The sequence below is a fragment of the Anolis sagrei genome, chromosome 2, assembly GCF_037176765.1.
Source record: "Anolis sagrei isolate rAnoSag1 chromosome 2, rAnoSag1.mat, whole genome shotgun sequence".
NCBI lineage: Eukaryota > Metazoa > Chordata > Lepidosauria > Squamata > Dactyloidae > Anolis > Anolis sagrei.
Window position 1 is genome coordinate 266,334,724 of NC_090022.1, and position 112,207 is coordinate 266,446,930.

General features: G+C 40.1%; 3 protein-coding genes across 4 annotated transcripts; all 3 read right to left on the bottom strand.

The window, feature by feature from the left end:
• Positions 1-8,281: 8,281 nt before the first annotated feature.
• On the bottom strand, positions 8,282-63,709 carry SERINC5 (serine incorporator 5). Its single transcript, XM_060761604.2, has 12 exons — positions 63,185-63,709; positions 41,952-42,119; positions 34,668-34,846; positions 32,057-32,139; positions 25,497-25,590; positions 23,824-24,035; positions 23,164-23,259; positions 20,458-20,584; positions 19,319-19,385; positions 15,672-15,711; positions 13,540-13,687; positions 8,282-9,896 (listed from the first exon to the last, which is right to left on the bottom strand). The coding sequence occupies exons 1-12, from the start codon at positions 63,209-63,211 to the stop codon at positions 9,749-9,751; spliced, it is 1,389 nt and encodes a 462-aa protein (XP_060617587.2). The 5' UTR covers positions 63,212-63,709; the 3' UTR covers positions 8,282-9,748.
• Positions 63,710-69,234: 5,525 nt separating this feature from the next.
• CDK7 (cyclin dependent kinase 7) lies at positions 69,235-82,650 on the bottom strand. Its single transcript, XM_060761603.2, has 12 exons — positions 82,508-82,650; positions 78,544-78,603; positions 77,728-77,761; positions 76,476-76,543; positions 75,407-75,475; positions 74,562-74,672; positions 73,702-73,820; positions 72,333-72,432; positions 71,724-71,810; positions 71,448-71,597; positions 70,185-70,332; positions 69,235-69,496 (listed from the first exon to the last, which is right to left on the bottom strand). The coding sequence occupies exons 1-12, from the start codon at positions 82,565-82,567 to the stop codon at positions 69,471-69,473; spliced, it is 1,032 nt and encodes a 343-aa protein (XP_060617586.1). The 5' UTR covers positions 82,568-82,650; the 3' UTR covers positions 69,235-69,470.
• A 3,678-nt stretch (positions 82,651-86,328) lies between these two features.
• Positions 86,329-110,680, bottom strand: LOC132767037 (centromere protein H). 2 transcript variants are annotated; one of them, XM_067464575.1, is made up of 11 exons: positions 110,441-110,675; positions 107,741-107,796; positions 106,468-106,516; positions 104,352-104,426; positions 103,138-103,194; positions 101,781-101,844; positions 101,559-101,610; positions 99,682-99,845; positions 88,398-88,461; positions 87,433-87,635; positions 86,329-86,561 (listed from the first exon to the last, which is right to left on the bottom strand). In XM_067464575.1, exons 1-11 carry the CDS (start codon positions 110,548-110,550, stop codon positions 86,544-86,546), a joined length of 912 nt encoding a protein of 303 aa, XP_067320676.1. In that variant the 5' UTR covers positions 110,551-110,675; the 3' UTR covers positions 86,329-86,543. The 2 variants fall into 2 exon arrangements, with proteins under 2 accessions (XP_067320676.1, XP_060617585.2); XM_060761602.2 differs by lacking the exons at positions 86,329-86,561; positions 87,433-87,635; positions 88,398-88,461 and adding an exon at positions 98,472-98,804 and having other exon boundaries at positions 110,441-110,680.
• Positions 110,681-112,207: the final 1,527 nt, after the last annotated feature.

Consider the following 112,207-nt stretch of genomic DNA (forward strand, 5'->3'; position numbering starts at 1 on the left):
AAAGTGGAGTCCACAACATGCGAGTGAGGAGAAGAGCAAACCACAGACCATCTATTACAATTCAGTCTGAGCCTTGCCACGTGCACAATGGAGGACCTTCTTATAGCAACACCAGAGGAACTCTAAGTGGCCAAATACTGGTCAAAGGATATTTAATATAATGCCAAGTTCTTAAATTTGTGTTTTTTAAAATACATTACAACTGCACCTTGGTTCGCTTCTGGTTATATTGGTATGTATGTGTGTGTGTATATATATATATATATATATATATATATATATATATATATATATATATCTCAGGTGCTGGGGAATAAGGGCAGAAATAGATTATTAGAAATGCATAAATTAATACAACAGAATAATATATTTTATAGCACAGCCTTCAGAAACCAAATGGAAGTCCTTTATGGCTTAGGTCCAAGGTTTGTTTGTTTGTCATGTCAGGAGCGACCTGAGAAACTGCAAGTCGCTTCTGATGTGAGAGAATTGGCCATCTGCAAAGACGTTGTCCAGGGGACGCCCAGATAAATTTTTTTAATGTTTTATCATCCTTGTGGGAGGCTTCTCTCATGTCCCCGCATGAGGAGCTGGAGCTGATAGAGGGAGCTCATCCGCCTCTCCCCGGATTCGAACCTGCGACCTGTCGGTCTTCAGTCCTGCCAGCACAAGGGTTTAACCCACTGTCGGCTCCTAGGTCCAAGGTGATGGAATGTAATCTCCAGATACAAGCCTGCCCAGATCCTGAGATTCACTGTGAAGTTCTTTTTTATACTATAGTTTGCATTTAATTGGGACAACTTTTGATTAAAGTCTGTTGATCTTTTCAATTCAAGGATGGATTTTCCATAATTCCAACTATCCTTATCATCATGGCTGCTTGGAGTGGGGACAGCAGCAACCTGGGCATGATCCATCTACTTTCCGAACGTCACTGGGAGCAGTGATGGCACCATTATTCTGCCCAGACAATGGACTGATCTGAGCCGATGGAATCCCATTGTCCATATTACCCCAAAGCCAACTCTGGAGTGTTATCCTGCCACCCCAATCTCTTCAAAGGTATAGCTTTAGACACACTGCTAGCAAAGTAACCAGGCATTTGTTTTGAAAAGCTAAAACGAGATAGAACTATAGAGAACTGGAGCTCCAGTGGTATCCCCAAAACAGAGAAACCCCAAGCAGTAACAGTACATTTGTTTGTATAGTTTCACAGTGCCGTGCCACCCTTTTGGGATATCAATCATTAAGTTCAATTGGTTACAAGACAATCAGGAAATTTCACATCATGGTTTGTACCGTCTGCCCTGTGCCCTACTTTTGTCTAGTTTATATCAGTAGGAATTCTTTGTCCCAAATTCACCATGTACAAGGCTAGTGCTGACGCCAATGAGGCAGGAGAGGGTACGGCAAACCTCCGGCTTATCAAGGCCATCTGTGTCTAGCAGGGTAGGTTATGGGGTGCTCACACTCCAACTCTGTGCAAAGCAGGGCAAAACTGGCACAGATCTGTTAAATCCATGCTTCGGCAAATGTGTGGGAATAGCCAGAAGTGACTTTGAGGTGAGTCTGGGCTTTCTTGCCCATGTAGACATACCCCACGACTTAGGAAAAGGGTAAAGGTAAAGGTTTTTCCCTAACATAAAGTCCAGCCGTGTCTGACTCTGGGGTGGTGGTGCTCATCTCCATTTCTAAGCTGAAGAGCCGGCGTTGTCCATAGACACCTCCAAGATCATGTGACCAGCATAACTGCATAGAGCTCCGTTACCTATAGGCAGTACCTATTGATGTACTCACATTTTCATGCTTTCAAACTGCTATGTTGGCAGAAGCTGGATCTAAGAGTGGGAACTTACCTTGCTTCCTGGATTTGAACCGCCAACTTTTTGGTCAGCAAATTCAGCTCAGTGGTTTAACCTGCTGCACCACCAGGGGGCCAGAAAAAGGGTAGGATATAAGCAAACACGATAACAAGGAAGAGGAGGAGAAATCATGTGTACAAATAAATGCACTCCATATACAAACACACAATATGGAACAACTACTACGGGAAGGAAAAGTTTGCGAATCCTAACAATAATGCCAGAAAATTCATTGTTTTAACATGACAGCCTCCGTGAATAAAAACCAGACCTTTTCTGAATATCCAATAAGGTTTATATTAACCAATTCTGAAATAAAACAATGTATACATTAGCAAACAATGAGTACATCAGGGTCAAGGTGGGTGCAAAGCTAAGTGAACCCTTGGTTTCATGACTTCAGTTAAAGGGAATAATTAGAATCAGGCACTTAATAATTGGATCAGTGAATTCGGGAGGCCCCATTGTAGAAAAGGGTCAGGGCTTGGCTTCAACATACAATTGAATGAAAACACGCAATGATCAGAAGACATCTCTGAGGACCTTAGAAAAGTTGTTGCTGTTTTCAGTCAAGAAGTTAAAAAACCATTTTTCAGGATTTGTAGTTGCATGATCAGAAAAGCAGTCCACTAATGTCTGTGCCTCTTGTTTTCCTACATTTCATCTTTTAGAAATCTTGGATGTGCTGTTCCTGTTTTCTAGTCCTTTACGAAAATTATTTCCCATTGAATGACACCTCCCTTGTTTGTTGTGATTCTTGCTCCTTGCAACAATGAAAATGTTCTTCTAAAGCCAAATGGTATGGATCTTGTAAGCTAAACATTTGATTAAATCAGGAGCCCTCGATGATGCAATGGGCTAAACCTTTGTGCTGGCAGGACTGCTGACTGAAAGGTCGGTGGTTCGAATCTGGGGAGCAGGGTGAGCTCCTGTCTATCAGCTCCAGCTTCTCATGTGGGGACATGAGAGAAGCATCCCACAGGATGGTAAAACATCCAGTATCCTCTGGGCAACGTCCTTGCAGATGGCCAATTTTCCCTGACATGGAAAAATTGATTAAATGTGGGAATATTGCAGGTTGGACAATGACTCCCGCCATTCCGCCCCACTGGTGATGCCTGCAATGGCTCAAGGGAGAGGTGCTCCCATGTTATTTAAGTGGTGACATAAACTCATAAATAATAAACAAGTGTAGTTTCAAAGAAACAAATTTATTGGTTGGTTAAACAATGACATCTATAATAGTTTCTCAATATGCAATTATTCTTAGAAAAGAAGGCATTGAAAACATACACTGCTTGTTAATGTAAATTTATCTCAAAATTTCAACTGAAAATACACACACACACAAACCAGGCCTGTGCAAACTTGGGCCCTCCAAGTGTTTTGGACTTCACCTCCCACAATACCTAACAGCCTCAGGCCCTTTATTTTTCCTTTAAGCGGCTGAGGGGTAAAATGAAAGGGCCCGAGGCTGTTAGGAATTGTGGGAGTTGACGTCCAAAACACCTGGAGGGCCCAAGTTGGCCCAGGCCTGCACAATACATATATAGCTTTAAATTCACTACTAGCTGTAAGACTTAAAACTGAAACCTGTTTCAGCTACAAATCAGAAAAAAATCCACCCATAAGCTTATAAAATACCAAATTGTGTATCAAAAGTTTTCTTTTTTAAAAAAATGAACATACTTTAAAAAAACTATTTATGTCGACCATTCTATTGTGTATTAATTCTCTAAAACAGATGTGAAAAACACTGTAAAGAAAAATAGAAAAGGAAGTATTATTCATGCTGTCAACGTATGAAAGATTGACACGGTATCTGAAGAGAGAAAAAGGGCTGCTTTTTGGGAGACCACAGCAACAACTCTATCAGAAGGATTGAGGCTGCGAACCCAACTGAAATGAATGGGAACGGAATGAGCTCGGAGCTCTTGGACAATTGCCATCCAATTCAATAGAGCATGTGCAGGGGAATATCCCGAAAAGCTGGGCTCCACACTTTGTTTACATTATTGTCTCAGACATTGCCAATAAATATTTTGTAGTTTACATTATGTGGAGTAGAATAAAAATAAGGTTTAATTGCTATCGTACACAGATATCTCATATATTTCCATTATTTTCTTGCTTTGTTAGAGAATTCTTTGGCAAAAGAGACAACAGTTATGTTGCTACGCTCCAAATCCTCGGCTAAACAATTGTTCTAAAGTAGGCATTCTAATGATGTAAAGGTCTAAACCAGTGTTTCTCAACCTGGAGGTTCGGACCCCTGGAGAGGTTGCCAGGGGATTTCAGAGGGGTTGCAAAAAACCATCAGAAAACGTATATTTCTGATGGATTTAGGAAGCCTTTTGGCAGAGGAGCTGGAGATTTCTCCATCTGATATTCTCTTCATTTTTGGAAACAGACAGTGAATCCTCCCACCAAAAGCCCTCCTACTGCTGTGATTGGATGGCCTCTGAGCTAAGAAGAGGGCTGTTTCTGTGACTCCAAGTAGGGAAGGGAGAGCATGCAGCGTGATGTGAATGTGTGGGTGAGGGGAAGCATGCGAGGCTGTAGGGAGGTTTGCACCAGTGAGTCCCTTCAAGGTTTCGGGGTTCTGTGTGGGAAGTCTGGCCCAATTCTATCATTGGTGGGGTTCAGAATGCTCTTTGATTGTAGGTGAACTATAAATCCAGCAACTACAATTCCCAAATGTCAAAGTCTATTTTCCAAGCAGGAAGAGGAGAGCAGGCTTGCTCGGTAGATAGCAGCGTGATGCAAATGTGTGGGCGAGGGAGAGCATGCGAGGTTGGAGGGAGGTTCGCACCAGTGAGTCCCTTCAAGGCTTCAGAGTTCTGTGTGGGAAGTTTGGCCCAATTATATCGTTGGTGGAGTTCAGAATACTCTTTGATTGTAGGTGAACTATAAATCCCAGCAACTAAAACTCCCAAATGTCAAGGTCTACTTTCCCTAAACTCCACTAGTGTTCACATTTGGGCATGTTGAGTATTCGTGGCAAGTTTGGTCCAGATCCACAGTGCTCTCTGGATGTAGGTGAACTACAACTCCAAAACTCAAGATTAATGCCCACCAAAACCTTCCAATATTTTCTGATGGTCATGGGAGTTCTGTTTGGTCCAATTCCATCATTGGTGGAGTTCAGAATGCTCTTTGATTGTACGTTAACTATAAATTCCAGCAATTACAACTCCCAAATGACAAAATCAATCACCCCAACCCCGCCAGTATTCAAATTTGGGTGTCTCGGGTAATTATAATTTCATTAAAAATAATTTTATGGTTCAGGGCCACAACATGAGGAACTGTATGAAAGGGTGGCAGCATTAGGAAGGTTGAGAACCACTGGACTAAACCTCAACAATGCACAAGTTTGACATGTCTTCTTTAAATGGCTTATGAACAACAGCAGTTAACACACTTCAACTGGCTTTAGGGGACAGGGAAGGCAGTTGTGACTCTTATAAATTTCCATGTGTTTGATAGAGCACTTAACTAGCCAGATGTAGGAGAGAGTGTATCACATTATGGGCCACATCTGTCAGTAAAGACAGTGGAATTTACGACTTTTAAAAGCCATGTGGCAACATGAATAAGTAAACATACTGATCCTTACTTATCACACAATAAAAAATATCTATGCGCATTATATGCAGAAGGCATTTATATTTAAGAATTCTGATCTTTAGATTTAAAAAAAATCTAACATATATATTACTAAGAAAGGAAAGGGATCAGTAGTTTAAAAAACACTTTAAAAGATTCCCTGGGATTGCTTTTGGCAGGGTCATAACCGAGCACCAGCATTTGATCTCTCTCCCAACACTTCCAGTTACAATCCACTGCAATCAAGGATTCACTTCTTTCTCTCCAAAAACACCAGAATACAAAGGCAAGAAAAGTCTCCAGGGAACAATTCAAGCAAGAACTAGAAACGACAAAGGTCACTTTTAAATAGTAGCACCATTCCCCTTCCTGAGCTTATGCCGGCTCCCTTTGTAAGCACACTCAAAAAGGCAAGACGCTGCCCTATTCAAAAAGCTTTCAAGTTCTTCAGAGGTGTATATACTTCCAAGTGTTTCAGATATTAAAGTTTTCAAGAACATTTAACATTAAGGAACTAAGGAGAGCTAGAATTTCATAGGAACCTAGTAGTTCAACACCTAAAAGTTGATTTAGGCAGCACGAAGTAGAAAAGGCTTGCGTGGTGCAGCATAAATTGACAAATATGCAGTTACAGCAGGCATGGGAAAATTTTGGCCCTCCAGATGTTTTGGACTTTGACTCCCCCAATTCCTAACAGCTGGTAGGGCTTTAGCACAGCTGGTAAATCACCAGCAATTATAAGATCTACCAACTGAAAGGTTGCCAGTTTGAAGCCCCGGGTTGGCATGAGCTCCTGTTCAAAAACAGCTTGAGCTGTAAGTAGAGAAATTAGGTATCGCTAAAACAAGCGGAGGAGATATTTTATGACCTCATTAAAAAAAAAGATCAGAAAATACCCTGTGACCAAAAGGGAAGAGGAAGTACTGATGGCTCTTCGTACCTATTGATCTAGTCACATTTGCATGTTTTTGAACTGCTAGGTTTGCAGAAGTTGTGGCTAACAGCGGAAGCTCATGCCGCTCCCCGGAATCGAACCTGCAACCTTTCGGTCAACAAGTTTAGCAGCTCAGCGATTTAACCCACTGTGCCTCCGGGGGTTCTGCCTAACACCCTTATTAACTCGAATTGTTCAGTTTCTCATACTAAGCTGCTTAAGGTGGCACTACTCCTTTAAGTCTGACTATTAGCATTAATAAGTACAACTTAGGCTCCATCAAACTCTGCAGAAGTCATTGTGGACAGGGAACAATCGTATTAAGTAAATAAATAAACTGAGTAAGATAAAACAGCAAAGAGGATACTGTCTGTTTGTTCTAGCATTGTTAGAGGAGAAACCAAAACATTCTTCCTTGATTTGGATGCTGGACTTCTGTTCACACCAACAGGTGGCTGCCATTTCTAATTAGCAAGACATACTAAATGAAAGCTCCTGCTGCAAATAGCACAATACACAATAACCCAAGCATGAGAGCACCATCACACAGGAAGGGAACACCACTCCTAGTAACACACCTATAAACTATCACTCTAGTTTGGCCTATTTTTAATGAAAAATGGGAATCTAGACACCACAGCTAACTTTGCTCTCAGTAGAACATCAACACTGAATGATTGCCAGCCACTTCTTCTGAGCTGAAAGAATGCCATGCAGTAAACATTGCGCCAAAATGAAGGCATTGACCTAGCAAATAAGCTGAATGCTAATATCTGAAGCATGCTTTCCTCCAAATCAACAATTAACATTGTTTACAGTTCAGTCGTGTCTTGAAAGCCTTACTTTCAGGTGAGTGTGCCTGGAACTGCAGCCTTACCATGACTTCAATATTTATGTGTATTCTCTTCCAACATTATTCAAATATAGAAGGCAGTTTTTCAAACATTAGTTTTAATCCAACGTTTGAAAAAAGAAATGACTCGTTCTTTCTGGATTATGACTCCAGAGTGTTGTCGAAGGCTTTTCTGTCCGGAATCATTGGGTTGTTGTAGGTTTTTCAGGCTGTATGACTATGTTCTAGCAGCATTTACTCCTGATGTTTTGCCTGCATCTATGGCAGGCATCCTCAGAGCTTGTGAGGTCTGTTGGAACTAGGAAAATTGGGTTTATATATCTGTGGAAAGTCCAGGGTGGGAGAAAGAACTCTTGTCTGTTGGAGTTAGGTGTGACTGTTTCAATTGGCCACCTTGATTAGCATTAGAAAATCCAACAAATGCTACATTCAGCAAAGGACAAGAGAGATCCTCTCGCTTCTGTAGGAGTCTGCTGTATACCATGCAGCTGTGGACAAGTCTACATAGGGACCACCAAACGCAGCAGCATTGCCCAGACACGAATCAAGGAACATGAAAGGCACTGCAGACTACTTCAACCAGAGAAGTCAGCCATAGCAGAGCACCTGATGAACCAACCTGGACACAGCATATTATTTGAGAACACAGAAATGCTGGACCACTCTAACAACTACCATATCAGACTACACAGAGAAGCCATTGAAATCCACAATCATGTGGATAATTTCAACTGAAAGGGGAAAAAAAACATGAAAATGAACCAAATCTGGCTACCAGTATTTAAAAAACTCTAAAACTATAACAATAAATAAAAAACAACACTAAGCACAGGGAAACCCCAGACTATAAACAAGCAGAGACAGCTAATTACCTCTCAATAAAGGATTCCCTCAGGCAGTAACAAGCCATACTAAAAAATGTCAGGCCATCAACACTAATCAAGGTGGCCAATTAAAACATTCACCCCCAGCTCCAACATACAAGAGTTCTTTCTCCTACCCTGGACTTTCCACATATATATATAAACCCAATTTTCCTAGTTTCCAACAGACCTCACAACCTCTGAGGATGCCTGCCATAGATGCAGGCGAAACATCAGGAGAGAATACTTCTAGAACATGGCCATAGAGCCTGAAAAACCTACAATAACCCTATGACTCCAGAGCCTGTAAGCCTTAAACCTTTCCAAAATTGTGCTTTAGTTCTTATTGTGATTGAGTTCCTATGAAAACTTTGGTAGGCACAGGAGATGCAAGATCTAATTGGGAGTAAGAAAGGCAAAGTTGCAGTTCCCTCCACCCAGGCATTAAATTTACAGTGGGTTTTTCATATAATCTCTATCTACAATTGCACTTTAAAAGAATTATCTCACAACATGCTCATGGACAAAATCTGGAATCTACGAAGTGATGGGCCAAATGACTCAACAACCAACCCCAACCCGGGAAAAAAGATGAATATTCCAAATTATTCTTAAGAATAAGGTTACTTTGCAATACATATGTTCACTTCCTTTATCAGTGATACACTGTGGTAGTGAAACCTGCCCCACCCACCCTTACATTTCTGGAAAATCAATTTCAGAGGATTTCCCCAGACAGCATTGACCCTCCTGATTATACTGGAATTTACTCTTCCCGTAGCCATAATTGGACCCTGCTTTTAGGTCATTTGTTAGATCACCATTTCAAGTAGATCCCAGATTTATTTAACAACCCTTCCAAAAAAGAGGCTTCTTAAATGTACTAAGACAGACTTACTAACATAGGCAGAACTCGTGTTTTGTTGCTTATCAGTCCAACTTGATACATTTTAGTCCCAGAGACGCTCATAACAGCTCTTCATTAATTGCACCAATCTTTACAGTGTTTCACTTCCCAGTCATATTTTCAGGTTCCACATCATGTCACCCATTGATACATAAAGGTGCCTTTCATTATTACCATAAATAAATAGCTCTACACCATAAACTTTTCTTCCATAATCCATCTGCAATAATTTACTATGAGCATCTAATACAGAAAAAATACCCTTGAACTGATGCTATGCCTGCCTAGGATGGTGTTTTCCTTCCAGTTTTAAGATTTTAAGATATAGTTCTACACAAGTGTTTGGTTTGTCAGGAAAATCTGGAAAAGCAAGATATCAATGCTAATGAGGACTATTAAATTACAGCATCAGCAAGAGCAGAATGAAGAAAACAGAATAGGCTATCTCACGGGAAAAACACAAAATAGTTGTCCATAATTTTTAAAAATATGTTTAACTATTATGGGATATTTAACAATATTCATATAACTGAGTTCCATACTGAGGTGACTCTTTTGACTTCAGGATCTCTTAAACCGGATAATACAAATAAAGGTTTAAAAAATAATCCCAAAACATATAAACCTATACATTTTATATAAAAGAGGAAGCAACAGCCTAACCATCAAGGTTAGGGTGGTTACTAGACTTGTTTTCTCCATTCCCTAACAGAAGGAGGTTCACACTGAGTATTCTTTGGTTGGGCAGCAGAAAGGAGCGAGAAGAGTCCACAGGTAGAGAAGGACACACATCCAACAGGAAGCCATTTTAATCCAGAATATGGACCAGGTTCCAGCGAAGAATTTTTCGATTGCAGCACTTTCATAACTAGAATGGTGAAAACAAATAGATGTTAATAGATCGTATAGCAGTGTTTCTCAACGTGGGGGTCGGGACCCCTGGAGGGGTCGCCAAAGACCATCAGAAAACACAGTATTTTCTGTTGGTCATGGGGTCTCTGTGTGGGAAGTTTGGCCCAATTCTATCATTGTTGGGGTTCAGAACGCTCCTTGATTGTAGGTGAACTATTAATCCCAGCTAGTACAACTCCCAAATCTCAAGGTCTATTTTCCCAAAACCCCACGAGTGTTCACATTTGAACATATTGAGTACTGGTGCCAAGTTTGGTCCAGATCCATCATTGTTGGAGTCTAGAGTGCTCTCTGGATATAGGCGAACTTCAACTCCCAAACTCAAGGTCAATCCCCACTAAAACCCTTCCACTATTTTCTGTTGGTCATGGGAGTTCTGTGTGCCAATTTTGGTTCAATTCCATTGTTGGTGGGGTTCAGAATGCTCTTTGTTTACAGGTTAACTATAAATCCCAGCAACTACAACTACCAAATGGCAAAATCAATCCCCCTGCCAACTCCACCAGTATTCAAATTTGGGCATACCAGATATTTGTGCCAAATTTGCTCCAGTGAATGAAAATACATCCTGCAGATCATTATTTACATGGTGATTCATAATGTTAGGGTTATGGTTGGGGGTCACCACAACATGAGGAACTGTATTAAGGGGTTGCGGCATTAGGAAGGTTGAGAGCCACTGTTGTATAGAATCATAGATGCTTAGAGCTGGAAGAGACCACAAGGGCTATTTAGTTTATCTGCCTGCCTAAACTAAACAAAAGCACTCCGGAAAGATGTCAATGCAAACTTTGTTAAAAGACCTTGTTTAACAAAGAATGTTAAAAGGATAATAAGGCAGGATTTAGCTTTGCAGAAACCATGCTGATTTATTCTAATGCTTCTACCAATTCCTCTACACCACTATATGTTTCATCATTCTAGCTAAAACATTCAAATTTCAATTTTCTCAGAAGAATGTCAATGTTCGTTGGGGTCTGGTCTCAGGTAAATACAGAGGATATTATTGGAGACCTTTCAGTCAATTTCTGGGAGTCAGAAATCAGGCTCTTCCCTGGAACCTTAAATTGGAAAAACATAATTATTCTACTGGCTACCCTTCACTCCTCTACAAAGTAAATTTGTTTAATAATGTCAAATGTTTTTATTAGAAATTTAGTACTGTCACATCAGTTCTCTCAATATCTCTGAGAGGGAAATAGGAATTAGCTTCAAACCTTTAATCCAACAGTGTTTGGTATCATTAATTCTAATTGGCAGTGGCTTTCAAGGGTTGTGACAGGATCCTTTCTTAGTCTTATATCATCCCAAGTGTTCCCTGGTTGTTCCCATACAGGCCCAATGCCAACTATCTTTCAAAATGAAATAAAGGTAAAGTAAAGGTTTCCCCTTGACATTAAGTCTAATTGAGTCTGACTCTGGGGGGTGGTGCTCATCTTCATTTCTAAGCCAAAGAGCCAGTGTTGCTCGTAGATGCCTACAAGGTCATGTGGCCTGCATAACTGCATGGAGTGCCGTTACCTTCCCACAGAAGTGATACCTATTGATCTACTCACATTTGTATGGATTTGAATTGCTAAGTTGGCAGAAGCTGGGTCTAACAGCAGGAGCTCACCCCACTCCCCAGATTTGAACCACCAAGCTTTCAGTTAGCAAGTCCTGCAGCTCAGTGGATTAACCCGCTGTGCCACCAGGGAGCCCACAAAATGAGATGTGTTAGTGTATATTCTGATTTTTCTGGGAGTATTAAGGGCTGTATATCACCCTCCATCCATTGACAGTAATTTGTTAATTTTAATGCAACCATTAGCAATAAAATATTATTTGGAATTCACAATCCAAATGATGAATGTACGAACCTAGAGTTACACATTCATAATTATCAGTACTTTGGGGATGGAGACAGTCCCCTAACCTTGACATACTGGGAATCAGATGCTGAGAGCAAATGGGGTCTGTTCTCCTCTTGTTCATGGTACAGAAGATGAATATTTCCACTCCATTTCCATGAGCAATCTGTGGTGTGAGGAAGAATTGTGACAGGGATCCTGCTCTTTTCTGTCATAACAGAGAACAGTGGTGGGAGAGTGTAGGAGTGCCAGTATCCCACATCCAATAAACAGGAGAACAGACCTCTGTCACTTACATTGGCTAATGATGGAGAGGCCTGGGTTGGGTTGGGCTGGGCTGCGCTACTTAGCTATGTAATAATAATAATCATCATCATCATCTTCCCCCGATGGGTTTATTATTGTGGGGGGCTTAACTGCTCCAAGGATGTTGAGAGCTGTGCTGGCGATAGTGTAACTACCAGCAGGTCCAACCAAGTCAGAGAGGTCACAGTTGAGGAGTGGAACTAAGAGCACCTAACCCATTAGTACTATGGAGAAACAAACCAAAATGAAGTCTATACTGGCTCAATTGATGCCCAGGATAAAAAGGACCATGGTGGATGCTGCCGATTATGGACATCCATTGACAAGTGGGCTACAGAATCTCTACCTACCTACCTACCTACCTACCTACCTACCTACCTACCTACCTACCTATGGTTGGCTGTGATATACTGTGTTTTTGTGTCAGTAAAGTAATAATAAACTTTATTTTTATACCCTGCCTCCATCTCGGGGCAACTTACACATGGGACAAAATGTCCACAGAACATCAAAACAGAACAATCCATTAAAACAAAAGACACAACTAAAATAAAGTATAGCAAAGCATAACAATCAAATAAAACACAATTAAATAAAACTTAAGGGTATAAAACAGCAGCATTAAAACTCACTCAAACAATACACAACAAAAATCAGAATACTAAGATGGGCATGATCAGGGTATAAAGAGGGCCAGACAAAACAGCATAGTATAGGGCCAGGGGATTGGAAGAAGTGCAGAGAATGGAATACTATCTGGCGTGCTAGGGACTGGGCATTTGTAAGCAGGGACTTGTCATTCTCAAATGCTTGTTGGAACATCTAGTTTTTCAGATCCTAAGGTAATTTGTCATTTGCTTAGACTGGCACTCTTTGGAAGAGAAGGCTAAAAACCTTGGAAAACTACAACTCCCATGTTTACATAGCACTGAGCCATGGCAATTAAAGTGGTGTCAAGCTTTGTTAATTCTAAAGTCTAGATGTACTATTAGTCCCTTACTGAACGGAGACCTTGGTGGCGCAATGGGTTAAACCCTTTTGCCAGCAGGACTGAAGACCAACAGATCGCAGGTTTGAATCTAGGGAGAGTGCAGATGAGCTCCCTATGTCAACTCCAGCTCCCCATGCGGGGACATGAGAGAAGTCTCCCACAAGGATGGTAAAAAAGCAAAACATCTGGCCGTCCCCTGGGCAACATCCTTGCAGATGGCCAATTCTCTCACACCAGAAGCAACTTGCAGTTTAAATCTCTCCTGACACGGAAAAAAAAACTGCTTGGAAGCAAGCAGAGCCTGAAAGAGCCATGAATTGTTTAAGGCCGCCTCTTGGGTTTGCATGTCAGAGGAAACAGTTAACTGCAAACATCCTGCCTTGTAATAAAAAAGCCATTGTGCTGCATCAGCTTAATGTCAGAAGCCTTTCATTTCTGAGAAGACTACTTACTGGAACCAGTGGGTAACAGTCATCATCACATAAAGAGAAGCTAGGAAGAACACAAAGTGGAAAAATGAGTAGCTGTACACAGTGCCCTTCTTTTCATCGTAAACCACTTTCTGGCCTCCCTTTCTGATAGCAGGCTCTTCAGCTTCGGCTGTGAAAACAGAAACACAAAGAGAAAGATTAAGATTTGCCTCAGTGCCTAAATTAGGACCACCACATGCTCACTTTCATAAAGTTAACCATCAGAATGTCAGATCAAGAAGCAGCATTTCTCTTTAAGATAATATTGAGATGACTGCTTTTGGTAAGTATTTTGTGGTGTGCTTTCAAGTCATTCCTGACTTATGGTGACACTAACACAATCCTGCCAATGGGTTTTCTTTGCAGAATTTGTTCAGAGATGTTTTGCCCTTGCTTTCCTCTAAGGGTGAGAGAGGGACTTGCCCCCAGGTTCACCCAGTTGGTTTCAATGATCAAGCAGGGATTCAAATCTTGGTCTTAGTCAACTCAAACCACTATATTAAGCTAACTTAAGTAAAAGTAAAGGTTTCCCCTTGACATTAAGTCTAGTCATGCCTGACTCTGGGGGACAGTGCTCATATCCATTTCAAAGCCAAAGAGCTGGCATTGTCCATAGACACCTCCAAGTTTATGTGGCAGGCATGACTGCATGGAGTGCCGTTACCTTCTCGCCAGAGCAGTACCTATTGATCTACTCACATTGGCATGTTTTCCAACTGCTAGGTTGGTAGAAGCTGGGCCTAACAGCAGGAGCTCACTATGCTCCCCGGATTTGAACCGCCAACCTTTTGGTCAGCAAGTTCAGCAGCTCAGCGGTTTAACCCGCTGTGCCACTGGAGTCAGCTGACTTACTGAAATCTAAATCAATAAGACTTGTTATGTGCATTCTTAAAAAGACATAAACATGTGAAATGGCCTACTGATTGTGGATAAAGAAACTTTCCAACAGTTCCTAAACTCACTGCATCTTGTTGGATTTGGACTTTTCTCTGCCCTGACACCCGTTTTTTACATGTGTTTTGTGTAAGTAAAGTTAAAGGAACCAGAACCTGCCCCCATCACATATCTGACAGTGGGGGAAAAAACTGGGGAAAACTTGGGAAAAACTCAGCAAACATTGGATGTGTAGCTAGCTCCCTTTCCCTTGGAATATGCAAATTAAAAAAATCAAAAACATCCCACCAAATCTGAAATCTTCTGGTCCCAAGCATTTCAGAAAAGGGAGATTTGATCTGTACAGTCTTAGCAAAGGCCTTCATTTCTCTCCACAGTAGAAAAATATACAGGGTTAGTCAAAATGCATAGGCCAATAAGCCATTGTATTTTAAAAAACCTGTTTAAGATAGCATTGACACCCTCTAATTGCCCTGTTCTCCCACTCAGCATCAACTGTGGGAAAATAAAAAACAAGCAACAGGCAAACAAAACTGCAATGCACACAATCAAAGTTCCAACAAAAGTTCAATCTATTACTATTAATGATAGGGGAAAATATACTGCAGAAATATATAGCAGGAAAACTTAGACATGAGCCTTTTTCCATCCACAGACATGTTGTTTTAGCTGTACCTATAATTAACAAGCCTATGGTAATAATTTCTATTTTAAGTTACGTGTTTCTGGTGAGATTGTATATTTTCCATAGAAAGCACACAACCTAAAATATAAAAACATTACAGCTGTGTTTTGAGAAAGTGCAGCTGAAGTGAAGAGAAACTGTTATATAAAATCTGGGCATTTTTGGTGTTAAGAATGTGTCGTCGAAGGCTTTCATGGTCAGAATCCCCGGTTGATGTGAGTTTTCTGGACTGTGTGCCCATGTTCCAGAAGCATTCTCTCCTGATGTTTTGCATACATCTATGGCAGGAATCCTCAGAGGTTGTGCGGTAAGCGAGGGAGGTTTATATATCTGTGAAAAGTCCAGGGTGGGAGAAATAACTCATGTCTGTTGGTGGCAAGTGTGAATACTACAATTAATCACCTTGATTACCACTGAAAAGCCTTGCAGCTTCAAGACCTGGCTGATTCCTGTCTTGGGGGGGGGGGATCCCACTATTTTCTAAATATTGTGAATTTGCATGAAATTTAAATTGCATAAGGGAATTAATCCTTACCATCTTCATCTGGAGCACAGCAGAAGCAGCAGCGAGCTATCTAAAGAACAAATAAACAAAAAGAAGAGTTGATTTGCCAGGAAAGAAACTGACACAATAACACTGATATTTTTAAAGTTAATTTTGCCTAATTTTGCAACATACCGAGGGACTAGGTAAGGTAAAGGTTTTCCCCTGACATTAAGTCAAGATTTGTTCAACTCTGGGGGTTGGTGCTCATCTCCATTTCTAAGCCAAAGAGCCGGCATTGTCTGTAGACACCTCCAAGGTCATGTGGCCGGAATGACTCACATTTGCATGTTTTCAAATTGCTAGGTTGGCAGTAGCTGGGGCTGACAGCAGGAGCTCATGTCACTCCCTGGATTTGAACTTGCGATCTTTCGGTCAACAAATTCAGCAGCTCAGTGCTTTAACCCACTGCACCACCAGGACTAACGCTAGAATATTTTGGAGATTAAACAAACTTCAGAAATCATTGCTAGATAATTATTTGTTGTCATGTCAGAAGCGACTTGAGAACATACTGCAAGAATTGGCCATCTACAAAGACGGTGCCCAGGGGACACCTGGATGTGTTACCATCCTGGTGGGAGGCTTCTCTCATGTCCTCACACGCTAGAGCTGACAGACCGTCTTGCAGATATTGAACTGGCAACCTTCAGGTCAGCAGTCCAGTAGGTACAAGGGTTTAACTCATTGCGCTATTGTGGCTCCATGTTGCTAGATAATAACCACAACCTAATGACAGAATACAGCTTTTCAAAGCACAAGAGCACATTGCACTTCAAAGTGATCAAGAATTTTATATTCTTCCTGATATTAGGTAAACAGTAAATTAGAAATACATTTAGAAATTTTAAGATATTACAAAATCATGGTGACATTTTATAAATGTTCATTACCAATTAATTTTTGTTGGCAACACACGGATATTCTTTTATTTGCATTGGCCTGTATTAATATAAAATATCTCTAAGAGACATATTTCAACAAGATCATAGATTCTGGCAAAAGTAAAGTATTTTCAATGCCTCTTATGGATTCAGAATAGTCAGTTCTTTGCATGTTTTGGCTTAGTATTCTTTTGCATTGTAAAATTTCAAAATAAAAAGGGGTTGTCTTGTAATGTATGACAACGTTGAAACAGTAAAGCCTAAAACACGACTCTTTAAAAAGCCTCAAGTCTTGCACATTCTTGAGAGAAGCAATTAGTGATGCTGGCAGGCATGTAAACAGCTCTCCATAACATGGGTAACAGTCTTCAGTTTGGATGCAAGAAAGTCTCCCTACATAATAAATGCAGCTAGAGAATTTTGTTTACATTTCTAATCAGAAGACAAAAGGCCTTCTATTGCAGGAAAGAATGAGACACACCATTAGTTGCCTGCTGCTAGCCTTTGCTTTATGTTCCCATGCAGTTTTTCTTGTAGTGCTCTTTAAGGGCAAATGATCTAAAAGTAATTCTATTATGCTACACTATAATGCAGGAGTTTGACGCTCTCTTGTGCAGCAAGGAATGTCTCCTCAGACAGAATCCATCTGTGTTGTCCTTTGCACAGCAAAAGGAGAATCAACAAACTAAGGGGCCTTCCTGACCTTGCTGTTTGTTCAGTGACAGGGATGCAAAATCACATGCCCAGTAACATAGACTGCTGCTAGTCCAAACGAACTAGGTCAAAACTGGCAGCCGAGCAACACCAAGCCCTGAGCCAGCTACACTTGTGCCAAAGCCCCATACTGTGAAGTGCTACTTCTTTGAAGCACTTCCTTGGCTGGCAACTCGCTGTATAGCAGCTGGAGACTATGCCATCTGGAACTCCCATAAGTTGCAAGGACTTCAGACCTTATATTAGTGCAACCAATTTGGCATCCAGGCACATGCTAAAAACAAAACCCTTGCCTGTACTACCATTTTTTTTAATTATGGAGGTACTAGAAATATTAGAGTTGCACTGGAAACCTATGAGACAGCATGTAAACAATGAAAGACACAATGTAAGCAGTGTTTAAGATTTATTTGCTGTATTGGAAACTAATGTAGCTTGTTTTAATAGTTATCCTTCTGTGTATAACTAAGTCTGGCGCTATCCCAATGTGTTTGACAGTGTGCCCCCAAGCACAGGCTTTTGGACATATCACAGAATGCCCAAAGTTGGATATAACAGCTGCATGCAGGCTACAGTTTTTGTAAGACTTCCAGAGTTCATTATCGGTGATTTATTAGGTGAAAAGTGTAAGCAGTGAAGCCTAAAACCTGACAACATCTTGCAGGGAAAAGAATAATAAGTTGTAAGTTCTTCAAAGTGGTTGAAAGAAAAGGGACACTCATACAATCATAGAATGATAGAGTTGGCCCATCCAGTCCAACCCCCTGTCAAGAAGCAGGAAAATCATATTAAAACATCCCCAACATATGGCCATCCAGCCTCTGTATAAAAGCCTTTAAAGAAGGAGCCTCTGCCACACTCCAGGGCAGACAGTTGCACTGCTGAACAGTTCTTCCTAATGTTCAGGTGGAATCTCCTTTCCTGTAGTTTGAAGCCATTGTTCTGCATCCTAGTCTCCAGGGCAGCAGAAAACAAGCTTGTTCCCTCCTCCCTATTGCTTCCTCTCACATATTTATACATGGCTATCATGTCTTCTCTCAGCCTTCTCTTCTGCAGGCTAAACATGCACAGCTCTTTAAGCCACTCCTCATAAGACTTGTTCTCCAGGCCCTTGATCATTTTAGTCGCCTTTCTCTGGACACATTCCAGCTTGTCAACATCTCCCTTCAATTGCAATGCCCAAAATTGGGCACAGTATTCCAGATGTGGTCTGACCAAGACAGAATAGAGGGGTAGCCTGACTTCCAGGATCTAGACACTATACTCCAGGGATCCTCAAACTGTGGACCTCCAGCTGTTTGGGCCTCCAACTCCCAGAAACCCTAACGAACTTGTTCAATTGTCAGGAATTCTGGGAATTGAAGATCCAAACAGCTGGAGGGCCGTAGTTTGAGGATGCCCTCTATACTCCTATTTATAAAGCTCAATATATTATTGGATTATTTATTTTTTTGCTACAGCTTCACATTGTTGGTTCCTGCTTAACTTATTGTGCACGAGGACTCAAGATCTTTTTCACATGTACTGCTGTCGAGCCAGCCATCCCCCATTCTGTATCTTTGGAGTGTCTTACATTTGTTCCTGTTGAACTTCATTTTTTTTTAGTTTTGGCCAATCAATCTCTCTAATTTGTTAAGATTATTTTGAATTCTGCTGCTGTTTTCTGGAGTATTGGCTATCCCTCCCAATTTGGTGTCATCTGCAAACTTGATGATCACGCTTTCTAACCTTTATCTAAGTCATTAATAAAGATGCTGAACAGAACATGGCCCAGGATGGCACCCTGCGGAAATCCACTCACCACTTCTTTCCAGGAAAGCTAACACTTGATCATGTTTCTGAGGACACAGAGATTATTTGGAGTTACGGGACAAAATTGCTACATGGCAATTCTTTTATATGTTAAATTAAACATAAAGAAATACTGGAAGATAAATAGAAAGAAAGAAGTAGACATGTACATGAGGGGACTCCACCAAAGAGAATCTACACATCTTCAAAGTAGACAATGCTAAAGTACAAAGGGAAATGTTGGCTTACTTCAGTTTCGGGTGTTGCATATATACCCCGCAGTGCTTCAGAGCTTGAGCGTGTTGTCGAGGTCAAGCTAGAAACAAACAGGAAATCCATCAGTGGAAACAGATCATTCTTTGATGCTCTTTTGTTCAAGACACATTTATCTAACATTAGAACATTTCTTATTTTTGGAAGATATTGGTCCCAGATGAATTAAGGAGAACAGAGGCAACCTTAAAGTTCTGAGAGGCATTTTCCTTGGAAACTGGTTCATTTGTATAAAATAAATTCAGATGTTTATACAATCAAGCATCTGCTAAATCAGCATTGCCCAAAGAACCCAAAAAGAAACACTGACAAATTTCTATAGAGATATATGAGAAGTTAATATGTTTTTCAGTGCATGTAGGTAATTTGTATGAATGCAGTGGCTAAAACAAATGTGTCAAGTAATGACTATAGAAAGAGATGCTGCTTTCTTTACTAAACTATATTGCAGGGGTATACTTTGGCATCATGGCAAATCAAGCTTTGGCATCATGGCAAAAGAGGATAGGCATCTTGGAAAGCTGAGACCCCAGGAGGGATGTCTTGGGTTTTAATGCTCCAGGTTGTCCAACCCTATTGATATACATCCACGATTATATAGGCTTTGCATAACTTTCCAGCCATTTTTCCAGTTCTCTCTCTTTGAAAAAAGAGCTATATTAATATTAGCTGCCCCGAGTCCTTTTGGAGAGGGGGCAGGATACAAATAAAGTATTATTATTATTATTCCTATTATTTGATACATAACAATATTAGTAAACAGCAAACAAGATCACTATGCTAGCTTTTGTATTTGATCACACGTTGGACACTTCCCAAGTGTCTACGACTGTGTGATGTATCAGCAAATAATGTGTGCAGATCCGAGTAGGGTGGCCTTTTGCAGCTGACAGATAGTAATTTTGGCAGCACCAATTGTTTTTAAGTGTAGGCCAAGGTCTTTAGGCACTGCACCCAGTGTGCCAATCACCACTGGGAGCACCTTTACTGGTTTGTGCCAGAGAAATCCTCATATCGTGTATGCTTTTTCAGTTGCTTCTCGTCAGACTGGTGCGACTGTTAGTATTATACTTAACTACTTACATACCACATTACGAATGCAACTTGGGACATACCAAGAATATAAAATACACAGGAAAAGGATGGTAGTTCCCAGCCCAGTCACCAAGTTTTCATCTGTTTGCAGCCCATGGCTGAATTCAGGTACACAGATTGTGATGTTGTTCTGATTCTCATCGAGGACTTTTAAAAACAAAACAAAATGAAAAAAATCAGTACATAATCATTGTGGCTTATTTTACATTTCAGTTATGATTTGGAATGTGGTCCAACGTTTCATGAGCAGAGTTATGTTTGAGAAAGGGGAATATTCCCTCCATTCCTCCCTTCTGGAGCCCCCTCAACACCCCAGTGATTCAAAATAGTTTTCAATGAGACCCCAACAGCTGTAAGTTGAAGGAATCATTTTTTGCACTAGCTGCGCTTCTAGCAGGGTATTACATGGCTGCCTCATCACACTGAAACTAAAGAAAATAAGTCTGTGTCATACTTTGCTTAAATAATAGAAGTCACCATTGAATTTGCTTTTTTCCTCTTTTAATAATTTGCTTCATTGATACATCCCAAGAACAAATAAAACCTAAACAAAACCAACGTTTTCTCTCTCTTTAGAACTAAGCTTTCACCATTCACATCCATTTTTTAAATCTTGATTTTGATTTTATTTAATAGTTTTCTTTTGGATAGAAGAATTAGACCAAATTCCAAACATTACTGGGCAGGCACTGCAGTAGCTACTGAAAAATAGAAACATTTCGATTCCAAAACGTACAAGACACTTCCCATGTAATTCAGCCAAGTTCAACCATACCAAGGTCAACATTTGGAAAGCGCAAGTGGAGAGATGTGTTCATGCAAAATTCAGCAAAAGCATATGTTCTGGATATACTAGACACTGCTATGCTTTTTTTAAAAAAAAAAAAAAGGTTAAGGCCTAAATAGTTCAGCTATTTGCTGGTGTTGTAATTCACCTAATGCTTCTTTCAAGTATATGATTTGCTTATGTTCAGTTGTAGCTTCTTTTCAGAGGGAGGTTCTCAATTGTGTCAACTTTATAGTGAGGCAATTTTTGAAACTTGTAGAAAGGTGAATGTCATACCTAACTATTTACTGACTTTTTGGAAATTAGCAACTTTTCAGCAGAAATGTGTCCATCTGGTGGCTAACACTAACACTGACTCTAGGAAGACAGTGGATTGAGGTACTCATAATCTTTTCCACATCTGAGCACACGGCATACAAATGTAACATGATGTAAGGATATCTATCTGGATATTCTGTTGCCTTGTATTTAAGATTATCTATTATGTATGTATTTTCATTATTTTACTTCCAACTTTTCTTATTCTGCTATAGCCTGCTTAGCCAATCTATTACCAGGATTTTCATCAATAAATAAATAATACAAAATGAAAAAAGAAATCATGCAGCAAACTGGTTCACACAACCATTTCAGTGGTTACTCTGCAATGAAATTGACATATAAATCAAGGCCTAGAAATGAATTTATGCACATGTAATTTCTCCTGCTATTGTTTATGTTTTTCTAAGCTAATACTGTCATATTTATAAACAATGACATCAGAAACAATGCTTCAGGAACAGCACTGATTCTTATTGATTGTTACAATTCCATCAGTGTATGTGTATATATAATTCCCAAATAGCATTAAAATATTTTGCTGCCAAGCTTGGAATAGCAAAGGAACCTCCAGGACAAATTTGGAGGAGGATGGGGACCATGCTGCTGAGGAAGTTGTGTGTACGATTCTAGAGTGATTGTGAATTTTAATTGCATTTATCATAAAGTAAAGGTAAATTTTTCCCCTGACATTGAGTATAGTTGTGTCCGAGTCTGGGGAGTGGTGCTCATCTCCCTTTCTAAGCCAAAGAGCCAATGTTGTCCGTAGACACCTCCAAGGTCATGAGGCCAGCATGACTGCATGGAGCACCATTACCTTCCCGCAGAATAGGGGCCTATTGATCTATTCACATTTGCATGTTTTCAAACTGCTAGGTTGGCAGAAGCTGGGGGTAACCGCGCTCCCTGGATTTGAACCACAAACCTTTTGGTCAGCAAATGCAGCAGCTCAGTGGTTTAACCTGCTACGCCAACATATTTATTATATTTTAACATATTTTAACTTGTATCCATTTCACAAATATTTAATTTTTGTAATTGCTTTTAATTTTTGTATTTGCTGTTTTAAAATTTATTGGGTTGTGTCATGAAGTTGTAAGCTGCCTCGAGTTTCCATAGGGAGGAAGGCAGGGTAGGAATAAAGTAAGTAAGTAAGTAAGTAAATTGGACTGCTGTGAGTTTTCCGGGCTGTATGGCCATGTTCCAGAAGCGTTCTCTCCTGATATAGATGTGCGACGTTTCGCCCACATCTATGGCAGGCATCCTCAGAGATTGAGAGGTCTGTAGGAAACTAGGCAAGTGAGGTTTATATATCTGTGGGAATGTCCAGGGTGGGAGAAAGAACTCTTGTCTGTTGGAGGCAAGTATGAATGCTGCAATTGGCCACCTTGGTTAGCACTGAATAGCCTTGAAGCTTCAAGGCTTGGCTGTTTCCTGCCTAGGGAAATTATTTTGACAGAGGAGGCATAAAATCCCTCTTGTATGAATTTCTAGCAGTAAAATACGACAATAACAAAATAAATAACAATTGCCTTCCCTTTCCTGACACTCTAATTCCACTGCCTAGAGTAGTGGCAGCCTGGTAGCCTCATATGCCTAATTAATCCCTGATTAAACTTACTAGTTTCTGGAGGTTTGCTTGAAAGTGATGAGAAGGTAAGATACATGACATAACAGCTGATGATGCCCGACTGTAGTAAGCCAGAATGTGGCTGACCTACATATTAAAAAGGAAAACAAGGTTAATCACAATGAGTTCTCAGGAAGGTGTTTTCTGGAGGGTGGGAGTTCTTTTTTTACAAAAACATTCAATGATCTGGATTTAAAGGTTCCTTTTTCCAAAAAGAAATATAGTCAGCCTTCTATATTCATGGGTCAAACTTTCACAGATGTGAGTCATCTAGAAAACTTAGAAAATTGGGTCAGAGATGGGGACAAACAAGCTGGGGTGCATTTATATTATGCCACTATTGTATTATAATTCCATTTTAATTGCCATGGTTCCATAAACTGAATCTTGAGACCTTCAGTTCTGCATTGAAGATTTAGAATCGGCAGCCCTAGCCCGATAGTGGTTCAACTACAAACCTCATGATTTCATAGGATGGCACCTTGGCTGTTAAAGTGGAATAACAGCAATATAATTATGACGTGTGAATGAGCTCTTGGTCACAAACACAAACAAAATTCTACTTGCAGAATACTCAAATTACATCCACAAAGTGACCAGTAATTCCAACTAAAGCAAGATCAGAAGAAGGAGAATGAAAAGCTTGCTTACGGTCCTGGACACAGGGTGAGATGGCTACCATTGAAACAAGCAAGCACAAGCCACCATTGACGCCAAGCAGGATCTTGTTAAACGTACAGCCATCAGCACGCGTGTAAAAGACAGCCATCACAATCAGCGCTCCAACAGCTATGGAATACAACGTGAGCGTCACAAAAGCTAAGGAGCCGTACCAGAGTTTGTTTTGCTTTGCACCAGATGTCCTGTTTGGGAAAGAAAAGCATGTCAGTTCATTAAGCTGGAGAAAAGATAAATTATGGATACGGACTGATCGGCTTAAGAAGAAATCTTACTGGAGTAATTTTATCACAGGGTTCATCACAATTTTCCTATTTACACAACTTAGTTACTTTAATACCAATAAGGGAGATGCAAAACAAATTGTATCTTTATTACTTTAAGCAAGCATAGCTTGATATGTATTGACTTCATAAAGCGACGGGATCTATACAGATTACTATATAGTGACAATAAGCAGGATGATCCTTCAAGACTCACTTGAAGGATAATTCTTTAAATAAGGACATTACTTTTATCCTTGAAAACACATTCTGATTTTGCAGAAATCGTAAGACCAAAAAGCAGGATATATTTTTCCTCACTATAGGAATTACCACTACTTCAAGGTTGGAGAACCTTTGGGGGCAAGACACTATGAAAAAAGCCAAGCTGCTCATCAGCCTCATTGATACTTCCTATTGCTTCTATTAAGTTCATGTATTACTGATGCAGATGCAACAAAGATATTGTCTGAAGCACTACTAAGTACTGTAACAGCAATGAAAATAGTCCCATGGGAAGTAGCCACCATATATTATGTATATATGGTGGCCTAATATCTAAACCGTTTTGTGATGCAAAATGATGAATTTTGCTGTGACTCATCTTTCAGGTTGTCCCAGGATGGACTAAGGCCCCTTCCACACAGCTGAATAAAATCCCACATTTTCTGCTTTGAACTGGGATATATGGCAGTGTGGCAGACTTAAGGCCCTTCCACAAAGCCCTATATCCCAGGATAACAAGGCAGATAATCCCACATTATCTGAATGTGGACTCAGATAACCTAGTTCAAAGCAGATATTGTGGGATTTTCTGCCTTGATATTCTGGGTTATATGGCTGTGTGGAAGAGCCCTAAGATTTCACTGTTCACCACTCTACTCACAAAAGGAGATGGTTCATTTTTTGACATAAGTACATACACTAACCCATGGATAAATTGATTCAGGGCCCTTCCACACAGCCCTTTATCCCAGAATATCAAGGCAGAAAATCCCACAATATCTGCTTTGAGTTGGGTTATCTGAGTCCACATTGCCACATATTCCAGTTCAAAGTAGATATTGTGGGATTTTCTGCCTTGATATTCTGGGATATATGGCTGTGTGGAAAGGCCCCCAGGTTTATGGGGTCAATTTTTGACTAAAGTTTGTCAAACTTATAAATAAATATGCAACACCTGTCCCGTCCCCCCCCCCCCCCGTCCCCGCAAAAAAAAAAAAAAACAAACCCCAAAAGAACAGCTCCAAATGGATGGACGATTTCAGAGGGCTGATTTCTGGCTTTTTTTAAAAAAAAAACTAATTACAATGCAACTTATAAGGATACACTATTGTTGGCAAGTATATGAAGGATCTGTGTGTGCATGAAAAGATAACATACCAATTCTTATTCCATTTGTGCGCAAATTCTACTAGCAGCATAAGTTGGATGAGAATGAAGAGGAACCCTCCTGCAGCACCTACATAACGCCATGCTGTAAGAAAAATGAAAAGCTGCAAGGTGATTGCAATCATGGCCTTACATTGAGAAATGTTTGCACCAATGCTGGATTAAATACTAGAAACGAAAAAAATAATATAGGAATGTTTAAATACAGTGTAGCATTAAATAACACAACTAATAATAGACAAAGTAGACTGCAAAAAAATATTTAAATCAACATAACACAGAAGAGGGTGTATGTGTGTGTGTGTGTGGACTTCTAAAAATTCAGATAAATCTAAAGGATTTTTTATCACAGTACGAAGCATTTCTGTTTAGCAGCATCTACCACATCTGTATATTTAAGAAATGTTATTTATAGACTTTCTATACTTAGAACTGTAGCCTTGGAAAGTGTAGTCTAACAGCCCCGAAACACATCCCACTCTACAGTTTGTGGTTGAAATGGGAGTGTCTCCCAGGTCCAAATGTACAATACAGGCATTGATTGTATTCCCCACCCAAAAGACAGCATCACATTTGTATTCATTCCGTTATATGGAAGAAAAAATACTCCTATTTTTAATTCAAGACAGATACAGAGATTTGAATATTTAGAATGAACAGTTTATCCCAGAAAAGAAATTACAGAAAAAGGTGATCTGTGATCTATGCGTTTCCTAGACAAAGTTTGCCATATTATCAGTAGGTCAGATTATCTCTGAGGGACAAATTGCATCAAGCTGTTGAATATACCACCACCATTTCCCAAAGACAAAATGACATTTTGGTCACCTGTCTGCTTCTCCACTCCCATTTTTGTCTGTTCAGCATTTCCCCTCAAAAGTGTTACATATCAAAACTACTGTGTCCTTGATGATGATAATGATGATACTTTATTTATACCCCACCACCATCTTCCTTCCACAGGAACTTGGGCGACTTACAAAATAGCACCCAAAGATGCCAAACATAAAATACATAATACATAAAATAAAATACATCACCATGAAAACAATAATAAACATTACATACATTGGATATATATAAATTGGATAAAACAACCTCTGTGTGCACTGCCTTGAACTCCTTGAAGGAAAATTGGGATACAAATATGACATAAAAGTGCCAGTTAAATTATAGTTGCAAACAAAAGTAATAAATACTTCTAAGACTGTATTTAGCTACATGATGATCCCTCAGGGAACCCAAGAGAAAGTTCCATGCAGTTAATACTCGTATGTATTATGAGGCATCACATCTCATACTGAGGCAAGACAATCTTCTCCCTCTCATATCTCAGCCAATTTAACAAATTGAACCTCATCTTAATGTTCAAGGAGCTACAGCTCTCAAACTCTAAGGCAGTGGTTCCCAACCTTTTTTTAAAACCAGGGACCACTTGACCAAAGACCACTTTGACAGTTTTAAGTATAGAAAGTCTATAAAAAACATTTCTTAAATAGACAGATGTGGTAGATGCTGACCACTTTGACCAGGGACCGTTCTCCAACATTAGTACCAGAAGGGTTACGAATCAGTTTTTGGTCAGCTTGAGATTCGGTTTCATTATCTGTGGTGCTGATTCAGAAAATTGCATTGGATAGATCACATTTAGTTTCTGATACAGAACATATACCATTCAGTAATCTCCATCTGCTCGCCCACAGAAAACCATATTTAAATGTGGGTAATCAGCCTCTCCCCTCCTGACATTCCTGTTGCCTTGGCACTATAAGAGGGCTACGCGAGCCCAGTCGCTCTCGTTGAAACGGTGTAGTAATGGTGAGGCTGCGGACCATATTTTCGTCCTTGTGGACCATTGGTGGTTCATGGACCACAGGTTGGAAACCACTGCTCTAAGGAATTGTCTACATTTACTCCAAACCCCAATTTGGACCAGAAGTACAAACTTCTAGTCTGCAATGAGGGGGTAAAACCGTTAATTTGGTTTTCCTCTACATTGCATGAAGTCAGGGAATGTGCCATAGTTTTGGAGGTGAAGGGAAAAGGAATGGATCAGTGACTGAAACCACAGGTAAGAATGACCATTTGATGGGGTCACACAAGTTTTAAAACTCAACTGAACAGCATGGACTCCACCCACCATGGGTCAGTGACAGAGAATCTGAACAAGTCCAGGCCAGCTCTGGATTTGGGTGTATATGTAGATGTGTTTTGTAGGGAATATTTCACTCTATGTCAGTCTGTTGTAGACTGAGATCAGGCTTTTTATTGCAACCCCCTCTTCTCCATGAGCCACTGGCTTGAGCCTGGCATAAAGAATATGAATTTCGAACTGCTGCGTTTAGGTTTTTGCTCTAATAGAAATTATTAGATCTTGGACTCCACCCCATAAATATCCTCCAAGTTGCCACAATCTTGGTTGTCTGAAGATTTCTTCATTTTTGCAATATAATCAATTTGGCTGCTGTTATTGTTAAATAAATGGAATTCAAGATTCCTTGTGAATCTTCTAAAAACCACACAAACATCTATCAGTAGTTTGAAACCTTTCACTGCCCACACCTGCTTTAAGAGTTAATTTGACAGCCTGAGACTCTTTGAAAAAATTAACATAGGAAGTATGTGAGATTTGAAGAGTTTTATGGCACTACAGTTCAAGTGTTAACCATACATTTGTAATAAAAGAAGCCTTAGAATTATATTATAAGTAACTGTGTATTTTCTTCTTTGTACAGTTTTTGGGCACTGCCATCTGCTAACATTTATGACAGCAGCAAATGTATTATTTTGTGGGAAGTACTGTTCTGATACAGCTGCAGATATGAGGTTCTTGCAGTAATGAAATGGAAGCTCTGCGAGAAATCTAATTCCGTACTATTGACTGTCATCAAATTAGAAAGTAACAAAATTGAGGAGCATTTAATAGCAATTGCTGCTGACTTTCAGCAGCACAAGATCAAGTGCCGTTTGGTTTAATTGTCCCACATAAAGAACAGGAAAAAAACCTCACTAAATCCTGCCAGCAGCACAGTTCAATTGTACAATGAATGAGCTAATCTCGTCAAGCTTGACATGCCAACAAAGTTTTTACACATTCCAGAGTGACTCATTTCTCTTGCACATGTTCCAGATTTTATTGTTTGAAAACATGTACATCTTGCACAGAAGAAGAAGAAAAAGAAAAACCCACACTATTTCTAATTAGCCATTAAAGCAAGTGAAGCTTTTATCTTCCACATCCTAGATAAGCAAGGATTCATATAGCATACGAGAAGCTCGGCCTCTCATTGAACTTTGAGAAAACCAAAGTGCTCTTCCAGCAGGCACCAGCCAATCCCTCTGCAATGCCAGAAATACAACTTAATGGTGTAACATTAGAAAACGTCGACCATTTCCACTACCTTGGCAGCCACCTCTCCACAAAAGTCAACACTGACACTCAAATACAACACAACCTGAGCCCTGCAAGTGCAGCATTTTCCCAAATGAAGCAGAAAGCGTTTGGGGATCGAGACATCTGAAGGGAAATCAAGGTGCTTGTTTATAAAGCAATTGTCCTCCCAACCCTGCTATACGCCTGCTGTCTACAGACTGGACTGTCTACAGACTGGACTGTCTACAGACGTCACACTCAACTCCTGCAATGATTCCATCAGCGTTACCTCTGAAAAATCCTGCAACTCTCTTAGGAAGACAGGCGGACTAATGTCAGCATGCTGGAAGAAGCAAAGACCACCAGCACTGAAGCGATGCTCCTATGACATCAACTCCGGTGGACTGGCCACATTGTCCAAATGCTCAATCACCGTCTCCCAAAGCAGTTACTTAACTCCCAACTCAAGAACAGGAAATGTAACGTTGGTGGTTAGGAAAGGAGATTTAAAGATGGACTTAAAGCCAACCTTAAAAACCGTGGTATAAACACAAAGAACTAGGAGGCTCTGGCCCTTGAGCACTCTAACTGAAGGTCAGCTGTGACTAGTAGTGCTGTGGAATTCAAAGAGGCACGAATTGAGGGTGAAAGGGAGAAACATGCCAAGAGGAAGGCGTGTCAGGTCTACCCTGACCGGGACCACCTTCCACCTGGAAACCGATGTTCTCCCGCAGCACAAATTGCACTGTTCTCTCCACTTTCTATGTTGGGGAAGAAAGGATTTCGCTGAGGAGATAGTATGGATGGAACAAACTGTCTCTCTCCCAACAAGTTCTTATCTGACCAGTTTCTCACTACCACCCAGAAACAAATGCAAACCATACATTTAACAAGTTATGCAGTTTGAGCCTTTCATTTTATGGCCTTCTGGTTTGACTTTTCACTGTGGAGGGCAGAGGGGTGATTACACGCCTGTTTCCTGCAATACAACCTGAAACGCAGGAGGGATATCCTTTTGTTAGAAAAGCTATTTTAAACTAGGGACATCTTGGCTAGGGCAAAATGCAGTTATGGAATTAAAATGGAAGACTGTAATAATTTTGCCTGAGCATTGCCCAACACTGAAGCACTTGCAGCTTATACTTTTTCTCTTTTTGGGCTTTTTGATCCAAGGGAAAGGGTGGGTTGTGTTTCTATAATTACAACTTTGTGTAAGATTGCTAGAGACTAGTGTCCCTTTTACTAAATTAAATGGTGAATATGTAGCCCTCCAAATTTTGAGTGCCGAATGCCACCATCCCTGGCCACTAACCACACTAAATTGTTGATTTAAAGTAGTCTGTTTCATCTGTACAGCTATGCCAAAAGAATAGGGCTGAATCAAACCTTTGGATTTTAAATACAGTTTTATGCTTTCTCTGGTTTCTGGAAGCAAGACTGTCTATTCTCTCGCTACATAATATACATCATTTCTAAAATATTTGCTTCTCAAGTTTACTTTGCCATTAATCACAGTCTAGAACAGTGGTTCTCAACATTCCTAATGCTGCGACTCTTTAATACAGTTCCTCATGTTGTGGTGACTCCCAAGCATAAAATTATCTTTGTTGCTACTTCATAACTGTAATTTTGCTACTGTTAGGAATCATAATATAATTATCTGATATTCAGGATGTACGAGGGTGGGTCAAAAAGTTTTGCCTCTTGTATCATAAAATGTTATAAATGAACATACAAGGGTTGAATGAAAAGAAATGCCTCCACCTTCGTAACTCCTCAACAGATGGCAATACTGGTATGCAGCAGGTACTGGCTTATTAGGTAGACTATCCTCTACAGTTCTATTTTGGCGGGAAGCTTTAGCATTGAACAGTTGTGTTCTTAAAGTGTGAAGTATGGAACCCTGTGTAGACGGTTGGTCAATGAGACAAGCAACATGCAGTCATTGAATTCTTGACAGCAGAAGGTGTCACCCCAAAGGAGATTCATCAGAGAATGCAAGCTGTTTATTGTGATTATATTGATGTGAGTACTGTGCATCGTTGGGCGAGAAAGTTTAAAGATGTTGAGGTGGGAACATCTGGTTTGCATGACAAACAAAGAGTTGGACGTCCTGTGACAGCAACCACCGAGTTTCACAAGCAAAAGGTTTACAGGTTGATTCAGGATGATTGTTGTATCACTCAGAGAGAAATTTCAAACATAATTGGCATTTCACAAGAACATGTGGGTAACATTATTGCTATGCTTCGCTAACGGAAGATCTGTTCACGATACTTTACAGAAACAGAGTGTAGACTTCTTCTGTGATGGCTTCAGAAAACTTGTTCATCGTTGGCAGAAATGTATCCAATTGTCTGGTGATTATGTTGAAAAGTGAATAGTAGTAGTTAAAGAGCACATTCTAAGGATTATTTCTGAGTTTGATTTATTAAAATATTCCCATCCAAACCCAAGTAACTAAGGTGGAGGCATTACTTTTCATTCAACTCTTGTATAACAGCAGAAGTTACTACAGATCATAGCGTGAGCTGTCCTCTATGCAAAACAACCATTCAACATAGTAACCATCAATCTGGACACATTTGCGCCATCGTTCAACCCAGGCAACAAAACCACTTTGGAAAAATTCAGGGTTTTGCTTCATGACCCATGATTTTAAAGCTGTTTTAATATCATTCAGTGTCAGACTACACAAAGAAGCCAGAGGTCCTCTGAAAGACAACCTACGTGATTTCAGATTCAAGGACTTGAATGACATTAAAGGAAGAGATCTTCAGCCTTCTCTGCCAAAGGCGTTCCTAAGACCATCAGAAATATGTGTTTTCTGATGGCTTTTGGCAACCCCCCCAAAAGCCCCCCCTTGAGACACCCCGCCCCCGCCCCCAGGGTTCCTGACCCCCAGGTTGAGAAACACTGTTCTAGAAAAAGGAGAGAGAAAACACTATTAACTGCACTGAGGAATTTCCAAGTTCATTTGCCTGTGTCTTGTTTCATTTGCTCTTTCCTGCATTCATATACGTATATTACACTGCTCTTCCCTTTTCTATATGTGGAAGATAGACCCAGGTTCACTTTGGGCTTTGGCCCCAACTCTTGTGCTTGGTTTAAATTGATACCTGCATATAGTAGACCATGAAGAAGAAGAAGAAAGACCATTTATTTTAAAAATGTGTACCTTTAAGAAAGGTATCCTGATCTGGAATGAAAAAGGCTCCTGAGCACATGGCTGCCAAGACTAGAAGTTTAATGAACCAGAACCTGGGGAAAGAGAAACAAAATTGGGTTTACTTAAATGCAAATATTACATACACACACATATAAGGACATATGCTCATAGTGATGGGGATGCTCCTGAATACTGTCTATCATCTTTCCCAAAGGTATTTTCATATATGCAAAATCATATTAAGACATATTAAGATATTTGATCTGTTCTTGAATCAACTCCACCACACTTCCCTACTGAAAGAATTCATCTGACAACATAAGGAAAAAGAAGACCCATTAACACAAAAACATATAAAGTGCCACCTGATAGTGAGTCAGACTCTTTGTCCATCTAATTCAGTACTGTTGAAAATGACTAGTAGTGGCTCACCAAGGTTTCAGGCAAGCACTTGTCCAGTCCTGTCAGGTGACGCTATAAACAGAACTTAGGACAATATATTTGTTTGCAGACCATATGCTCTAATACTTCTCATAGCTCCTCCTCCTAAAGAACAATCCTTTGGGAAGAAGTGAAGTATCGTGTATGAATTTTGTGAGTACAGGCAGTATCCACATTATGAAAAAGAGAGGTTTTGTAGGTTTGTTCTTAAGGTGAATATGTTTGTAAGTTGGAACAGATACATTATTTTAAGTGTAGCTAAAAGCATTGGATAGCACAGGAAAAAGTTAACATCCTTGTGCTGTTTGTTTTGCTGTCTGTGCCCCTGTTCAGAAAATTTCACCTTAACTTCTGTTTCTGGGATAGAATCATAGCATCATAGAGTTGGAAGAGACCTCATGGGCCACCCAGTCCAACCCCCTGCCAACAAGCAGGAATATTGCATTCAAAGCACCCCTGACAGATGGCCATCCAGCCTCTGTTTAAAAGCCTCCAAAGACAGAGCCTCCACCACACTCTGGGGCGGAGAGTTCCACTGCTGAACGGCTCTCACAGTCAGGAAGTTCTTCCTAATGTTCAGATGGAATCTCCTTTCTTGTAGTTTGAAGCCATTGTTCCATGTCCTAGTCTCCAGGGCAGCAGAAAACAAGCTTGCTCCCTCATCCCTGTGACTTCCTCTCACATATTTATACATGGCTATCATATCTCCACTCAGCCTTCTCTTCTTCAGGCTAAACATGCCCAGCTCTTTAAGCTGCTCTTCATAGGGCTTGTTCTCCAGACCCTTGATCATTTTAGTCGCCCTCTTCTGGACACATTCTAGTTTGTCAATATCTCTCTTCAATTCAATTAGATTTTGAATAAAGGGCTTGTTTTGAAACGAGGATTGGTGAGAAAGTTTTAGTAGAGACACTTTCCCCCCCATGATAACATTCAGGAGTGAATTTGCTTTCTGACAAGTAGATTTCGCTCACTTCCTGTTGTCTCATTTCATTCTTAACTATGTGTCGTTTGTAAGTAGAATGTTTGTACTCTTCCAAATCAAGCACCACAGCTATCCCATTAAAGAAGGTGGAACATTACTAAGTAGGAAGGCAAATTAAAATAAAGAGCCTCTTTCACTGTGAACATTTCTACAAATATCTGATCACCCCTGAGTGAGATTCCTTTGAAATGCCGCTCTGAGTCCCTCCTCAGGGGTTGAGAAGGGCAGGGTAGAAATGTTGGAAATAAATAAATAAATAAAACATATACCCACAGAAATGTGTACAAACATAGGAAGGAGAAGCAGGGAGAAGCAGCTTGGAAACAAGAGAACTCATTCATTGGTTATTAATAGTTTTGTTTAGCCAGTGCTATGAACATATATAGAGGGTCCATCCAGACTGATGAAAAAGTTTCAGATTTAGTTCTTGTTCTTTCCAATTTTTTAATGATATAAAAAGTCTCTGGCCATACTGGGAGCTGAAATAAAATATTCTGGAATAAACAAAATGTGTATTAAAAAGGTAAATATTTCCCCTGACGTTAAGTTTAGTCATGTCCAACTCTGGGAAGTGGTGCTAATCTCCATTTCTAAGCCAAAGAGCTGGCATTGTCCATAGACACCTCCAAGGTCATGTGGCCAGCATGACTCCATGGAGCGCCGTTACCATCCTGCAGAAGCGGTACTTATTGATCTACTCACACTCACATGTTTTCAAACTGTTAGGTTCGCAGAAGCTGGGCCTAACAGCGGGAGCTCACCCCGCTCCCCGGATTCGAACCACCAACTTTATGTCTAACTGTAATTGTATAATTGTAATTGTTTGTGCTGGCATTGAATTTTGCCATTACCTATGTGGAAACCGCTTTGAGTCCCCTTCAGGGTGAGAAAAGCGGTATACAAATACTGTAAATAAATAAATAAATAAACAAACAAACTTTTGGTCAGTATAGTTCTCCAAAATAAAACTGAAATTATCAGGAACAATAACTGGGATTATCTGTCTGGATGTTTCCTGCAAAGCTCCAAAAATATTCAGTCACAAACTAGAATAAAGGAGATATGAAATAACGAAGATATAGAATAAAGAAAAGAAAATCACTAGATCTTATAAAAAGCATTAACAAATGCAGCTGTGTAGCACAGTGAAAATCCAAGAGCAACGACCACCACGTCGACATTAATTCAACTTACCCATTGTGAATATATGCACGACAACTTTTGCTACTGTCAATCTTGATTGTGAGCAAGAAGAAGATGAAAAAGAAGCAGGCCATTCCAAAACACACACGATACACTGCGGAGTAGCCCACCAGCTTCTCACAGGAGTCACCTGCTTGAATGTGCTGGCATACTGTTTCATAGAAATGAATCTGAAATACATGGTTAAGAATGTCGGATTATGTACGGTGAGGATACTGTACAATGAAGCAACTTGCACATTTTTATGGGAAGCTTCTAGGCTTGCCAACCCACTTAGCTCTGCTTAAATAAAGGGCAGTAAATAAAGACCAACACTAAAAAACCAGGGGAAGCCCAGACAGGAAATAATCAGGACCAGCTAACACCTCTCAACAAAAGATCCCCCAGGCAATAAGCTGCCAGGCTTTGAAACTGCAAGTCCATTCAATGCTAATCAAGGTGGCCAATTACAACATTCACACTTGCCTCAAGCGGACAAGAGTTATTTCTCCCACCCTGGACATTCTATAGATATATAGACCTCAACTGTCTAGTTTCCAACAGACCTCACAACCTCTGAGAATGCTAGATGTGGATGAAATGTCAGGAGAGAATGCTTCTGGAACATGGACATACAGCCCAGAAAATTCACAACAACCTTCTACTTAAATTCATCTGTAGAAGATCAGATCAGATTTCCAAATAAAAAGCCAACCTGTGGCTTGCTGCCCTTGTGTTAGTGAAGTGATGTTTTGAGACTATGTCTATTCTTTAATCAGAAGCTAAATTATACCACTTCCCTTCTTTTGTTTTTTTTTTTGAAATGATTTTTATTAAGTTTTTCACAATCCACACATGGAAAGAGGGGGAACAAAAAACAAGAAGATAGAACAGTAGGAAAGGGAGAGGTACACACAAAAAAAGACACAGAAACCCACCATATCTAACTACCATCTAATACATACAATACAACTACTCAAACTATTCTAAAATGACTTCCACTCCAACCTCAGGATCTTTTCAAGATATTTCTTCACCTTAATATCTATTCTCGTCCCATTGTTATTTCAGCTTTCTTTTCATAATCATATATCAGGGACCAATCTGTCCTCCTCAAAACTCTTCCTTCATTTCTTCTCAACAAAAAAGTTAGTTCGTCCATGTCTCTTATTTCTTTAATTTTCTTCCACCAGTCTTCAATACTCGGAACCTCACCATTCTTCCAGTATTTGGCAAAAACCATCCTAGCCGCCGTTGTGCAATAGGTAAATAATTTATCTTCATTCTCATCCAGTTTACAGTCATCATCTGTAAATCCCAGAAGGTAATATTCAGGTTTCTTCTTAAAGCTTTTCTTTAATATTTTTTGTAACTCCTCATGAATAATAGACCAGAACTTTGTTGTTTCTTTACATGTCCACCACATGTGGTAAAAGGTGCCTACTTGCTCACTACATTTCCAGCACTTATCTGATACATTTTGATACATATGACTCAGTCTACTCGGAGTCAAATACCACCTATAAAACATTTTATACCAATTTTCTTTTAAGTCCATAGCATATGTGTATTTCAATTTTTTATTCCACATCCTTTCCCATTCCCCAAAGTGGATGGGCCTTCTTATATTTTCCGCCCATTTAATCATAGAGGTTTTCACCTGTTCTGTTTCTGTCATCCACTGGAGCAATTTATTGTATAATATTGTAACCGTTTTCCTTTGTGTTTTTAGTATTCTATCCCATATATTCTCGTTCCAATCAAAACCTGTTTTTTGATCTTGTTTAAAATAGTCTTTAATTTGTAGGTAATTTAACCAAGTTATATTGCTAAATAAAGTCTTTAATTGTTCAAATGATTTCATCTCTATTGTCCCCTTCACCAATATATCCACTTCCCTTCTTTTGAAACAGCAATAGTATAATGAATTTTTAAAGAAAATATAAGGAAGGATGATAATCAGAGCTGTGGTCATTAATCTTTACAAGCTATTTCATCACGTCTTATTACATTGTTTACTAAGTTAACTTTATTATTTATTTACGTCATTTCAACCCTGCCTTTCTCAACCCCGGAGGAGAATCAAGGCAGCTTTACACATAGGCAATTATTTGATGCCTTAAAAAAATGTACAATTAAAACGAACATTTAAAATAGAATAAAAATACATTAAAACAATTAAATCATTTAAAACAATACTTTCACAATTGATCATGTGATCCACAAGCATCATCTGGGCCATTCCTATGGTCATTGCACATCATTCCATATCTATCTATTGCACAAGTTCTCCAAAGGCTTGGTCGCAAAACCACGTTTTTACTCTTTTATGGAAAGTCAAGAGGGTGGGGGCTGATCTAATATCTCTGGGGAGGGAATTCCACAGTTGAGGGGCCACCACTGAGAAGGCCCTGTCTCTCATCCCCGCCAATCGCACCTGCAAAGGAGACGGGACCAAGAGCAGGCCTCTCCAGATAATCTTAAACTCTGAGATGGTTCATTAGGTGATATACATTCAGACAGGTAAGCTGGGCCAGAGCTGTTTAGGGCTTTATAGGCTAAATACAATGCAATCTATGTAAGGAGAAAGTATAATATCCAAAGAACATACAGTATATGAGTCACTTAATTCTAGCTATTTCCTTTAAGTTTCTAAATAGTCCTTATAAACCTGGGGTGAAGGTTTAGGATTACTCACAGTTGGAATTACTACAAGCAGAGTCATTTCTTATAAAGCTATCAGGCACTGTGTGAGTATATGTTTGTTATATGGGTTATCTCTACTTTTATAATTTTGCTGGAAAATACTTGTTACTCTATGTTTTGTTTTAGATATGAGTCTAGAGTCACTGTGAATATCAACTCCTGAAGAAGGGGATTTCCCCCCCCCCCCCCCGAAACAGGGTACAAAAAATACCCGGGCACCCTTGTTGATGCCATTTGTATTTTGCTCTATTATTTGGTGCTCTATTATTACTGGACTTTACTTGAATTTTGATGTTATTTGGACTTTCCTTTGGACTTCATGACTCATTGTCTTTACTTTGAAAGGTTTCTTCATTGAACACATATCCCGGAAGTCTCTCTCTCTCTCTCTCTCTCTCTCTCTATATATATATATATATATATGGGAATCTATCAGTCTTAGAACTTTTATGTTTGAGAGTGGTTGCTCCTTTTCACTCAGCTTTATGCCACTGTATTGAGCTGTATATTGGGAATTTTGATAACATTGTATGCTATATGCTCTTTGGATATTATACTTTCTCCTTACATATATTGCTTTGTATTTCTTCTGACATCCAACAAATATTCTGGGGCATTGTATAGCTTTATAGGCTAAAGCCAGCACTTTGAATTGTGCTCAGTAGCCGACAGACAGCCAGTGGAGTTGACGTAACAGGGGGATTGTATGCTCCCTGTATGCCACTCTAGTAAGCAATCTAGCTGTCATCCATTGGACTATTTGAAGCTTCCGAACAGTCTTCAAAGGCAACCCCATGTAGAGCACATTGCAGTAGTCTATTACACAGTTTTTAACCCCAGTGAATGTGAAGGACTAACTGTAGAATAATCCCATCATGTGCTGTGGAGAGCTCTGGTGCTGGGGCCTCCAAAAGCTTAGGAAGTGTGAGTAGGGCAGAATATATCTATTTTCTGGGTTGTTTCTAGGCCCTCGGGATCAATGCCAGTTGCAGAAACTGTGTAGATCAGAATCTAGAGTAAAATGTGGGGTAGGTCTAAGAGCAGGAAACTATGTGTCTTGGGGATTGATCAGGTCTATTGGTACACTGACTGGCATATTCCCAGCATGCTTCTGCCCAATTCCTGCTCACACTGGAGAGGTAAGGACTTTACTGAGTTCAAAGGTAGCATGTGGTATTAGATTGTCCCCTCTGGGAATGGATTCCTCTTTCTTTGCCCTGGGAGAAAAGCCTCTGAATAATCCTATGTCCTTGAATAAACCCTTCTAGGTACAAATGACAAGTCACTTTCAATCCAAAACAAGAATGAAAGTTTTCAAGATTTGGTTTTACTTTAGCTTTTCTTTCGATTTGTTTCTTTAAGGCTGACTGCACAACTGTGTTCTATGTGGTTACACATATAATGGTGGTTTTCATCTGTTGCTTTCTATAAAGTAGTGTTTTGTTTCAGTATGTTTAAAAATAGACAAAACAAGAACATATGCATCTGAGGAGAGAGAGGGAATGAGAACGAACAAAAATATTTATCCATTCTCCAACTTCCAACAGCATGAAATACTTATTGCTTTTTACAAAATTATTGCAAAAGCAAAACGCCTGAAAAGTGGGGGAGATTTCACTCCTCTCCCCACTTTCTAAATATTTGTTTTTGAGGCCACACTTTAGCTCATGGAAAAAGAACAGCCAAGCCACACATTCTGGCCGCATGCTCAACCACACAGTAATGTGCAGCTGCGATCAGAAAACTCGTCCCACAAAGCAATTTATGTGACTTAAGCCTATATCCTTGGGCTGTACTGCCTATAAAGGCAGACACATACCCACTCACAGCTAGGACAGCCTGTAAATAGACACATTGCATATACAAATACAAGCATTTGCATATACAAATACAAATACATGCAATAAAATAAAGGCTTCTCTGTAGCCCCACAGACATGGGCTAACCATATTTTGGTAATCAATGAGAAGAACATTAAGACACCTTTTTTTGTCTATGAATGGAGCAAACAATCTGAGACTTAATAGAGGATTTTCCAAGGCTCAACCCAGTTCACAGAGAAAAATACTAATAGAACCAATTTTTACTTAGTTTGGCTGTGGATAAAGGAAGCATAAAAGCTGTTGACTATGTCTGACAGGAAGAAAATTTAACTTTGCCAAGGCATGGAAAATACTTTGCTTTGCTTAGTCCTGCAGATCCAAACTTTGGCTACAGCCCAAAAAAACAAAGAAAGAAGTCTGTGAGTATAGAGCTAGTGTAGTGTAACTAGGCTGAAAGGTCACGGTCTAATTAGGACCAAAAATAGCCAAGCTGACATTCCAATTCAACTCAGAAATTTTCTAGATAATGTTGAAGCAGCTATTTTTCCCCCTCTAACAGCAGGTATAGGAAATTATTTATGAAACCGAAGAAAGTTGTAAAAGCCATCTGATGCATAGCAAGAAGAGCAGCCCAGGTGCAAGCAGCAGGTGTCCAAAACTTCCACAGGGCTTATACAAGATCAATGTATGCGACTAAGGAGAAAAATCTGGATTTTGACATTTTTGTGAATAAAATTAAAAAGCAAACTTTAATTGCTGCTAAAGACTTATTGGCAGTAATTTGAAAACAAGAATAAAAAGCTGATGAATAGAATTCTCATTGGCAACAGAAGAGCAAATATAATTTTCTGTTGTCTCGGCCAATGTTAGCAGCTAAGGAAGTTAAGAAAGTAGACTCTTGCATGCTCGTTTTCATAATGTCTGGAAAACGTTTATTAATTTTGCCAAAACAAGTATCAAGAAAAAGTATGAAATGGCTACTGCTTAACTTAAGCATTTTCAGATATAAAGATTGACCAAGTGGCTTGGAAGATTCCTCTTGTGGGGCTGTGGATGGAGCTGAACTCTTTTGCAATTGGGGTAACAACTGAAAGTGTTAACATCGTTCTTCCACCCCTTTCCCACTCTCTCTCTGTTTTTCTTTTCTGCTTGATCTCCACATTCACAGACTTGTTCCACACAGCTGTATAAAATCCACATTGAACTGGATTATATGGTAATGTGGGCGCAGATAATCCAGTTCAAAGCAGATATTGTAGATTATCTGCCTTGAGATTCTGGGTTACAGGGCTGTGTAGAAGTGCCCACAGTGATGGAATGATTGTCTTTACTACAGACCTATAGAAGGCTAAAGTTAAGGGTTGTACGTAAATATTGCTTGCTCTGAGAAAATGATGTGGAGTTTCAGGATCTCTTTTTCAAATCCATTGGTGTTTTAAGCATTACTACAGTTCCAAAAGAAACATAATTTATACTGCAACAAGAGCAAAGAGAAATTTGTCCAAACAAGATCAACAGAGGGAGATTTTTCAGGCAGCTCTATGTTAAAGACTCAAATGGAAGCATTTTAGACAATCCCAAAGGTGGCTTTAGCTCTAAGCCTGTTCAGGTCCAGTCCACGACTTGTGAGACCCATGTGACTATGCTGCACAAGATGAAAGCAGGATTCTGGAGCATAGATTTTGGATCATATGCTGTTTCATTACCAATCTACAAATGGGGCTGCTTCAGTAGGCAGGCCAGTTCTGTCTCTCTTTTCTACACAACTGTGATAATATTTGTTTCTACTGTAACTAACAGATGCCAGAAAGCAGAACTTCTGAAATGCTTTTGGATATTTTATTTTGTGCAAGGGCTGCCTCATCACCAGCTGCATGGCATAATTTAGTCTTACCAGTTAACAACCGTATCTGTGAGCCTTGTCTCCAGACAACAGAGAGAAAGAGTGTCACTCTAGTATTTGTACAATGGTATTGTCTAAAGACTGGAGATTATTCTCCATGATACATCGCCCCTTCAGAAGCGCAATGAATGTGTCAGAGAAGTCTGCAACTGGCAAACATACAATAGTGTGTTCATTTTCTAACTGAATGAATGGGAAGAGCAGATGTAACAACATAAGGAGGGGGGTGAAAAAGAAGTGAGAAAAGAAGTCTGCATTCACTTCACCTCTGTTTAAGACTGATAATGGCTTTTAAATGAACTTAATGACAAATCCCAACACAGTCTCCTGAATATCCACTATCCTGGAATCTAAGTTATAGAAGGAATAGAAAGGAGGCAACAGCTCAGACTAGGAACTGCTTGAATCTTTTATGCTTTCCTCAATTATGATAAATACTAAAGTTTCAGGGAGAAATGATTTCTTGCCACTGGAAAAACAATTACATTTTATACTGTCTCTTCCTACTCCTCGTATTCAAAACAAAACACGGGATGAAACATTTGGCGTTACCGAACCAAGTAATGTTTTGGGTTGTTCAAAATTCCTGATAAGTTTAATGCACATTTTAGTGGAAATTTAAAAGGGCACTGAAGATTAAATGATATAATGTATAATCATGCAAACAACAGGTGTCTAGTAAGTTAGTATAGTAAGTTAGTATCCACAGTTCTCTCCTTCCAAACTTTCCATTACCAGTCAGGCCTCATTACATATGGCATTTTATACTGGGAGTAACCATCAAGTTATACACACCACCCTCTTTCCATTTTAGAACTGGTATTAGCCTTTCCCTTTTCTTTCCATCAAAACCCACTTACTTACATGTTCTTTCATTTCTTTTGCTACTGTCTCTGACATCATGACACAACAGATGAGAGTCACCAAGATGAAGTACAGGGCATACATAAAGCGAGTGCTGGTTGATTGCTTTATCTTTGGGCAACACTGGCAGCAAAGCGAACAGGCAGCAGTGCCACAACAACAGGCCAACTGGGGAGAAAAAAACAAAATTAAAGTCAGCGTCATTCTGTCTTAAATCAGGTTGTACAGTAATTGACACAATGCAGAAGTAGGATTTACTATACTTTCTTACCTTCCGCTTCCCATGTCAAAACCTTGTTAGTGAGCAATGCACCCAATAAATGTATTTGTTGCAGGCTTGGAGCCACCTATGACCACAGCACCACACAAGAGTCCAGCGTATAAACATACAGTTTATTGTAAAAACGTAAAATATATGGAAAAAGCAGGAATAAAGAAATGAGAGGAATAATCCAAAAAAGGTTCAGCAATAGATGATAACCACACAGCAATCCAAATGTCTCATAGAAATCCCAAAGTAACACAGTCCAGGAATAGCCAAAAATCACAAGGACAGCATAAACCCGTAAACAAAAGGTATACTTAGAAAAACTTGAGCAAGAATCATAAAACAAGAAAATAGAAAACTTCCAAGATACTTGAATCCAAGACTTGACTTGACGAGAGACTCAGACCTAGTTTCTAACTCAAAAGCCAATGTTGCCTGAACTGACTTTAATGTAAACACTGGCTGTTAATAAACAGTCGTGAAGCCATATTGTTTCCCACAAATTTTCTCTATGTCTTTCCCACATAATCTCTCTGACCTATGGGGTCATTTCTCCGCTCTGATCTGTAAACAAAGATTTTTCCTTATCTCCGTAACACCAGGTGCTTTCCCTTTAGAGTTTTCCGTTTCTCACTTGACTCCTTATCTAATGATGTTGTTTCTGTCTCCTGTGACTCACCTTGGAGCTCAGCACTGTCTGAGTCAATTTCATTTTCCTGGCCTGAATCTTCAAACTTTGAACCTGGCCTGAATTGGCATCATTTTGAATCCCAGGAAACCCCACAATCATTTCTGAATCATCAGTGTGCCCACCAGCCCCTGGTTGCTGAGCTACAACAGTATTTGCATAGAAATAAACTAGTAAGACTACATAAAGAGATAAAGCATAATTAGGTTACATATTATGTTACTGCAATTTCCTATTAATCTCTTCCTGTCCAGCTACTTAAACACTGCATTAATTAATTCACAGATGTTGCTAGCTAACAATGTAGGGTAACAAATGTTTCAACTCTTTTTATTTGATTCTGTCAACCAGTGGAAAGTCTAACCTGCTGTACATTGCACATGCATTCCATCTCTTATCTTGCCTGGCTTTTCTCTGTTATTTGCTAAGCTGCCAGATTATGCACCAGCACATCCTCTTATCAGCCAAGGTCTCTCATCCAAAACATATTCCCAGCCTTTCTGTAGAACAATTACCACACAGTGCCATTTTTTCAACTTCTGTTGTACATCATGACCAAGTCTGAAGTTTAATTCTCTGGGGAATTTTCTGGGCTGGAAAGACTAGATTGACAATTTGAAAAAAGTAAGAAAAATATGGTACCTATTAGATGTGTGTCTGGCACCCTATTTTATCCATTCTCAATTTGTAAATGTTTCACAAATCCTGTAGCAGAAAGGAATATATAACCTGGTGCTTTCAATATACTTTGCTAAATGTCCTATGACCAGAAGCTAGTCACTTGGAGTGCCTATGGTGTCACTGTGAGAAGGTCCTCCATTCTGCATGTGGCAGGGCTCAGGTAGTAGGTAGTCTGTGGTTTGCTCTTCTCCACACTCGCATGTCGTGAACTCCACTTTGTAGCCCCATTTCTTAAGGTTAGCTCTGCATCTCATGGTGCCTCACCACAGCCAGTTCAGCGCCTTCCAGGTTGCCCAGGGAGTTTCTCATCTGGTCTCAGCCACTGATTAAGGTGCTGGGTTTTAACCTGCCACTTTTGGATTCTCACTAGCTGAGATGTTCCTGTGCGTATCTCTCTCGATCTTAGGAAGCTGTTTCTTGATTTGAGCCATTGGCATGCTGGCTGATATCTGACCAGAGAATGGGACGAGGTGTCACTACCTTGGACCTTGGTCCTTTCATTATTGGCTGCTACTTCCTGATGGATGTCAAGTGGTGCAATATCAGCTAAACAGTATAATTTCTCCAGTAGTGTGTATATTATAATACAATATAATAATAATACAATATAATAATACAAATATGTTTAATATAATACTATTGATGACATATAATAATATAGTGTTTTATTATTGTATATTTGTATTTTTTTAGTTGTAATGTTTTGATTGTTAGCTGCTTTGAGTCTCTCTATGGGGAGATAAAGTGGGATATAAATAATAATATTATATATATCCCACAATCCCTGACAATTGGCCACATTTTAATATATCGCTGGATGTAGCAAGCAATATTGAACAGAATTAAATAATAAATAATAATAAATAATAATAAACGAGAGCTAGAGTTTATGGTATTTATATTCTCAAAAGTATGGAAGATACCTGGTTGCCTACTCCCTTGCTCAAGAGAAATTGGGATTTATTACTAATCAAAGAATCTTTCCAGGCTTTCACAGACACCATTATCTGCCTGATATGCTTTTGAGAAAGAAAGAAAAAACCTATTGGGGTGGACGCTCTCCCACCCGCTGCCATGTCACGGAAAGAGAAAATAGCATGGCACAATTGCTATGCATAGAACCAACGGCCCTGCTCTCCATCTGACACTGCTGAATGCCAAAGCTTACAACATAGGCCTTTCATGTTTAAGGTTAAAGTTCTTTCTTATTCTTTGCCCAGACAAAACACAGATCAATTCAAATTGTTTTCACTGAGTAAACAGAAATCCGGAAGCTTGACCCTCCCGCATGCCATCCAAAACTAAGCAGCCTTTGAGTGAATAGCCCTACTGAACCATTCTTAATTCACTGCCACACTGTTAGTCTTTTGTGATGAATGAAGTGTGGAACTGTTGTTGGACTATCTCCATAAAAAGAGCCCTGTTTCATTTAATGAAGGATAAAACGAATAATGAAAAAGGCGAATTGTGGTTTTTTTAAAAAGGATATATGCACTTAATTTTTGTAAGTGCAATTTCAGAAAAGAACAGTTAACTACTTACAAGTGATAAGTTCTGTTTCTAAGGGGAGGGACCACTTTTATTAAATGCGCATATTGAATTTTAATGATCTGTCTAATTGATCAAATATGCACTACTATAATCGTTTTTAAATTAAATATGATATAGGCCCCCATCTCCATATTATCATTAACTACAGTAAATGGGATAAGCAGTGGAAAGAAATAATTATCCGACACAGATGTAAGTTTTCCACTGAGTTATAGATTGAACTAAATAAAGGCTTCTGAATATTTAACTACAAGAGAGAGAGAGAGAGAGTAAACTACAGATCACAGCAGACCTGACATCAATTGAATGGGCATAATTAACATTATATAGAGAGAGTCAAGGACACCTGTCCAATATGCTCCTCTATCTATGTCTCCAGGTCAACCAAAATGTGAGATACTGTATATACTCAAGCAAAAGCCGAGTTTTCAGCCCTTTTCTAGGCTGAAAAAGCACCCCCTTGGCTTACACTCAAGTCAAAGTTATTTATTATTTTACTCTGTTATTGTTATATTTATTAGATTAATTATTTTACTCTATTTATTATTATTCCATTTATTATTTTACTCTATTATTACTGTGATTATTACATTTCCATTATTTTACTCTATTATTTTTATTCCGTTTATTATTTTACTCTATTATTATTGGAAGAATACATATGGACATTAACACGGAAGAAGGTTAGAATAATGGTTCAATTGGAGTTTGATAATTTTATCTTAAATTACAGTTTTATGTAAATATTCAAAAACATTTAACCTACTGATGCCTCAATTAATATAATTTTATTGGTATCTTAATTTTTATTTTGAAATTTATCAGTAGCTGCTGCATTTCCCACATTCGGATTGGTTTTTTAAATAGTTTAAACAGAAACAGTGTCATTAAGAGATTTAGCAGTTTAGTATTAAAAGGGATGCCTGCTGACATATTTGGAGGAGCACTTGAAACACAGAATGCTTCCTGTATTTCTATATTTCCCTCTCAAAATAAAACATACAGAAAACAAAAGAAAGGAGACATTTTGCACATTTGGCATCCATATGGGGAACTGTTAGTCAGATAGCATGCTATCTGTATAATTGGGGGGGGGGGGTAATGAATAGTTAATTACCATGAACATCAGCCAAAGATTTGCTTACTTGATAAATGAACAAAGTCAGATAGCAACTGTCATAACAATTCCTTCATATAGTCGTTCTTAGTGGGTATGAACAGTAGGTCTATACAAAGTGCTACTCTACCTAAATGATACATAAAGCGTTGCCCATTCCTACCCTGAATGCATTTTTCTACACCCGATAAGTGCTCAGCAGTGGTGTGACAAATCTTCACCTGGTTCATTTTATCAGCTTGTCACATCCACAGGAGAATATTATACACCTCCACTCACAATTGAAAATCAACGGGTCTTACTCTCAAGTGAGCCAAATTCACACTAGGGCACTATCTATGTGGAATACATAGCACTAGTTGGTTAGACTACAGGCCTTTCCACACAGCCATATAACCTAGAATATCAAGGCAGAATAACCCACAGTATTGCTTTGAACTGAGTTATCTGAGTCCACACTGCCATATATTCCAGTCCAAAGAGGATAATGTGGGTTTTTATTCAGCTGTGTGGAAGGGGCCTACATTTAGGAACAAGGAAATCCTTACACTATATCACAGTATCTTTTGAAGCTTGCTCAAAGTACATAATATGAAAGAAAATGCACGTGAAACTATTATTTAGCTTTTCCAGCATGAGAAGAAAGCCACACCTAGTGATCTCACCCTTTTCTCAAGTGAACACAGAAACTTAGGTTTGCCCTCAAGCTTTCTCAGTGAGAGGACATTGCAAGCTTCTCAAAAGCGGAATTGACTTTTACCTGCGGCAGCCTCTCTATCCCACCCAAGAAAAAAGTGATAAAAGATCAAACAGGTTTTGCTGCTTGACAGTTTTATGACTCCCCCTGCTCACTTTCTCAGTGTTGCTAAGAAAAGCTAATTCCAACAGATACTGTAACTAAGTAGGAAACTGGCAATGGTTTTTGGAACATTTTATATATGCAACATTTAAAAAATGAGCTGTTTAATACAAGATATATGAAAAGACAAGGCAGGAAACTTTTATTTGTTCAAAAGATCAGAAGAATATGTACTACAGTATTCTGGACATCTTTTCAGGAGAGCCGATGACATTTTCCAGATTTACACTACTAACTGTAATCTTGGATGTCAGATATGAAAGAAAGAATGGGGAAAATATTGTTCTAGAATCCTGAAGTGCTGTAGCCCATAAATACGAGGGTTATCCAGAAATTAAGGTTACAAGGCATGTAGCTCTCACAGGGAATTTTCTCGGGGGAAGTTGGCATCACTGCCATGTAGCGGGAAGCCAGCGGAAGTGAACAAGCAGTGCCAGTTGTCAGTAGCTCATTGACTGGTGTTATGGTGAAGATGAGCAAACTCATTCAGTTTCCCTCCAAGTGCAAAGTTCGTGCTGCAATATGCTACCAAAATGTTAACAGCATGAATGACCTCAGCAAGCAAGAGTCCAAAAGTGGCAGACTAAAATCCAGAAGCTCAATCAGTGGCCGATGCTGGATGAGAAAGTCCCTCCTGGGCACATAGAAGACTGGGCGACTTCTAAGGTGCTGTATTTAGTGTAATAAAAACACTTATATTTAACTAGCTGAACCAGTTAGATGTAAATATTAAGATGTTTATGCAGCAAAATAGTTCCAAGTAAAAAGTTCTGTGTAATACTATTTTATTTATTCTGATGAACATTCCTTTCTCTTATTTGCTAAACAAGTTCCACCCATGAGGCTTTTGAAACCCTTTCCATCTAGTCCAAGACAATCATTCTACTTTTGAATTTCAGAAATAAAAGGAGAAGATATGCAAGCATAATGTGAATGACAGCATTAATGTCTGGAGACAGCTAGCAAGTGGAAAAGCAAAGCATAATGAATATATCCCAGTCCTATGAACCTAAATACTGCAAGATGTCCAAAAATATGGAAACTTAGGAACCAATCAGAATCAAACCAAATGAGTTACGAGTGGGGTGCAAATATAACAGATCCCAAACACTGAGTTCTGGTTTTTTTTAAAGTCCCAGAGGAAACCATCATACAGAATTATAACAAAAGCCTGGTAAACAGATTTGCACGCACAACTGAAATGGCTGGCTTATAATCACCTAAAGGGCACAAAGATTTGAAGATAAAAATACCCTAATGATTTTGAAGTATTTCATGGCTTTTTGTTTCCTTACTTTGATTCTTTTTAAAGACTGTTTCATAAATTCTGAGAAAAGCCAGACAACTGCACAGTAACAGTAAATGCCTGCACCCTAATCCTAAACATATTTCCCTGCAAGGAAGTCCCACTAACTTCAAACATGCAGCTTTAAACTCTGAACATGATTTGGTAAGCCATTTCAGACTCCCTGGAAATCAAAAAATGTACTTTTTATTAGGGTGCTTATTGAGGCAACGTGGATTAAACTGGTCCCAGGAACAGCAGCCAAGTAAGTGGTACCTAGCAAAGCTGAACAATGACATATTTTGAAAAAAATAAAGCATACATGGAATGTTATATATTGTGGTCATTATTTTTAGAAATAGATGTAACTACCTCTATTTTCCAGGAAGATTGCATTTTCACAACAACAGTAAACCCTCCATAACCACAGAACCCATATCTGCAGGTTCATTCATCTTGCCTAGGAGGAAATTATCTACATAGGAATCTGCAAGGTCCTACAAGTGATCCTATGGAATACTTTCTCAGGATAGTTCTCTAGGAATCTCTCGGTCCTCCAATGCAACTATATGGTTGTCTGGGATAGGAAGTAAGGCAATTAAAGGGTGTTAATTCATATTTGCATACATTTCATAGCTATGTATCTAAAATACACAAACAAGTCATTCATCATTCATCAAATACTAACTGAATTGGTATTTTCTACCAGAAGATGGAAAGGGAATTTAGTATCTTGCTCAGTACAAAAGCCTTTTGCTTTCTTCTGCATAATACACAACTTGCTGTCTATTACACCGGCTAGGGGAAGTTTTAGAAGTCAGAACTTTCTTTGTGCGTGTCATTAAACCTTTCTTGTTAAGTGAAATGGTGTGATGTGATCTGGAGGGAATACAATCACTCCCTTCTCAACCCTTGACACTGCTTTTGTCCTCTTAGCCAAATTATTTCAACGAAGTGAATGTGAACTCTTTAAGAATGTAGGTAATTTGAGACTGGAGAAGGGCAGTTTCATGACATAACCCAGTTAGCTCTCCTTCTTAATCCAGAAGAGTGTCACTCCTATTAATGCAATAGATCAGCGATACAACTGATTATTTGGTTTCAATGACTGGTAAAAATCAGAGCAACTAAACACTAATCTAACTTTATTTTCAACATTACCTTCTGAAATGATAGGACAGGGATAGTCCAAAAGAATTAAATTATGTTGCAAAAGTGGACATATTTTACGAGCCAATAGAAACTTTAGGAGACCAACTGTTTATACTCTGTGACAAACTGATTTGTCTGAATTTAAAATATGACTCAGAGCCAAATCCAGATTAAGAAATGCTTCCTGTCTGGTTACCTGGAGGCATTGTATATAGACAACAGAGAATAAGGCAACAGGTGTCCCTGAAAGTAGGTGACCTTCAGGCTCCTTTTTGGTTCAAGTTCAGCAAAACAGGTAGAACTCTTCCATTAACTGTAGTTTATGGGTCATTGATTCTAATGAGGCTACCAAGCCAACTCAGATCTTCTTCTAGCATATTTCTGTTTCTAAAGTAATTCCTTGTCAACCCACACATTTTTTAAAAATCCAATTTCACAGTGGAATATAACTCTATAAAAAACCTTTAAATGTTAATAGTAAATATATCGAGCTCCTGAGATGGAATTTGAACCCATTTTGTTTATTTTTATTCCACACCTTCCATTCCAGGAACAAACATTTAGCAAGCCTAAATTTTGCAATAAACAGAAAGACAGAAGTCTTTAAAGAGTTTACGTAGCAAGCCTTCAATTCTTTAACCACAGTTCACTGAGACAAGATAACTGCACCATAACCATGCTCTGACTTATAAGAAGCACTGTTGGAATATCAAGCAAAAAGTGGGTGCTAGAAATAATATCGTATTAAAGCTGACTGGCACAACCTGGGGATCACAACCAGACACAGTGAAAACATCTGCCCCTGAGCTTTGCTACTCTGCTGCTGAATACGCATGCCCAGTGTGGAATACATCTCACCACACTAAAACCTTGGCGCATGAGACATGTGGCATTATCACAGGATGTCTATACCCCACACCACTGAAGAAATTATACTGTTTAGCTGGTATTGCACCACCTGACATCTGTCAACAATGAAAGGACCAAGGCAGTGACATCGCCAGCACATCCTCTCTTTGGATATCAGCCAGCATGCCAAAGGCTTAAATCAAGAAACAGTTTCCTAAGATCTACAGAGATACTCACAGGAACACCTCAGCAAGCAAGAGTCCAAAAGTGGCAGGCTAAAACTTATTATCTTAATCAGTGTCTGAGACCAGATGACAAACTCCCTCCTGGGCACACTGAATATTGGGCAACCTGGAAGGCGCTGAACAGGCTGTGGTTTGGCACCACAAGATGCAAAGCTAACCTTAAGAAATGGGGCTACAAAGAATCCACGACATGCAAATGTGGATAAGAGCAAACCACAGACCATCTACTACAATGCAGTCAGAGCCCTGCCACACGCACAACAGAGGACCTTCTCACAGCGACACCATAGGCACTACAAATAATAATAATAATAATAATTATTATTATTATTATTATTTTTATACCCCACCATCCATCTCCCCAAGGGGACTTGAGATGGCTTACAAGGGACAAGCCCAACAATTACAGATAAAACACTATCAAATTAAAAACAACAAAAAACATATAAAAACAATCACAATTATAAACAACATCAAAATAATAATAGTGGCCAGGTTCTACTCAAAGGACATTTAGCATAATGCCAAGATTTTAAAAAAATGTTTTTTTTAAAATGCATTTTAATCATACCCTCAACTTGCTTCTGACACAATAAATAAATACTGCATCATAAGTGGCAACACGTGGCTGTTCTTTATGCCTGCTTTTGTTTAATAATACAATAGTTTTAACTTTTGCTACAATGTTTAAAGTAGCATCTCTAACCTGGTGCCCTACACACCCCAGAGCAGAGTTCCACTGCTGAACAGTTCTCATAGTTAGGAAGTTTTTCCTAATGTTCAGATGGAATCTCCTTTCCTGTAGTTGAAGTCACTGCTCTGCGTCCTAGTCTCCAGGGCAGCAGAAAGCAAGCTTGATCCCTCCTCCCTATGACTTCCCCTCCCATATTTATGCATGGACATCATGTCTCCTTTCAGCCTTCTCTTCTGCAGGCTAAACATACCCTACAGTTGTTGAACTATTCTGCCCATGGCTATTTTAGAAAGTTGAAAGCTACAGAGGAGAGTGGTAACTATTCTTGCTGTAGCTACTAACACAGATGGTTCTTAAAATGCCATGATAGCCTGACACATTAATGAGTCTTCTTTATTACTTTAAAAGAACTACTGGAGTGCTTTTCTTTTTGCAATAGAAGTGCAGAATAAGCACTACTGGTGATGAATTCACAAGAGTTTATTTTCTCCTCAGTGATACCATGCAATTCACAATTTTCTAATGGACGTAGCAAATTATGTGGGATTGTCTAAGCTGAAGTCCAGAAATATGCAATGAAGTGCTACAGACTACTCATTAATGATAAACTATCATATTGTTTATCTTAAAGCATTGGCCAGAATTCTGTTGCTTGTCCTACCTAAACGGACCTATTGAATCAGTAGGATTTATCTATGTAAAGGAGCCCCCAATGGTGCAATGGATTAAATCCTTGTGCCGGCAGGACTGCTGACCAAAAGGTTGGTGGTTAGAATCTGGGGAGCGAGGTGAGCTCTCGTCTGTCAGCTCCAGCTTCTCGTGCAGGGACATGAGAGAAGCCTCCCACTGGATGGTAAAACATCCCGGCATCCCCTGGACAACATCCTTGCAGACGGACAATTCTCTCATACCAGAAATGACTTGCAGTTTCTCAAGTCACTCCTGACATGGAAAAATATTATTAGTATTATTTCAATTTTTTTTCTCTCAAAAGAGATTCAAAGTACAGTTCACAAGAAAGAAATTCCACAATCTGATCATAAATGTATTTGTCTTTAAAGCATCACCCTTGCACTGGTAGGGCTACTGACCAAAAGGTCTGCGGTTTGAATCTGGGGGGTGGGGGTGAGCTCCTGTCTGTCAGCTCCAGCTTCTCACGAGGGGACATGAGAGAAGCCTCCCACAGGATGGTAAAACATCCAGGCATCTTGTGGGCAACGTCCTTGCAGATGACCAATTCTCTCACACCAGAAGCGACTTGCAGTTTCTCAAGTCGCTCATCACATGAAAAAAAAACTATGTAAAAACAATTGATTGAACAGGTATATTCTAGTTGGGAATACCCAAAAGATTCCAGCCCCTATTTCTAAATACAGAGTAGCAATGACACAGAAACAGGACTCAGGAATTGGCAAAGTTTACTTTTTCCAAATGTATAAATCAGAACACAATGTAAATATTACTAAATGTAATATATATAATGGGTGTGACGAGAATAGTCTTTCCAATAGCTTTGGGCATAGCATCATCCTGAAAGCGTGTCAGCATGTCATTTATATATACAAAATCAACCAGAAAAAGAAACAATGGTAACTAAAGCTTTGCTTTACGGCTGCTTCATTTAAAGCAGAGATCAACTTTCTGGTCTCAAGAGAAATACTATAGAACTACCACATGTAAAAGGCAGTTTCCTGTGAAATGTGGCAGATGTTTTTTATGTAAGCAAAAGCAAACAACTATTGTGCAGGCTTCGTCCATGCGGCGATGATTTATTCTGCCTGGAGAAAAGTATGCATAAAGAAAGGCGTTGCCAATCAGTGCTATTGAATTGCTTTGACTCAAAACATTTTTTTTGGACAGAATGAAAGTGGAACTGACAACTTTAAGATTAAGTATCAATACACAAGGATATACCTAAATTCCTTATAATTGGATATACCTATTTTGCATAAAAGGGTGGTTCTAGGCTGCCCTTTTTAGAACTGAAAGTGTAGCTATATTTTTTTCAAAATGCAAAAATTCTTCTTCCAACGAAGTAAAACACCTATGTCAACAGTGTCTAAATGAGTGGGTGAAGAATATACTGCTTGCTTCTAGTAGGACCCAGGGGAGAGTTACTTCCTCCCAAACTTGGATTGTTTTTAAGAGATGGCAAAGCCACTGATGTTAAAAGGAAATGTTTATGTATATATACAATATCTATTTTAAGCAGTGTGCATGTGTGTGTGAGCGAGAGATTACAATAGCATGCAATTTCTGTCATTAACAAAGTGACAGCTGTTTCCCACACATAACATTTCTATACCTAATATAAAAATAATTTGGGATTACCTACCAGAATATTTCCAAAAAATCAATGAAAAACATTTCTAAAATGGTGGGCTTTGTTCATACATACAGGTTGAGCATTCCTTATCCAGACTTCTGAAATCCAGAATACCCTGCAATTCCAACATTGTGCACATGGGTTGCTGAGATAGAGTTACCTTTACTTTCCGATGAGACTCAGTGTTTAATGCACATTATCTGTATAAATTTACCTTCAAGTTATGTACATGAGGTATATATGAAACATACATGAATTTCATGTTTATACTTATAGAATCATAGAATAATAGAGGTGAAAGAGACCACATGGGCCATCTAGTCCAACTGCATGCCATGCAGGAAAAGCACAATCAAAGCACCCCTGACAGGTGGCCATCCAGCCTCTGTTTAAAAGCTCGCAAGGAAGGAGCTTCCACCACATCATCTACAGATTCAACCATCTACAGCTTGAAACTTGAAACTAAATCCCATAGCAAAACTTGATGTTGCCACTTCGTACAAAGGACACTATTTTACTACACCACTATATTTGATGTGACTTGAATACCCACAGATTTTAGTATCCATGGGTATTCTGGAACTAAAAGTCATCAGATACCAAGGACCAATAGTACTGTTTAATTATTAAAGGTCACTTTAATAATTTCTTCCCATTCATGGAATCTTATTTTATATGCTTTGAGTCTCCTTTGCCGGAGATAAAGCAGAGTATAAATAAATATAACAACAACAACAACAGGTGACAGCAGGATTGAAGAGAAACAACTGGAAAAGCTTACATGATATGAGGATTTAAAGAACGAACTGCAAAGACTCTCGCACAAGCCAGTAAAGGTGGTCCCAGTGGTGTCTGCACACTGGGTGCAGTGCCTAAAAACCTTGGCCTGCACTTAAACACAATCGAAGCTGACAAAATGACCATCTGCCAGCTGAAGAAGGCTACCTTACTCGGATCTGCATGCATTATTCGCCAATGCATCACACAGTCCTAGACACTTGGGAAGTGTCGGACGTGTGATCCTGTCTGCTGTGGACTCATCTTGTTGTGTTTCAAATAACAACAACAACAACAGCTTGTTGGAAATAGCAACCTTCTTCAAGTCTCCACTAGTAATTTGTGATGTATATAATTCAGATTGCTTACTGTATTGTATATGTGTGTATTGGGATACAGTTTTCCTTAACTCTATATTGTGGGAGGGGCTGCGGACCATATGATCAGATCTGGGACTGTTCAAACTCAAACTTCATTTCAAAAGTCAGTAGAAACAGAATGCTTAGGGACTCCATTAGACTCTCAGACCAGAGAGATGCTTTAGTCTTTGAATTGTTGATGATAAAAAAAGGTACCCTGTGTTATCTGCACACAGAAACGACTTCAAACCCTATCTGTACCTGGAATGATAAGAAATGTATCTGTATGCTGAATACATTATCTAGGTATATCAGTCTAACAGCTGAGAAACCTAATTGTCTTGCATGAATAGCCGTGGATATTTACCCTTAAGGAGAAGGTTGACTCAAACAAGTTTTTAACTCTTTTCAGGAAGATCATACTTTCCAATAGGTTATGATTATTCCAAATAGAGTGAATGACAATTAACCACACTTCCAAATGCCTGTGGAGATTCCTGATTTTCACAAAAGGTTATGAATAGCCATTTTCCAAAATGACTTTGGTCTCATCTAAAAGGTATCCCATTATGTATATGCAAGTATTCCAAAAGCTGAATAAATCTGAACTGTGGAACACTTTTGGTCCCAAGCATTTCAGATAAGGGATACTCAACGTGTATGAAGATTTACTTTCAGGGCACGAATAATTGTGGGGGGAAATAGATGCTCTTCTTTGTGCAACTAGGCAGCCAAAATTTGCACTCTGGCAGAAAAAAAACAAAATTGAATATTATGACTTTTTTAATGGAAAGCTCCAGCCTTCACTTATCTGAACTTTTTAAAGTACAGATCTTTAGTTTCTACGTTGTTTTTTTTTTACATTTATTCCCCTGCCAACCACCATCAGTTTTGAAGACCAGGCCAGTATTCTGGATGATAATAATTTTGCACAAATGCTTTTAAACTGAACAAAGATCCACAATCTTTGGCGAGCTTTCAAAAGCAAATCTGCTATTCTTCTGCACTCTTCCAGCTCTCCTTTCTTCCTTTCTAGTAATGCCTTGCCTAAACATCCCAAAGTCACCAGAACCAATCTCAGTATAAAGAACATAAACAAGTTTTATTCCTACTACCATTGTTTATTAAAACACAATGGATCGGACCCATAATTTGACTTCAGTGCAGGTATTTCTTTCTATAGAAGGAATCCCACTTGCAGAATAGGGGAGGATCTGATTCTTCTCTGATCTCCCAAATCTTGAAGTTCTTACAACTCTATAAAATCTACTCCAGATGGTAGCAGAGATGGAGAGAAAAATATCTTAGGCAAGGGGCTACGGGTGGCGCAATGGGTTAAACCCTTGTACTGCTGACCTAAAGGTAGGCCGTTTGAATCTGCGGGACGGGGTGAGCTCCCGTTGTCAGCCCTAGCTCCTGCCAACCTAGCAGTTCGAAAACATGCAAATGCAAGTAGATCAATAGGTACTACTTCAGCGGGAAAAGGCAAAAAGACGCTCCATGCAGTCATGCCTGCCACATGACCAGGAGGTGTCTATTGACAATGCAGGCTCTGCTTGGAAATGGAGATAAGCATCTCCACCAGAGCCAGAGATGTGCACTGCTGCCAGAGCCGGAAATGAAAGGAGAAGCCTTTGTCTTTGTCTTTGTGTTTGTGTCTCATTGTATTTCATTGTAACAAGGCACTGAATGTTTGCCTATCTGTTTATATGCTGTAATCCACTCTGAGTCCCCTTGGGGAGATGGGCAGAATATAAAGTGTTGTTGTTGTTGTTGTTGTTGTTGTTAATGAAATATGTGAAAATTTCTTCCTGTATCTTTTGCAGTTCCTGCAAGCACATGAAATTAACATGAGGGAACATGGGATTCAAGCATGGCATATAAAAGTGGATCTTTTTATCAATCACATATTTATCAGTGTTTTATAAAATCCCGCCCCATCCTGTCCCGTCCTCCCCTCCCAAAAAAAAAAAGATTGTATACAGACTTCGATCTTCCAAACTACAAGATATTTATGCTTTCTCAGAAAGAGGTCAAATGTCTATTTTGGGAACCTAGCAAATATTCTCTGTATGTTTGCCTTCAAGTCACCTGTTGACTTAGTTTTCTTAGATAAGGATTACTCAGAAGTGTTTTTCCAATTACTCCACTGAAATATAGCCTACAGCACTTGGTATTTCTTGGCAGTTTCCCACCCAAGTACTGACCAGGGTCAACCTGTTTAGCTTCCAAGATCAGACAGGATATGGTGCCTTTGGGATATTCTGTAGGCAGGGTGTGATAAAAGCAGAATATGACCAAGAATAGTTGTTTCAAGACAGATGTGCAACAGTTCTGTTCTATTTATATTCTATTTCAAGTATTATTTCTCCATTCCAGAACACACATGGCCCACTACTGTATTTCAAAGGATCACAGAATAAAGTACAGCTGGAGTAAAAATACACTTTTCAATTTCACAAATATATGGCTTAATGGATTTTTTTTTTTGCCCAACTACTGTCTAAGTTTGCAACTGACAGAACATTTCAAAATAAACAAATTATGTACATGAGAATTCAGACATATGCATATTATACTGATTTCAGAGATATTAAGATATTGTTTTCTTAGGCCCCTTACACACAGCTCCCACATTATCTGCCTTGAACTGGAATATATGACAATGTGGATTCAGATAACTCAGTTCAAAGCAGATATTGTGGGATTTTCTACCTTGATATTCTGGGTTATATGAATGTGTGGAAAGGCCCTTAGAATTCACAGGTCACATCTAGGGTCCAGCTCATGAACTTCAATTGAGTTTTGTGTGATTTCCAAGGATCACATTATAGCTCACCAAATTCATCAGGGTCTCCTGAGCTTGGGTTTTTAGAAGGCTGCTATGGAGTAATCCACTCCTACTAGCCTAGTGGCATGAAGATAAATCTTAATCTAACCCAGTTTGTCTTTAAAAAGATGAACAATGCATGATAAAATGTAAAATGCACATGGTTACATTTGTTGTTTCTGCTTTTCTATTATAGAATTATGTGTTCCATGCTTTTTTACAATTTGAAAAGCAATTTTATTCATCAGCTTTGTTAACCTGAAAAGGAGCCCATAGTGGCGCAGCAGGTTAAACTGCTGAACTGCTGAACTTGCTGACTGAAAGGTTGACAGTTCAAATCCAGGGAGTGGGGTGAGCTCCCACTGTTAGCCCCAGCTTCTGCCAACCTAGCAGTTTGAAAACATGCAAATGTTAGTAGAGCAATAGGTACTGTTCCGGCGGGAAGGTAACAGTGCTCCATAAGTCATGCTGGCCTCATGACCTCGGAGGTGTCTATGGGCAATGCCAGCTCTTCAGCTTAGAAATGGAGGTGAGCACCACCCTCACCCCCCAAGAGTCAGACAAAACTAGACTTAATGTCAAAGGGAAACCTACCTATGTTAACCTTTCCCAGTGTTATCCAAAACACGCACATGCACACACACGGCTGGAGTTTATAAAAGGTATCTGTTATGATTTACATAGAAATTAAACTTAAGAACAAACTTAAAGAACCTATCTTGTTCGCAACTTGATGACTGTCTGTATTATGAAACATGCAGAACAGTTTAAGATCAGATCCAAAACGGTTCCACTTTAATGACTGGAAAACAGGAAATGGTAAGGAAGTGGAAACATTTGATCAGAGATGACCACAAGCCCTGTTTTCAGAGGGAATTTAAAGTTTCAACTCTCTTGTTTCAGCCATGTACAATGGGAAGTGTTCAGTTTATTAATAGCTCAAAAAGACAGTGTATCTCTATGTAATTTTATACTGAATGTAAACATACACAAACTTTTGAATTCAAGAAAATGCTGATATTCTGAGACTGCTTTTTCCATCTTTTTAAACATCTTGCAACAATGGTGGCCCTCCAAATGTGTCTGAACAACAGCTTCTATAAAGCCTCATTAGTGGCTATGATGGGAAGAGTTGATGGGATCTGGAGAGCCAGATTTGCATACCCTTATTCTACAGCAGGCATGGGCCAACTTGGGCCCTCCCTCCAGGTGTTTTGGACTTCAACTCCCACAATTCCTAACAGCCTCAGGCCTTTTCCTTTAAGCAGCTGAGGGGGAAAGGTAAAGGGCCTGAGGCTATTAGGAATTGTGGGAGTTGAAGTCCAAAACACCTGGAGGGAGGGCCCAAGTTGGCCCATGCCTGCTCTACAGTATCTAGAATATAAATTCGATTTTTAAATGTTCCTCTTCTCTTTTTCCTCCTATACTAGCAACATCCGCACAGCTGCAAACAAAAGGGAGAACCAATGGCTGTTTTGTTGCTGTGTGCTGTGCACACAGTTTGACTTGGCTCCGGAAACCCAGGGAGTACAAATAGTGGCATGCTGTAATGTTCTAATGTTAGTGAAATATTTCTATCCCACTCCTTGTGTAAAGGTCTCAAAATAAGGTACAATACAACCATGTTTTCTTCCTACTAGTTAGCAACTGTTTTACAGGATTGTAAAACATCCGGATGTCCTCTGGACAACGTCCTTGCAGATGGCCAATTCTCTCACACCAGAAGCAACTTGCAGTTTCTCAAGTCACTCCTGATATGAAAAAAAGGGGTTCCCAACCTTTTTTTTGACCAGGGACCACTTGACCAGGGGTCACTCTCCAACATTAGTACCAAAAGGGTTATGAATGAGTTTTTGGTCAACTTTAGATTGGGTCTGGTTATTTGGGGTGCAGATTCAGAAAACTGCATTGGATAGACCACATCAGCTCTAGTTTCTGATACAGAACGTATGCCATCCAGTAGTCGCCATTTGCTCACCCACAGAAAACCATATTTAATAATCTAGAGCTGATATGGTAGTAGTAATCTTTCATGGGTAGTCAGCCTCTCCCCTCCCGACATCCCAGTTGCCTCAGCACTACAAGAAGGTTTCACAAGACCAGTCATTTTTGTTGCCGTGTGGTTTCAAGGCAACGGTGTAGTAATGGTGAGGCTGTGTACCATATTTTGGTTCTTGCAGACCACTGGTGATCCACGTGCACAAGTTGGGAACCTCTGGCTTAGAGTCATGGGCAGGAGGTCCATTTACAACGCAGTGCCCAAACATGCTTGCTCCACAATGAAACTCATTCACACAGGAATGATGAACTAGGGAACAGATTTCATAGAAATCTAAAAATATCTATCAGGAGGTGGGTCCTGGTGAAGTTGTGGGACTTGCTTCCAAGCAAACATCATAAAGGTTAAGGTATGTTACTAAGCTACTGGTCTGTGTGATTTAATAATACATCGCAATAAAGCTGACACTTTCAGCTGCCAAAACACACAGTCATTGTTATTATCTTTCTCTTTCTTTGGGGAATTCTGATTCTCCTTCCGTTCCACAGCGGAGGAGAAAGCAACTAAATGCCTGCCTCTTCCTACAGCAGCAGTCTCAAAATTCAATAAATGCACTCTCTAGCTTATCACCAACTGAAGTATACCGAGACATAGAGAAAAGAAGACTTGCTCATCCTTTCCTTGCTATGTATAATGCCAATGTTCAACAAATTGGTTTCAAGATATCTCTAACCACAGCATTACAGTCTGGGGCCTTCACATTTCATTATTTTATTTTAAGAGATGGATTTTAAAAAGCACACAACAATAACAACAACAACAAAGCAAGCTCTATGCGCAGTGTGGTCAACCAAATGGAAGGCACGAGGTTTCACAGGCAGGCAGCTAAACTACAGGGAGTTAAAGTTAAAGTTGTGTCAAGCTGCATTAATTCTACAGCATAGATGCAGCCTTGCAAGGATGTGGCGGCAGCATACCGTCCTTATGTTTTCTACAACGGCAGTGTTTCCACCCTTGAGAAATCTAAAGCATTTCATGGCGGATATACATTTGCATCAAGCGTGCATTACAGCAACGGAAACATCATCCTGTTTCATGGAGGGATACCTCCCCCTTCCCCTTCCCAGAGCCAATTTCCATTAGGAAAGCAACTTTGACACAGCAGCAAAGATTGTGAAGAAAATATATAATCTGCTTCAACGTGGCACACCAATGTTTCGTGCCATTATCAGCTTTGCACCACCCAATGCTCCAGTATCTGGCTGGCAACAACGATTGCCACCAACCAATCCCTGCGCATGGAAACACTGCGGGAAGAGAGCCTCTTGAGGCCATGCCCAGCGGTGGGGAAACAAGGGATAGATCTACACCAAGCATGGGCAAGCTTGGGCCCACTTAAGCAGCTGAGGGGGAAAAGGAAACGGGTCTGAGGCTGTTAGGAATAGTGGGAATTGGCGTCCAAAACACCCAGAGGGCCCTAGTTTGCCCACTGTAGAGTTAATGCAGTTGGACACAAAATACTATAGAACAGTGATTCCCAAACTCTAGTCTTCTGCGTGTTTTGGAATTCAGCTCACAGAAGTCTTTAGCCTTCTCTCCCCAATAGTGCTGGTGCCTCACCAAACTGCAACCCCCAGGATCCCATAACACTGAGGCATAGCAGTTGAAGGTAGTCAGACTGCATTAATTCCACAGTGTAGATGCATCCAAGACCATGAGAAATCACCGAGGGGCTCCTTGTCTGAGTCAAAATAAGGTAAAGCACTGTGGCGCAGTCCCAAGAGACCTTGGGTGCATCTAAAGTCAAGGTTCTCCCTTAATATTAAGTCTAGTCGAGTCTGACTCTGGGGGACGGTGCTCATCTCCATTTCTAAGCCGAAGAGCCAGCGTTGTCCGTAGACGCCTCCAAGGTTATGTGGCCGGCATGACTGCATGGAGCGCTGTTACCTTCCTGCTGACGTGGTAGCTATTGATCTACACACATTTGCATGTTTTTGAACTGCTAAGTTGGCAGAAGCTGGGGCTAATAGCGGGAATTCACCCTTCTCCCGGATTTGAACCACCAAACGTTTGGTCAGCAAGTTCAGCAGCTCAGTGGTTTAACCCACTGTGCCGCCAGGGGCTCCCTATAGGTGTCAAAATACAGTTTGAAATACACTGGTGTGCCTATGATTTGTAGTATGTGACCCAACCTCTCTAAATTATTTTAGGCAGAAATACAACAACACGTTCTGGCAAAATACTTGATGGAACTCTCACTGGTGGTTGGCAGAAGCTGGGGCCAACAGCTGGAGCTCACCCTGCCCCCCTGTAAAATTAATGCAGTTTGATAGCACTTCAGCTGTTGTGGCTGAATGCTTTGGAATCCTATTACTTGTAGTTTGGTGAGGCACAAGCTCTGTTTGGCAGACAAGGCTAAGAGCTTTATAAAACTACATCTCCCTAGAGTTTGGAGATGTGTGGTGTCCGGCTGCATTAATTCTACAGTGTAGATCAGGCATGGGCAAACTTGAGCCCTCCAAGTGTTTTGGACTCCAATTCCCACCATTCCTAACAGCTTCGGGCTTAAGTGGATCAGGGGGGAAAGAAAGGGGCATTAGGAAGAACTTCCTGACCATCTGAACATTAGGAAGAACCTCCTGACTGTAAGAGCTGTTCAGCAGTGGAACTCAATGCTCTGGAGTGTGGTGGAGGCCCCTTTTTTGGAAGCTTTTAAGCAGAGGCTGGATGGCCATCTGAGAGGGGTGCTTTGAATGCAATTTTCCTGCTTCTTGGCAGGAGATTGCCCTGAATGGCCCATGAGGTCTCTTCCAACTCAATGATTCTATGATTCTAATGGTGGAAGTTGGCGTCCAAAACACCTGGAGGAAGGCCCAAGTTTGCTCATCCATGCCTGGTGTAGATGTACCCAATGTTATGGAATCCCAGCAGTCTTTGGCAGAGGAAGTCCAAGGTTTTGTAAACAGGACGGTTCCTAGGATTCCATAGTACTGAGCCATTAAAAGTGGCGTGGAACTACATACTACTTCATCACACTAGGGCAGTGGTTCTCAACCTGGGGTCCCCAGATGTTTTCGGCCTACATCTCCCAGAAATCCCAGCCAGTTTACCAGTTGTTAGGATTTCTGGGAGTTGAAGGCCAAAAACTTCTGGGGACCCCAGTTTGAGAACCACTGCACTAGGGAATGAATCCACTTTAAATCCGGTTTCTGCCTCCTGCAGAATTCTGGGGTTTGTAGTTTAGTGAGGCTGTTAAAGGCTCCTCCCTAAACTACAAACCCCAGATTCCTGCAAGAGGCAGCAAGTGGATTCATCCTCTAGTGTGATGAGGTCCTATAAAGAGTGGAAAGATGCACCCATTGCCACGCAGCCAGGGTGGAGCTTTCCCCGTTGGGAAAGGAGGAAGAAAAGGAGAAGGAAGAGAAGAAGGGATGGGAGAAGGAGAAGCAGTAGAGGTCATGGAATGGAGAGACTTCCCTTCTTTCTCCAAGCAGTAGGGAGGAAAGACAGAGAGGAAAGACAGCAACTCTAACCCAAGCCCGTTTCTGCTCACCTGGCTGGCACAGCAGGGCGCCGACATGGTTGCGCCTGGACGCCAAACCTTTCCGTTTCAGCACCTGTGCTCAAGGTAGGAGCAGCCGAGGCAGCAAACCCACTCCTTGTGCTCCTTCGGAAGAAGATCTTCCTCCTCTCGATCCTCCTGTGTGTCCACAACAACCGCCTCTCCTCCTCCTGCTCTCTCTTCTCTCGTCGGAGGCGCAGCAGCAGCTGGAGCGCAAAGCTTCCGCTGTCGTCAGTTTGGCTCGGGAGGAGGATAGATAGATGCCTTTGTTTTCCGGGGCGAGGGTTTGGTTTTGGGAATCCGCCCGCCCTCCGAAGAGGAGGAGGAGGGAGGAGGGAGGGAGGGAGGGAGGGAGAGAGAGAGAGAGAGAGAGAGAGGAGAACGAGGCGTGGGGAGCCACAGGCAGAGGTGAGGCCACCTGCGCCCCTTTTTCTCCCACGCTCTCCCTGTCTCCAGGAGGAGAAGGCAGCGCCAGGAAGGATTAGGCAGGAGGACGAGGGGAGGAGGCGCTTCCAGTGTGTTTGTTTACCAGCTTAGTGGACCTGGCTTTGTTGTGGCAGGAAGGGATTGGGGGGATGGATCCTGGGTGAAAGGGCTTCTCCAAGGGTCGCTTCACGCCCCCCGTCTCTCCTCGTTTCCTTGAAACTCAGCTTGACATTTGCTTTCAAGAGCCAAGCATCTTGCCCCTTGAAAAAAAGGAGGAGTTCTGCTGGATCACACAATTCTAGACTAGGAATAGAAACACAGAATCATAGAATCAAAGAGTTGGAAGAGACCTCATGGGCCATCCAGTCCAACCCCCTGCCAAGAAGCAGGAATATTGCATTCAAATCACCCCTGACAGATGGCCATCCAGCCTCTGTTTAAAAGCCTCCAAAGAAGGAGCCTCCACCACACTCCAGGGCAGAGAGTTCCACTGTTGAACGGCTCTCACAGTCAGGAAGTTCTTCCTAATGTTCAGATGGAATCTCCTTTCTTGTAGTTTGAAGCTATTGTTCCATTGCATCCTAGTCTCCAGGGAAGCAGAAAACAAGCTTGCTCCCTCCTCCCTGTGGCTTCCTCTCACATATTTATACATGGCTATCATATCTCCTCTCAGTCAGGCATGTGGAGGGGGGGGGGGTTGAGGGGCTTCAGCCCCCCCCCCCCAAAATTCTCATGGTGGTTTGCAAAAGGGCCTTACTGGTGCATTATTTAAACTGTTATGTTTATTCATATCATGATCTGATCACCATGCTCAATATATCCCATATGCATGGGGGTATTGAGGTAACGATACGAAAAGTTTGCTAGGGTAGACCCTCTTTCACTCAGACTCAGCCCCCCCCCCAAAAAAAAACCAAACTCAACCCCCCCCCCCCCCGAATCGAAATCCTGGCTACGGGCCTGCTCTCAGTCTCTTCTTCTCTTCTTCAGGCTAAACATGCTCATAGGGCTTGTTCTCCAGACCCTTGATCATTTTAGTTGCCCTCCTCTGGACACATTCCAGCTTGTGAAGAATTGGACACAATATTGCAGGTGTGGTCTAACCAAGGCAGTATAGAGGGGTAGCATTACTTCCCTAGATCTAGACACTATGCTCCTATTGATGCAGGCCAAAATCCCATTGGCTATTTTTGCCGCCACATCAAAAAAAAAAAAAAAAGCCAATGAATACCAATCCCCGGAATCATAGAGTTGGAAGAGACTTCATGGGCCCTCCAATCCAACCCCCTGCCAAGAAGCAGGAAAATCGCAATCAAAGCACCCCTGACCATCCAGCCTCTGCTTTAAAGCCTCCTTTAAGTATGGAAATTGGCAATAAATGATAAGCTGACATGTAAATTAAAAGTGGAAACAAAGTGATTTTGATGCTGTATGGAGAAAAAATATTGAAAAAGGATTTTAAAAAGGAAAGTTACTTCCACAAGAAGAACTAAAATTTTGGACAGATGATACATAAAAGCTGTGGGAGTGGGGGAGGGGAGCACAGTGATGAGGGATAGACAATATGTATAAGCAGAAAAATAGCAGTAGATGCCAAAAGTTAAAGTATGGTAGGTTGCATTGAGTAATATATATCTTCTATAAAATAAACGATATATAAATGTATTGAACTATGATAAAATAATTAAAAATATTTTTTAAAGCCTCCAAAGAATGCACCTCCACCACACTCCGGGGCAGAGAGTTCCACCACTGAACAGCTCTGTCAGGAAGGGCAACTATCCCTAGCTCAACCCCCTGCCATGCGGGAATCACACAGTCAAAGCACTCCAGACAGATAGTGATTCCAGCAATGAAAGCCTTCGACAATACATCCAGCTTCTGCTTGAAAAGTCGCAGCCACACTCCAAGGCAGCATATACCATCGCTGAACTGCTGTGGCCATCAGGAAGATGTGTTGTCCATAGTCAGAACCACTGGCTTGCTGTTGGTTTTTCGGGCTGTATGGCCATGCTCCAGAAGCATTCTCTTGTTCATCTTGAGAAATGCATATTATGTTTCTGTCACCATTTATTATGTTTCTGTCACCATTCTTATACCATCCTATAAGAATTACAATTTGACAGTAAAGAAGGTATTGGGTTGCTGTGAGTTTTCGGGCTGCATGGCCATATTCCAGAAGCATTCTCTCCTGATGTTTCACCCACATCTGTGGTAGGCATCCTCAAAGGTTGTGAGGTCTGTTGGAAACTAGGAAAATTGGGTTTATATATCTGTGGAATGTCCAGGGTGGGAGAAAGAACTCTTGTCTGCTTCGCCTACATCTATGCCTGCCATAGCTGCAGGCGAAACATCAGGAGAGAATGCTTCTGGGACATGGCCATAAAAGGTAAAGGTTTCCCCTGGCATTAAGTCTAGTCAAGTACGACTCTGGGGATTGGTATTCATCTCAATTTCTAAGCCGAAAAACCAGTGTTGTCCATAGACACCTCCAAGGTCATGTGGCTGGCATGACTGCATGGAGCGCTGTTACCTTCCTGCCGGAGCAGTGCCTATTGATCTACTCACAATTGCATGTTTGCAAACTAAGTTGGTAGAAGCTGGGGCTAACAGCAGGAGCTCATCCTGCTTCCCGGATTCGAACTGCCGACCTTTCAGCCAGCAAGTTCAGCAGCTCCACAGTTTTAACATGCTGCGCCACCAGGGGGCCTAACATGGCCATACAGCCTGAAAGACTCACAGCAATCCATGAGCAAGTTGGTCTTAAAATTTTGGTGGAATCTTTTCCTGCAGCCTGGATCCTTTGTTCCAGAGCAGCAGGAAACAAGTTTGCCCCCCTCCTCACTGTGACATTCTTCCAAATATTTAAACACGGCTATTATGTCAGTCTTTTCTCCAAGCTAAACAGACCCAGTTCCATCTCCCGCTGTTTTCCAAGCCTTGGATAATTTCGGTAAACCTTCCCTAGGCATGTTGCAACTTGTCCACCCTGTTCTTGAATTGTATTGCACGGAATTGGACACAGAATTATTCCAGAGGAGAGTGACTAAAGTAGAATGGAGTTGGACTACAGTTTCTCTTGATCTGGATCAATGGTTCCCAACCTTTTATATATATATAGATCTTTTTTAATTGTTACTATTATTATCATCATTATTTACAACCTTTTTTTGACCAGAGACCACTTTGACCAGGGACCACACTCCAACATTAGTACCAAAACGGTTATGAATCAGTTTATGGTCAACTTTAGATTCAGTTCGGTGATTTGGGTTGCTGATTCAGAAAACTGCATTGGATATAAATTTATTGTATATAATAAAACTAAGAATAAATATTTTTTTTTTAAAAAAATGCATTGGATAGACCACTTCAGCTCTACTTTCTGATACAGAACAAATGCCATCCAGTAGTCCCCATCAGTAGGCTGTTAGGAATTGTGGGAGTTGAAGTCCAAAACACTTGAAGGTCCAAAGTTTGCCCGTGCCTGTTTTATAGTAATCTGTATTTGCATAAGCTAGCACCAAATCTTTATAGACACCGAGAACTACTTCCATTTACTTATGGACGGGGAACCTTGTCCTCCATCACACAGAAAACAGACTTCAAATCGATCAGTTCTGTATATTGGCCAATGCTGGGTGGGACTGATGGGAATTGAAGTCCAAAAAGAGGTGGCAGTCGAACTTGTGTAAATGCTTTCAGATCATCTACCAATTTATAGCAAGCCCATTAATTTCATTGGGTTCTCCTGGTTAAGGAATACTTAGAGGTGGCTTTGCCAATTCCTTCTTCTGAAATATAGCCTGTAGCACCTGGTATTCCTTGGTGGTCTGCTATTTGTGTAGAAACAGCTGACTGGGAATCTGATGCCTTCAAGATATTTAGGCCCAGTGGTCTAATTTCCATAATGTACGACAAACCCTGTTGAGGAAATTGGGCTTCATGAGGAAGACCGTGGGAAGGAACATTGCCTAATACCATATATACTCGAGTATAAGCCGACCCAAATATTTTACCACAAAAACCTGGAGAAACGTATTGACTTGATTATAAGCCAAGGGTGGGAAATGCAGCAGCTACTATTCAATTTCAAAATGAAAATAGATTCCAATAACATTACATTAACTGAAGCATCAGTAGGTTAAATGTTTTCATTTCTTTCTTTAGAAAAGTGTGTATGCATGACCAAACACAAAGAAAAAAAAACAAATTTCAAGAACAACTTCCTCCAAATATTTCCCTTACTACTCTTTGCTATCGTTCTTCTATTAATAGAGTACAACTGAAAGGGACTTTTTGTGTCATATCCTCATACTTTGGAGGGTTGCACAATTCCTAACCTCATTCAGTCATTCTATGCTGGGCAGCCAGATCAAAAAAAGTCCCAAACACTCCAAAACAGAGTATTTTGGCAATTCAAAAATTCAGGCCATGCAAAATTGAGAAATGATTTGAATATGTGAAAAATTGAGTAGTCTAGACTCCTCTACAGTTGCAGCTTCCAATCAAGCATGCCCAGCTCTCCAACAGTTATAAGATCCTCAAAAATGTCCTCTGAAAGCATATCCAGAACTAATAGGAAATGGGTATTTTCAGCAATTCAAAAACAAGTGCTATACAGTTTGTGAATGTGATCATTGGTCAAAATAGGTATTATTCATAAATATAGAAGCAAATCTCAACACTTCTATGCTGGTGTTTTCTCAGCTTTACATGGAGACAAGAGTTGCCAGGAGACTGATTTTATGTTTATTGATGTTTGATATTGCTTGTTTCTTGATGCTTATTTTAACCTTTTGTTGGGCATGTCCCTTTGTAAGCCGCCCCGAGTCCCTTCGGGGAGATGGAGGCGGGGTATAAAAATAAAGTTATTATTATTATTATTATTATTATTATTATTATTGTTGTTGTTGTTGTTGTTCCTAAAACTTTAAATATCTAACAGATTGTGGAGCAAGATTAAGAACATCATTTTTGTCTCCTGAATTTGATCACCTAGTGTGTTCTAATGTGTTAATAACATACTACTTGAAAAATAATATTTCATAGTGAAGCATAATTAAGACTTTTGAAATTACTAGGCATGTAATGCAGTGCAAAGAATAATTAGGGAATATGTGTAATTGACAACTGGAATGGCTTCGATTTACGATTTTGGATCATGTGATATTAGTATTTATACAAGGATGCTTTAATGCTTTGTCTTAATGTTTAAGTGTTGTTTGTCTTATGTTTAATGTTTTTAATTATTATTTTGTGTCAAATACATTGCAATGGTTTTAATACATAGTTACATGTTATTGTTTACTCATTTTGATTTTTATGTCGGCATTGAATTTTGCCATTAGTATGTTGTAAACTGCCTTGAGTCTCCCGGGGGTGAGAAAGGCAGTATATAAATACAGTAAATAAATAAACATGAGACTGATGCACTGGCATGAAACCGAAATGCAAATTCTCCACATTTTGGCCTCTCTAGCACCGATAATTGGAAAATCAAATATGCATTTGTATGTAAGGCTTCTAATCTCCACAATAGAGGGCGTATTTACAATTTCCCAGTCCTGGCTGGATATTTCTAACATAAGAATTCATTCAGACTCATTGTGCACTAAGTTTCATGTATCCCATTTATCATTAAACACAAAGCCATTTTTAAACTTTTTTTTCTTTTTAAAAAAATCAGTAATAAAAATACATGGTTTTCAGAAGGGAAATACTACACGTGTTTTACATAAATTTACAAATGTAAGTTTCATTTGTGTTGAGTTGATACTTCAGATCTCACACTTGGCCTTTTCAGATTTCACAGCAGCAGAAATATTTGGTATCCCTGTTTTCACAAGTGTCAAAACACCAGTTTTTTTGATAACCCTAAAAAGGAAAAGAATACATTTTAATACAAGGCAAAATGTAATAAAAATGTGTATGTCAGACCCATCCCACCCCCCAATTATTGTATTGTATCAGTCCTGCCTTTTTCTTAGGTATAGAATGTGCAGTTATAATTAGGACAAGCCATATGATTAAGAAATGTCCAATTCTGATCAAGAAATACATGTACTTTGACTCCAAGAAGTTTGACTATTTGATGAACTGTCATTTCAAGTACTTAGTTACATGACTATTATAAGGTGTGTTAAGGTAGCAAAAAAATGGCGTATTGTCTCTGGAAAACATTTATAACAAACACTACAGCTGACAAAATAAAAAAACAACAGCTAGTCTTACAATAAACAAAATATCAAAGAAAATGCAAAGTATATAAAGAGCAGAGATTTCAGATGTTTCTAAATTCCAGGCAAGCTGCTTGAGCAAGTAATCTATCTGCCCAAGCCTCCAGAGAAGCAACAGGGCCTCTTTTTCTGAATGAGTATTATATGAATACAGCTTCAGGAAATAGAAGTATCGCTCAGCAAGTTCAGCTTGTTTGTTTAAAAATCCTTACAAGTCAGTTGTGTATATACATCAACAAGATCTGAAACTACCAAGTTGCATTACAGCTGTCAAAGCACAAGACATTGCATTTAACATCTTACAGACAACTTTAAAATAGTTTAACCTTGATCTATTCCATCCACTCTTTTCCTCTTCAAATTTGGAACTACATTTTGCTGTTCTTTCAATGCTTCTGCAGGACAATTAGGTCTTGGCAACTGGCTTCCAGGTGTTGGTGCTGGTCGATTACTAAAATAATCATGCTTCAGGGCCTTAAAAAAAGAACAAAAATAGCAATGAATCCTCAGACTCCTTTTTACAACAGCTGTGCTTAACATCCTGTGTAACCCTTGCGCCCTGACCCATTAAAAGTCAGTTAAAAGTTTTCTCTTATGAAGGGATAAGAAACAAGTGATAATGGATTAGTTCTGCATATTCTTTGTGAATCTTCTTACAGGGATGGTTGAAGTGGAGCAAAGCACAGTTAAGGTGTATGTAATTTTCAGGAAGGGGCCCCCTGGTGGCACAGCATGTTAAACCGCTGAGCTGCTGAACTTGCTGACCAAAAGGTTGGCAGTTCGAATCCACAGAGCAGGGTGAGCTCCCACTGTTAGCCCCAGTATCTGCCAACCTTGTAGTTCAAAAATATGCCCCCCCCCCCCCTCCACACTAATTCATTTCTGGTTACCAAGTTTTATTTTTCTCAACAGTGTAATTATGATAGAGAGGCACTTTGTTAGAAAGGTAAAGTTTTTCCCTTGACATTAAGTCTAGTCATGTCTGAATCTGGGGTGTGATGCTCATCTCCATTTCTAAGCCAAAGAGCTGGCAATGTCTGTAGGCGCCTTCAAGGTCATGTGGCCAGTATGACTGCATGAAGCACTGTTATCTTCCCACAGAAGTGGTACCTATTGCATTTTTTAAAACTACTAGGCTGGCAAAAGCTGGAGCTAAAAGTGGGAGCTCACCTCGCTCCCCAGATTTAAACTGCTGACCTATCTGTCAGCAAGTTCAGCAGCTCAGCAGTTTAACCCGTTGAGCTGCTTGTTCTCCAGACTCTTGATCATTTTAGTCACCCTCTTCTGAACGCATTCCAGCTTGTCAACATCTCCCTTAAACTGCGGTGCCCAGAATTGAACACATTGTGATTCCAGGTGTGGTCAGATCAAAGCAGAATAGAGAGGTAGAATGACTTCCCTGGATCTAAGACTCCTATTTATGCAGTCCAAAATCCCATTGGAGGAAAATACCATTGGCTGGTATATTGCTCTGAATATATTATATGGACAGGAAAGAAGTAAGATAGTTTTACCACTTAGCCATTAAGCAAGAAAGCTTTATAACTTAGCCATTTTTGTTTTAACCTTAGGACAAGGAAACGAAATACCTGTGTAGCAGTCAACCTGGTAGAAGGATTAAATGTAAATAAGCCTTGCAGTAGTTCAAGCAAATCATCACTAGCAGCACTGAAAATATGATGAAGCAGCATGCCAGGAAAACTTTTAAAAGTCACATAATCGGGAAGACTGGTCATACCCTGTTGGCAGAAGAAGAAGAGAAATCAAATGAAGGAGGAAGTCAGAGGCTAAAGAATGAGAAGTACACACATAAAAGTTGACAAGAGTTCTTGCAAACACACATTAAAGCTAGTCCAGTAACTTACAGGCCACTGTTCCTCTGTGGGAGTACCCAGAGTTTCAAATATCTTTGTGAGCTGATCCAAGTCAGAATCTCCTGGCAAAAATGGAGCCTACAGTAAGATGAATACAGCAGCTTTCAACAAAATTAATGAAAATTATGTGCTGATTAATTCAAGAGTAATCAAAATGGAAGAGATTATTTTTAAAAGTTTTGGCTTCAGAATCCCTGAACATTTTTTTCTATTAATCAACCCATGATAATTCATTCTCCGCATTTTAAATGGCTGGGAAACCTTCAGCCCTTAGACTTTTTCATGCAGGTAGAGGGAATCCAGGAGGAAGACGAGGAGGAGGAAGAAGATAGGAGCGGAGGAAAGCCCTATGACAGGAATTAATTTGAAATTATTGTAAGAGCAATGTATCCTTCTCTCAGTAGCTTGATGGAGAAGAAACAAGGTAGAAAAAAGGGGAAAGGGCATGCTCACTCATTCACAAAGACCCTATTCTTCCTGACTTAGACCCCAAGGATGGAGCAAATTTCAAAACTAAAGTGCCAAAATGTGCTACGTGGAACATATCCAAAGAAAAACGATGGAGTTGGCTTTCATCTTCTAGCTATGCCTTGGCCTTACCCTTAAAAGCAGTTCAGCCAATATGCAGCCCACTGCCCACATATCCACGCCCACACCATACATCCTGGCACCAAAGAGCAGCTCAGGAGCTCGATACCACCTGAAAAATAGAGACATGCTGCATTTATCCCTTCCATTAATGAAACATGCACAATACTTTATATACAGATTCTGTTTTAGTTTGTGTCTACATCAGCGGTTCTCAACCTGTGGGTCCCCAGGTGGTTTGGCCTAAAACTCCCAGAAATCCAAGTCAGTTTACTAGCTGTTAGGTTTTCTGGGAGTTGAAGGCCAAAACATCTGGGGACCTACAGGTTGAGAACCACTGGTCTAGACATTTACATCCTGTATAGTTGTTGTTAACTCCTATCCCAGATTGGGACTCAAAGCTACTTAAGTAAAAGTAAAGGTTTCCCTGACATTAAGTCTAGCTGTGTCCAACTCTGGGGGTAGTGCTCATCTCCATTTCTAAGCCAAAGAGCCGGTGTTGTCCACAGACACCTCCTAGGTCATGTGGCCAGCATGACTGCATGGAGTGCAGCTACCTTCCTGCCAAGGTAGTATCTTGGCAGTACCTATTGATCGACTCACATTTGCTTGTTTTCAAACTGCTACGTTGGCAGAAGCTAAGACTAACAGCGGGAGCTCACCCCGCTCCCGGCTTCAAACCACGAACATTTTGGTCAGCAAGTTCAGCAGCTCAGTAGTTTAATCTGCTGCACCACTGGGGGGAGGGCTTGCAACAATGGAAAAGACATTGTTAAAATGGTTTTGCATATGGGATTTCCACAGAGTGGGGTGAGGAGGTAGGGATTGGGTGGCACTTGAGCTTTATAGAATGTCTCGTTACATAAGAGACATGAATATCCACATCTTTCTGTATCTGTGAACCTATCTGTATTTGGTGGGAACTCTGTATTTTACAAAATGTAAGCCCCTAAACTGAACAGTGTTTTTATAACATATACAGGCTCTAAAGTGTATCACAGAAATGTTTCTATAACATAAAAGGCACAGGCAGTAATTGATTCCAGGAAGGAAGCCAGCCTAACTGTAAATAAAATGAGAAAGGGAGAATTGGCTGAACCAGAACATAAAAAAATATTATTGACGACTAATGAATCCAAATACAGAGGATTATTAGTATCGAGTGGCTGATACAATATGGAAGGAAGTTCGCATCACTACACAATACAGAGTCTTAGGTTCCTTTCCATACATAATTGGTAATTGGGCAAGCAGCTGAAGTTGCAGTACCATCCAACTTGCTGCCCTCCAGACATTTTGGACTGTACTATCCCCTATTCCTTGTCAATTTGCCATTGATGCCAACAGGCCATTTGGGGTCCTTGAGGAAATTTTATCTTACCTTGTAACCACTTGATGTGTATAAACTCTATTTGGACTTCCAAAAGATTTTGCTAAACCAAAGTCAGCCAGTTTCAAAACTCCATTTTCATCTAGCAGCAAGTTGTTAGGCTTGAGATCCTTATGTGGAAAAAATAATACAGATATAGCTTCACTGAGAATAAATACTTCTCATGGCATAAAAAGAAACAGGCAGGATCAAAATGAATCCTTAAACCGTAGGTATGGTCCACTGAAATCAGTATATTTAAAAACAAATATGCATTGGACTACCTTGTCAGAAAGGAACTTCAACTTTAATTACTGTCTCTCCAGAATAAAAATGGAAAACTGAGAAGGGGATGAAGGACAGTGGGGCAGTCTCCCCCATTCCTATTCTCCTAGTGAAAGCCCAGATAAAGTAAATTGTTAGCTAATATAAAACTACAATACTTCAACTGCAGCACTGTCCTAATCATTTAACTGGTTTCACTTCAACAAAGCCTTCTTTGGCTAGGAAAGGAAACAGTATAGAAGCTTTGTGGAAGGCTGGCCAGCTTGGACGAGAGGTTTAATTTGACCCAAATGTCAAAGGATCACAAAATATGTACAAAAGTGGATTTAATTTTAAATATACAAAATTTCAAATTGACAACATAACATTTGACAATTATATGCCCGGACTGTAGTCTATTTTTTGAGATTTGCAAAGATTGTTTTTTCACTACGGTAGAAGCTGATAGCATGCATTCTTAAATTTTTTCTTAAGGCTAAGATCTTTCACTTACAGGTCTTAACATCAGGTTTTGGCCCCTAGAATTTTAATTGGGGCAATACTTTATTTGCTCAGAGGCCAGCCATTTTGTGCCTCAGCTGACTTACCCTATGAAGAATCCAGTGCGCATGTAAATATTCTAAACCCTGAAGTGTCATCAGCATGTATGCTTTGATGTGCGAAGGTGTCAACACAAGGCTAGTGTCCTTTATTATAACCTGTATAACAAAACACAAAACATTGCAATTTTACATTACATAATTTGTAAAAGCACAGGATTTGAAGACAGATCACACTGATGTGTATCTCCTGAAATCAACAGAAGTGGATGCAGATAATGTGCCCCAGGGTGCCTTGTGTAACTGCCCGTCTACTCTACAGGGTTTTGTAATAATAGAAGGAAAGAAAGTTATGAATTACTTGGAGTACTGAGGAATACTATCACATGATTGCAGATATCCACATTTGCAGCATTTAAGCAACTACTTTTTGGATAGAATTCTTTCTTTAATAACTTCTGCAAAAACTTAACATCTTTGACTATTGATATATTTTTTTGCTCTATAGCGGTTTCTTCCTGCAGATACATTCATCTGCAAGCTATTGATTCTTGTCTCAGTTATTTCCACATATGTGTATGGTGACATAACAATCTAAGGGGCGCAATAAACCTAGCAGGAAAATGTGCAGTTATTTCAGTTACCATGGCAAACAATATATTTTTCCAAAAACAAATAAAACATGGAATGTCCTCATAAGTCCATTTGGAAAGAGCTACTGATATACAAGATTTTCTGAGAGTCATGCCCATTTTCCCCCATGTCCCTTCTTCAACCCTTGTGACTTTCCCCCATGACATCTGAGTTGGACAATACAATTAATGGTTAATATACATCAAGTTCATTACACTGTCTGGAAGGGTGGAATTAAAAGACTGGATAATCAGCCTTACCTCCAAATCTGTTTCCATAAAATCAAATACTAGACTAATGTTGGATTTGTGTCCAAATGCATCAAGAAGCTGGAAGAAAAGTGCATTCAGGGTTATTTAAGTGTACCTTAATGGAGGAAGGTTATCAGTTTAAAGAGGCTCAAAGCTATGTGTCCTGAGTCCCCCTTTGGGGGGGAGAAGGGTGGGGTATAAATATAGGAAATAAAAAAGGAGGCACCTTCTTCTTTCTGTGGTCCCTGCTAAGATTAGCAGGTAAAAGTGGTAGCAAATCAAACCATAGTAAGAAACGAGATATAATAATATTTTAAATGATATACAGTGCCTCAGACTGATGCTAGGTTCAGACTATGCTGGACTCTATACTCCCTGAAGCATGGTGATTTTCCAGTAATATCAGGTACTGGACGAAATAGTGATGGTAATAAACATACTACCAAAAAAGCAAAAAAAAAAAAAAAAAACCCCCCCCCCCCAAAAAAACATTTTTTCTATCACTCTACCTTAGTTCAGACATGAACTAGTTCAGACATGAAGAGAAAAAATAGAAAATATAGAGAAGAAGTCTGAAGGAATAAAATGTAGGTATGACACTATACTCCCATCTTTGGAACCCTCTGCATCACAAAAATAGTAAGAGTGAGGTGGTCAAAATGAAACATGCAACACTATAAACCATGCTTTTCTCATATCTTTAAAAGCACAAACAATTATTTGAGTGCCTAAATTTATTAATGTAAACCACTGTGTGATGTGAAGTCTAATTTCAGTCTATTTTGGCCCAAGAAATGAGCAAAGGCAAAATAATACGAAGATTTGATTCACATATTACACCAAGCGAATATCAGCTTATCCTTTCACTTTCTGCACATCACTAAGCTGTCATAAAACATTTGGGGGGTGTTATTTAATTAGCATTCATTTTATACATGCGGGGCTAAGAGTGATCAACTGCAATTCTTGTAACTGCGCTCCTTTCTCTTATAATTATTTATAAACAACCATATCCATAAATGTACACCGAATAGCAAAAAACAAAAACAGCAGATTCCAAACAGAACTTCATACTTACCCCAATAATATTTGGATGACTAAGTTCCTGCAACAGTTTTATTTCTCTGAGGGCTGTTCTGTTTATACCTGATTTGGGGAAAACGGGGGAAACAATGTTAAATCGCCCTCAGTATTATGTTAAGCTACCTTAAAGGTCTCAAAGGTATCCTAGATGAAAAGAAACAGATGGTGTTGTCTTTGTCTCAGTGATTTATCACAATCCCATACTAGCTTTTAAGTCCATGAGGTAATGGCTTCAAACCTTGAAGTCTCTTAACAGATGTCTACAGCTTAGAAATTTTTTCCAACTCAGCAGCTTGAAATACCATTAAGGGGCTCAATTGCCAGTCCTTCTAAACATGCTCAAGTTCATCTCTGGCACATAGTTATGATTTTAAAAGACACAAAACCAGGGCCGAGTCTAAAAAGAGTCATGGGGATATAATACTGAGTGGCATTGCCCAAAGGGTCGGATATGATAGTAAAGAAGTTTTACAATGTTCATGGAGGCTACAGGGTTCTTTCTTTTTCTATCCACCCTTCCTTTCATAAATACTTCCAGACATATCCATAGGGATTTCCATTCACATCCACAGAGATTCAAATGGGTTAAGTAACATCAGCATTCTAGGCCACTGTATTTTCCATTCCTTTTGTTCTCAGTTAGAGATATGGTATCTGTCATACATTCTGTAATTTTATATTTTCCCCTCAAACAGTGCTTTCACCACTAATAATATGAATGAAAAATTTGACACTTATCTAAAAACAGACAAATTGAATCTTACCGCTGAAATGTGCAAAAATTAAAAACAATACATAACATAATGTAAAACAAAAATAAATTATATGGCTAATTACTGACCGAAGGCCAAAATATAAAAAAGGCTAGTCTCATCTTGTCAATTTTCAGAGAGAAAAGAAAAAAATCCATTTGGCACCAGAAGGATGATACTGCTATGACTAGAACTAGCTGGACTGAACCACAGTTTTTGGATTTTCATTCAGTCCATTGTCATTGGCAGGTACCACTTCAGCATACTATCATCCGTTTGCTGAAGGTGAAAAAAATGAGATTGAATTTCATTCAATTCAGTGTGTTTGTGCAGATATTAAACACCATGGGAAATAACTACAAATCCTGCAGAACCGTAAACCAGCAAATTCAAGCAACAAAAGCTTATTAAGCCCAAACATTTTGATGATACATTTTTCCCTTAGAAAATTTGTTCAAAGTGGTCTGTTTACTTTGTGTTATTCCAGATACTTACCATCTTTTGCTTCTGATCTATGGCCAAGTTTGATCTAAAAGATATTATTAATTAATTAATTATCATTAGGTTATAGGTAAAAACAGACAGATAGCCTACTTCTATGCATTGTTACTTAGGGTTTGCCAATCAACTTTTTCTCAAAAAATGTTTAGGACTGCACAAGTGCCAAAAAAACCTTTATCACCTTAAACATATTTACAATATTCAATATAACCATGAATCAAAATGTAATTCTCTGACAATTTGATTAAATTGTTATTTCTCGTTATTAGGAAAGTATGGCATATACAGAAAGAAGGATGTGGCTTAATGTATTGTCGAAGGCTTTCATGGCCAGAATCACTGGGTTGTTGTAGGTTATTTTTTTGGGATATATGTGACCTCACTACCTCTGAAGATGCTTGCCATAAAAGCAGGTGAAATGTCAGGAGAGAATGCCTCTAAACATGGCCATATAGCCCGAAAAAACCTACAATAACCCAAAGGATGTGGTTCTTTGGATTTACTTTCAAACATGCATTCAGTCAACAAATCACAATAAGAAAAATGCTCTGAAGTGGGTTTCCAAGCCACAGTTCATGTCTAATATTGCTGAAACCCACTGTTGTTTTATCTTTGGAAAACAACTTCCCGGAGATAGGATGCCACATGTCACAAAACCAGAAACAAACAAGCATATCTGAATTCAGTTTTTACATTTATTTGGACAATCAGACCATGGCTTGGCTTTTAAACTGTGGTCAACTCAAACTACAATTAGCAGAAATCATGGTTCTGTGCAATGTCAGAACAGAAGCAAAGCAGCATACTCACCTTTTTAATAGCAACAATCTGGTTTGTATTCTTGTCTTTTGCTTTATAAACAGTAGCGAACTAAGAGAGAGAGAGAGAAATACATACTTCTAATTATATAGCAGTGCAGTGTTCTATCATTGCTAGGACAAGGTTGTTTCAACCAATGCCTTTAATCATGAAGAATGGGATTTATGGATGTCCCATATGACAAGCCACCCATATGTTACACATTTCCTATCTACAAGGGCTTTCTATATAGCAAATTCAATAGGAATCTTACAATCTTTGCACAAGAATCTGAACTACATCATGTTCAACAGATCAGTAGAAAACAGGAAGCAAGAATTCAGAAAGGAAGTACCTCTAGCAGTGGTTCCCAATCTTTATTTTGACCAGGGACCACACTGACCAGGGACCCTCTCCAACATTAGTACCAAAAGGATTACAAATCTGTTTTTTGTCAACTTTAGATTTGGTCTGGTTATTTGGGGTACTGATTCAGTAAATTGCATTGGATAGACCACATCAGCTCGTGTTTCTGATACAGAACATATGCCATCCAGTAGTCGCCATATGTTTGCCCACAGAAAACCATATTTAATAATCTACAGCTGATGTGGTAGTAGAAATATTTCTTGGGTAGTCAGTCTCTCCCTTCCTGACATCCCTGTTGCCTCAGCACTATAAGAGGGTTTTGTGAGATCAGGTGCTCTCGTTGCTGCGTGGTTTCGGGGCAACGGTGTAGTAATGGTGAGGCTGTGGACCATATTTTCATTCTTGGGGACCACTGGTGGTCCACGGACCACAAGTTGGAACCAATGATTATACCAAGAAAATGTCAATATAAAATTGATAGATTACAATTGGTGTCAGAAATCATTGTTTAAGGCTTTTAAAGAAAAATATTTTTCTAGCTGCAACAAGGTGTGCTGAGCAAAGTTGTGTACTTTAATCATTTTAAAATTATTTTAATGACTTTAACTATTTATTTTTAATATTATGTCGAATGATAGCAATGCATAAATATGTGAGGGGAAGTCATAGGGAGGAGGAAGCAAGCTTGTTTTCTGCTGCCCTGGAAACTAGGATGCAGAACAATGGCTTCAAACTACAGGAAAAGAAATTCCACCTGAACATTAGGAAGAACTTCCTGACTGTGAGAGTTGTTCAGCAGTGGAACTCTCTGCCCCAGAGTGTGGTGGAGGCCCCTTCTTTGGAGGCTTTTGAACAGAGGCTGGATGGCCATCTGTTGGGGTGCTTTGAATGCGATTTTTCCAGGAGGTTGGACTTGATGGCCCATGAGGTCTCTTCCAAGTCTACGATTATATGCATTCTATTTTAAGGTTTATATATTTTTGGTTTCAAATCGTACATTGTCTTGCTTTTAGCGTTTTTTAGCTGCTATGAACCTCTCTTAAGAGAGAAAAAGTGGGAGATAAATATCCTAACAATAACAATAACGTTATTATTTTAAACAATGACCGTTTATTATTATTATTATTATTATTATTATTATTATTACCCTGCTTTATCTTTCCCAAAGTGGCTTGATATAAAAGCATCAGCATACAATTTCAAATATACAAATATGCAAACACTTAAACAGGATTAAATACAAACAGTATTTTAAAAAAGGATTAAAGCATATTCAAAGTTAGCTGTCAAATCTCTCCCTGCAGGTCATTCCTGTCTGTATGTTTTGAATTATTTTTTGCGTGCTTTGAATTGTATTGTCTTTTTAAATTGTGAGCTTTGAGTAACAATTTGGAGGAGGAACCGGGAATAAATACGTCATTCTCATCATCATATTGTTAACTATATATGTTTTAAATGTGTTTTAAATTAGAGAAATGTGTCCCAATTATTTTATTCAATATATTATAATTTCTCACCTGTTATTTTGAGTTGTTTTATAAGTAGATTTTGATGTTTCCTATTGGATTGTTTATTATTTGAAGTGCTTGAATATGTATGTTTTTAAGGCATTGAATGTTTGCTGATTCTTTGTTGTACACCGCCCTGAGTCCCTTTTGGGAGATAGGGTGCTAGAGAAATAAAGTATTATGTCATCAGTTGGGGACCCCTCCCCCCAGCACAAACTGCCACTCTGGACCAGAGTGAAGGGGGGGGGGGCAGAAGACAGTTCCACCTTGTCTCCTGTGCTATGCTAATATTATAATATAAAGTAATGTAATATGTTGTATGGACATGAGAGAAGCCTCCCACAAGGATGATAAAAATATCAATTCATCCGTGCGTCCCCTGGGCAAGGTCCTTGCAGATGGTCAATTCTCTCACACCAGAAGCGACCTGCAGTTTCTCAAGTCGCTCCTGACACAACCAAAAAAAAGTAATATGTTGTATACACATATAATATTTATAATATTATAGTGTAATGCAACATAATGCTAATAATAATATGATATTATAATTATATATTTATAATATTATAGTGTAATGCAATATAATGCTAATAATAATAATATGATATTATAATTATATATTTATATTACATGTAATATTACTAATATTACAATATTATGGTGTAGTACAATGTAGTAATATTCAATACTGATATTGTACTATGCTAATAATATAATATATTGTATGTAAATTGTATATATCTTGTAAGCTGCTCTGAGTCTCCTTCGGGGTGAGAAGGGTGGCATATAAATGTTGTAAATAAATAAATTATTATTATTATTATTATTATTATTATTATTATTATTCTTGGGCGGCATATACATGTAAATAAATAAATAATAATATTTATTTTATTTTATTTATTTACAGCATTTATATGCCGCCCTTCTTACCCCGAAGGGGACTAAGAGCGGCTTACAATATATATTTTCATACAATATATTATAATATTAGCATAGTACAATATCAGTATATATTACTATATTGCACTATACCATTATATCGTAATATTATTAGTAATATTACATGTAATGTAAATATATTGGATTGCGGTTTAGACGATGAGACGACGTGGAATGGCTTTTGTATTATTGATGATGTTTTTGATGATGATGTTTTTGGTTAATGCTAGATTGATTATTTTAGATTATGTCTTGAATTTGAACCTGTTTCTATGTTGTACACCGCTGTGAGTCGCCCCTGGGCTGAGAACAGCGGTATATAAAGCAAAGTAAATAAATAAATAAATAATATATAATTATATTATTGAATTATTATTACTAGTATTATATTGTATTACATTATAATATTATAAATATATGTATATACAATATACTATATTATATTATTAGTAAAGACAAGATGGAAATGTCTTCTGCTGATGATAATATTATTATTAACATCATCCCCACTGAAATGCATCTTGTGAGCACGATTAAAATCCAAAGCCTTGGAAAAGTTCTTTTTTTAACTATAAAAATACAATATAATACTACTACTAATAATAGAATCATAGAATCAAAGAGTTGGAAGAGACCTCATGGGCCATCCAGTCCAACCCCATTCTGCCAAGAAGCAGGAATATTGCATTCAAATCACCCCTGACAGATGGCCATCCAGCCTCTGCTTAAAAGCTTCCAAAGAAGGAGCCTCCACCACACTCCGGGGCAGAGAGTTCCACTGCTGAACGAACAATATAATACTACTACTAATCATACAATATAATAATAATAATAATAATAATAACAATGTAATATAGTAATACTAAGTTATTAAGTATACTGATAATATATAATAATGCAGTATTTTATTATTGTAGATTTTAAGTTGCAATGTTTTTGATTGTGAGCCTCCTTATGTAAAGATAAAGCGGGATATAAATAAATAAATAAATAAAACTACAAATCCCAGAATCCTCCAACCATTGCAGGCCTGTGGATTCTGGAAGTTGTACTTTTTTAAAGGGCCCGCTTCGCCATGCTTTGATGAAATGGCTGCGTCCTGGAGACATTGAGCATCTTCCCATTTTTCCTTTTCTTCCAGTTCAAGGGCCACTCACCTGCCCTTCCCCCAGGAAGTCCAGCTTCTCGTAGCGCTTGGCCCGAGCCCGCGCCTCCATCCCGGGGGAAGCCGAAGGAAGGCAGGCAGGACGGTTGAAGCGCAGCGAGGCCACTCCCCCTCCGGCCTAGCAGGCCTCTGCTTCCGGGTTCCGCCAGGCAGGACCCCGCCTCTCGCCCCGCCCCTTGGCTCGTGCGCGACGTCGATTGGTTGCTGCGTCAAGGTTGTTTCTAGGGCATCCATCGCCCCTTAGCAACAGCCTCCAACGTAGAGACAAAATAGACTAGAGTCCCCCATTCACTTCAGAGTGACATGACAGATGGAGGCAGGTGAATGGGACTTGTAGACTAGGCCTGGGCAAACTTGGGCCCTCCAGGTGTTTTAGACTTCAACTCCCACAATTCCTAACAGCTTTCAATGAAAGATGCCGCATTATCACAGGGTTTTTATTTATTTATTTATTTGTTTTATTTCTATACCGCATTTTTCAGCCTGATAAGGCGACTCAATGCGGTTTACACAATGAAAATTATCACAATAACACCAATACTATCACAACAATATCCTAAACAATTAAAACACATCATATACAGCAACAAAATCAAACAATCATTAACAATTCATAACGCCTCAATATGAAATCAGATCCGTTCTCATAATCCTTGTGCCATTCCTGAGATCAAATTTTACCGTCCTCCTATATTCAGTTGCACTGTTTAGCCAAACGCTTGTTCATAGAGCCAGGTCTTAACCTTCTTCCAAAACGCCAGCAGCGAAGGGGCCTGTCTGATGTCTACAGGTAGGGCATTCCATAGCCGAGGGGCCACCACCAAGAAGGCCCTGTCCCTCGTCCCCGCCAACCGCGCCTGTGACGCAGGCGGGACCGAGAGCAGGGCCTCCCCAGACGATCTTAATGTCCTAGTGTCAGGAGCGACCTGAGAAACTGCAAGTCGTTTCTGGTATGAGAGAATTGGCCGTCTGCAAGGATGTTGCCCAGGGGACAAAACCCAGATGATTTTGATGTTTTTATCCTTGTGGGAGGCTTCTCTCATGTCCCCGCATGAGGAGCTGGAGTTGATAGAGGGAGCTCATCCGCCTCTCCCCGGATTCGAACCTGTGACCTGTCGGTCTTCAGTCCTGCTGGCACAGGAGTTTAACCCACTGCGCCACCGGGGGCTCACAGGCTGTCTGCACCCTACACCACTGGAGAAATTACACTGCTTAGCCGGTATTTCACCACCTGACATCCGCAAGGAAGTAGCAGCCAATAGTGAAAGGACCAAAGTATTGACATCTCCGGCCCATCCTCTGTTTAGATATCAGCCAGCACGCCATCGCCTTAAATCAAAAAATAGTTTTCTAAGACAAACAGAGGTACTTGCAAGAACACCTCAGCAAAAAAAGGTCCAAAAGTGGCAGGCAAAAAGCCGGAACCTCAATCTATGGCTAATACCAAATGAAGACTCCCTCCTGGGCACACAGAAGACTGGGCGACTTGGAAGGCACTGAACAAACTGCGCTCTGGCACCACAAGATGCAGAGCCAATCTTAAGAAATGGGGCCACAAAGTGTTGTCCACAACATGCGAGTGTGGAGAAGAGCAAACCACAGACCACCTACTGCAATGCAACCTGAGCCCTGCCACATGCACAATGGAGGACCTTTTCACAGCAACACCAGAAGCACTCCAAGTGGCCAGCTACTGGTCAAAGGACATTTAATATAATGCCAAGTTTTCAAACTTTTTAGAGTTTTTCTTTGTTTGTTTGCTTTTTAAATACATTACAACTGTATCCTTGGTTTGCTCCTTTACGGTAAATAAATGGCTGTCAGGAATTGTGGAAGTTGAAGTCCAAAACATCTAGAGGGCCCAAGTTTGCCCAGGCCTGGGTTAAATTATTTACTACACTCACTGTTTTAATGTTTGCATACTGGTATATTTTAAATTGTATGCTAATGTTTTCATTTTAAGCCACTTTTGAGTCTCCTTTGGGAGAGATAAAGCGGGGTATCTATGTAAATAAAAATGTAATGTTCGTTTGTGGGATTAACATAACTCAAAAACCACTGGATGAATTAACACCAAATTTGGACACTACACCCCTAACAGACCAATGAGTGACCATCACTCGTAAAAACACTGAAAAACACAGCGGAAGGGACTTTTTAAAAAAAAAACCCACCAAAAAAACCAAAGAGATGCTACAGCACATGGCAAACAAAACACACAATAGCATATCCACACTCTCTTCCAGACTACATCTCCCAGCATCCCCTAGACCAGGCCCTTTAAGAGAGGAGGATGCTCCAAATGCACTGCTTCCAAGCTGCAAGCTTTCTTCTCCTTGGATCTCTTGGAGTGCATCCCAATCCCTGCAGATTTCCAATTCCTGGACTGCAACTCCCAGCAATCCTCCAGATAGACAGATTAGATCAGTGGTCCTCAACCTGTGCGTCCCCAGATGTCCTAACAGCTGGTAAATTGGCTGGGATTTCTGGGAGTTGTAGGCCAAAACACTTGGGGACCACTGGTTGAGAACCACTGGATTAGATAGAGATAGGTAGATAGGTAGGCAGGCAGGTAGATCAGAAGGACTGCTGGGAGTTGCAGTCCAAAAATAGGTAGAGAAGGAAGAAAGAAAAGGGGGAAAAGGGGGGGGGGAGAAGGAAGGAAGGAGAGAATAAAAGAAAAAAAGGAAAGGAAGGAAGGAGAGGAAGAAAGGAGGAAAGAAAGAGGGAGGGAAGGCTGGCTACAGCAATGCGTGGCGGGTACAGCTAGTAAATAATAAATAAATAAATAAATAAATAAATAATTTTACATGAGCAATTCAGACTTTCTCCCCTGGTGGCAGGAAAATCACTTCTTGTATACGTGTAAACAAGATGGGTGAACACATTTATTGGATAATGCCTTTTTATATACATAATATTGTATTGCTAGGGCTTTTTTTTCAGTGCTCACATGTGTTACATCAAGACATTTCCAACTTCAGTCTCAAATCATGCAGCAGAGGGCCCTTCCAAATAGGTCCTACATCCCAGGTTCTGATCCTAGGTTTTCTGCTTACCCCAGATTATCTGGTGATGCAGACTCATATAATCCAGTTTAAAGCAGAAAACCTGGGATAGAGGGCCTGTCTGGAAGGGCCCAGACTTCAGAAAGAGAACAACAGTTTACAAGAGATTAAGTGGTAAGCAGCACTAAAAGGACTAAACATGTAGAATAATCACAAGATGTCTCAAACCGACACCTGTTGATTCTCTACAAGGTAGCTGGCATGCCCCCCCCCCCCCCCCCTATGTGTGACAGGAAGTTGCTGCGATGGAAATCTACGCTTACTTCCTAAATTTATACCCCGCTCTGCCATATCATCCAGTTCAAAGCAGTTAATCTTTATATGTAGAAGGGGCCACAATCGAGTATAAGTTTGTAGTCTTTTACAGTGATAGATTTATACAAAATATTTTACTGCTTCTGGCAACCTTAAGTCAGAACATTTCTGTCTTCACCCCAAGCCCAGAAGCCATTCACAAGATCCTTTACAAGAATGGAAGGGACTGGGGGACAGAAAATGTTCATGCCTGGTTTAGAATGGTAAAATTCATACTGCGCTATCAAATTCTTTTTTTACAACTAAAAGTTATAAATGTTATTGAAAAATATGAAAATTTTTATGATGCACGTCTATCCATAAGTTTCAGCCTATACATTTAGATGTAAATGAAAACCTCTTTGAAATAGTTTATGCTTTCACATATGATGCAGGAAAGAACAAATTGTGGGTTCCTTACTGCCAAACAAAAATTACACAAACATCAAGATGGAGTATAATGAAAAAAATATTTTAATGGTGTTGTTATATAAAGTGGACTCAGATGGTTACTCGAATCAGAATGGTCTTCTGATTTAGGACACAGCCACTTTCCAAGTGTCTCATAAAAGGCCTTTAATAATGCGTTTACAATACTCAGATAGTAAGGAACGCCTTTACAGCAAGTTTGTTGCTCAGCAGTAACTAACTGCATATTCTTCTGTGTTATTCTGGACCTCCCCTCTGCAAGAAAAAAATAAGATTGATATTAGTTCATGTGCTGTATCGATAGAGGACTTCTGAAGCTTTTGTTTTCATTTTCATTAGGCCATGGTCTCACAGAGACAAAACAAGAAGCCACAGTCAATACCAACTCTCTACAGTTTCACTCAGGAAAAGAAAATCCATGCTTGCACAACTTGACCTCTACTTCATCTGTGAAATCCGCTAACTGGGATTAGGTGGAAAAAAACCATACATCTCTTAAAATTAAGATCTGAATCAAACTCTGGGAAATGCTGAACACAGAAATCTGTTCTGGTAACAGAATGGAACACCCCCCCCCCCCGCCCCCCCCCCCAAATACATTTCTGGTGACCAAGCTTTATTTTCCCCAGCAGTATCATTATGATAGAGAGGCACTTTGTTGCTACTACTGTATCACTTAAATTTAGAGTCCGTCCTTCCTCCCTCCCTTTAATATCTCACCTTTCTTCTGTCAAGGGAGAATCTGTTTACCAGCTGTTGCTAACCAGATATTTAAACTGTTGCCACATGAATCTTGGTGCTTCCACTGGTAACCGTTAGCCTTAGATAAAGAATAATTCCTTCTCTTAAAAAGTCTACTGTTATCTGATTCCTGATTTTTTTAACAAGCCAAGTAATGACTACTCCATTATCAAAGCTTTTAGTATTGAATGTATAATCCAGAACTCCAACTTTTTTTGTCTGGCTAATAAGCTACTGGAATTGTTTGAATGCTATTTTCTCATCTATTGTCTAAGGCTTTTGATTGATGACAGCTTATACTTTGATTTGATTTGGTGAAAGATAACACAGAAACATTTTAATAAAATAAATACAAGAAACTAGTAGAAAACATCCTGGAACTTACTTGAATGTATTCCATCTCTTCAACTGACAATGGTTTCCGTCGATATTTTTGAGGTAAAGTTCTTACTAGTTCTACTGTGTCAGGTGTGCCTTGTGTTCTGCCACTAAATGAAATATGTTGATGGGAAGGCGGTCCACCTCCTGCAGAGATTTGTGCAGATGGTGCATGAAGTGGTGGCACTCTTGATTGTAGAGGATCTTGCACTGTAGCAGCAAGAGGGGAAAGTTCAAAACAACTGAAATTAAACAAAATATTGTGAACATGCCTGAGAAACTTTTTTCCTCTATAATCCCAAACAATATTGGTAGGAGGGGGAATATTTATAGGCATACACATTCATACAGTGAAATGTGGCAGAGATATTTGAGAATTTCATGCAATACATCACAGCCATGAAAGTGCATTAATCATAGATTATGCACAATCTCTGGCTCAGACTGTCTTGAGAAGCTTGCCGGAGTAGCATCTTTCAACTGACGGAAGACTAATAGTTAATTTCCCTTAAATGAAACACCTGAACTGCTATTCTGACTTGTCACAGAATAATATGAATTCTATTTTCAGTCTTTCAAACCGTCCACACACTAAGAGTTGCGCTGATTTGCTAGCCAAGTATTTATTCACTTATTTTTGAAGCAAAAGGGAATTTTAGACTTCTTTCTAAATCAGTGATTCCCATACTTGGGCTGATAATTAACTCCCTACAGTACCTGAAAAAAGATAACAAATTCTGGCAGTCCAGTACATTTTGGAAACACTTACATAAAGCAACATAAATATTTCTGATGTAAGCATTCCTCCAGTAAAACAATCTAAGGCTGAAATCCTACTCAGACTTTCCTGGCAGTATATCCTAATGAATTATTTCTGAATAGACATGTCTATGATTGGATTGTGAAGAACGCTTTATCAAGTTTATTGTTAAAAGCCTATCTAAAATAAATGTTTATGAAAGAGATACTTACTTTTAGGTTGGGGAGTACTTTTTCTGTCTGGAAACTTAATTAATGGCGTATGTGGCTTGACTACCTAAAGAAAAACAGGCAAGGAAAGGGAAACAAGAGATTCTAGGATCATAAATCAATATATACATCTATACATGTGAATTTTAATAAATGTTTTGAAAACATAATGCAAATACATTTGAAGACTTCAATTTCATGTTTTGAAAGAGTTCCAGTGCTAAAAAGATGTTAAATCCAGGCATATTAATGATTTATTAATTCACATTCCAAACACAACCTCCACAGTTGCTAGGTTAACTCCAAAGGAAGCGGATTTATCTGCGTGAATTGTTAACAAATACTCAGTACAAAGTCTAATGTTCATACTGATTTAATTAAAATAGCTAAAAAAAAGTTGAGGGAGAAATTTTTTTTTTGCTGGCAACACTATGTAACAAAATTTGAAAAAAAATCTGTTCCTAGTTTGAAAGTGTTATTTCCTGTTTAATTGTGAAGTACTTACTTTGAAAGCAGTTGTTATACTCCAGAAACTTCTTTTTTGTGGCTGCCACAATCTCTGTTGAATTGGTTGAGATTAAATGAGATATTAATTGAAAAACTATAGTATCTGCTGCAAGATGTCCCTCAAAAATAAAGTTTTTGCAGTTTAATACACTTTTACCATGCTTTTATGATAGAACTAATTAGGAAATGATTTTTATAACCCAATAAGAAAATGTGTGTTACATAGTGTAATCAGAAATCTATGGAGTCAGCTCAGCCTTTTCCTTAAGAAGCGCTACACGTTGACTACTCGGTCTAAGTGACAATCCATAGCTGCTGTATGTGTGTTTTTAATCTTCTCTTCTGCCAAAGGGTTACCCACGTTTACTTACAAAATATATTTTTGAAAGCCCCAAGTCTTTGACAATTTAAAACACAGAAGAGACTGGTAAGGATGAGAAAAACAGAAAGTTCTTAAACTTATGGAGTTGTTAGAAGCACCAACATGAACAGAAACAGTTCAGCGAGCAGAGCAGTCAGGCAATTACACTATGGAACACAATTTTTGTTACTGGGTTATAAATGTCATTTCCTAATTGGTTTTATCATAAAACATGGGGAAAGCTTATTAAACTGCAAAAATGTTGTTTTTGTGTGACATCCTGCAGCACATTGTGCTATAGTTTTTCAATGAATATCTCACAGAGTTTCAACTAGTTCAACATAGTTTTGTGGCAGCCACAAATACAAAGTTTCTGGAGTATAACAACTAATTTCAAAGTAAGTACTACACAATTAAATAGGAAATGACACTTTCAAACCAGGAAAAGTCACCTTTCTCCATGGTATAATATACCATAATAGCTGGGAAACAATCTAGATTTGCAAAACACTGACAAAAAGGATCAAGAATTCTAGATGAACGAAAACTACCGTCTTTTTGTGTACTTCAAGGGTCATGAAATTGCTTATAAAATGTATCTTTAGGTTCCTCTTGCTTTAAATTCAGTTTAGTTATTTGGGGTGCTGATTCTGAGAACTGCATTGGATAGACCACATTAGCTCTAGTTTCTGATACAGAACATATGCCATTCAGTAGTCGCCATCTGCTTACCCACAGAAAACCATCGTACACGGGTAGTTGTATAATTAGCAACTAGCACTTCCCGGTAGTCCTGGTTGTTATTATTATCATTGTTATAAGAACGATTTGGAACACTCAAGCGTCTTCCAATTGCCGCTAGACTGCATTAGCACTTTCACCCCTTCCCTGTTCCTCCGTGCCGCACTTTATACCGTAAGTAGAGCACTTTAGATCTAGCATTTATTAATGTGCGTTGAATGTGTGTTGCTGCTGAGTGATCATTGACGATCATCCTCGATCATTGACGGACTGTTCCAGAAATTGTTGCACTTTAAGAACTTTAAGAACTGGCACCTTAAGACCTAACGATATTTTGCACTTTAAGAACTGGCTATATCGATACCACCATCCGAATCGTCGCCACCCATGTGGTTCCCTGCCCCCCTCTGGATACTGTTTACGTTACTCTGCTGTGGCGGAGGGGGCGGAGGAGGAGGTGGCCTGGAATCTGGAATTGAGAGTGTGGTGGGAAGGGGGGAGGAGGGGGAGGGGAGATGCTGGCAAGAACTAATAAGCTTGACAACAAGTATAGGAGGAAATACCCTTATGGCTTACAACCGCGGCATGGAGGGAGGGAGGTGTTCCACTAGCCGAGGGGCCCCCATAGAGGTCGTGGTGGGAAGGAGGAGATGCGGGAGAAGGAGACCACGAATTCGGCTTAATTCGGACCGCTTTCCTAAATTAACTATTCCCAACAGGTCTCCTAAGGTAATTTGGTGTAACCAGGTGAGCGGGCCCTCTGGCTTGAAGGTGGTGTTGTTGAACGCCAGGTCGGTCAACGGAAAAACATCTTGGATCCAGGACTTAATCCTGGAGGAGCGGGCAGACCTGGCGTGCATCACGGAGACCTGGCTGGATGAAGCGGGGGGCGTAAATCTCTCCCAGCTTTGTCCTCCAGGCTTCTCCGTGCAACACCAACCTAGAGCCGGAGGACGGGGAGGCGGGGTCGCAGTGGTCTATAGAGATTCCATCCATCTAACCAGGAGCCCCATCCCGCAGACCACAAATTTCGAATGCGTCCACCTGAGGGTGGGTGACCGGGACAGAATAGGGATTCTGCTAGTGTACCGTCCACCTCGCTGCACTACAGTCTCCCTACCTGAGCTAGCGGGGGTGGTCTCGAGCCTGGCGGTGGAGTCCCAACGGCTCCTTGTGCTGGGGGACTTCAACATCCACGCCGAGGCAGCCCTCACAGGTGCGGCTCAGGACTTCATGTCCGCCATGGCAACCATGGGGCTGTCCCAACGAATAACTGGCCCCACCCACTGTGCTGGACACACATTGGACTTGGTCTTCTGTCAGGGATGGGAGCAGGGTGGCGGTGTGGAGGAGTTGTCTAGCTCTCCGTTGCCATGGTCCGACCACTTCCTGATTAGATTTAGACTCACTGCGCCCCCTAACCTCCGCAAGGGTGGAGGACCTATTAGGATGGTCCGCCCCAGGAGGCTAATGGATCCGAGTGGATTCCTGACGGCTCTTGGGGAGTTTCCCGCCGCCGCGGTAGGTGATCATGTCGAGGCCTTGGTCGCTCTCTGGAATGGGGAGATGACCAGGGCTATTGACAAGATCGCTCCGGAACGTCCCCTCTCGAGTAACCGAGCTAAACCAGCCCCTTGGTTTACTGAGGAGCTGGCAGCGATGAAGCGAAAGAAGAGGGTTCTAGAGAGCGTGTGGCGCTCAGACCCAAGCGAGTCAAATCGAACACGGTTTGTGTCCTTTTTAAGGGCATATGCCGCGGCAATAAAAGCCGCAAAGAAATCTTTCTTTGCGGCCACTATTGCGTCTGCAAAAAACCGTCCGGCGGAGTTGTTTCGGGTTGTCAGAGGTCTTTTAACTCCCCCAACCTCAGGTGGGAGCACTGACAACTCGGCAGCACGCTGTGAAGCATTTGCTCGGTTCTTTGCAGACAAAGTCGCTTTGATCCGCTCTGGGCTGGACGCCGCATTAGATGCAGTCTCCGTGGATGTGACACAAGCACCTGCTTGTCCGATTTTATTGGATTCTTTTCAGTTTGTGAAACCCGAGGATGTGGACAAGATACTTGGAGGAATGAGACCCACCACGTCCATCCTAGACCCCTGCCCTTCCTGGCTTCTGAAAGAGGCCAGAGGGGGATTGGCCGAGTGGGTAACGGTGGTGGTTAATGCCTCCCTTCGGGAAGGCAAGATTCCAGCGAGCCTAAAACAGGCTGTTGTAAAGCCGCTGTTGAAGAAACCATCACTCGACCCCACTAAATTGGACAACTTTCGGCCTGTTTCCAATCTTCCCTTCTTGGGCAAAGTCATGGAAAGCGTGGTGGCCTCACAACTCCAGGTATTCTTGAGAGACACGGATATTCTGGATCCGGCACAGTCTGGTTTCAGACCGGGACATGGTACCGAGACGGTCTTGGTCGCCTTAGTGGATGATCTGCGCCGGGAGCTAGACAGGGGGAGTGTGTCCCTGTTGGTGCTCCTGGACCTCTCAGCGGCCTTCGATACCGTCGACCACGGTATTCTTCTGGGGCGCCTTGCAGAGATGGGACTTGGGGGCACTGCTTTGCAGTGGCTCCGGTCATTTCTGGAGGGTCGTACTCAGAAGGTGTTGCTGGGGGACTCCTGTTCAGCGCCACAGCCGTTGATCTGTGGCGTTCCTCAGGGTTCCATCTTGTCCCCCTTGCTGTTTAACATCTACATGAAGCCGCTGGGTGAGATCATCCGGAGTTTCGGGGTGCGGTGTCACCTGTACGCAGATGATGTCCAACTCTGTCACTCCTTCCCACCTGCTACTAAGGAGGCCGTCGAAGTCCTGAACCGGTGCCTGGCCGCTGTAATGGTCTGGATGAGGGCGAACAAACTGAAATTAAATCCAGACAAGACAGAGGTACTCCTGGTCAGTCGCAAGGCCGAACAGGGTATAGGGTTACAGCCTGTGCTGGACGGGGTCGCACTCCCCTTGAAGGCACAGGTTCGCAGCTTGGGTGTGACCCTGGACTCATCGCTGAGCCTGGAGCCCCAGGTTTCAGCGGTGACCAGGGGAGCATTTGCACAGCTTCGGCTCGTGCGCCAGCTGCGCCCGTATCTTGGGAAGTCTGACTTGGCCACGGTGGTACACGCTTTGGTCACATCCCGCCTCGACTACTGCAACGCTCTCTACGTGGGGCTGCCCTTGAAGACGGCCCGGAAGCTTCAGCTAGTTCAGCGCGCGGCAGCCATGTTGTTAACGGGGGCTGGACGCAGAGAGCATACAACGCCTCTGCTGTCCCAGCTCCACTGGCTGCCGATTTGCTACCGGGCCCAATTTAAGGTGCTGGTGTTATCCTACAAAGCCCTAAACGGTTCCGGCCCAAAATACCTTGCAGACCGCATCTCGGCCTACGAGCCCACGAGGGCCTTGAGATCATCCGGGGAGGCCCTTCTCTCGGTCCCGCCTGCCTCACAGGCACGTTTGGCGGGGACGAGGGAGCGGGCCTTCTCGGTGGTGGCCCCCCGGCTGTGGAACACTCTCCCTGCTGAAGTTAGACAGGCGCCCTCCTTGATGGCCTTTCGCAGGAGCCTAAAAACATGGCTCTTTGAACAGGCCTTCAATTGAGGATAGTTAAATTGACAATGGAATGAACCAGGACTACGAATTTCGGCTATGACCCCAGGACTTGACGAAGCGGATTTTTAGTATAAGTGTATGTTATGTGGTATCCGTCTGGTTTGTATCGTCTTTATTTACTGTATATTGTCTTCTTGTTGTTGTTGTTCACCGCCCCGAGTCGCCTCCGGGCTGAGAGGGGCGGTCAATAAATGCAAGTAATAAATAAATAATAAATAAATATTTACTAATCTAGAGCCGCAGACCTTATTTCAAGTCTCGTGGTCCACAGGTTGGGAACCACTGCTTTAATGGGTCTGAACTTTCAAGTTGAGGTGTCTATTACCAGTTATAAGAGATCCCTCTGGTGAAATTGATCTAAAGGACAGAGACTGGATGATATGGCATGGTTGACTCATATAATCCAGTTCAAAGCAAATAATGTGGATTGTCAATTTTGCTAATCTAGATTAAATGGCAGTGTAGAAGAGGCTTTAGAGATGCTTAAGGGGATTGGGCAAATTCATTGAGTCTTTCAGTGCCTTTTATAATGGGTACAATGTTCTTTCACATGGCGTGAAAGGGGAAAGAAATAAAAAAAATGAGATTCCCATGTTTTGGTATTGAAGGACTAAAATCCTGCAAGGGAATATGCTGCTGTCTTGCAGCGCGGTGGAGACTTCTTCTCTGGAGGTTTTTAAGCAAAGGCTGGATGGCCATCTGTCAGGAGGGCTCTGAGTGTGTGCTCCTGCATGGCAGAATGGGATTGGACTGGATGGCTCTGTGGTCTCTTCCAATTCTATGAAGAGTGAGTTTCATCAAAATATGGCAGGATTTAAGACAATTGAATACAAAATGTTTGGGAGCAGGATTTTAGGATTTGTTTTTTTGGTGTGTGGAATATTTGTATTTTCATATAATCATGGGATATAATAATAATAATTATTATTATATAATAATAATAATTATTATATAATAATTATTATTATATAATAATAATAATAATAATTATTATAATTATAATTTTTGTCATGTCAGGAGTGACTTGAGAAACCGCAAGTTGCTTCTGGTGTGAGAGAATTGGCAGTCTGCAAGGACGTTGCCCAGGGGACGCCCAGATGTTTTGATGTTTTATCATCCTTGTGAAAGGCTTCTCTCATGTCCCCGTTTGAGGAGCTGGAGCTGATAGAGAGAGCTCATCCGCGCTGTCCCCTGATTCGAACCTGCGACCTGTCGGTATTCTGTCCTGCCAGCACAGGGGTTAATATAATAATAATAATAATAATAATAATAATAATTTTTGTCATGTCAGGAGTGACTTGAGAAACTGCAAGTTGCTTCTGGTGTGAGAGAATTGGCTGTCTGCAAGGACATTGCCCAGGGGACGCCTGGATGTTTTAATGTTTTATCATCTTTGTGGAAGGCTTCTCTCATGTCCCCGTTTGAGGAGCTGGAGCTGATAGAGGGAGCTCATCCGTGCTGTCCCCTGATTCGAACCTGCGACCTGTCGGTATTCAGTCTGCCGGCACAGGGGTTAATAATAATAATAATAATAATAATAATAATAGTAATTTATTTATACCCTGCCACCATCTCCCCAAGGGGCGGCTTACAGGAGGCCAAGCCCAACAATACAGCAAAGCAAATATACAACATAAAAATCCAACAATAAGAGATAATGAAAATAAAAATACAAAATACAATACAAAAACAAACACAGAAGGCAATATAAAATCACAATAATTGAATCATAGCAATTGAACACAGTGGGCAGGGCAGGTTGCAAAGATTAAAAGTTTAAAAACAATGGGTGAGAAAGCAATGTAATGTATCTGGAAGGAGGATCAGATGGGACTAAAAACAATGGGGTTTAATGCACTATGGGATTGAATAAAGTGCTTCTGAGTGCAGATCTGGTAGGGGCAAACATAGGCCCGCCAGGTGTTTTGGACTTCAACTCCCACAATTCCTAACAGCCTACCGGCTGTTAGGAATTGTGGGAGTTGAAGTCCAAAACACCTGGCGGGCCTATGTTTGCCCCTGCCTGATATACATGCAAAGTTATTGAGATCCAACACTTTGAAGAGAAGGACTTCTCTTTTCCCTTTCCTATCAAGGGCACTGGACTTTGAGGATCCCTTGTAGTGGCTCATTCACTTTTCAGGACCCAAACCCCCAAGCTGGGCCTAAATCCGCCGCTCTCCGCGCATCCTAAAGCCAACCCGCTCGTTCCCTGTTGAGGAAACCCGAGCTGAAGGTCTTACCTGAACGACCCTACTGGCGGCCGCCATCTTGCTGCCCATGGTGACACCCCCGCCCAAGCAGGGAGAGCGAGGGGGCGTGTCCTCACAGCAGCAAAGGGGCGTGGCTATTTGACGCATAGCAGGAAAGGGGCGTGGCTTGGTGATATGTTCGACAGGGGGCGGGGACAAGACATGGTGAGCTGCTCCCATTGGCTCAACAGATAGGGAGGAAGATAACAGTGAGAAGATCCCTTTGGGTGTATTAGAATCAATGCAATGTGTTGTCCAAGGATTTTATGGCCGGAATCACTGGGTTGTTGTGAGTTTTCCAGGCTGTATGGAAAACTGTATGTTGTGAGTTTTCCAAGCTGTATGTATCCTTGCAGATGGCCAATTCTCTCACACCAGAAGCGACTTGCAGTTTCTCAAGTCGCTCCTGACACACCCCCCCCCCCCCCAAATCATCTTAAAATAGTAAAACAATGAAAGTTAAAAACAGACCTCACCTCTGAGGATGCTTGCCATAGATGCAGGCGAAACATCAGGAGAAATGCCTCTAGAACATGGCCATATAGCCCGAAAAAACCCACAAGAACTGAGTCTAACAATTATCTGAAGTTCTTGGGACTTGAAGTGCCTTAGATTTTAGATGTTTTTCATATTGTGGAATGGCTGTATTTGCATGTATGTACATAATCTTGGGAATGGGTTTAATTAATGTATGTTTCATAGTTGGCTATCTGTACCCACTGATTCTGCATCCATGGATTCAGCCATCTGTGGCTTCAAAATACATTACAAAAATTCCAAGAAGCAAAAAGTTTGTCAGTGTATATACGGTACATCATTTTACTACACCATTATGTATAACTGGACTTGATAGATTTTGGTATTCTTGGGAGTCCTGGACCCAAATCTGAGTGGATACCAAAGTTAAACCCTTGTGCCAGCAGGACTGATGACAGACAAGTTGGAGGTTCGAATCTGGAGGGAGGGGGGAGGAATGAGCTCCCTCTGTCAGCTCCAGCTCCCCATACAGGGACATGAGAGAAGCCTCCCATAAGGATGGGCAACATCCTTGCAGACAGCCAATTCTCTCACACCACAAGTGATTTGCAGTTTCTCAAGTCGCTCCTGACACACACACACAAACACACACACACCCCCCATAAACTAAAAATTATTTTATACATTTGTAATTTTTTTGTACATGACACAAAGTTTGTGTACAGCTAACTGCCAGCAAAAGTGTCACTCTTTCAACCACCAATTTCAGATTTTAGAATATTTAGGAATTCCAGATAAGGGAAGCACAATCTGTACAATAGATAGAAAGATTTGATGCATTTATCTAAACTCTATACATGATGAAAATTCAGAAAAACATTGTTGTTTTTTAATGGCATGTAATTTTAAAAATAATTTTTCAAGAAATCCTGCTTTAGGTTCAAAGCCACAGAATAAGTCACTTATTAAAAAGTGGCCTTTCTCAATTTAGGTAAATATTTAACAACACCTTGTAGGGAGGTTTTCTTTTAATCAAGAAAAATGTTTCTAGCAACGTGGTTTACCCTAGTGCAGGTATGCACAAACTTCAGCTCTCCAGGTGTTTTGGACTTCAACTTTCATAATTCCTAACAGTCGGTAGCCAATTTTTTGAATCAGCGGAAACCAGAAACAGGGCTAACATCTGAGGCATTGAAACCTATGTTGACCAGTGTTATCTATGTCTGGTGTTCTCAAACTTTTTCAGTCATGAAGCCCTTTTTGAAGCAAAAGTTTCTTGTGGTGCCCCAAGAAAAGTTATATTATATTATATTATACATTATATTATATGTGTATATATCAGGCATGGGCTGGCCAGTGGCAGATGGATGGAGAATGTTTGTGTGAACTAATTGACACAGTGCAGCCCCACCCCACCCCCCACCCCCACCCCCCAAAAAAGGAAAGATGAGAACAATTTTAACCAACATATCAGTATTTTAGTGGAATGCCCCCAGGGCCATATATAGTCCAACCCTTTTCTGCCATGTAAAAAAAGCACACTCACTGGACTCTTAATAGATGGCCACCCAGCCTTTGTAACAACAATAACAACAACAACAACAACAGAAACCCCAGAGGCCATCCAGTCCAACCACCTTCTGCTATGCAGGTAAAACACAATCAAAACATAGGGAAATAGGGTTTTGGAAGCCAAAAAAGGAGGGAGGTCTAGGTGGAAAGGAAAAGGGCCTGGACAGTGAGAGGGCAGGGGGAGCGGGAAAAAAGTCTGTACCTTGGGAGGATACTGCTGCTGGTTCAAACAGCTCAAAACTTTAATTTCCCTGCATTTCTCAGGAGGAAAGAGGTGGTGGGAAGCAGCATGGCGCCGCGGACCCTCTCACTATCAAGGACACATTTTGAGAACCCCTGCTTTATGTTGTTGAAGAGCTCATTTCTTTGATTTTGAGAAGGAGAAATGTGTTTCCAGGAAGAATGTTAAGTCTGAATTGCGAAAAAGACTTGTAAATGGATAACTTCAAACAAAAAAGTGAAATTAGCCACAAATAACTATAACTAGGCATTTAAGCAAATATGCTTTAGTTTCCCTTTGTATACATTGCAATATTTCCTATAGGAAATGAGAAAAGTCCTCAGTAAATTGCATATTTTTTTATTTCTAGGCTACAGGGAATTAGGAATTGTATATTGAATTATCAAAGACATTTTTTGGCAGGAAATTCCTTTCCAGGTCCATATTTACATCCATTTCATGCATCATTATAAAGGTCCTACTGTGACAGAATTCCCCATTTATTGAAACGCCATCTGAAGCTGCTGCTTGTCCTTTAGATCAGAAAACAATGGAAAATTCATTAAAGTACTGCTGCTGCTTCTTCAGGTCCCAGCCACATTTTTCTCAAGTTGCAGAACAATCGCTTTCAAATCTGGATCTTCTGCCCAATTGACGTTACTTGCAATAATGATACTCTGAAATAAAATATGTGATTAAATATTCAAAATGGTTCAAGAAAGCCCACTTCTGCTAGTGAAGTTTTGTTTTAACATAGACAGACATAAATTCCAGCAGAAGTTTCAAAGCAAGGAAAAGAAAGTCCATAATGTTTTTGTAGTGATACTATACAACTATCCAAATAGGATTCGTCAGTAATAGCAACATTAATATATTTCTGAAAAACTCATTTTGTAGCTTCTAAAATATGAAAGGAACTTAATTGTGGTCCAAATGTAAAGACTGACACTATTGGAATTATATCAGGCATGGACACCAGGTTAAACCATTGAGCTGCTGAACTTCTGGGGATTGGGGTGAGTTCCTGCTGTTAGGCCCAGCTTCTGCCAACCTAGCAGTTCAAAAACATGCCAATGTGAGTAAATCAATAGGTACTGCTTCTGTGGGACTGTAACGGCGCTCCATGCAATCATGCTTGCCACATGACTTTGGAGGTGTCTATGGACAATGTTTGCTCTTCGGCTTAGAAATGGAGGTGAGCAGCACCCCCCCCCCCCCCAAAGAGTTGGACACAACTAGACTTAATGTCAAGGGGAAACCTTTACTTTACTTATTGAAGTTATATTGTTGCTGTTTATTCATTCAGTGGCTCCCGACTCTTCCTGACCTCATGGACCAGCCCACGCCAGAGCTCCTTGTCTGCTTATGAACAGTTTCCAAGCACAATATTTCTATCTCTCAAGTAAAATCACATGGAATCGCACAGCAATCAAAGGCACCCCCTAGCAATATTATTTTTAACAATACACTATTAAATTTTCCTTCACAGCTAGTACGAATTAGCTCATTTTGATTGGTGTGATAGGTTTATCTACTTTCTTAAATGCACCGTACCTGAAAGACGTTTTGAACTATTGTGGTCATTTGAATTTCCTTTTGCAGTTTTCCACGCATTTTCTCCAACATTTCACCTACTTTCATATTTTCCAATTCTGCCTTTCTCTTCTTCTTTATATCACATATTTGTGCCAATTTGCATTCTCCAGCTCGTTTTAGTGCTATTTTATGAGGGAGGAGGAGAGACGAGAAGAGAAATAGATAACCATGAATGCAATGATTCCCAAAAATGTATTGAAGGAGCATGCCATGGTACACTGACACACCCATTTAATAAATCAAACTATAGCTTTGGATTTTAAAACCAAAATTTCATTATTTAAATTTGTTCCACATCCTTGAGTATGCAGGAAATGTCATAATAGGGAGGGGACAATTTTCATTACCCTCTATGGCAGTGATTCTCAACCTGGGGTTTCAGATGGGTTGCCAAAGATAATCAGAAAACACTTATTTCTGATGGTCTTAGGAATCCCTTTGGCAGAGAAGACTGAAGATCACTCTGTCTGTCCTTCTCTTCCTTTTTGGTGTTGGTGACCTACAACTCCCAGAATCCAAAGACAGCTCCCCCCCCCCCCCCAACCCCACCAGTATTCAATGTTGGCCATGTAGGTAGTGTGCCAAGTTTGGTGCAGATCCATTATGGGCTGGGCTTCAGAGTGCTCTTTGATTGTAGGTTAACTATAAATCCAAGCAATTACGACTCGCAAATGTCAAAGTCTATTTTCCCCAAACTTCAACAATGTTCATATCTGGGCATATTGGGTATTCGTGCCAAGTTAGGTCCAGATCCATCATTGTTTTAATCCACAGTGCTCTCTGGAGGTAGGTGAACTACAACTCCAAAACTCAAGGTCAATGCCTACCAAACTCTTCCAGTATTTTCTATTAGTCAGTGGGGGGTTTGTGGGCCAAGTTTGGTTCAATTCCATTGTTGGTGAAGTTCCGAATGCTCTTCGATTATAGGTTAACTAACAATCTCAGCAACTACAACTCCCAAATGACAAAATAAATCCCTCCCCCAACCCCACCAGTATTCAAATTTGGGTGTATCGGGTATTTGTGCCAGATTTAGTCCAGTGAATGAAAATACATCCTGCATATCAGATATTTACATTACAATTCAAAACAGTAGCAAAATTACAGTTATGAAGTAGCAACGAAAATAATTTTGTGGTTAGGGGTCATCACAACATGAGGACCTGTATTAAGGGGTTGCGGCATTAGGAAGGTTGAGAACCACTGCTCTATGGTTTCCCATGCACCCTACAATTCTGCTTCAGAAGGCTAAGACACTAAATTGAACAACTTAGGGCACTATAGGGAAAAGAAAGTCCCTATAGTTCCCTAAAGAAGCCCAACTTTTTTTTTGTCGTGTCAGGAGTGACTTAAGAAACTGCAAGTCGCTTCTGGTGTGAGAGAATTGGCCGTCTGCAAGGACGTTGCCCAGGGGACGCCCGGATGATTTTTGATGTTTTTATCATCCTTGTGGGAGACTTCTCTCATGTCCCCGCATGAGGAGCTGGAGCTGATAGAGGGAGCTCATCCGCCTCTCCCCGGATTTGAACCTGCGACCTGTCGGTCTTCAGTCCTGCCAGCACAGGAGTTTAACCCACTGCGCCACCGGGGGCTCCTAGGAAGCACAACTGAATGAGCAGAAGTCCAGCTGTATGACACAGGGTACAGTCATGGCACATGTAAACATAGCAATATTTTCAACATAGTCATTTTCAAGGTGTAGTTAGTTCTCTTGGGATGCTACCATGATCCGAAAGATACATATTCAAATGAGACAGCCTAATTATCACACTTATTACAAAAGTACAGAAAATAACACAATGCTATGTAACTATAATGCCACTATGTGAACTTACCTAATCTGCTCTGCTTCACCTCGTTCAGTTTTTCTTCCAATTCACGCGATTCCTATATTAAAAAGTAGTACATCAACATATTTTATAGAAATATATACTTGTGTTATGACAATATGACTGTAAAAATTAGCTTTATAAAATGTAAAACTGAAACATAGTCACTTTTGGTTTTAGATATCTATCCCTCTAATAATGTAACATTTTAAAACAAATGAGACTTACCTGCTGTGATTTAAGTATTGCAGTGCTAAGCATAATGATGTGTTTTGTAGTATCCCAGATAAACCTATTGAGAAAATAAGAGAATTTGTAGCTACACAATGGGATTACAGCATAAATCTGGGAATGGATTGAAACAGGACATTTCAACAGTGCATTTCAACAAACGGATCTAGATGCTTTAAGTGAGTGGTATCAAATTTGAGGTCCTCCAGGTGTTTTGGACTTCAGCTCCCAGAATTCCTGGTAATTGGACATGCTGGACAGGGCTTTTGAGAGTTGGAGGCCCAAACATCTGGAGGGCCACAAATTTGAGACCTTTGCTTAAGTGAACAGATTCAAGAAGGTATATAACCTATATTCTAGATATAGCTTATATACCATACATACTTGAGTATAAGCTGACCTGAATATAAGCCAAAGAACCCTATTTTACCACAAAAAACTGGGAAAACATATTGACTCGAGTATAAGCTGAGGGTGGGAAATGCAGTAGCTACTGGTAAATTTCAAAATAAAAATAGACAACCAATAAAATTACATTAATTGAGGCATCAGTAGGATAATTGTTTTTTATTATTTGCATAAAACAGTAATTTGAGATAAGACTATCCATTTCTGATTGAACCAATGTAAATGTGCTTATGTATCCTTCCAATAATAATACAGTAAAATAATAAATGTAATAACAATAAAAGAGTAAAATAATAAATGTAATAATAGAAAAAATAATAAATGTAATAATAATAGAGTAAAATAATATAAATGTAATAATAATAAATAAGAGTAAAATAATAAATGTAATAAAAATAATAGCAGAGTAAAATAATAAATAACTCGATTATAAGCCGAGAGGACCTTTTTCAGCTTTAAAAAAGGGCTGAAAACTTCACATATATGCAGTACTTCTCCTTTTCCCCATTCTGGATCTGACCCGGCTTCTGTCTAGTCATGCTGTTTCTCAAGTATATGTCTGACAGCAGACAGATCTAGCCTACAGTTTGAAGAAACCAAAACCGCAAGGGCCATTCAGTTCAACCCTTCTGCCGTGCCAGGAAAACGTAATCAAAAGATGGCCATCTAGCCTTAATTTATGCCCCCCCCCCCCCCAAATAGTTGTACTGGGGAAAGGTTTAGGGCATGTGGCATAGTTCTGTTTTCAGGACTTTCATTTCAACTATTTCTGATTTTTTAGTCTTACAAAAGTTAAAAAAGCAGCCCAAAGATCCCCAAATGTCTGGTTTATATATATTTCTGATCACATACAGTAACTGTAAACCCAAGTAAGCAAAATCTCTTGTCAATTATATGTAAAGTACTTTTAAAGAATGCTTTGCTCTGGAGTCTCAAACCTCCTTACTTAGAATCTTCATCCTCGTCTTTCAGTTTGTTCCTGAGGGCATCAGCTACTTGGATCCTATGCAAAAAGACAAATGACAGGAAAGATCTGAGCTATATAAAAACCAGGTTAAAAATATTCTTATTATACACACACACACACAAGCTCAGGGACCTGACCGTGTTATTAAAAGAGGCATTGTTTGTTTTGGGATGCGAGGTAATATCACTTAATTTTAGCCCAGATCTGCCATTGGCTAGGTTTAGTACTCTCTGGATAAAAGTGAACTACAACTCCCAGATTTCCAGGGCAATCATGCCCAAATCCAAATCCTCGAGAGGCCCTACTCTCGGTCCCACCTCCTTCACAAATGGGATTGGTGTGAACGAGAGACAGTGCCTTTTCTGTGATGGCCCTTCAGCTGTGGAACTCTCTCCCTGGTGATATTAGATCAGCCCCTTCCCTCCTGACCTTCACAAAGAGGGTGAAAACATGACTTTGTGATCAAGCCTTTGGCAAATAACACAGTGTAATAGATGGACTTGGATTTATGTGTAAGGATTACCGAAATGGCCTGACTATGATTGGGGATAATGCGGTTTTACAGTTACAATTCCAATATTTTATATGTTTTAATGCTCTTGATCTTGTTTAAATTTTAATTGAAATGTTTATTTAATTGTATATTGGATGCATATTGTTTTTAAGGCATTGAATTATTGCCTATACTGCCTTGAGTCCCCCTCGGGGTCGAGAAAGGCGGGATATAACTATAGTAAATAAATAAATAGATTAGTAACAGTTATTATTTCTTTGATGTTTAGGATGCAGTATTATTATTCTTAAAAAAGTACTTTTAAATTTTGGTTGTTGATGTCATTTTGTTTTCTGTATGTAGGTTTTGTTTTAATCTTATTATAAAATTAATTATAATAATAATAATAAAATGTGCCTAGTCATCGATAGCCCTGCTCAGGTCTCATAAGTCCAGGGATGTGTGGCTTTCTTCATAGATTTAATCTATCTGTAATGTGGACATCCTCTTTCTTCGTTGCCTTCCATTTAGTAAATAATAATAATAATAATAATAATAATAATAATAATAACAACCTCTCCCTGTTGCTCAAGGTGGGACACAAGATGATATATCCTCAGCACAATAGCCTCAGTGTAGTCATCTTTCCTTCTAAGGACAATTCAGACTTGAAAATGAAAGCAAATCAGATGTTATTTACCTTTGTAATGCTAAAGTTTTGTTTTGGTAAGATATCTTCATCTCCTCCATTTCTCTTTCCAAGACTTCTATGGAACTAAGGACAATATTGAAAGAAACCAGTTACATCAAACTAAACCTCAAAACTTTTCGGGAATATATTTCTATAAAACTCTTATAACAGCATGAAAACTTTAATATGTTTCTCTAGTTATGATTTTATAGAGAAGACACATTGCTCATATTGGAGATTAGCTTTGGTTATTTTGTGCCCCCCCCCAATTGCTATGGCAACTGTAAGATGTAAAAAAGAAAGAAGAATTACATTGTTTTCATACTCATACACAGAAATCATCTCCCTTCTTTCAGCACAAATTCTCTATCTAATAATATTGTTGGCTCTTTAGGGCACACAGCAAATACATAATTTGGTACTCATTCTGGTAAACTGATTATCCCAACCTTATTTTTAAAATGAAACACATTTTTTAAGATCACAAGGCTACATAAATATGGCTAAAAGTATGTGGACAGTATTAGAGAGAGGACATGAATGAGATTGCATACAAATGAGATGGATAGGGCCTTTGTTTTCTTGGTCTTTTGGGTTCCTAACCATTAGCAAATTTCTTTTACACCCCAAAATGGGATGAAAGACAGTTCAGAAAATAGACTAAAAAATATGGCCTTAAAAATTCAAAATTGCTAAAGACACACTTTCATTTCTAAGCTAACAATTGTCCCAAAACCAGCATTAATTTAAAACATCACTTTTCAGAAGAGAACAACAAAGGGAACATTTGCAGCCCTAAAAAGACGGTTAGCCTTACATAGAAAAAACCAATAGAACTCAGTGAGACATTAGGTGCATCTACACTGTAGAATTAATGCAGTTTGACACCACTTCAATTGCCGTGTCTCAATGCTATGGAATGAATAGGGAGTTATAGGTTTGTGAGGCACCGGCACTTTTTGGCAGAGGATAAAAAGCTTGTAAAACTACAGATCCCATTATTCTATAGCATTGGGCCAGGGCAGTTACAGTGGTGTCCAACTACATTAATTCTACAGCTGCACCCTTTGTTAACTGTAGCTAATATGCACCATACCTAGCAAAAGATTTACTTTTGGTAGGACCAGTTTTGGATTTAGCTTGTAAACGTATGCAGATGGTCATTTTTCAAATATACTCTGAATACAACATACTGTAGAAAATTTAAATGCACATCTGCCAAAAAAAGAACAAAAATGGAACAAGGAATCCAGCACAAACTCGTATGTGTCAGTTGCTTGGAAAGAAGTGCAACTGAGGCTGGATTTACATTGCCATACGCATTTTTTAATTACATGATATGGTTACTATAGACTTTAGTATAGTTAATGTAGACCTCTTGTCCTTTAGAATAAAACTATAAACTCTAGAATGAACAGTAGAGGCAGCAATTTAGAATGAGACCCAATTTGTGTGATTGACAATGGACTGACCTGGACTATGATTCCAAACTTGCGTGATTTAAACAATGTTTTAGTAATTTTAAAGCATTAACAGATTGTTTTAATTCCTTTTTCATTTATTACTGTTGCTGGCATTGAATGAGTGCTTATTGTGAAGCTGCCCTGAGTCCCACTCCGGGGGTGAAAAGGACGGGATACAAATATGCGAAATAAATAAATAAATTAGCTGCATTGAACTGCATTATATGAATCAACACTGACCATATAATGCAGTTTCAGTCTGTACCACATGGCAGTTTAAATGGGGCTCAACTTTCAATATGTGTAGATTAAAAGAAATAATGAATGCAGCTTGATATTTGCATACAACAGCAAACTACCAAAAACACATTCTAGTACCTCTTAAAATAAAGTCCAAATACAGTTTTAAACATTTAAGCTTGTAGTTTCTGAAGTAAACAAATTGCAAATAAAGCAAATTAAGGTGAATGATTCTGTAAGGAGAAGTAAAACAGGACTAAATTATGCACCAAATAGCACTTCTATGCCACTCTCTTCTTAAAATCCAGCAATGCAAGAACTGCACTAAGATCAATTAATTCACCTCCTGGATTTGTAGAATGAGAGGAAAACAAACACAGAGAAATAGTTCTACATATTTTTATCAACTTTCAAAAACATACCTCTCCACTCTCTTTTCATCTATAGCTTGATCTGCAATGCTGTCTTCATCTGACAAGCAGAAGTTACACAAAGTTTAGAAGGCTGAAAAAAATCCTATATTAAAAAAAAACATGCCTAATATACAGAAAAGACATTCTTACATTACAGAACACTATTTTCACAGTTTGTACATGTCAGCCGTCGAAAGTGGTCAAAAGAATTCCCTATGATGTTTTACTACCAGAACAAGTACACTAATAGGACATAAGTTGGGTTGTTGTGGGTTTTTTTCGGGCCATATGGCCATGTTCTAGAAGCATTCTCTCCTGACATTTCACCTGCATCTGTGGCAAGCATCCTCAGAGGTTGTGAGGTTTGCTGGAAACTGGAAAAATTGGTTTTATATATATGTGGAAGGTCCAAGATGGGAGAAAGAACTCTTGTCTGTTGGAGATAGGTGTGAATGTTTCAATTGGCCACCTTGATTAGCATTTGATGGCCTGACAGTTTTTAGGTGTGGCTATTTATTTATTGAAAACTTTTATATCCTGATCTTCTCTACCTCCGTAGAGAGACTCAGACTGGCTAACAGCAAGGATTCAATGCTAACGCTACAGTCTAAAACATCAAAACAATCTAATAACAAACATCAACAGTAAATTAAAAATACATAAAGGATAAAATACATATAAGTCAATTTGCCAAGATCATGTCCAACTCAAAATGTGGGAAACCATAAATATAAGCAATATATAATGAAAGAAGTATTATAAGAAATATTTCATTCCACCTCAAGAACCATCACTTCAAACAATTCGGTTCGTCCCTATTTGCATATATATTTCCAACACACACACACACAAATGCATTGTGCTGATATATTTTGCAGTGTAGTACTATGGCCCCAGGGGTGATCAATGTAACTTGTCCTTTCTTAACAAATTGGCTGAACATGCTGATTAATTGAACACCGATGTTGTATTTTAGACAACTAGTTACTGCCTGGGAAATTCCTTTGTTGAGAGGTGATTAGGTGCTCCTGATTGTTTCTTATCTGGAGTTCCCCTGTGTTTAAGTTTTGTTTTTTATTTACTATTATAATTTCTTTGGTACTGGTAGCCAGGTTTTGTTCGTTTTCATGGTTTCTTCCTTTCTGTTGAAATTGTCCACATGTGGATTTCATAACTTCATCAATTGTTAAGTTTTTACTTTATGTTAACACTAGAAATGTTAGAAATGTTGGAATTTGCACCTTTGCATTAGTTGAATAAAGGTAGACAGACATTCACTTACTTGCATTAACTGTCGTATTATATTCCATAAGCTGTTGATTTATTTGTTCCTTTATGCTACAATTTAAAACAAAACAGAGTCATTAATAGGAAGGACTGCAAACAGTTTACAGTAAATCCATATTCTTCCTGTAAGAGTTAATAGCAAGTCTTAAAGATGATAGTTGTATGACGAGGTGATGATTTTAAAGGAGGAATTAAGCAGGTTTCCCTTGGAATAATAAATTAGAAAAAAATATGTATTGTTGAAGGCTTTCATGGCCGGAATCACTGGGTTGTTGTAGGTTTTTTCGGGCTATATGGCCATGTTCTAGAGGCATTTTTTCCTGACGTTTCACCTGCATCTATGGCAAGCCTCCTCAGAGGTAGTGAGGTGACCTCACTACCTCTGAGGATGCCTGCCATAGATGCAGGTGAAACATCAGTAGAAAAAGTCTCTAGAACATGGCCATATAGCCGGAAAAAAACTACAACAACCTAGAAAAAATAAGTTTCTGTATTCAAAGTATGCCTCCCAGGGGATTTCCATGGCAAAGCAAGGATTTAAGCCCTAGTCTCCCACTGTTTCTTAAAATGTGGGTCCTGACCCCAAATGGCTCTTTGCTCGATGTTGGGGTCAGAAAAAATTGGCAACACTGTTTTCTGAATGTCACCCAGTGGCTAGAAATTTACACTAATATGATTTGCAATGTTTACAGTGAACTCTGCAGAAGATACTTCAGCTCTACATTGACCCTTGGTGGCGGAATGGGGATCCTCAAACTAAGGCCCGACTCTGGAACTCTCTCCCCAAGGACATCAGACAAGCCCCAACACTGGCAGTCTTCAGGAAGAGCTTGAAGACGTGGCTGTTCCGGTGTGCCTTTCCAGAATAGGAGGCTCCTAGCATCATGTCCCAAATGCACTTTACTAGAGATTTAAGATTGTCTGCACACAGCATTACCTCTAAAGGCCTGTACATTTAACCTGTCATGTCCAGCACTTTTAAATTTTATTCATTACATTTGGCCCGGCCTTAGTCTTAAATGCGTCGTGGTGTCATTGTTTTTAATGTTTATTGTTATTGCTTTAATTTTTTATTTTGCTTTATAAGTTTTATTGTTGTATTTGTTATGCTGTTGTTTTATTGAGGGCCTTGGCCTTTTGTAAGCCGCACTGAGTCCTTTGGGAGATGTTAGCGGGGTATAAATAAAGTTAATAAATAAATAATAATAATACGGCCCTCCAAGGTCATTTACCCGGTCCTCACTCAGGGCCAACCTAAGTCTGAAATGACTTGAAAGCACACAACAACAACAACAACCCCATCTCATCAGCCAAAAGCAGGCCCACACTTTCCGTTGAAATGCTAATAAACTTATATTTGTTAAAATTATTCTTCATTTTAATTATTGTATTGTTTTAAGTGTGTTTTTGCACTACAAATAAGAAATGTGCAGTGTGCATAGGAATTCATTCATGTTTTTTTTCAAATTATAATCCGGCCCTCCAACATTTTGAGAGAATGTGACCTGGCCCTCTGTTTAAAAAGTTTGAGGACCCCTGTTGTGGGTTATATGGCTGTCTGGAAGGGCCCTATATCCCAGTGTGTGATCCCTGTGGTTCTTCTCTGTGGTTGCCCCCTGACTCTGGAACACCCTCCCCAAAGACATTAGACTAGCACCCACGTTGGCAGGCTTTAGGAAGAACTTGAAGACCTGGGTATTCCAATGTGCCTTTCCAGAATAGGATAATCTCCAGCACTATGTCCCAGAAGCACTTTATTAGAGTTTAAGACTCTGCACATTGCACTTGCCCAGAAATCCAACATACCACCTGCCACACCCAGCACTTTTTAACCTGTACCCATCACTGGCCCGGCCCTGGTTTTATTGCGTAATGGTGTAATGTTTGTTATTATGTTTTTAATTTGCTTTGAATTGTATTGTTGTTGTATTGTTGAAGGCTTTCATGGCCGGGATCACTGGGTTGTTGTAGGTTTTTCCGGGCTATATGGCCATGTTCTGGAGGCAATTTTTCTCCTGACGTTTCGCCTGCATCTATGGCAAGCATCCTCAGAGGTAGTGAGGTATTGTTGTTGTTTTGCTGTTGTGTTGAGGCCTTGGCCTTTGTAAGCCGCATCGAGTCCTTCGGGAGATGCTAGCGGGGTACAAATAAAGTTTAATAATAATAATAATCCCAGGTTTTCCGCTTTAAATTAGGAGCCCTTCCACACAGCTATTTAACCCAGAATATCAAGACAGAAAACCCCACAATATCTGCTTTGAACTGAGTCCACACTGCCATATATTCCAGCTCAGAGCAGATAATGTGGGAATCTTGTGCGGGCAAGATTGCTGACCGAAAGGTCGGCGGTTCGAATTGGACTTCCACTATTCCTAAAGGAGAAAAAAGGAAAGGGCCTGAGGCTGTTAGGAATGGTGGGAGTTGAAGTCCAAAACACCTGGAGGGCCCAAGTTGGCCCAGGCCTGGCCTACACTGTAACATATGAGCAGTTTGACTACTCTTCTGCTGCCACGGCTATTGAATGCTGAGATTTTTAGTTTGAGAGAGGCAGCAGCCACTCTTGGGCAGAGAAGGTTACGGGCCTTGTGAAACTACAGTTCCCAGGACTGCACAGCATGGAGCCCGGGTAGCTAAAGGGGCGACATGTCGACAGTGTGTCCCTCCCTTCGTGGCGGCCCGGCCTCAGGCGACTGACCGAAGCAGAGTGAGCAGGTCGGGCGTCCTCTCGCCTTCCTCGCCGAGCAGCCTGAGGGCCCCTTCGCCCATATTGGAGACTTCTTCTCCTTCTTCGGAGGCAGCAGCCATTCTCGTTCCCAAGAAGTCGCTTCCGCCTCAGCGAGGCCTCTTTGGGACAGAACCGTTTCAAAAATCCCGCCAACACAACTACGCTCAATTACTCCTGCCGGAACTCTACAGAGGGAGCGCTCTCCGTTCAGGCCTTATGTGAACGCGAGAGGCGGGGCCTCCCGTGATTGGTTGTCCTTGAAGCCGTACACGCCCCACAACTCAAGGAAAGGCCTACCATTGGTCAGGGTAACGAAAACGGAGATAGCGGTCGTGGACTTCAACTCCCAGCATTCCTGCGTATTTGTAAAACTAGCTGGGGCTTCTGGGAGTTGAAGTCTTTGAGATCCTGGAAGGGCAAATGTTGGAAAACAGTGGCAGGGAATTTTCTTTCTGTGTCAGGAGCAAGTTGAGAAACTGCAAGCCGCTTCTGGTGTGAGAGAATTGGCCGTCTGCAAGGACATTCCGCAGGGGATGTTTTGATGTTTTACCATCCTTGTGAGAGGCTTCTCACCTGTCCCCATAGGGGACATTATTACATTTATTGTTTTTCTCTATTTATTGTGATCTATTATTTTACGTAAAGGTAGTCCCCTGACATTAAGTCCAGTCATGTCTGACTCTGGGGTGTGGTGCTCATCTCCATTTCTAAGCCGAAGAGCCAGCGTTGTCCGTAGACACCTCCAAGGTCATGTGGCCGGCATGACTGCATGGAGCGCCGTTACCTTCCCGCTGGAGCGGTACCTATTGATCTACTCACATTTGCATGTTTTCGAACTGCTAGGTTGGCAGAAGCTAGGGCTGACAGCGGAAGCTTATTTTACTCTTTTATTATTATTACATATATTATTTTACTCTATTATTGTTGCATTTATTATTTTACACTCTTTATTATTGGAAGGATATGTAAGCACATTTACATTGAAGGAGGTTAGAATAATGGTTTAATCGGAGTCGGGCAGTCTTACCTTAAATTCTCAGTTCTTGTTTATGATTTGATCTATTTATTTATTTTATTGCTTATGATTTGATCTATTTATTATTTATTTTATTGTTTACAATTTGATGTATTTGTTGTTTATTTTATTGTTTATGATTTGAAAAGCTGGAATGTGTCCAGAGGAGGGCGACTAAAATGATCAAGGGTCTGGAGAACAAGCCCTATGAGGAGCAGCTTAAGGAGCTGGGCATGTTTAGCCTGAAGAAGAGAAGGCTGAGAGGAGATATGATAGCCATGTATAAATATGTGAGAGGAAGCCACAGGGAGGAGGGAGCAAGCTTGTTTTCTGCTTCCCTGGAGACTAGGACACGGAACAATGGCTTCAAACTACAAGAAAGGAGATTCCATCTGAACATGAGGAAGAACTTCCCAACTGTGAGAGCCGTTCAACAGTGGAACTCTCTGTGGTGGAGGCTCCTTCTTTGGAAGCTTTTAAACAGAGGCTGGATGGCCATCTGTCAGGGGTGATTTGAATGCAATATTCCTGCTTCTTGGCAGGGGGTTGGACTGGATGGCCCATGAGGTCTCTTCCAACTCTTTGATTCTATGATATATTTGTTGCTTATTTTATTGTTTATGATTTGAACTATTTATTGTTTATTTATTTTATTGCTTATGATTTGATCTAGAGGCCCCGGTGGCACAGTGGGTTAAACTCCTGTGCTGGTAGGACTGAAG

What these genes read in the sequence shown, in the direction of transcription:
- SERINC5 (XM_060761604.2), bottom strand. Translation starts at nt 63,211, where the DNA reads ATGTCGGCGCCCTGCTGTGCCAGCCAG. An exon ending in CAAAAGAAATGAAAGAACAT is followed by an intron (nt 34,847 to 41,951) that starts GTAAGTAAGTGG and finishes CATGTATTTCAG; the next exon opens with ATTCATTTCTATGAAACAGT. An exon ending in ATGCAACACCCGAAACTGAA is followed by an intron (nt 15,712 to 19,318) that starts GTAAGCCAACAT and finishes TTTGTTCTTTAG; the next exon opens with ATAGCTCGCTGCTGCTTCTG.
- CDK7 (XM_060761603.2), bottom strand. Translation starts at nt 82,567, where the DNA reads ATGGAGGCGCGGGCTCGGGCCAAGCGCTACGAGAAGCTGGACTTCCTG. An exon ending in TGGCTGAACTGCTTTTAAGG is followed by an intron (nt 71,811 to 72,332) that starts GTAAGGCCAAGG and finishes ATCTTACTGTAG; the next exon opens with GCTCCATTTTTGCCAGGAGA. An exon ending in AGTGGATGGAATAGATCAAG is followed by an intron (nt 69,497 to 70,184) that starts GTTAAACTATTT and finishes TTTCCTTTTTAG; the next exon opens with GGTTATCAAAAAAACTGGTG.
- LOC132767037 (XM_067464575.1), bottom strand. Translation starts at nt 110,550, where the DNA reads ATGGCTGCTGCCTCCGAAGAAGGAGAAGAAGTCTCCAATATGGGCGAA. An exon ending in GACCTGCTCACTCTGCTTCG is followed by an intron (nt 107,797 to 110,440) that starts GTCAGTCGCCTG and finishes TTTAAATTGTAG; the next exon opens with CATAAAGGAACAAATAAATC. An exon ending in AAAACTTTAGCATTACAAAG is followed by an intron (nt 103,195 to 104,351) that starts GTAAATAACATC and finishes CTTTTTGCATAG; the next exon opens with GATCCAAGTAGCTGATGCCC.